General features: G+C 38.9%; 1 protein-coding gene across 5 annotated transcripts; it reads left to right on the forward strand.

Moving 5' to 3' along the window:
* The first annotated feature begins 23658 nt into the window (after window positions 1-23658).
* On the forward strand, window positions 23659-98821 carry ZFR (zinc finger RNA binding protein). 5 transcript variants are annotated; one of them, XM_033421307.2, is made up of 21 exons: window positions 23659-23812; window positions 24109-24208; window positions 40152-40175; window positions 41865-42147; window positions 43860-44004; window positions 46730-46948; window positions 52952-53199; window positions 55377-55568; window positions 56086-56377; window positions 58111-58304; window positions 59993-60112; window positions 60997-61142; window positions 65080-65242; window positions 66525-66730; window positions 67489-67639; window positions 70212-70353; window positions 74967-75064; window positions 75929-76024; window positions 94206-94317; window positions 94436-94533; window positions 97206-98821. In XM_033421307.2, the coding sequence occupies exons 1-21, from the start codon at window positions 23776-23778 to the stop codon at window positions 97383-97385; spliced, it is 3246 nt and encodes a 1081-aa protein (XP_033277198.1). In that variant the 5' UTR covers window positions 23659-23775; the 3' UTR covers window positions 97386-98821. The 5 variants fall into 5 exon arrangements, 4 of the variants coding, with proteins under 4 accessions (XP_033277198.1, XP_033277199.1, XP_004266076.1 ...); XM_033421308.2 differs by lacking the exon at window positions 55377-55568; XM_004266028.3 differs by lacking the exon at window positions 40152-40175.
* The last annotated feature ends 17513 nt before the right edge of the window (window positions 98822-116334 follow it).

Consider the following 116334-nt stretch of genomic DNA (forward strand, 5'->3'; position numbering starts at 1 on the left):
CTGGGCTCTGCCTCCACTCCCCATTCCTGGTCTAGACCAGGAGTCTTCCCTTTGGCAAACCAGGCTTGTGTTTGATACCCTGCCCTGCCCCCTCTGGCCCAAAGAGGCTATCTTCTGTTTTCCTCTAAAGGCTTTATTGATTTTTCCATGCACATTTAAATTTGAAATCCATCTAAAATTGATCCTGCCTCTAGTTTGAATGTTCTGCAGAGAACCGAATTGAAAATGGTTGGTTTTCTTTATTTAGGCAGTGGTGTCCATCCAGGCTGTTCCTGCCTCTCCTGCTTCCTTATCCTCCAGAGCTTACTGTTCCTGCCCAATTCCAAGCCTGATTTTCCAGCCTTCCTGTTAAGTATATGAGCTTTCTAAAACCTCTTCTAAAGTCCCCTATTAACTCCCTGGTGGCACGGTGGTTAAGAATCCGCCTGCCAATACAGGCGACATGGGTTCGATCCCTAATCTGGGAAGATCCCACATGCCACGGAGCAACTAAGCCTGTGAGCCACAACTACTGAGCCTGTATGCTGCAACTACTGAAGCCTGCACACCTAGAGCCCATGCTCCACAACAAGAGAAGCCACCGGCACGAGAAGCCCGCGCACCACAAGGAAGAGTAGCCCCCACTTGCCACAATTAGAGAAAGCCCGCGCTCAGCAACAAAGACCCAACACAGCCAAAAATAAAAATAAATAAATAAATAAATATATATATATATATATATTTTTAAGTCCCCTATTAGTTGTATCATCCAGTGTTGGTTTCTATTGCTTGCAATAAAAGATCCCTAATTTTTACACCCCAGAGAAGTGGATGGCTCATGTCTAGCTATCTGGGGTGAAGGTGGCGGAAATGAAGACCTTTTGGGATATCAAAGGAATACTAATGGTGAAATAGTAATCTGTCACATTTACTTCCTTTACGCAGGAGACTAGAAATGACCATCCCCAGGCCTTGCCTAGAAACTGGGCAGTATGGCCAGCCGTAAGTTTGTTGGTGGCGGAGACACTGGCCACAGGCAGACAAAGATTGCATGTGTAGGATATTCAGGAAACTGCCAATAGGCTACTGTACATCTCCATAGATTCTGGACCCTTTGGGATAAACCAGGTCATGTTCTGACAGAAGCAATGCCCCACCACCACTCAGCCTGTCCCATGATGGCTGAGATGATCTACAACACACTCTGTGCACAGAGCCCATGACTAGTTGTTTCAGGCTCTAGAGGTCTGTGAGGGAGCATGTGTGAGAATGTGTCTGGGCTGAGTGGCTAGACACACATGATTTCACTTTTACTGAGAGCACCATAATCATAATTTTGGTGTCCCCTGCAACCAACATAATCCCCAGTCTGCTGCCCAAGCTGGGACCACCTAATCATCCCACAGAGAAGGAATGGCAGGTATTGTTTGTTGCCTACTTGGCAGGTGTGATGGGCTGAATATGTGTGTTCCCCCAAAATTCACATGTCAGAGCCCTAACTCCCAAATGTGATAGTATTTGGAGCTGAGAACTTTGGGAGGTAATTAGGGTTAAGTGAGGTCAGGAGGTGGGACCCTCATGATGGGATTAGTGCCCTTATAAGAAGAGATACCAGAGAGCTTGCTCTTTTTCCTCTCTCCCACTGTCTCTCTCTCCCAGCACACACCTCAGGAAAGCCACGTGGGCACACAGCAATATGATGGCCATGTCCAAACAGGAAGACAGTCTTCACCTGAAATGAACCCTGCTGTGCCATGATATTGGACTTTTCAGCCTCCAGTTTCCTGTTGTTTAAACCACCCAGTCTATGGAATTTTGTATTAGATGACTAATACAACAGCAATTCCCTTTCTTTCCTAACAGAACCCTTATTTAGTAATAGGTGGAAACCTCTCGTAACAGAATCCCAGTGGATGAATAATGATTTGTCTAAGGCAATCATTGTAATACCATCCCCCCTTTCCAATAATGGGTTTAAGAGTGGGTATGTCTAGCACAGTAGAAGAAAATTGACACCTGTAGTAACCCATAGGAAATAAACTGTAGAGTTCCATATTCTGGTATTGTGGTTATATTGTTTTATATTAAAAAAGAAAAGAAAAGAATTTTTTAAAATTTTATTTTTCCCCATCTTGCAAAGTATAGTGACCCCTGTTTCCATTAAATTTGAACAAACACTGTTTTTGCTTGACAAAAAAAAGAAGAATGGGCATGTCAGTCTCTTGATTCTCAGTTATGGCCAATGAGAATCAAAAGAAAGTCGGGATAGAAAGCCATAAAAAATCCTTTTTCCTCTGCCCCTTCCTTTCTCTTGTGCAGTTGGAGCAGCAGCAGCCATCTTGTAACCAGGAGATAACATACATGAGGAAGCAAAGATAATACCCTGATGATGGTGAGGCCAAGGATGCTTAACGATATTACTGAGCCATTTAACCAGCCCTGGGATTTCATGCTGAGTAAGCAACAAATGTCCTTATTGTTCACACTCACCAGTCATTTTCTGTTATTTGAAACTGAATGTAATAATCTCATTGATACGGGAGGAGGTCACTGGACTTCTCCCCAGACAGGCTGAATTCCAAAAGGCATTTAGCCAATGGAAAGCTGTACCATTTCTAGATGTCCAGGGTACAGGTCCTTGGCAAAAGCGTATTCTCCCCCATTGGGGGCAGAATACCATAAAAGTTAAGAGCTCCAGCTTTGGAAACAGATGCATGGGTTCAAATCCTGGCTTTTAAGCTGATTAACTATGTGACCCTAAGAATGTTACTTAACCTCTGTGCCTCAGTTTCCTTCCCCATCAAAACCTAGGAATAATAGCAGGGACTACCTCATAAGGTTGTTGTAAGACTATAATGAGATGATACCTGTGAAGTGCCTAGCACAAGGTTGGTATAGAGCCTGGCATATAATCACTCAAATATTTACTATGTTCCATGACAGAAGATGAAATCTTCAGTAGAAGATGAAGGTCTTCAGTGTTCAGTGGACAAGAATGTCCAACATGGATTCATGCCACTCTTGATTGTACAGGCTGACAAACCAGGGAGACTCTCTGCTCTGGAATGTCTAAGGAGTCATTTATAAAGGGAGTGAGTCTCTTAGGGCAGAGGGAGGGATACAGCTTGAAATTACAGGCATAATTTTCAACTGTTTATTTAGGAACATTAGTCATCTCCTTATTGGACTTTAACCTCAGGCATCAACTACAGAACACCCAATTCTTCATTAAGCAAGTACCTTAGAGAGCCTAATTTTGGGACAGATCAGCAGGGCAATGAGCAGAGAAGACTGAAGACCTGAGAGAGTTTATTCAAATTGTTATGCCCATCAGATTACTTTGATGCAGGTACTTCAAGGGTTTCATGAATGAGAACATTAATGGCTTGTAGCCTAGAAGTTATCCTCTACACAGATGGTTCTCCACCAAAGTGACCCTGTTCCCGGGGGAATATTGGAAGTTTGTGGATGTTGCAATGACACCCCTGGCATTTAATGGTCAGGGGCCACGGATATTAAACATCCTGCAATACACAGGACAGTTCTATAGGACAATGGATTATGTCAGTATCAAATTGGACATTCGTGTGCATGCAAATTATGTTTATAAGCGTAGAATCTAAGCCTAGAATCAAAGTTGGCTTTGATATATAAAAACAAAGTATTTTTACATTTTAACATGCTCTAGATTTGAAAGGAATGTCATTATTGTGGAAATGGAAGGATGGTTGCACTGTGTTCTGTTTAAAATGTTAGCACAGATTGTTTACCATTTCAGAAAATTCCATCACCAGTGCCTTAGTAATTAACTAGTACATTACCTGATGCCATTTGCACTTGCAAATGTTGCATTCATGGAGATTTTCACACTAGGTGCAAGCCCCTGTTGTACTCAGTGTCTTCCAGAGTAGTCCTAACCAAATATCAACACACTGAAATACACATTTTTTTATTATAAAGTTTTTCCCTCTCCTTTTTTTTTAAATATTTCTACTAAGGCACTATGTTGATTTTAATTATAAAATTAAAATTTTATTTTAAAAAGAAAAAATTTTAATTATACATGTAGTATGTACAATTATCTACAACTTTCATTTCAGGAGAGTACAGAGGATGTCACAAAACATTTGTTATAAAAGGGGGGCATTTGGGGGCTTCCCTGGTGGCGCAGTGGTTGAGAGTCTGCCTGCCGATGCAGGGGACGCAGGTTCGTGCCCCGGTCGGGGAAGATCCCACATGCCGCGGAGCGGCTGGGCCCATGAGCCATAGCTGCTGAGCCTGCGCGTCCGGAGCCTGTGCTCCGCAATGGGAGAGGCTACAACAGTGAGAGGCCCGCGAACCGCAAAAAAAAAAAAAAAAGTGTGGGGGGCATTTGGGTTTGATAAAGTGAAGAACCACCACTCTATGGGGACTATTTTTTTTTAAGTAAACGTTACATTGAAATAAACATATATACAGAAAAGTGTAACTTAATTTATAAATTAAATTTTCATAAGTTACCCATGTCCTCTGATGAACCCTAGTATTACCAGGTCCACAGAACTCCGCCTCATACCCCTCCCAGTCACTTCCCACTTACTATCCTGACTTATCATACAAGAGATTAATGTTGCCCAACCAGGAACTGAACCTGGACCATGGCAGTGAAAGCCTGGAATCCTAACCACTAGGCCACCAGGGAAGTCCCAATGTTGCCTGTTTTTAATTAAAACTTCATGTTTATGTGAAGTGATGGCTATGTTAAGTAACCTTACTGTGGTAATCATTTCACAATATATACACTATTCAATAAGTGTATCCAGTCATCTCATACACCTTAAACTTGCACAGCACAATATGTCAATTATATCTCAATAAAACTGGGGGGAGGGACTTCCCTGGTGGCACAGTGGTTAAGAATCCACCTGTCGGGCTTCCCTGGTGGCGCAGTGGTTGAGAGTCCGCCTGCCAATGCAGGGGACGCGGGTTCGTGCCCCGGTCCGGGAAGATCCCACATGCCGCGGAGCTGCTGGGCCCGTGAGCCATGGCCGCTGAGCTTGCGTGTCCAGAGCCTGTGCTCCGCAATGTGAGAGGCCACAACAGTGAGAGGCCCGCGTACCACACACACACACACACACACACACACACAAAAAGAATCCGCCTGTCAATGCAGGGGACACGGGTTCAATCCCTGGTTCAGGACGATCACACATGCCGCGGAGCAACTAAGCTGGTGTGCCACAACTACTGAGCCTGTGCTCTAGAGCCCATGAGCCACAACTACTGAGCCTGTGTGCCACAACTACTGAAGCCCGCGCGCCTGGAGCCCGTGCTCCACAACAGGAGAGGCCACCGCAATGAGAAGCCGGCACACTGCAACGAAAAGTAATAGCCCCCGCTCGCCACAAGTACAGAAAGCCTGTATGCCTCAAAGACCCAACACAATCAAAAATAAATAACTAAATAAAATTGATTCTTTAAAAAAAAAACTGGGGGAAAAAAGAAAAAAACCTCATGTAAGTGACTTCGTAAAATTCTGTATTTATTTATGTATGGCTTTTTTCCCCTCAGCATTGTATTTCTGAGAACCATCTATGCTGCTACACATATCAGTCATTCATTCTCATTGCTGTTACTATTCTTTTTTTTTAAAATAAATATTTTTAAATAAATTAATTTGTTTTGTTTTATTTACTTTTGGCTGCGCGGGCTCTAGAGCACAGGCTCAGTAGCTGTGGCGCACGGGCTTAGTTGTTCCGCAGCATGTGGGATCTTCCTGGACCAGGGCTCGAACCCGTGTCTCCTGCATCGGCAGTCGGATTCTTTTTTTTTTTCTGCCGTACGCGGGCCTCTCACTGTTGTGGCCTCTCCCGTTGCGGAGCACAGGCTCCGGACGCGCAGGCTCAGCGGCCATGGCTCACGGGCCCAGCTGCTCTGCGGCATGTGGGATCTTCCCGGACCGGGGCACGAACCCGCGTCCCCTGCATCGGCAGGCGGACTCCCAACCACTGCGCCACCAGGGAAGCCCGGCAGTCGGATTCTTAACCACTGCACCACCAGGGGAGCCCTGATACTCTTCTTTTGTACAAATGTAAGAGAATTTATTTTACCCATTTGACTATTGAAGAATATTCCGGTAGTTTCCAATTTTGGACTGTATGAATAGTTGCTTCTCTGAAGATTCTTGTACATATTTTTTATAAAACATATAAACATGTATATACAGATACACATTTCTGTAAGTGTACCTAGGAGTAGTATTGCTGGATTGTAAGTTTGCGTTTGTTGAGCTTTAATGGATTCTGCCAGTTTTGCAAAGTGGTGGAAATGATCTGCACTCCCTCTGAAGCTATGACAGTTCCACGTGCTCTACATCCTCATATCTAGACATTTACATATATTCTTCTAACCCCACCTGACACAGAATCTTGCCCTCCAGGCTTTGAGCAACTAGCAAGGTAGGAAGGTGACCTGCCTCTCTGAATGTGCTCCAGGCTGAGCGCTGCTGAGGGGCATAGCTAGCAAGTGCTATGATCAAGGCCTTGGCTGACTGACAGCCAAGCCTCGCCACCTCTGGAGCTCTGGAGCTCCCACTGCATCTCAGGGGGAGGATGACTTCACACCAAGGCCCTTGAGGCAGAGAAGGAGTTTTTCGAATGCCCCTGGCCTCCAGCCTCGTTGGGCTGCACAGGTGGAGCATGGAGTAGGCAGAGGGAAGGGAAATGAGCAGGCTGCCTGTCAGCTGGAAAGCAGACTCAAGGTAGGTGGGAGTGGGGGAAGTCAGGGTACAATTGACTGCATTTCCAAGGTGTTTGCCAATCAGATATAACTCAGAACTAGGTTTTTAATTGAAAAGTTAATTCACTATACAGGGAAAACTTTTTTTTCCAACCACCACAAGCAGGCATGTTAAAAAAAAAGTCTCTTCTGTCTCTTAGATTGCCAATCCTCCAGGCCCCTTCCCCAAAGACAGGTATGGTCCTCCAGAAGCAGCCTGTGCTTACACAAGAATAGACACAGAGCTATCTTCAATAAGTTACTCAACTTCTTTGGGCTTCATCATCTTCATCCTTAGCATGAAGGGGCTGGGCATAGTGTTCCCCAAAGTTCCTTGTTGATAAGAATCACTTGAGGAAACTTGTTCAACATATAGTTTCCCAGACCACATGTCCTGGGATTCTGATTTAGTGGGTCTGCAATTGGATCCAAGAATTTAAATTTTTGGAAGACTCCTTAGGTGATTCTTATTATCAGAAAGCTGAGGAGAACACTGGATTTAGAGTAATTTTATTGTAATTTTACTTGGTTTTGCCTGGGGCAAAGGGGTGGTGGGGATGAGGGGTGCCAACCCCAAAGATCCAGCCTCTATTTTTCCTGGTATCCCTGACATAAAGCAAAATAAGGGCACTTAGAACATTTATTTTGAAAAGTTGGGGGTTTATTATTCATACTAATCATGAATAATAAATTTATATGAGGAAATGAAACTGGCTTTGGGCTGAAAGTCAGGAGATCTATCTGGACATGGCACTAAGGAGCTGTGTGATCGTGGAAAAGTCACTTAATTCTCTAGACCTGTTTCCTTATGTATGCGGTGGAAGGGTGGATTAATGATTCTAAGGTATACACATACTTTGGATTTTGTTTTGTTTTGTTTTGTTTTCATGTTTTGACATCTCTGAACTTGGAATGCATCTTATAATCAATGGTGTCTTACAAATCTTATTGGCAGAATTTTTTTCTTTGCTGCTTTCACAATCTATAGCAGATTGGAATCAATTAAACACCATATCTAGAAATTTACTTCTAGCCTGGGGGCCTTCTGGGCCCTGGTAAAGATGGAACACGTGACCATGGGACACCAACTGACTAGGAGAACTGTCTGTCACGAACTGGGTATTATCTTACCTTCCAAGCCGTAAAACTAAACCCATACAGCAGTCTTCCAAAACAGAAGCAGCATATATAAGAGACCAGGCTGGAGTAGTCCAGTAGGCACAAATAAACTCTCACAAGCTGGTGGCCCAGAATCCCATGTTACCTGCTCCCATTAGCTTGCACTCTCTCCCTCCAGCCATCCTTACAGCCCATGGGAATTCCCCACGACCAGTTAAAGAAGGAAGCGAATAAGGAAGAGTCAAACACCTGAATCATTGATTGATCTGCATGGTATACTAGTTCCAGCTGAAATTGGACAACTGCTGCCCTACTGTCCCACTCAGGGTGACCCTGAAATACGGTGGAAAAGAGAAGTCCTCTGAGAGGGCAGGATTTGGGTTGTACACTTTATTGTCTACTTCATATGTAAGTAAAGATAGACTGAGTACAGATCTATACTTATTAATAAGCACTCACAGCTGATCAGGGACTGGGAAAGAACAAGGCTAGAAAATGTGACATGAAGGTCTGGAGGAGAGGTATGTGGATAGACCTTCCAGAATGGTCACTGAATGTGAAAATGTTCATACCTCATGTGCAGCGGTCAGAATAATGGCCCTCAAACCTAATATATGTTCTCTTACATGGCAAAAGGAACTTTGCAGATGTGATTAAGTTAAGGATCGTGAGATGGAGAGATTATCCTAGATTATCCGGGTGGGCTTAATGTAACCACAAGGGTCCTTATAAGAGGAAGACAGCAGTGTCTGAATCAGAGGGAGATGTGAAGATGTTCTGCCGGTGGCTTTGAAGACAAAGGAAGGAGTCGTGAGCCAGGATTGTAGGTGACCTCTAGAAGCTGGAAAAGGCAAGGAAATGGATTCTCCTCTCGAGCCTTCAGAAGGAATGTGGTCCTGTTGGCAATTTGATTTCGGCCCAGTGAGATTTCTGAACTACATTATTATAATGCATAAATGTGCTGTTTTAAGCCAGGAAGTCTGTGGTAATTTGTTATAGCAGCAATAGGAAACTAATACATCATGGAAATGCTCACCAGAGGGTGTTCCCAGAGGACGAGGCACTCTATTAATCAGGGGGACAGATGACCCATTTATGGATGTGGGTCAGCCTCTTTCCCCAGCCACCCAAGTGCTAGCTTGATGGACCCATGTACAAAGTGTATATTTAGCCATTTAATCCTCACATCAAAGTTACAAGTTAGTACTACTATTATTTTTCCTATTTCATAGATAAGGAGACCAGGGCATAAGGAGTTTAAGTAAATTGGCCAAAGTCATACACTCAGTAAACAGTGGAGCCAGGATTTGAACCTAGATCATCTGACTCTAGTACTGTACTATCCAATATGGTAGTCACTAGCCATATATGTGTATTTAGATTTAAATTAAAGAAAATTAAAATTTTAATTTCTGTCCCACTAGCCACATTTCAAGTGCTCAACAGCTACATGTGGCTAGTGGCTGCCCTATTGGAGAGTACAGATATAGAACATCTCTATCTTTGAAGAAATTTCTACAGGGCAGTGTTGCTCTAGAGTGTGCGCTCTAAACCAATGTGCCCTTCAGCATCTCCCATTAATGATCATATCAAGCTCTAAACCGGGTCACAGTGTGGCTCGGACTCTTCTCCAGTCCCCTAAATAGCTATTCCTTGTGGCTGCCTTCATTTTTGCAGGTTCTTTGGATTCCAAAGAATATGTTATTGACACAAAGAAACGCTTACAACGCTGGCATTAGGTGTTGAGACCTGGCAGCAGATTACATGTGCTAGAGGGTCAAGGTTGCTGGGAGGACTAAAATAGGTTGGCATTTGCTTATGTGCCTGGTACCATGCTGGGTGGCAGTTGGAACAGGGTGGAGGAAGATACCAAATTTATATCATAAAACCATTGTTCTCAGGAAATGAAGGACACAGGATTAAGCTCATCTATCCCACAAACTGTTATTTAGGACCTACTATGTTATTGTCATGGTTCTAGGCATTGGGAATTTTGTGGCAGATAAAACAAAGTTCCTGACCCTATGGAACTTACGTTCTTTCCTTGGGGAAAGAAAGACATTGAGTAAGAAATAGCAAGTCTGATGTGTGTTAGGAAATACAAAGTATGGCATACTTTGGGATGAAGTAATTAAAGAGCTGATAATATAAGTGTTCCGGTAGTTTATAAATGAGAAATAGCCATGTACACTAATAGGACATGTTCTTACTTTAGGCAGGTACGAATCTTTGTAACATTTTCAGCAAGGTAGTGACATGTTGGTCAGAGGTGTTCTGGGAGGTGGTATGTCATGCAGGTTAGGCATTCTGGAATCACGTTGGCCGAGATGTAACTCCTGCCTCTACCACTTATTAACTTCATGAACTCAGTTTTATCATCTCTAAATGGCATAAACATAATAGTCCCTACCTCATAGGTTTCTTTCTTTCTCATAGGTTTCTTTTTAACACCTTTATTGGAGTATAATAGTGTTAGTTTCTGCTTTATAACAAAGTGAATCATCTATACATATAAGTATATCCCCATATCTCTTCCTTCTTGCATCTCCCTCCGTCCCACCCTCCCTATCCCACCCCTCTAGGTGGTCACAAAGCACCAAGCTGATCTCCCTGTGCTTTGCGGCTGCTTCCCACTAGCTATCAATTTCACATTTGGTAGTGTACACATGTCCATGCCACACTCTCACTTCATCCCAGCTTACCTTTCCAACTCCCCGTGTCCTCAAGTCCATTCTCTAGTAGGTCTGCGTCTTTATTCCCGTCCTGCCCCTAGGTTCTTCTCTCATAGGTTTTTATGAAGAATAAATGATTGTAATGTACATTGATGTTCTTCTTACTATTACTACTATTTTTTAAATTTTATATCCTTTGAGAATTTTTAAGAAGATGGGTTTGAGAGAGTTAGATCCTTAGGAAGAGAGACCAATTAGTGGGCTGCTGAAGTGGCTCTGGGCAAAAAGCTGTGAAGAGGAACAGAATTAGACATTTTTAAAAAGTGGTGGTGAAGGGGGGCGGTATTTACCAGCAATCCCATTAAGGAGAATTGAAAAAATATATATATATACACAAAAACTTGTATTAGTCAGGGTTCTCCAGAGAAAAGAACCAATGAGATATACAGCGATATGTATAAGAGATATATTACAGGAAGTGGCTCATGCCGTCACGGAGGCTGAGAAGCCCCTTGATATGCCATCTGCAAGTTGGAGAACCAGGAAAACTGGTGATGAAATTCAGTCTGAGGCCAAAGGCCTGAGAATCAGAACCAACAATGTAAGTCCCTGTGGGAGCCAAAAGGACTAAGAACCAGGAACTCCAAGTCCGAGGGCAGGGGAAGATGGATGTCTCAGCTCCGGCAGAGAGTGAATTTGCCCAGCCTCCACCTTTTTGCTCTATTCAGGGCCTCGATAGATTGGATGGTGGTCACCCACAATGGTGAGGGCATCTACTGATTCAAATGCTAATCTTTTCCAGAGACACTCTCACAGACACGCCCAGAAAAAAACTGTTCAACCAGCTATCTGGGCATCACTTAGCTCAGTCAAACTGACACATACGGGGGCTTCCCTGGTGGCGCAGTGGTTGAGAGTCCGCCTGCCGATGCAGGGGACACGGGTTCGTGCCCCGCCGCGAATAATCCCACATGCCACGGAGCGGCTAGGCCCATGAGCCATGGCCGCTGAGCCTACGCGTCCGGATACTGTGCTCCGCAACTGGAGAGGCCACAACAGTGAGAGGCCTGCACACCACAAAAAAATAAAATAAAAATAAAAAAAATTGACACATATGAATAAATGTTCATAGTAGCATTATTCTTTTTTTTATTTGATGTGGACCATTTTAAAGTCTTTATTGAATTTGTTACAATATTGCTTCTGCTTTATTTTTATTTTATTTATTTTTTGAATTTTTGAATTTTATTTTTTTATACAGCAGGTCCTTATTAGTTATCTATTTTATACATATTAGTGTATATATGTCAATCCCAATCTCCCAATTCATTACACAACCGCCAACCCCCACTTTCCCCCCTTGGTGTCCATACGTTTGTTCTCTACATCTGTGTCTCTATTTCTGCCCTGCAAACTGGTTCATCTGTACCATTTTTCTAGATTCCACATATATGCGTTAATATACGGTATTTGTTTTTCACTTTCTGACTTACTTCATTCTGTATGACAGTCTGTAGATCCATCCACATCTCTACAAATGACCCAATTTCATTCCTTTTTATGGCTGAGTAATATTCCATTGTATATATGTACCACAACTTCTTTATCCATTCGTCTGTCGATGGGCATTTAGGTTGCTTCCATGATCTGACTATTGTCAATAGTGCTGCAACAAACATTGGGGTGCATGTGTCTTTTTTTTTTTTTTTTGGCGTACGCAGGCCTCTCACTGTTGTGGCCTTTCCCGTTGCGGAGCACAGGCTCCAGACGCGCAGGCTCAGTAGCCATGGCTCACAGGCCTAGCCGCTCCGCGGCATGTGGGATCTTCCCGGACCAGGGCACGAACCCGTGTCCCCTACATTGGCAGGCGGACTCTCAACCACTGCACCACCAGGGAAGCCCTGCATGTGTCTTTTTGAATAATGGTTTCCTCTGGGTATATGCCCAGTAGTGGGATTGCTGGGTCATACGGTAATTCTATTTTTAGTTTTTTAAGGAATCTCCATATTGTTCTCCATAGTGGCTGTATCAATTTACATTCCCACAAACAGTGCAAGAGGGTTTCCTTTTCTCCACGCCCTCTCCAACATTTATTGTTTGTAGATTTTCTGATGATGCCCATTCTAACTGATGTGAGGTGATACATCATTGTGGTTTTGATTTGCATTTCTCTAATAATTAGTGATGTCGAGCAGCTCTTCATGTGCTTCTTGGCCATCTGTATGTCTTCTTTGGAGAAATGTCTATTTAGGTTTTCTGCCCATTTTTTGATTGGGTTGTTTGTTTTTTTAATATTGAGCTGCATGAGCTGCTTGTAAATTTTGGACATTAATCCTTTGTCAGTTGATTCATTTGCAAATATTTTCTCCCATTCTGAAGGTTGTCTTTTCGTCTTGTTTGTAGTTTCCTTTGCTTTCCAAAAGCTATTAAATTTCATTATGTCCCAATTGTTTATTTTTATTTTTATTTCCCTTACTCTAGGAGGTGGATCAAAAAAGATCTTCCTGTGATTTATGTTGAAGAGTGTTCTTCCTAAGTTTTCCTCTAAGAGTTTTATAGTGTCTGGTCTTACATTTAGGTCTCTAATCCATTCTAATTTGTTCTAATTTCATTCTTTTAAATGTAGCTGTCCAGTTTTCCCAGCACCACTTATTGAAGAGACTGTCTTTTCTCCATTGTATATCCTTGCCTCCTTTGTCATAGATTGGTTGACCATAGGTGCGTGGGTTTTTCTCTGGGCTTTCTATCCTGTTCCATTGATCTATATTTCTGTTTTTATGCCAGTACCATATTGTTTTGATTACTGTACCTTTATAGTATAGTCAGAAGTCAGGGAGTCTGATCTCTCCAGCTCCATTTTTTTCCCTCAAGACTACTTTGGCTATTCGGGGTCTTTTGTGTCTCCATACAGATTTTAAGATTTTTTGTTCTAGTTCTGTAAAAAATGTCACTGGTAATTTGATAGGGATTGCATTGAATCTGTAGCTTGCTTTGGGTAGTATAGTCATTTTCATAATATTGATTCTTCCAATCCAAGAACATGGTATATCTCTCCATCTGTTTGTGTCATCTTTGATTTCTTTCATCAGTGTCTTATAGTTTTCTGAGTACAGGCATTTTACCTCCTTAGGTAGGTTTATTCCTAGGTATTTTATTCTTTTTGTTTCAGTGGTGAATGGGATTGTTTCCTTAATTCCTCTTTCTGTTCTTTCGTTGTTAGTGTATAGGAATGCAAGAGATTTCTGTGCATTAATTTTGTATCCTGCAACTTTACCAAATTCATTGATTAGCTCTAGTAGTTTTCTGGTGGCATCTTTAGGATTCTCTATGTATAGTGTCATGTTATCTGCACACAGTGACAGTTTTACTTCTTCTTTTCCAATTTGTATTCCTTTTATTTCTTTTTCTTCTCTGATTGCCGTGGGTAGGACTTCCACAACTATGTTGAATAAGAGTGGTGAGAGTGGACATCCTTGTCTTGTTTCTGATCTTAGAGGAAGTGCTTTCAGTTTCTCACCATTGAGAATGATGTTTGCTGTGGGTTTGTCATATATGGCCTTTATTATGTTGAGGTAGGTTCCCTCTATTCCCACTTTCTGGAGAGTTTTTATCATAAATTGGTGTTGAGTTTCGTCAATAGCTTTTTCTGCATCTACTGAGATGATCATATGGTTTTTATTCTTCAATTTGTTAGTATGGTGTATCACATTGATTGATTTGCATATACTGAAGAATCCTTGCATCCCTGGGTTAAATCCCACTTGACCATGGTGTATGATCCTTTTAATGTGTTGTTGGATTCTGTTTGCTAGTATTTTGTCAAGGAGTTTTGCATCTATATTCATCAGTAATATTGGTCTGTAATTTTCTTTTTTTGTAGTATCTTTGTCTGGTTTTGGTATCAGGGTGATGGTGACCTCATAGAATGAGTTTGGGAGTGTTCCTTCCTCTGCAATTTTTTGGAAGAGTTTGAGAAGGATGGGTGTTAGCTCGTCTCTAAATGTTTGATGGAGTTCACCTGTGAAGCCTTCTGGTCCTGGGGTTTTGTTTGTTGGAAGTTTTTTTTTTTTTTTTTTTTTTTTTTTGGTACACGGGCCTCTCACTGTTGTGGCCTCTCCCATTGCGGAGCACAGGCTCCGGATGCACAGGCTCAGCAGCCATGGCTCATGGGCCTAGCCGCTCCGCGGCATGTGGGAACTTCCCGGACCGGGGCACGAACCCGTGTCCCCTGCATCGGCAGGTGGACTCTCAACCACTGCGCCACCAGGGAAGCCCTGTTGGAAGATTTTTAATCATAGTTTCAATTTCATTACTTGTGATTGGTCTGTTCATATTTTCTATTTCTTCCTGGTTCAGTCTTGGAAGGTTATACCTTTCTAAGAATTTGTCCATTTCTTCCAGGTTGCCCATTTTATTGGTATAGAGTTGCTTATAGTAGTATCTTATGATGGTTTGTATTTCTCCTGAGTCCGTTGTAACTCTTTCATTTCTAATTTTATTGATTTGAGTCCTCTCCCTCTTTTTCTTGATGAATCTGGCTAAACGTTTATCAATTTTGTTTATCTTCTCAAAGAACCAGCTTTTAGTTTTATTGATCTTTGCAATTATTTTCTTTGTTTCTATTTCATTTATTTCTGCTCTGATCTTTATGATTTCTTTCCTTCTACTAACTTTGGGTTTTGTTTGTTCTTCTTTCTCTAGTTCCTTTAGGTGTAAGATTAGATTGTTTATTTGAGATTTTTCTTGTTTCTTGAGGTAGGATTGTATTGCTATAAACTTCTCTCTTAGAATTGCTTTTGCTCCATCCCAGAAGTTTTGGATCATCGTGTTTTCGTTGTCATTTGTCTCCAGGTATTTTTTGATTTCCTCTTTGAGTTCTTCAGTGATCTCTTGGTTATTTAGTAACATATTGTTTAGCCTCCATGTGTTTGTGTTTCTTAAGTTTTTTTCCCCTGTAACTGATTTCTAATCTTATAGCGTTGTGGTCGGAAAAGATGCTTGGTATGATTTCAATTTTCTTAAATTTACTGAGGCTTGATTTGTGACCCAAGATGTGATCTATCCTGGAGAACGTTCCATGTGCACTTGAGAAGAAAGTGTAATCTGCTGTTTTGGGATGGAATGTCCTATAAATATCAATTAAATCTATCTGGTCTGTTGTGTCATTTAAAGCTTGTGTTTCCTTATTAATTTTCCGTGTGGATGATCTGTCCATTGGTGTAAGTGAGGTGTTAAAGTCTCCCACTCTTATTGTGTTACTGTCAATTTTCTCTTTTATAGCTGTCAGCAGTTGCCTTATGTATTGAGGTGCTCCTATGTTGGGTGCATATATGTTTATAATTGTTATATCTTTTTCTTGGATTGATCCCTTGATCATTATGTAGTGTTCTTCCTTGTCTCTTGTAACATTCTTTCTTTTAAAGTCTATTTTATCTGATATGAGTATTGCTACTCCAGCTTTCTTTGGATTTCCATTTTCATGGAATATCTTTTTCCATCCCCTCACTTTCAGTCTGTATGTGTCCCTAGGTCTGAAGTGGGTCTCTTGTAGACAGCATATATATGGGTCTTGTTTTTGTATCCATTCAGCAAGCCTGTGTCTTTTGGTTGGAGCATTTAATCCATTCACGTTTAAGGTAATTATCGATATGTATGTTCCTATTACCATTTTCTTAATTGTTATGGGTTTTTTTGAAGGTCCTTTTCCTCTTTTGTGTTTCCCACTTAGAGAAGTTCCTTTAGCATTTGTTGTAGAGTTGGTTTGGTGGTGCTGAATTCTCTCAGCTTTTGCTTGTCTGTAAAGCTTTTGATTTCTCAATCGAATCTGAATGAGATCCTTGCTGGGTAGAGTAATCTTTGTCCTAGGTTCTTCCCTTTCATCAGTTTAAATATATTGTGCCATTCCCTTCTGGCTTGTAGAGTTTCTGCTGAGAAATCAGCTGTTAACCTTATGGGAGTTCCCTTGTATGTTATTTGTCATTTTTCCCTTGCTGCTTTCAATAATTTTTCTTTGCCTTTAATTTTTGTCAGTTTGATTGCTCTGTGTCTTGGCATGTTTCTCCTTGGGTTTATCCTGCCTGGGACGGGACTCTCTGTGCTTCCTGGACTTGGGTGGTTATTTCCTATCCAATGTTAGGGAAGTTTTCAACTGTAATATCTTCAAATATTTTCTTGAGTCCTTTCTTTCTCTCTTCTCCTTCTGGGACCCCTACAATGCGAATATTGTTGCTTTTAGTGTTGTCCCAGAGGTCTCTTAATGTCTTCATTTCTTTACAGTCATTTTTCTTTATTCTGTTCTGCAACAGTGAATTCCACCATTCTGTCTTCCAGGTCACTTACGCATTCTTCTGCCTCAGTTATTCTGCTATTCAGTCCCTCTAGTGTATTTTTCATTTCAGGCATTGTATTTTTCATCTCTGTTTGTTTGTTCTTTAATTCTCCTAGGTCTTTGTTCTTTAATTCTTCTAGGTCTTTGTTAAACTTTTCTTGCTTCTTCTCAGTCTTTGCCTCCGTTCTTTTTCCGAGGTCCTGGATCATCTTCACTATCACTATTCTGAATTCTTTTTCTTTTTCTCCACTTCATTTAGTTGTTTTTCTGGGGTTTTATCTTGTTCCTTCATCTGGTACAAAGTCCTCTGCCTTTTCATTTTGTCTATCTTTCTGTGAATGTGGTTTTCCTTCCACAGGCTGCAGAATTGTAGTTCTTCTTGCTTCTGCTGTCTGCCCTCTGGTGATGAGGCTATCTAAGAGACTTGTGTAAGCTTCATGATAGGAGGGACTGGTGGTGGGTAGAGCTGGGTGTTGCTCTGGTGGGAAGAGCTCAGTAAAACTTTAATCCACTTGTCTGCTGATGGGTGGGGCTGGGTTCCCTCCCTGTTGGTTGTTTGGCCTGAGGCAAACCAGCACTGGAGCCTACCAGGCTCTTTGGTGAGGCTAATGGCGGACTCTGGGAGGGCTCATGCCAAGGAGTACTTCCCAGAACTTCTGCTGCCAGTGTCCTTGTCCCCATGGTAAGCCACAGCCACCCCCCGCCTCTACAGGAGACCCTCCAACACTGGCAGGTAGGTCTGGTTCAGTCTCCTATGGGGTCACTGCTCCTTCCCCTGGGTCCCAATGTGCACACTACTTTGTGTGTGCCCTCCAAGAATGGAGTCTCTGTTTCCCCCAGTCCTGTCGAAGTCCTGCAGTCAAATCCCGCTAGCCTTCAAAGTCTGCTTCTCTAGGAATTCCTCCTCCCATTGCCAGACCCCCAGGTTGGGAAGACTGATAAGTGTTTTCCAGTTTGTGAGTCACCCACCCAGCAGTTACAGGGTTTGATTTTATTGTGATTGTCCCCCTCCTACCGTCTATTGTGGCTTCTCCTTTGTCTTTGGATGTGGGGTATCTTTTTTGGTGAGCTCCAGTGTCTTCCTCTCAGTGATTATTCAGCAGTTCATTGTGATTCTCGTGCCCTCGCAAGAGGAACTGAGCACACGTCACCCTACTTTGCCATCTTGAACCAATCTAGTAGCATTATTCTTAATAGCCAAATAGTGGAATCAAACCAAACATCCAGCAACTTATGAATGATAAACAAGATGTGGTATATCCAAACAATGGAATATTATTGTCATAAAAAGTAATGAAGTACTAATGCATGCTACGACATAGATGAAACTTGAAAACATAAGACTAAATGAAACAAGCCAGCTAAAAATGCCACATATTGTATAAGTCCATTTATATTAAATGTCCAGTATAGGCAGATCCACAAAGACAGAAAGTAGATTTGTGGTTTCCAGCCACTCAGAAGAGGAGCATAGGAAGTGACTGCTAATGGGTACAGGATTTACTATTGGGGTGATGATAATATTCTGAAATTAGACAGTCGTGAGAGTTGCACAATTTTGTGAATCTACAAAAAGCCACTGAATTGAATATTTTAAAAGGGTGAATCTTATGGTATGTGAATTATATCTCAAAAATTTAAATTGAAAAAAATTAGTATAATAGGGTGAGAGAAATCAGAGACTGACTGTCTATGCCAAGAAATCCTTTAATATCTATTCTGTCTGGTATTAACCAAAGGATTGCATTGAGCACTTGCCATGTGCCAAGTAATGCTCCAGGAATACTTTACATGTATTCATTCATGTAATGCCCACAACAATCATGTAAAGTAGGCGTCATTAATTCCTGAAGAAACTGAGGTCCAGAGAGGTTATATAAATTGCCCTAGATCTACACAACTAGTAAGTGGTGCAGGTAGGATTTGAACCCGTAAAACCTGGTCCTAGGGCCTTCCCTAGTGGCACAGTGGTTAGGAATCCACCTGACAATGCAGGGTACATGGGTCCAAGCCCTGGTCTGGGAAGATCCCACATTCTGTGGAGCAGCTAAGCCTGTGCGCCACAACTACTGAACCTGTGCTCTAGAGCCCACGAGCCACAACTACTGAGCCCACGTGCCACAACTACTGAAGCCCATGCATAGAGCCCGTGCTCCACAAAAAGAGAAGCCACCGCAATGAGAAGCCCGCACACTGCAACAAAGAGTAGCCCCTGCTCACCGCAACTAGGGAAAGCCTGTGCTCAGCAATGAAGACCCAACGCAGGCAAAAATAAATAAATTTATTTATTAAAAAAAAAACCTGGCCCTAGAAGAAACCACTATATCATAAACTCTCTTACTGAGATAAATACGTCATCTTCTGCACTAAATTTCCCTTTCACAATAGCAGCTGTCGCTGTGTTTATCAAGGATACATGTTATCTCTGTGGATTACCCTACTATCTGATCCTGGATCACGGTTCTCAGTTTGTACCTTAATGCTTTTAAAGGTCTTCATGTATCCATCAATCTATCCACCATCCAACATCCATTGGCCAAAACTCAAGAAAAAACTTCAACTGGATTCTAAAGAATATCTCTCAGCATGTCTCCCAGACCACAGAGTTATTCCTCCAAGGGAGAGGAGGAGAGCAGAGGGGAAGGGAGGGGAGAGAAGGAGAGAAGGGATGGGGAGGGAAGAATTTAGATGGGCCTGCTTCCTGGTCTTTCACCTTCACACTCCACCAGCTGGAATGGGTCCTTCTGATAAGGATTTCCTAAAGAGAGTCAGAGATTTTCCTTTGAACTGTGAGCACCGTCCTACCCCATTTGGCCCTTAGGAACTAATCGGACAGCTGGGTCAGCTCCCTAGCCTGGCCCTGTTGTCCTCCACATGCTACCCCCTCCCCCCCTACCACCTGCCTGTGCTGGTAAGGTTCCAGAATGCCTGGAGTCTGAGCCTCATTTCCCTACCTTTATTTATTAGTCCCAAGTGCAGTGACTGTAATTATCTCTCGTGGGAGAGGATCACAGGTTCCACTTGAGCTTCCTGGCCTCCTTGCTCTGTCCCTGGGCTCCAGGACCAAGGAGGAAGCAGCAGCTGCTTGTCCCTCACCTCCCCTTTCATGCTTCACTATCTAGGTACCTCCCATTTTATGTCCTGTGGGCTTGGTCTCTCCCTCCCTCTACAAAAAATATTCCCATCCTTTGACTCTTTTTTTTTTTTTTTGTGGTACGCGGGCCTCTCACTGTTGTGGCCTCTCCCGTTGCGGAGCACAGGCTCTGGACACGCAGGCTCAGCGGCCATGGCTCACGGGCCCAGCCGCTCCGCGGCATGTGGGATCTTCCCGGACCGGGGCTCGAACCCGTGTCCCCTGCATTTGGCTCATTTTTGATTGTAATAAGAATGGGTGGTGGTTGGAATAATAGCCAACACTCACAAAGTGCTTATAGTGGGCAGGCACTAATCTAGGAGCTTCACATCTAGGATGCTGTTAAGCCCTACCAACAACCCCCTGCTGTAGGTAGTACTTTCATCATCTCTATTTACGGAGGAGAAAAATGAGGCACAAAGAGGTTGTGACAGAGGTGAGTTACAGCACTGAGTGACGGAGCTGAGATCTGAAGCCAGCTGAGTCCGGCATCAGAGTCTTTTTCACTATGCCATACTCCTCATAGTACAGAGTAGCTTATATATTATTCTTTCTGGCTGACATGTTTGTATTGTAAGAAGGCCTTTCAGGATACCAGTTCTTGACTCAAAGGTGTGAGGAAAGGCAAACAGATATATTTTGGGTGAGTTTAGGTGCAGGCCTTCTCAGGCTGGCTCCACCTCTTCTGGGTCTGCCAATTGACATTTCCTCATTTGGCCTCAGATGCTAATTAAGGTTTCTCTTGATGATGCTGAGGCAGGTACTACAGGTTCCTGAACTGCCTTCTGAGTCATCCAAGAAAGATTAAGCTGTGCGCAGCCTGGTTCATTCATTAAATAAGTTCTATCACCAGGCACCCAATATTAGCGCCCTGCCTTCAACAAGCTGCAGCTTGATGGGGGAAGTACATATTAATCAAATAATCACGCAATAAGTGTAAGATTGCAACTGTGACAAAGGCAGCTAAGTGTGAAGCATAATAAGGGTCTGATCCATTCAGGGGGTCAGGGAATTGACTGAGGCTGAGGAGTTGACTGAGTGGAGATCTTTCTTTAAAAATAAATTTACTTATTTATGGCTGTGTTGGGTCTTCGTTGCTGCTCACGGGCTTTCTCTAGTTGCGGAGAGCAGAGGCTACTCTTCATTGCAGTGCGCAGGCTTTTCATTGCAGTGGCTTCTCTTGTTGCAGAGCACGGGCTCTAGGCGCACAGGTTTCAGTAGTTGTGGCACATGGGTTTACATGCTCCGCGGCATGTGGGATCTTCTGGGACCAGGGCTCGAGCCCGTGTCCCCTGCATTGGCAAGTGGATTCTTAACCACTGTGCCACCAGGGAAGTCCTGAGTGGAGACCTTGAAGCACAAGGGTCAACTAGGTGAAGAGAGGAAGGAAGAACATTCTAGGCAGAGAGAACATGCAAAGCCCTGGGGTGGGACAGAGCATGGTAAATAGGAGGCCAAGGAAGCTGGAATGGAGAGAATAAAGAGGAAGATGCTGAAAACGTGGGGAGGACAAACTACACAGGGCTTGTAGACCACATGGAAGTTTTGCTTTATGCAAACAGAAGCATTTGATCAGATTTTCATTTTGAACTCATCACTCTGGCTGAAGTATGAATGACTGTTGTTTTACAGAAATGCTACCTCATTTAATCCCCACCACAATCCCGTGAGCGTTATTGTTATTCCTGTCATACAGGTTCAGAAAGGTTAAATAATGTACCCAGGTCATTCCACTACTAAATGTCCAGGAAAAGGATCCAAGTTTTCTTGATTCCAAGCCCTGTCCAAAACTCCTTCCTTAAATAATCCCAAATCAGGGGCAGGTTGAGGCCATTCCTGCTGCCACACCTACCCTTAGATCTGGGAACAGTTACCAAAGAGAAGAGGCATGCCTCCCTCTTTCTAGTTACCTGACTGCTCATTGGGGTGTGCCTGCAGCCCAGTCCTCTTCCATCCTCTAAATACCTGCCAAGCAACCAAGCACAAAATTGGCCAGAAAAGAATCTTCTTGGGCGGGTGATTAACACCTGACTTTTCTCCTCCAGTTTTAGTCAAATAGCCCAGTAACTAACAGTGCAAATTTATCAAAGCAGTTACAGTCAGCACCTTGAAGGCTTGATTGCTCCGTGAAGTTCAAGCCAAATTACCTTTAAAATGCAGTTCTGATATCTTATGTGTAGATTTTTTTTTTCCTAGCAACACACTTGGAGCACAAATAACTTTTGCCTGGAGAAACATCGGTATTCTGAAAAACAATGACATTGATTTTTCTCAAATAGTCTACACTTTCTCTCTTTTGAAATGAATAAGAGGATAATTCAGACAGGATTTTAGAAACTGTACCTTTCTAGGAGGTATGGGGGAGCAGGGTTGGCACAAATAAGAACTGAGGTACTGTCTCTGCTCTGGCATGAGAAGGTGGGATAAGGCCCTAAACTTAGTGAGTCAGTTCTGATTCACCCTTTGTGTTTCTTTTTAATGCTCATATCCAGCTCAGATCCAATACAGAGAGGCGAGTAGCAGAGGGTCTGGGGGATGGCTGTGGACTAGGTGAGGAAGAGGTGAAATGGATCACTTAGGCACTGATGGAAGGCGGGAAAGATGTAAGGTGGGAGAAATAGAAGAGGAACTGCAGGAGGAAAGAGAATGCTTGAAAATGCACAGGGAAAGTAAAGACAAAACAGTGAGAAAGCAGAGGGAACAAAGACACGGCTGCACGGTGGGGAGAGTATCCTTCTGTCCTTACCATGAAAGATTCACCACTCTTACCAAGGACTTCTGTGATCTGGACTCCCCGTCACTCGACTCCAGCCAGCCTAACTCCCTCTCTGCTCTTGAGCACACCTGCCTTAGGACCCTCCATTTTCTGTCTTTTCCCCCCGACGGTCAACTAGGTTTGCCCCCTCACCTCCTTCACAACTCTACCCGTTGGCTGCACTAACCACGCCGTACATAAAGCAGCACCTCTCTCGCTCTCTAACTTCTTTACCACGCTTTATTCTTCAAGCTGCAATCACCAGCCAACATCGTATTTATTTGGCTATTGTCTGAACCTCCTGCCGCCCACCCTCCCCTTTCCCAGAAGGTAAATTCCGTGTGAACAGGGACTTTGTTTTGCTCACTGCTCTATCTCCAGCACCCAGAAGAGCGCCTGACGTTTTGTGAGGGCTCCGTACACGCTGTAGGAATCAAGCGGTGGGTGCGGGGGGGAGAAGGGACCAGAAGAGAAGTGCTCGGAAGGGGTATCCAACGCAATAGCACACCTGCCGTTCTTTTTCTCTTTCTCTTCTCCCCGTCTTTCCTTCTCCACTTTAAAGGCTAAGGACAAGAACCGGGAATGCGAGAAATAAGGAAAAATCCAAATTAGTCCAGCTCAAGTCCTGGTGAAAAGTGCACGATGGAGAAGGGCAAAAGGGAGAGAACAAATGGACACACAAAAGTGAAAGAAGTGAAAAGTAAGAAGAAAAGGCTGGTAGACGTCACTCTCTCGGGTCACTCTCCCCGACTCCCTCTCCCGGCCGGCGCGGCTCGTCTCGCCTTCGCCACCACCGCGGAGGAGACCAAGCCCGCCTTCCACGGAGGGCGCCCCAGGCCCGCCTCGGCCGAGGCATGGCACGCGCCCGTCGGAGCCGCGAAAGCGGCGGGACTACAGCTCCCAGGGTGCCGAGCGCGGGCGCGCCTGCGCAGTGCGGCGGGAGGCGGCGGTCTGTTCTCCGCTGAGGAGGAGCGGGGCAGAGGAGGGAGGCAGCGGGTGAGAGTTCAGAGTTCAGCAGCAGCAGCCCGAGCCCATGATTCCCATATGCCCTGTAGTTTCTTTCACCTATGGTGAGTATAATGTGCCCCGTCGGGGTCCCCGTGTGGCCCCTTCCCCGGCCCGGGGCGGCGGGGAGGCGCGGGGGGTTGGGGCAGGCTCTGGGGAGGAGGCGGCGGCCGCCACCCGGGCGTGCGAGTGAGTGAGGGAGTGCGAGGCGGGAGGGGGAGGCGGCGCGGCCGCGGCCCGGCCCGGCGAGGGCGGCTTCTCACGGAGCCTCTCTCTCTCTCTCCCCTTCCCTCCCTCGGCGTCTCTGCCCCTCCGCGCCTCTCCTCCCGCCATGGGACCCGACTCTCCGTGCCCGTCGCAGTGCCCAGCCGGCTGGGGGAAGATGCCAAAATGGCGACCGGCAACTACTTTGGATTCACCCACAGCGGGGCGGCGGCGGCGGCGGCTGCGGCCCAGTATAGGTAACGGCTCCCCGCCCTCTCCCTCCTCTCCCCCTGCTCGCCCCTCCGCCCGGATCCCGCCGACACGACGCCCACACGCCCGCCGCCCCCCCCGTGCCCCCCCCTCCGAGCGCCGGCCGGCGGCAGGCCGAGCCCCGCGGCCTCGCCCGGCCCGGGGCGGGCAGCGGCCCCGGTGGGGGCGGGAGCGGGAGACGGTGAGGCGGAGGGCCTCCCGGGCCTTTGGCGGCCCCGCAGCTAAAATGGCCTCCCGCGGCCTCGGAGCCGAGCCGCCACCCCCGCCGGGCTGGGAGGGAGGGAGCCGAGGCCGCGGCCCCTGCGGTGCCTCCGGTCCCCGCCCCCGCCGGGCCGGTCCCCACCTCCGATATCCCTCCCGCTTGGGGAAAGAGACGGTGGGCGAGGGCACCTTTCGGGGAGTGCGGAGTCGCGCCGCCGCCCGGGCACCGGTCCTCGCCCGGTGCTCCGGCCCCCCGAGCCCAGATAACGTGTTGTTTTCTTGGGTGCCTTCTCCTGCGTCCCGTGGTCTCCCCTGGCCTTCCACCCGATCCCCGCAAACAGACTGTGGGTGTTATCGCATTCGTTTGGTTCCTTTAGTTCTCCCTTCAAGGAGAGAGGTAAACACACCAACCACCTGTGAATTGTGTAGCTGGTAGGCTGGAAGAGATGTGCGAAGTTTCTAGTGCGGATAAATGAGTCCACAGCTTTGTTCTGGCTGTTGCGTTTAGGCTCCAGGTGGGCCAGTAATTTCCCTTGGCGGGTCTTTCCCCTCCAGGGAAATGAAAAGTGCAAGTGAGGTGCCGTGAAATGCACCCTATGAAATCTCTTACTTAAGGGAAGCTCTAATTTCTGAAGTTTCTGTACTTCGTTATATATCTTATCAAAAGAAAGAAAAACACTAGATTCTGTTGTTGTTACTTTTGAGTCAGCCTGAGACAGTCTCTTTAGACTCAGGCCGTAAGCGTTCAGGGCTCCTAAGTGATCAGCTTTTTATAGAGAGAGATTATATTAGATATCTGTGTACTAGGTAAATTAGCTATTGGTTAATAAACCCAGGTAGTTTTCTCACCTCATTCACTTCAGGCGGCGGGTTGTCTAAAGGAAAGGACATCACTGGGAACCAGAAGACCTGGGTTCCAGTCTTTTTTGCTCCGGATTTTAATGACGTTGGGGACATCTCTTATTTGGTCTTTCATTTTCCTCATCTGTAAAATTGGGCTATCTTTTTTGGTTAAAACGTGTAATTCTGAGGAACAGAGTTGCCATATTTCATGGAATTATAAGATAGCATTTATTATAAAGGAAGGGTATCATTATTTTATGTATCACTGAAAAAATCACCACCAGTTAAAATATGACTCAATGCTTAAGACCCCATTGATTTTTAAGAGATATTAAAATGTGTAAATGTGTTTTATTGATGAAATTAATATTCTACTAATTGTCAAATGCGTTGAACACATGTGGCATTTTTTTACAAGTCTCTTTTACTTTGAAGCTTATTTCCAGAAAAAGAACTGAGATGACAGATTATTGGGGCATGATCTTGGGGCTTTTCAAACTTTTAAAAAATTCTTTACTTACAAATTGTGATAATTAAACAACTAACAAAGTCCCAGCCACTTTAATAAAGAGCAAATAATTTTCGTGGAGAGAAAAATCAAGCCATTTTCTTTTTCTGGGAAACAAGATACAGCTAATCAGCACTGTGCTGTAAATCTACTGCTACCAAGTACTGTGTGTCCTACACAAGGCTGTATTTAACCATTTAAGTTTTAATTGTTTTACACAGTATTTTTCTGTTACTGTGGGCAGAGTGATAGATTTGTTGGATTATTAACTGTTTACTGAAAATGTAGTGGGTTTGTTCTTTGTGGCAGTTTTGAAATATTTTTTCGAATGCAAACCTATAGATAGAAATGAGGGGAGGAAATGCCAATTTAAAGATAATCATTTTTTGATCAAATATTTGCATGTATGTATTTTATCCCAGTATAGGAAGCTATTACGGAATTTCTGTACCTAGTTGTTCTTTGGCTTTGAATCTTATAAAGTTTCAGTAAACTGTAACAGCAATCCAAAGTATTAAATTGCTTGTTAATATGTGTGTCTAATGAGAAAAGACTAGTCTTTTGACATCACTTATTTATGCATGTATTGGCAAAACTAATTGTTAAGATGATCTGTCCTTGTATATAACATACTATATAGAATTGTTTGTTTTTAATGGAAAGAAATCAGGTCCAGTAATGCTAATACCTTGGTTCAAGGAAGATGAACAAATAGCATTAATAATAAAAGCATATGCAAAAAATGCAGTGATGGTGCTCATCTTTCTTCCTGTCTGGAAATCATTAAAATGTAACTTTGAGACATGGAAGACCAAGGCTTACTTTGCAAAAAAGAATTTTTTTTGAAGGATGTAAACTTAAGGAGATCTTAAACATTTATCTGTAGATTATGTGAATAGTTGCTTCACCTGTCGTTGAGTGCAGATAACTGAGAGTAACTATTCTAAGTCTAGATTTAATTCCGGTTCTTAGTTTTCTTGGTTACCACTATGTGAGGTATTTGATTAAATTTATTTTAAATTTAGACTTTCTTTTTGCTTGTTAATATTTGAGATTTATAATGGCATACTAAGTATCAAAGTTCTTTAAGAGATGTTGTAAAGATCTCTTATAAGTTCTACTACTAATAACCTTTAGATAAACCAGGTTTTTCTTTTGTATAATACATATTAAATATTTTTGTGGTAAGCATTTATTCAGTCTTTGTGCTACACGTTCCATCAGCTACTGATTGCTTTTCTTCCTGCTTCTGTATTTTTTTAAGGCTAGTAAATAAACCTATTGGTGCCATTTGCCACTATTGCAAATGTAATCTTTTCTTACCTTTCATGTGCTTTTTTCCCCTTGGCAGTGACAAAATCAGAAAGGTTTTAAGTATTAATTATTGTGTTTATAAGTATATATTTCTGGTAGAATGTTAATTTGGGGTGTGTAGGACAAGGCAGATCTCAAGCATGATGAAAAAACAGGAATGGCTTCATGGCAGAAAGGGAACTTGGTTAGATAGGTAACTACTTCAGTAGAGTACCTTTTTTGTTTGAGAAGATATACTTAAAAACTTTTAGACAGACATTAATTTTATAATAAATTTTGAAAAAAATGATTTCAACAGTTGTAAGAACTTACGGTAGCAAAGAATGTGAGAAAGATAATTCTCAGTGGAAAAAACTTTCTAATTAACTATCATAGGATCAAATGAGTTTTTTTGTCTCCTTCATTGGCAGTTTTACAGAAGTTCTCATAGGAGTTCTTCAGTTTTTGAAGGGGATTTGTGGCATAAACAAATATGCTATGTATATGTAATATAAACTAAAGTAATCCCATTATATCCCACTATGAATAGGACATAACTTTTTCTTGGAGAGTTTTAAACAGCTAGTTTCTTGTATTCTTTAGAAAAGCCTTGGTCATATCTTTCTTGTCACCTTTCTATCTACTCATGATGCTTGTCTGTTAACCTGCATAACCTAAATGTTTAGCTTGTGCTTAAACTAATTTTCTTTGTTCTATCTATAGCTCTTAGTGTATCATTGGTATCTGAATGTTATTCTACCTTCAATAAAGTTAGCTATTTAAAATAATCATTCGCCAACATTTTTTTACCCTTTTAATATCTAGAATTAATTGAGTTCAAAAATTTTATAGAGTAATGATTGTATAAAGGTACAAAATAATTGCCCCCATATTCTTAGGATCTCAGCAAATGTTGTTAAATAATAAATGTTTAAGTGGATTTCGACTGTTGTCTGGACATTAGCTTAAATTAAGTATCTGTTAGTCAAAAGAAGGCATCTCATCTAGTGATTCTTGAGATGTCTTTAGGACATCTGTTCCTAAAGGATAAGTATCTTTTCACATCACTAAGATAACTTGGGTAGGTTGATTGGCCAGTGAATTTTCCTCCTCTTTTTTGCTTTTTATTTGAATGTAGAGTTAAGAATATTGTATCTTGAAGGAAAGAATAAAAGTAACACTAGTAAGGTAGAAAGAAGTAATCACTAACTGAGATGGTGAGAAAACCAGGTGAACAGGTTTTTGAAACCGATCTTAGTGATGGAAATTTACTGGCTCTACCAAAAAAAAAATTACTGCAACTGCTAATTATATCAGCTCCTCCACTGTTGAATCAGAGATCTTAGGATTCATATTGCATGAATGAATTTGAAATAATGAAAATTTTCTTTCCAAAAGGATTAGTGCTTTTACAATGATGATATATATCCTGTATATGTTATTAATAGCCTTAAGAGTAGGATGAGGGAGACTAGCCCTGTATAGAATGCTTAAAGTGTATGCTTGACTGTGTTTTTATAACGTGCCTCACAGTATACTATAATGAAAAGGCTTTGGATTTGAATCTCAACTCTATCTCTTTAGACACTTATGCAAGTCACCTAATCTTTCTACAACTCAGTTTCCTCAACTAACTTGCTTTGAGGTGAAGTTATTAAATATAAACCTTCCTAGCCTAGTGCTTGATTTTCAGTAGGCATTTTACCAATGCTAGTTTTCTATAGAGATTTGTATAATAATACTAAAAGGGTTTTAAAAGCTCTCCATAGTTGATGGCTATCATACACTTAATACATAGAGCTTCATAATCTCAAATGTTTTAAAAGTAGGTACTTGAGTATCAATTGGAGGCCTCAGTTTCAGTGTCAGTTTAATAGGGACCTCCAAGTTTTTAATTGTTTGCAAGCAACATGATTATAATCAACAGACTAATATGAGAAATAATAAGAGTTCAAATTTTCTGGATCTAAGATCACTCCTGTTTCAGCAATGTTGAATTAATTAGATTATCAAATTTCAAATAAGTCCTTTTTATATAGCCACAGAATCTATTAAGTAGAAATAAAACTAATGAGATACACAAAACACTTTAAGAAAAAAATACAGTAGGCTATAAAGGGCATAAAAGAAGACAAATAATTGAAGATGGGCTGTGTTCATGCAGTGAAAAAAAATCAATACTATCAAGTTATCAATTTTCTCCTAAGTAGTCTATATGTTTAATGTAATTGCAATAAAAATCACAACAGGCTTTTTGGGGTAACTTGATAAAGGAGTTCTCATGTTGATAGTGAAGAGAGTATTTGTCCAAAAGTAGTCATGACAGTCTTGTAAGATCATAAGGAAGGTCTTGTATTAGCGGGGACCAAAAGATGTTATTAAACAGGAAAATGTGGTATTGGTAGAGGGATAGACAAATAGATCATTGGCTTAAAATAGCCCAGAAATAGATGTATGCTTATGGGCAGTTGGATTAGAATATATAGCTGTTTAAGTAGAGGTATTTGTCAAAAAAAAGCAAATCAACCAAATTATTATTCAGAAGTGCACCATCAGGATAATCAGAAGACAGTCCTTGGGCTTATAAATGTAGTAATTGACAAAGTATGTTAGAATTACTAGAATGAGATTAAAGGTGAGGAGTGCGCCAACAACATTGTCCTTGGCATCACTCTATCAGAATTAGGTTCGTTGTTCCGAGTATAACATTTCTTAGTGTTTTGTGAAAGCTGTGTGCAGTGCAGCTCTTAATTCATCCTTACAGAGGGCGAATTAATGAAGCAAAGAACACTGGGCTTTTTTGTTGTTTTAGTATTAGTCTCCTCATGTAATATATACATTAAAATACGTTCATAGGGAGTAACTTACAGTATGCATAGTCCCTGCTTTCAAGGAGTTTACACTCCTGGGGGATGAGGGTAGGGGCAGGTATACCTCCAGGTAACTATGCCATGATAGCGATCATAACTGAGTTTTAATGAAATACTAAAATGGGGAATTGGAGGATTCTGACTATGGAGTTTGGGGTAGGCTTCATGGTCTTTAATTCTGAAAATGGAGGGAAGGTCATTTTAGACAAAATGTGTTGAGCCAAGATAGGAATGAATTAAATCCACCCCCCACTCCTCCCCGCTGGCTGCGCTGTGTGGCATGTGGGATCTTAGTTCCCAGACCAGGGATTGAACCCTAGCCCTCGGCTGTGAAAGTGCTGAGTCCTAACCACTGGACTGCCAGGGAATTACCTAAATTAAATTCTTGATATGGTTGATAGTTGGTGGGTTCTGAAGTCAGGCTAGCTGAGCTGAATCCAGGATCCCTCTACTATTTGTCATGTGACATTGGGCAAACAGTCCTTTGGTACTTGAGTTTCTTCATCTGTAAATTAGAGATAATACTAATAATTACCTCATAGGATTGAAATTTAAAAAAAATTCTCCGTCGAAGTATGGTATATATAAAAAGAACTGCACATATAATAAGAATATAGCTTGATGAAATGTCATAAGCTGGACACACCTGTATAACCAGCACCCAATCAAAAAAACAACACTATCAGCATCCCTGGAGGCCTCTACAGTCTCCATTGTGATTTGAGAATTCAATGAGATAAAATTTGTAAAGTGCTCAGAATAGCCCCTGCATACATATATCTCCATCAATGTTAATATTATATTGAGTAGACATTTGGAAATTGAGCTCAGAAGAGGGATAAGGGTCGTAGTGTAAATCCGAATATCATCCATATGGTGGTGATCCACCATTATAGGTGTGAGCATGGATGAAACCAGAGAAAGTACAGTGCCTGTCGTACATCAAACATTTAGTAAACGTTTTTTGAATGAGTGGGAAAAAAAATAGAACAAAGCCATGGTTACAAACTTGGGGGACATCTGTGTTTAAAGTAGGGCCAAAGAAAGAAGCAAATACTGAGACAGGGTTGGGGTGGGCAGAGAGCTGGGAGAATGTAGTGTTCATAAAAACCAAAAGAAGATGGAGTAATCAGCAATGTTAGGGTTTTAGAGAGGCTGGATAAAGGATTGATAGTTAGCAAGATCTTTGGTATAATTTTCATGGGCAGCCAGTATAGAAAAACTAGAATCTGATCGTTTGGAGCTACAGAAAGAAAAGCATAAAATTTCACATAAGATAGGTCTTGTAGTCGAATTTAGTATTCAAATAAATTTTTTTGTTGCTGTTGTTGATGTGTAGTTGATTTACAGTGTTGTGTGAATTTCTGCTGTATAGCAAAGCGGCTCAATTATACACATGTGTACATTCTTTTCCATTATGATTTATCCCAGGATATTGAATATAGTTCCCTGTGCTATACAATTGTTTATCCACAGATAAATTCTTGAGTGTTCTAGAGGTTAAATGGGCTTAAAGTATTCGGAAGCACTGTTTTTGAAGATGGATTAAATGAAAATAAAATTTTTAATTCATTTTTTATTTCTGGGAAAAGATACTGTGCCTGAACCACCCCCTCCCGTCCTTGGAAAAATTGTCTTCCACGAAACCAGTCCCTGGTGCCAAAAACGTTGGGGACCACTGACCTAAAAGGATAGTAAAATAGTGAAATAATTGGAGGATGTTGCATTGTCTAAAGTATTGCATTGTCTATCAAGAAGGTATGAAAGAAAGGAGAGATGCTGTCTTTAATAGTTGGCTTTTAGTTTTCCTTCAACACAGTTGAGGAGTCAGAATTACTAATTCTCTGTTCATACTGGCAAAGGGAAGAAAGTTAACACAAGACGATATTTGACAACTCTTAGCTAAATAAGATAAATACAAAAATAGCACCACTCTAGACAAATGATAATGGTGAAATTAATTGTATAAGCAAAATCTCAGCCTAAGAGTCTATAGATACAATGTCCTAGATGATTTTTTTCAATCTGAAGAATCAGTGAGTGAAAAATATATTTATAAGATAAAAAAGGAAAGTAAGGTATTCTCATCTAGTTAACAGGAAGAACTTCATTATGTAATATTCTGTGACAAGTTCCAGAACATCCCATTTTGCTAAAAGTATATGTGGCAGAAATCTTTCATGTTTTGTGATGTTTGTGAACCAAAATTTACTCAATATGGTTCATTAGTGGACAGATGCTTAAGGCAGATATGTATACAAAGGTAGTTGGAAGGAAATAGATGGTGTAAAATTTTAAAAATTCTTTAGATCATTCCAAAGGAAAAAACTGATAATGTTTTACAGTTATGGAGCAAAGTAGATGACCATCTCTCTTCAACAAAATATGAGCCATAAAACATTTCAAAACTTTTTTAAGCATTGCATTTTGACAATTCAAATGCAGGAAGATGAACCCAAAGTAATGGCGGGTTAGAACTTATTAGAAAAATATTTGAAATGTGGAATTAGCATTTATGGGATGGACATGTTCCATGTTCATGCATGAAAGTTGATGAGCAGTTATGTTCAGAGAACATGGTGCATTTTGTGTATATGTGGAATAAAAATTTGGGTTTATTGTACTCTGTATTTAAAATTTTCTAATAGTATTTTCATTATCCCTTATTCTTATGTAAATTGTCAAATGACCTCAAAAATACAGAAAATGTAAGAGGTCCAATGGACCCAAATGATATTTCTCCTGGTATGTTGAGAGTTAAAAGATGTCAAGAAAACTGTCAACGGTTTTCATATGTTATTTAACCACCCTCCCTCCCTTGTAGTCTACCCATCTAAAGAGTTGGTAGAAATTTTAGGATTAGTTATTTTATTTGTTCTAGTTTTTAAGAAGAAAATAGAGCCTGAATTTAAATTTCTTCTAAAATTCTACAATGATGCAGTTATTGTTTTAATAGCACTGTGAAGGTTAATGGGAGCATGACATTACAATAACAAGTTTAGGGAATATTTAAAGGTGGTTTGTCTTTGGGATTATTCCATGAGAAAGTTTAATTTTGCATCATTCTCAACATTATAAAATACTAAATGTAAAGATAAATTTGTCAGTGATTTTGTAGATACGTAAAACGCCATAATTTGACCTAGAAAAGTCCAGCAATGTTGAGCATTAAATTTGGACTAATGGAAAGGTTAAATTTTGTTTTGTGTGCCAAGAGAAAGACAGAAAAAAAGTTTTATCAGTTACTTTACCATTTTATGCAAAATTGAAACAAACACATACAAAGTATGTTTTCCAGGGGAGTAAAAGCACATTTAATAATGTAAGTGACAGGAGCTGCCTACATTTTCTTGCCTGAGACTTGTTTCCCTCATGGCCTTTCAGAAATGAAACATTCCGCATTTGTCCTATAGTGGTTCCTTTAGAAATTTAGCATATTTCACTTAGTCTAAAGTTAATCATCACCTTTATTCTCCTAAACAATACGAGGACTTAAAATGTTTTAACTTTGGTCAGTCCACTCCTGATTTTTGTGCTTTTGTTGTACTATATTTCAGATGTTCTTAACCCCACAACTGTTGTTGAACAAAATTATTGTTTTATATAGCTAGTATTTAAATTTGCCTTCGTATTTACCACTTTTTTTATTATTATTTAATATTCATTCCCTCAGATCATTTTCATTCTTCCTAAAGTAAATCTTTGAGAATGTCCTTTAATGTGGGTCTACTGGTAACAATGTTTTTTTGGTTTTTCTCTGTTTTTTAATCTCAAAATATCTTCATTTCACCCTTCTCATTCTTGAGAAGTCATCACTTAGTTTCTAGGGATTTTTTTTCCTCAAGCTACTCGTGCTTCTCTCTCTTTGGTGTTTACAGTTTCACTCAGATGCGTCTTGGTGAGAACTCCTTATTTAATCCTACTTAGGGTTAGTTGGGGGCTCCTGGATCTGAGGATTGTTATATCAGACATTCTATTTAGATGTTTCCTCTCTCCCTTTTTCTTCATTTGCAACTCCAATGAGTTGTAAGTTACCATTTTTTATTCTTTTCTCTTGGTCTTTTAACCTCTTTAATATCTTTCATCTCTTTGTGTGCCTTCTGAGTAATTTTTATAGATTTTTTTTTTGCCAGCTATGTCTAATCAGTTACATAATGCCTTTCTGAGTTTCTGATTATAATTTTTATATACTGTATTTCATTTCTGGAAATTCTGTTGTTGTTTTTTTTTAATTCATCTGGTTGTTTTTGATTGAACTCTTAGTTCTTGGTCTTGGTTTTCATAGTCTCTTTAAGTGTACTTATTTTATATTTCGTATCCAATACTAATACTTGTAGTCTTTTTTTTTTTTTTTCCCCAAACTCTTGCTCCTAGTATCTTGTTTCCTTATGGGTTTTGTTTGTGATTTTTGATTGAGATCTCCTCTTTTTTGGAACATGGTAGCGTTAGAGAGGAATGAGCATTTTGTGGTACCTGGAAGGAAATAAATAAATAAATAAACGCCAAACCAAGTAGTTAGTTTTCCTGGTCAGCTAATGTGAATTCCAGAGCCCAAAGTAGAGGAGTGCTGGCTTTTTGTTAAGAATTATCAGGAGAGGCTTCTCTCTTTTACTTGGAGCCAAGGCTGAGACAGGAAAGTTTCCTTACAGTTCTCCCTTAAAGGGGGAAGTGAGCTTTTTCCTAATTCACCTTCTGTTAGTTTTGTGTGGGAGTTCCAAAATTCTAAGCCATTACTTCCCTATGCCTTTGATGTCTCTGCTAACATAGAAAATATTTGTACAGCAGCACACCAGGTAAACTGGGAGGAGATTTGGAGCCCTAGATAAGACTATTACACAGCTGTAGGCAGCATACTTGGGGCTCTGGCCACTTTTTCAGTGCTCATTTTACCAGAGAACAAGTACTGTTTCCATGTCATAAGATAGAAGGAAACATTTTGCTTAAAGGGGCAGTAAGTAAAGAGCAGGAAAATGAATGGTGAATACCATTACAGACTCTAAGTTAATGTTCTGTATCGTAAAATGGTGGTTCTCAAACTTTTCGGTTTGGGGACCCTTCTAACCTCTAATTATTAAAAACCCCCAAAAGCTTTTGCTTATGCAGATTATATAATATTTACTATTTTAGAAATTTTAAAAATATTTATTAAATTGTTTTAAAATAGTAAAAATACCACTACATGCTAACCAGAAATATCTTTATGCAAAATAACTATATTCCAACCACTGAAAAAGTAGTAAGATGAGAAGCATTGTTTAACATTTCTACAAATCTTTTTTTTTTTTTTTGGTGGTACGCGGGCCTCTTACTGTTGTGGCCTCTCCCGTTGTGGAGCACAGGCTCCGGACGCACAGGCTCTGGACGTGCAGGCTCAGCGGCCACAGCTTACGTGCCTAGCCGCTCCGTGGCATGTGGGATCTTCCCGGACCGGGGCACAAACCCGTGTCCCCTGCATCGGCAGGCGGACTCAACCACTGCGCCACCAGGGAAGCCGCCTCTACAAATCTTTTTAATATCTCAATTAAGATGGTTGGATTCTCATACCTGCTTCTGCATTGTCTGTTGCAGTAAATTGTTTGGATTAAAATATATGAAGGCAATCTGTAATTGAAAAGGGAGAACCAGCCTCCTGAGCCCTCTGAAACGGTCTTAGGGACCCTCAGCGGTCCTTGGATCACATTTTGAGAACCACTGTTGTATAGAAACTAACGGAGGTGTAGGATACCGCTTATGCGGATGAGCCATTTGTACACATAAGTTATTTTAATTTCAGTAGTGACTATAAATTTAGTAGTGTAGTATGAAGCCAGGTCATATTAATGGAATTCAAAAGCACTTAGAGATGGGCCTGAAGTTGGATATAGATTAGGGTTGAGGCCAGAAATGTAGATATTAGAGTTGTGTTGGGATAACTAAAAAGGAGTATTTAAATTCGGGGTTGGTTTTTTGGTCATTGAAGTTGCCAGCTTGAGAATTCTATTCTGATATCTTTCTGCTTATCTTTCATTACTCCCAGAGTAATGCATTAATTAATTAAAAATAGTATAGAAGGGCTTAATGAAAACAACAGTCCCTTATTTTCCTTCTCCCTGCCTCCCAGTTCCCCACCTTTAACGCATTTTGGTTTTATTTCTAACCTCCATATCACTAAATAGTATGCTGTTTTTTTATGTCTTAATTTATCAACTTTATGCATTATAGTTTGATTTCTTACAATCATGGTTAGGATTTCATACATACTCTCTCATGCTTCTCATTTCTCCTCCCAGATTCAGTGATAATGATTATTTCTGTTGCTTCAAACAATACACACCAATTCTAGTTCCATCAAAGGTAGACAGTATCTTGGTACTCTCTAAGAATCTTGAAACCCTTGTGCTTTACTTTCCCTCTCTCTCCACCCCATCCCCCAACTCAGCTCTCGTTTTCCTTGTGATAACACTTATATTGTGTTCTGTAATCATAGTTTATCTTCCGTGATTTAGGTTGATTCTAAAACCTTAAAGCAGAAAACTGTTTCATTATTATGACTGTAAATAGTATTTACTCTGGAGCCAAGTACTGTTCTAGGATTAGAATTCCTCATGTATTCCATTTTTACAACCCTGTATCACTTAATAGAGAATTTTTGCAGGGTCAATTTCAAACAGATTTTTCCTTTTTTACACCCTACTAATTGCTCAACTGAGATCATGACTTTTCTTGAGCAGTTTCATATTTCCTGAAGTCTTTCATTACCCTTTTTTCACACAAATCTTCTTGGTGCCTTGATTATATCATGAGATTTTCCCAGGCTCTTGGTCTGCTGTCTATTGTCCAGTCATCTGTTTTCCTAGACATCCTTCTCCTGGAGGCTTCTGTCCTTCCTTTGATTTCAGTCTCATAAACTTACTGCCTTTCTGGGCCTGCTGCATAGCTGCCGACCTGGGCTTTTATCTGTCTCCTGAGTTTGAATCCACTGTGTGTAGGATCCCATTATATCTTTCTTGTTTTATTTTTTGCTGAAGTACATTTTCATGTAGCTTCCTAAGAAAAGGCATGTGGGAGGTAAACTCCTTCATACCTTGAATGTCAAAATCATTATTCTGTGTTAATAGTTTAACTGGGTGCAGAATTCTACATTGATAATCATTTTCCCTTGAATTTTGAAGATATTACCCTATTGTCCTCCAGCCACTGGTGTTATCAGTAAGTCTGATTTTCATTTACTTGTATGTAGGTGATCTGTTTTTCTTCTCTCCCGGAGATTTAAAGGATCTTTTTTTTTGTCTTGTGTTATGAAATGCTATCAATATATGTCTCTCAGTGTTGTTCTTTCATTTCTGTTTTATATTCCGTAGATGTTTGAATTTGAAAATACGGGCCTTCCTTCAATAGTGGGAAATTTCTTAATTTCTTCCATCTGCTTTTTTTCTTTACTCTAGAATTCCTTTTTGTTGGAATATTAGACCTGCTATATTTATCCATTCTCTTTTCTTTTGTCTTTATCTTGTCCATGTCCTTCAACTTTATCTTCTAACTAGTGTAAAATTCTTGTTTTATGGATACAAATTAGAGATTTTTAAAATTCTTATCTGTTGCTTTGAGATATCCATTTCCCATGGGTTCATTCTTATTTCTTTTGCAGTTTATAGTAGGTTTTCTTTAAACATCTGGTGATTTTAGCTGGCTGTTTATTTCGGTAAGGCTTCTGGCTGGCCTCACTTTTTGGTAAGCAAGTAGGGAGCAGACCATTAACCTCCAGCTTGAGTTCAGAAATATGAAGGATGTTTTTACTCTTCAATATTAATAATTTCCTAAATACTCTCCCCCCCGCCTCCCACCGCCAAGAGAAATACCCTTCCATTTTATGTCTGATTGTTTCTTTTTCTTTTTGGTATCTTTTTGTTTGTTTGTTTATTTATTTTTGGTGGCATTGCGTCTTCGTTGCTGCGCACGGGCTTTCTCTAGTTGTGGCGAGCGGGGGGCTGCTCTTCATTGCGGTACACAGGCTTCTCATTGCGGTGGCTTTTCTTGTTGCAGCATGTGGGCTCAGTATTTGTGGCTTGTGGGCTCTAGAGTGCAGGCTTAGTAGTTGTGGCGCACTGGCTTAGTTGCTCCGTGGCATGTGGGATCTTCCCGGACCAGGGCTCAAACCCGTGTCCCCTGCATTGGCAGGTGGATTCTTTTTTGTGGTATGCGGGCCTCTCACTGTTGTGGTCTCTCCCGTTGCGGAGCACAGGCTCCGGATGCGCAGGCTCAGCGGCCATGGCTCACGGGCCTAGCCGCTCTGCGGCATGTGGGATCTTCCCAGACCGGGGCACGAACCCGTGTTCCCTGCATCAGCAGGCGGACTCTGAACCACTGCACCACCAGGGAAGTCCCTGTCTGATTGTTTCTTAAACTTTCTTACCCATGTTGTTTATATATTTGTTTCATAATTTATTATTTAATTTGTCCCAGTTTAAAACTGACTGAAGCTGATATGATTTAATTTATTCACAAAAGGATATTACCATCTAAGTAAAAGCTTCTGCTCTACTGGATGCTTAGTAAATGAAAATCTTCTCATATTTCACAAATTATTTTTAATGGCACAAGATTTGGGATTTTATGTCCTGTTCTATTTAAGTTAAAAAATATATATTTATTTTTGGCCACACGGCTTGTGGGATTTTAGTTACACAACCAGGGGTTGAACTGAGGCCCTTGGCAGTGAGAGCACGGAGTCCTAACCACTGGACCGCCAGGGAATTCCCTATTTAAGAAATCATTTAAAGACAGTTAAAAGTCTTACATTTTATGTAGGGATATAATTTAACACCTTTTATTCTCACACCCCAGACTAGGCAAAAACCTTGATTTGAACTGTTTCAACTTAAGACTAATTTTTATGTAAACTAATTTGAACTTGACCTGAATTTTTAAAAATTAATTTACTTATTTAGACTTAGCTACTTGATACTTAATTGAACGGCTATAGTCCAGTGTAGTCATCTATGTCATGTGAAAGGCAGTTTTCCTAAAGGTATTTGAAATTGGAAGAGAATTTCCCAGATGGGTCTAAGATAACAAATCAGAGAATCTTTATTCTGAATAGTAGTCAGCTGCCCTAGCCCTTGACCCCCTGGGAACTGGGACTGGATCATCATTCTTCATGATGCTTTGGTGGAGCATGTTGTTCCAGCCCGGATGATGGTTAAGGACCTGGCTCTACAGAGCAAGTTAGGTTAGACAGCCCTAGGGATGTCTATGGTAATTGCTAAATGCGCTGGCATCTTTTTATATGATTCCTGGGAAGGGTGACTATAAAATTTATTGTTCAAACTGAGACACATAGGAGAGTGAGAATACTATTAATAATTATGCTGGGGCAATAAGCATAAACCAGAGCACAAGGTCATCCCTTCCTGAGTCGCATGGACTTTTAAAGATCAGTGGCAGGCTTCCCTGGTGGCGCAGTGGTTGAGAGACCGCCTGCCAATGCAGGGGATGCGGGTTCGTGCCCTGGTCCAGGAAGATCCCACATGCCACGGAGCGGCTGGGCCCGTGAGCCATGGCCGCTGAGCCTGCACGTCCGGAGCCTGTGCTCCGCAACGGGAGAGGCCACAACAGTGAGAGGCCCACGTACCGCAAAAAAAAAAAAAAAAAAAAAAAGATCAGTGGCAGTTTAAGTCAAATTGCCTGCCTAGTGTACTTGACATTCCTATTCTACTCCAACTTTTGTTTTTTGTCCTATAGGACATGTCTTGGGGACCATGAAATGTGAACAGATACTCGATAAAGAGCAGTGGGATGAATGAAAAGAGTATAGGAATTCAAGACTGTCTGAATTTTACATAACCATGTAGCCTCTACGTGGGAAATCTTATCAGTAAATGTTAAATACAAGTTTTGCAGAACTGGTGTATTTATATTTTAAACATAATTCTTTTTCTCAGTTCTAGGAATTTTGAAGAAGTATATGTTATTGGAATTTTTCTTAAGGACATGGAATTATCCATTGAAAATGTCAGTGCCCAACCAATTTCCCACTATTACCGTTTAAACTTCCCTTTTCCTGTCTTATAATTGGCATATATGTAGGAAATGTTAGCTAATTTCAGTATCAAAATGTGGAAAACCTCATCCAAATAGAAATTATAAGAGTTTCTTTGGACTCTGTTCTAAGTTTTTGTTTTTTTTTCTTTTTCATATTGGGCTGAAATCTGCCACCCTTCCATCCATTGGTTCTAGTTCTGTTCTCTGGAGCAGCATGGAGTAAGTCTCTTCTATTAGAAGGCAGCTATCATATCTTCCAAGGTCACTTTTTCTAGACTGAATGTCCCTAGGTCCTCTACTTTTATGTGAAATAATACCCATACTTATAAACTTCATATTGATTCCCTTTGAACACATCCTAATTATCAGTGTTTTCCATAATACAGTTAAAATATGATGGCCCCAGATTTTAATTCTGTGCCATATTTTTTTTTGGTATTGTGCATACCAGTGAAGAATACCCTGTACTATAACCCATGAATCAAACACTCTAGTTTATTAGTGCAGCTTCAGCTTACGTCAGGTATTTTTTTCTTAGCTATTCTTAACTGTTGGCTCATATTAAAACTTATGGTCAGGGCTTCCCTGGTGGCGCAGTGGTTGAGAGTCCGCCTGCCGATGCAGGGGACACGGGTTCGTGCCCCGGTCTGGGAAGATCCCGCATGCCGCGGAGCAGCTGGGCTCGTGAGCCATGGCCGCTGAGCCTGCGCGTCCGGAGCCTGTGCTCCGCAACGGGAGAGGCCACAACAGTGAGAGGCCCGCGTAACGCCAAAAAAAAAAAAAAAAAAAACTTATGGTCAGGTAAATAACTGTTGGGGCTCTCCTTTTTTCAAGAAGGCATTTTTCTGCCTTGGTAATATAGATTTAGCAAGTGTGATTGTGAATGTATTACTTACTCAAGAGAACCTAAAACAACAAAAACGTTTTCATTTGGTAACATTTGTGGGCCTGGTTTTATGTGATATAGGCTCTCAATTTAAAAATTAAAGTAAATGCTATTTTAACTTTAGCTGAAGATTCATTTGATTTACAGTTTTAGAAACGTTTTGTCTCTCTGAGGTTTAAATGTTATGATTGCAAAGCATCTGACTTAGGTCTCCTTTTGCAACGTGTGCTACTTTTTAAGAGAAAAAGAAATGTGTGTAATGAATTGCTGCCTGAAACCTGGAAAATTTATCTAAAATAATAGATATTCCATTGTAAATTCTGTACCTTAGAGCAGGATTTCTCAACCTCAGCACTGTTGACATTCTTTGGATAATTCTTTGTTGTGGATAGCTGTCCTTTATGTAAGAGCATCACTGGCCTCTACCCACTAAATACCAGTAGCACACATCACCACCTCCTCCGCAGTTTAACCATCAAAAATATCTCCAGACATGGCCAGATATCTCCTGGAGGGCAAAATCTCCCCTAGCTGAGAACCACTGCCTTACAGCATCAGAAGTATTTAAGTCATCTCGGTAATAGTTTCTACCTTAAATGTTTTCCATAATTGGAGTTAGAATACAATATTTTTCTTGATATGATTTCCTTGTAGAGATTTTTTTTAAGTATAGTACATAATAAAGAACTATACATATAACAAATACTTTTTTAAGTTCCTAGGTTGATCAGTTTTTTCTTTCTTCCTAATACTTCTTATCCCAGTTTGTCCTCCCTGCTTTGTGATATGATCTTTGATCTGAAACATATGTGTGACCATCTAATTTATTCAGATTAAGGAATGAAAATTATGCAACAATAACAAATAGGGTGTTGGTTAGGTGGTTTATTAAGCTCAAATACCTGTTCTTTTGTAGTCCATGATTAAATTATTGGGAAATGTGCTTTTGATTTAAGTTGATTAAACTCCTAGATTTTAAAAATTAAATTGTATTATGTTTATTCTTCTACTCCACGATATAGCCAGCAGCCAGCTTCGGGTGTAGCCTACTCTCATCCAACTACGGTTGCTAGCTACACTGTCCATCAGGCTCCAGTAGCTGCTCACACAGTTACTGCTGCCTATGCACCAGCAGCCGCCACAGTTGCAGTTGCCAGGCCTGCTCCAGTAGCTGTTGCAGCTGCTGCAACAGCTGCTGCATATGGAGGGTACCCCACTGCACACACAGCAACTGACTATGGTTATACACAGAGGCAACAAGAAGCACCTCCACCACCGCCCCCAGCTACTACACAAAACTACCAGGTAAGAAAACTACTTTCATTAGCCTTAACATATAGGTTCAGTGGCTTCAGTATTTAATGTAATGTCCAAGCCAATGCTTCTCAAATTTGGGTCTTCCAAAATATACCTCTAATGATACAGAAAAGTGAGTGTGTATTCCTATAATTTGGGGGTATACTCCAAGCATTAAGTTTCCTTGCAGTGAGTTTTATATTAATCCCCCAGTGCATTGCACTCCACTCTCTATATATGTTTGCTTTAATTAAAAAAATATAGTAATTGGGACTTCCCTGGCAGTCCAGTGGTTAAGATTCTGCGCTTCCACTGCAGGGGGCGCAGGTTCGATCCCTGGTCAGGGAACTAAGGTTGCACATGCCACATGGCGTGGCCAAAAAAAAAAGATACATTAATTACTGGTTAAGTATTTTAATTTCAATACAAGTTTTTGAGAAAAATTAAGACATATAGGGTCTTCTGCCCCTTTTTTAAAATTTTTATTTATTTATTTTAGGGTCTTCTGCCTCTTGTTGGTACTATGGCATTATTTATCCACTTGGGACACCCCTGTGTCTCCTATTTTGAGAACCATGAGCCTCAGCTGAATAGGACATATTACATAGTGTCTTCTTGAAACTTATCAAGGGTGGAAATTCTATTGCCTAAATGTACATTCTTCCCTCAAGGTGTTCTTTCTTAGTTTGTAATAGAAATTGATCCTGCTCTTAATTCATCTAATTGCTTCTTGTTAGGTTTATAGGGACATAAAGATCTAAGTTTGTTTATGGTAATATAATTCTCTTTATGTCTGATATGACACTAAATTACTACCTGCTTATTTAATTAAATTTGGCCCTAATCCTTTATCCCATTTTTTGTTTGTTTGCTTTTAGGATCTGTTTTTTAAACTTTGGTCCTTCTGGACTTTGCCTGGTTTTTAAATATTCTTTCTAAAATACGGGGATTTATTTTAACTAAGAAACTGACATGAATCAGCAATATTAGTATTTGCTATTAATATTTAGCAGGTTACTAAACTCAGGATTACTTTAACATGTGTGATTGTTTTCATTATGTCCAGAGACAGAATATAATAAATTTTATTGGTTTTGATAGGATGTATGAAGCCCATCATTTTCTGGGCCCTGCCAACTCTTTCTGCCTTTCCTCCTGCATACATCAGGTGTACCTCCCCAGTTCTCCTCATTATATGCAGTGCCAGAATTCAGCCAGCTCTCCGTGATCTTCGTTGCATTGGAGATTTATATTTAGCGTTCCTTTCCCTTGGAACCTCTGTTCCCCTTTCCTCCACCTGGAAGCTCCTACTCATCATTATGTTAATGAATAGTAGTAAATGAGGAAGAATGAAAAGAAAGCTGGAACAGTCACAAAGCTTAGAACACCCAGGTGTTCTTTACTGTGGCATCCATCTTTAAGGCAGATCCGCCAAGCAATTTTTTAATAAAATTAATTTTTAAAAAAAATAATGCTTATTTTAAAATTTTGATGATTTTTCCGATTGTAAAAGTTAAGCATACTGCTTAAAATGGTTTTGACCTTATTTGATGAAGTCCAAAATGAATGCCCTTTGTATTGAATTTGAATCTTCTGTCTCTGTTCATACATATTTAGGCTTTTGTTTTCTTTTATTGCGTTTTTAATATAGTAAAGATGAAGGTTTTTTTCCGTCTGCCACTTCACTCATAGCAAGATTTTCTTTCATTCTCTTTCTTTAGGACTCGTACTCATATGTAAGATCCACAGCTCCTGCTGTAGCTTATGATAGTAAGCAGTACTACCAACAACCAACAGCAACTGCAGCTGCTGTAGCTGCTGCCGCCCAGCCTCAGCCTTCTGTTGCTGAGACCTACTATCAGACAGGTGGGTTTTATTAACATATGCCCTTTCATTGTACACTATTGAAACATATTATTCAAGGTGTTTTTTAACGAAAATATGCTTTTGAATCCATCTAAACTCATTGTGTTATATTACCTTGAGGGGCAGGTTCTAACCATGTCCTTCTCTTTCTCCACAAGAATGCCTTTGAGTCCCAAAGAGAGAAGATCTTGGAGGCAATTCATAATCATGTCCTTCCTTCCTGAAAGTGTATTTCATATCTGTTCTTCAGATTATAGTTCTTTTCCTGTTGAAATAAGCTGTACAAAAGAAGTTGTGGCAATAACTTCTGGCCACCTTCTTCTCGTTGTCTGAAATGCCCAGACATAACTGCTGACTGCCTTTGTAACTAGTGGAGGCCCTAGTATGGTTTCCATTTTGTGGACCCTTTTTTTTTTGGCCATGCCGTGCAGCTTGTGGGATTAATAGTTCCCCAACCGGGGATTGAATCCGGGCCCTCAGCAGTGAAAGCTCGGAGTCTTAACCACTCCGACTGCCAGGGAATTCCTGTGGACCCATACTTTTAACTCATCTTTCTCTGGTCTGTAATGACAGTTGGTTCCGTTACCAGCCATTGATATTACAGTATGTATTAATGGTTTGAATGCAGGAAGTATTTTGTTTGCAAAGAAGCCTACATATTTGTAGTCTTTAAAAGATAGGTTTTTTTCATAGAGATTTAATTGAGAACTTTTAAAGCAAAGCTCTCTTAGTTCTGAAACATAGCAACTCCTTTACTTTAATTTTTTTTTTTTTTTTTTTTTGCGGTATGCGGACCTCTCACTGTTGTGGCCTCTCCCGTTACGGAGCACAGGCTTCAGACGCGCAGGCTCAGCGGCCATGGCTCACGGGCCCAGCCGCTCCGTGGCATGTGGGATCTTCCCGGACTGGGGCACGAACCTGTGTCCCCTGCATCAGCAGGTGGACTCTCAACCACTGCGCCACCAGGGAAGCCCTGATTTATTTTTGAGTAATACTTTTTTATTACTATTTATTTTATTTTATTATTTTTTGGCTGCATTGGGTCTTCGTTGCTGTGCACGGGCTTTCTCTAGTTGTGGCGAGCGGGGGCTGCTCTTTGTTTTGGTGCACAGGTTTCTCATTGTGGTAGCTTCTCTTGTTGCGGAGCGTGGGCTCTAGGCGCATGGGCTTCAGTAGTTGTGGCTCATAGCCTCAGTAGTTGTGGCTCGCGGGATCTAGAGCTCAGGCTCAGTAGTTGTGGTGCACAGGCTCAGTTGCTCCGCAGCATGTGGGATCTTCCCAGCCCAGGGCTCAAACCCATGTACCCTACATTAGCAAGTGGATTCTTTTTTTTTTTTTTTTTTCTGTACACTGGCCTCTCACTGTTGTGGCCTCTCCCGTTGTGGAGCACAGGCTTCGGGCGTGCAGGCCCAGCGGCCACGCCTCACGGGCCCAGCCGCTCCGCGGCAAGTGGGATCCTCCCGGACCGGGGCATGAACCCGCATCCCCTGCATCGGCAGGTGGACTCTCAACCACTGCGCCACCAGGGAAGCCCAGCAGGTGGATTCTTAACCACTGTGCCACCAGGGAAGTCCTGACTCAGATCTTTCTAGGGTACTTTTAGTTCTAAGATTGATTTTATGAGTCCCTTAAAAGTGGTTTAAAAATATTTTGCATTATAATGACCCTGACTTTTCTTATCGTCTCTTTTCTAATGATTTGTGGGTACAGTGAACTATAATGAACTTCCTGATTAGTTACCAAGGTTAAATAGATTGTGCTTAAGAGTACTAAAGTGATCTAAGAGTCAGAAGACCTTGGTGTAGTCTGAACTCTGACATTGACCATGTGACTTCTGTGAATCATTTAGCTCCTGGACATCAGGGTTTTTTGGTAAAATGTTGTACTCTTCTATATGTTGTGTGGATCAAATTTCATGCTATGTGTAGGAAAAGTTTTATAAACTCTTAAGTGCTATTTATTTCAAATACTTTTACTTAACTAGGCATGAAATGAGTTTGGCCCCTGATATTTGGGCCTTTCTCAGAAAATTACATTTGTATGCTTTACTGATTATTAATAACAGATTAATTATTAATTTAGTGATAATAAGTCTCATAGATTCTTAAAGTATACATTTGTTTTAATATGTTCAGGGGCAGTGGAAAGTTTAGCAGAGACATTAATGGTAGCCATTTAAGAACAGCTGACTCATGCTATTGACATTTGAAGAATTAAGTCAGTAGCACCTTGTGGGTTGTAATTAGATTGAAGTTCACTATGGATAAAATCAGTAAAATGCCATGAATAGTATATGAAAAAGTTCCATGTAATTAAACATTGAAAACTTCACTGTGACTTAAATTATACTTTGAGGCTCTCTCTATTCTGTTCCCAATATTAAGCATAACTCTTAAGTAGACTGACTAGCCCAAATACACACATACACACACATACCCTTTTCTAAAAACTTTGTTTATTGCTAACGTGTTTTAAATAGTGCTGGTGTTTTAGTTGGAAATTTTGAACAATGTCATTTTGGAAATATGTAAAAAGCATATGTGGAGGGATAGTAAATTTATACAGATGCTATATTTTATTACGTTGGTGATAAGAATTTTATCAAGAAGAAATTGCTAACATAAAATTTACAGTTAATGATGTTTACATTTTTTTTCTAGGATACTGGTACAGTAACTATAGTGGTTCACCCTTCTAATTTTCTGATGTCTCTTTCCCAATTTAGCCCCTAAAGCAGGTTATAGCCAAGGTGCAACTCAGTATACACAAGCCCAGCAAACTCGACAAGTGACAGCCATAAAACCAGCCACACCAAGTCCAGCTACCACTACTTTCTCCATTTATCCTGTATCCTCCACCGTACAGCCAGTAGCAGCTGCAGCTACTGTGGTGCCGTCCTATACCCAGAGTGCTACTTATAGTACCACGGCAGTTACTTATTCTGGTAAGGCTGATAAACTGTGTTTAAATGAGTAACCAAATTAAAAAGAGACTCACCAAGAAACTATCTTGATTTTCTATGGAATGATCTTACTCCCAGTAGCAAGAATTGGATTAATTGATAGGCGTTAATACAAATATATGTGCATAATGTGACAAATGAACCATAATCGAAGTTGTAAGGGTTTTTTTGGTTTGTTTTTTATTAATTAGATAAAATAACACCTAGTATTCTACAGGGTCATTTCCTGTCTGACTTTTCCAAATGAGTTTGAAAGTTCAAAGTTAACTTCAGGAAATAACCACTGACAGATTCTTTATATTGTTTTTTCGAGCTCTCAAGAAGCTATATCTTCATATTTATCCTCAGGAATAAGTAACCTTGAAAATATTGGGGGCCTTTATAAACATCCATAAGATGATGGTTATATAACACATCTCTTGGAAGGACAGAGCAGATTTATTTTCCTTAAATAATCATATATTTTCCCTGGAGAAGAATAATTAGTAAAACCTTCTTGCTGTGCCCACTGCTCTTCCTAATTTCCAGCTGAGGTACTTTGTAGTGTTGCAGTGATGAAAGTCACACATGGCTTTTTTGAAGACACTTAGCCTTGTATTACTGCATGGTTTGTTGTTGTTTTGCATTTTATTTATTCCTTAATATGCTGTCTTGTTCCATGGAGGATTTAAGGTGACATAGGCCATTGCATTTCTTACCTCTTGATGTTTTTGTGGTAGCCTAGCTACTGAATTTCTAAACTATTTTTTTATTTTTTAGAGATTTTTTTATCTCTTACCCTATGTCAAGTCCTGTGCTTGGTGCTAGGGATAGAAATCAGGCAGGCATGATGTATTTGGGATCAACAGTTATTGTGGCTGGAATACAGGATACATGGGGTAACTATCAGGAGCTGAGGCTGGAAATGTCAGTGTGGAAAGTTTTGTAGGGTCTGCTGTGGTGTCTGTGTTTATCCTGTGGGCAGACAGGGTGCTAAAGAGGAGATCTCAAGAAGGGGAGCAATGGGAACACATTTATAAGTTAATTAAGACAGCCATGTGGAAATGAACTGGCATGAGGAGATGTTGTTATTCGGGATTGCCCAGTTACAACTTTTCTGCCTTTCTCTGATTAGCTAGTTATAAGTGTAAATGGAGTTATTTCAATGAAATCTGTTTGGACACTAAAAAAAAAATCCACATTAGCTTTAACAAAATAAGGAATACGATAGTATCCTTTCCTACTCCTTGTTTCTCTCTTGACTGTGCTCCTTCTCCCACTATCTTTTCTCTGTCTCAGTGTTTGTCTCTCTCAGTTGCTTGAATATACCTTACACAGAATGAAGATAATTATTTTTATTTACTGCTTTATTATGTAAGTAATACATCATTTTAAACCTTGAAAGTATGGATTAAAAAAGGAGAAAAAATTAAATTACTAGACATCTACCCCTAGACATTAATTACCATTAACATTTTAGTGCATGTCCTTCTAGACTTTCTTCCATGGGACTATGCATATATAAACATGGTTTCTTTATAAAAATGAATTTGTCTTGTATCTACTGTAGTGTAAACTCCTTTCCTCATTGTGAATGTTCTTTCTAAGTATAGAAATATACCATTCCTTGGTTTCATGTTTTTTCCCCAATTTTAGAAAATTTTAATTCTGCAGAAAAGTGAAAAAATATTATAGTACAACAAATGCCCGCACAACATTTACCTAGACTCACCAAGTATTATTTTAATACATTTGCTTTATCTCGCCTCTCTTTAAACATATTTTCAAATGGTTCAGCAGTGTTTTATAAGTTGCAGGCAACATGGTGCTTTGCCTAGAATTCTTCCACATGTATTTCCTAAGAATAGGGGCATTCTTTTATATAGCCACAATTCAGATAAGGAATTGGACATGGATATTATCTAATAAATTTTCTCCAGTTGTCCACAAATGTCTTTTATGGCTGGGCTTTCTCTGTGGTTAATGTATTTGTGTTTGTGCTTTGTTTTAAATTTAGGGTCCAGTCAAGGATTATGGGTTGTATTTGGTTGTTAGTTTCAGTTTCCTTTAATGTAGAATAACCCCTGTTTTTATCTTGTCTTTCATGACCTTGATGTTTTTGAAGAGTTCAGACCAGTCTTGTAGAATATCCCACAATCTAGATTTACCTGATTGCTTTTATGTTTAGATTCTGGCAGCTTTTTAGTTAATTAAACTACCTATGTGAGCATTACATTTCAGCACATCAGGTGCACAAAATAAATGTCAGTTTATTCCTTATTGATGGTGCCAAGTATAATCACTGATTAAAGTGGTGACTACCAGATCTTTCCATTGTAAAGTTACCTTTTTCCATTTTATAATTAACCAAGTAATCTGTGGGCCTATTGCTCAACTACCTTTCTCTCTAAGGTGTTAGATCCTATGAAAATCTCAGTAACTGAATCAGGTTCTCCAATGGTGAATGCAAAATCCTTTTACTAAGAATCAATGTAAAAGGATTTGGATTCTTAGACATTCTTCCCTAAAAAGGAGTCCCCTCACCCCTTCTTTTTTAGTATTACTGTGGGCTCCTTTTTTATTCAGTGTAGTATCCATTGCTTTCATTTTTCTTTCTGAGGCACACAGTGTCCCAAATTTGGCCAGTGGGATCCTTTTCAAACCAACTCTGAGTCTTTTGAATTTGGCATCATTTGTCTTTGAGCACTTCTTTCCTTTCTGGCACAGTAAGATGTTATTCTGCCTGATTCACCATTGTATCCCTAGCATCCAGCATAGCATTTGACATAGGGTAAGAGATAAAAAACCTCTGAGAAATAAAAAAATATTTTTAAAATTCAGTAGCTAGGCTTCTAACAGCCAAGATGCAACAAAACATCAAGAGATAAGAACTGAAATTGCCCATATCACCCTAAATCCTGCGCAGAACAAGACAGTGTATTAAGGAATAAATAAAATGCAAAACCACAACAAACTTTGAGCCTTTCCTGCCCTAGACTCACAATTAGCCATTTCACAAAGGAGCGCCTTGGTTTCTGCATGGCATTGGTATTTAGAAACCAAGATCTATGCTTAGAAAAACATAGTTTTTAATGACTAATACTGTCTTATGGTATGCATGTACCACATTTTAAAGGTTCTTTTTGGGGACACTTAGTTTCATATTAAGGAAAAACTAGAAACGACACTAGGTAAACATCCTTTTATGTAAAGATTTGTGTGTTTGCCAGTTGTTTCCCTAGGATAAATTCCTAGATTTGGAACTGTTACATCAGAGTATATACACTTTTTAAGGAACATGTGATACACAATGTGAAATTGCCATCCAGAGAGATCATTATTAGGGCTTCTGAATTCTGTATCTGCAATTTTATATCAGCTACAACTTAAGTCAGCTATTCTTCTTATCTCATTAAAAATGAGTTCTAGAGTATTGGTACCTACGAAATGATGACTTGTAGTATGATGCATTTACTGTTGAAGTGATAGTTTTTGTTTCTGATACCATACCTTTAAAAATTATATTTTAACTGCTATAATTATGCAACTTTCTAATTGACAGGTATTTATAATAAAGGTGCTTTTTAAGTGAAACTGTTTTAGCATTTCTAGATTGAGCTTTTACTTAATTTAGAGACACATCCTTATATTTATTTTCCCATAGTGCTTTATAAGAAATGTATGTTTGTTTCCTAGTAGTTATAGGAGATTTAAAGGTGTTCCTTAGCAGAATTCCAGAACCTTCAGCCTACCTTTCAGTTTATGCTTTGATTTTTTTTTTTAAAAAGCTAAGTAGTAAGCTATAATTAAGCTTACCTTTTTATTAGTTTTAGACTACATGTGTACAAATGAAGGAGGTTATTTTGTAAATATTATGCTTAACCTAGTGATTTTTGTTGTTTAAATAACACAGAGGACCTTATGATCTCTTAGCCTCAGTTTTTTCATCTCTAAAGTAAGTATAGTAATACCTGCAATACCTAACTTATAGTTCTGTTGTGAGACTTCACTGTGTCTGGAACACTGCCTCCCATATTGTGAATTCTCAATTTTAAACCTAGGGAATTCCCTGACGTTTCCAATGGTTAGTACTCAGCACTCTCACTGCTGTAGGCCTGGGTTCAATCCCTGGTTGGGGAACTAAGATCCCGCAAGCCGTGAGGTGCTGCCAAAGGAACAAAAAAAAACCCTAGAAGTCCTGGTCATCCAGCATTGTAGGATGCTGCTGCCCTTATTCTCCTTTTTATTTTCTTGATACATAATTCCTGAAGTTATATTTTAAGTGGCATGTTTACAGTTCCTACACACAACTAGTCATTTGGAAATTTTATATTAATAAAGATTTTATATAGAAATTATGGTCCTAACCAGTAATAATCCACAAGTAGCTTTGTTATTTTAAAAATCAGACAATTTTATGGTGTTGTTTAAAGAGCGAAATTTAAACTGTACATGTTTCCGACTATAAATGTGCAAGTATTTGGCTGTGAGCTTAATTATATTCTTTTATCACAAACTTCAGTAATAGAGGCCACTGGTAGGACTGACAAAGAATTTATTGATTTTTATAGAATTTTTCTTTTAACCAATTATACCAAGTGTTTTCTAATTTTTAGAACTCTGTTCATATGCTTATTATTGATGTGTTTACCTGCTTCTTTCTACTTTCATTTTTAGGTGTTTTCTTCGTTACCACATTTTCTTTCTTTATATCTTCGTAAGCATTTATATAATTTAATAACCTGACATAAAAGTCTATGAAGGTTTTTCATAAAAGTTGCCCAACTACTTTCTCTCTCTCTCTCTCTCTCTCTCTCTCTCTCTCTCTCTCTCTCAATCTGTCCGCTTTCAGATTCCTATGATTCTGATTTCCCATGCATCTTAACCTTCACCTTTCCAATTCTTATTTTCTCCCCTGTGTGTGTAATATATATTGGAGTCAATGTGTCATAAGTCTTTACTCCTCAGTATAGCGGCCTGCATTTGAGATACCAAAAAGTTCAGTTTTCCTTAAGTCGTTCTCCTGTGCCATCATGGCAACTAGGAATCTCTCTCTTGAGCCTTAACTCTTGGCCCACTCATTTCCACTTTAGGGGAAAGGATGATAATTAGGGAGTCCAGCAAATTTCCAGAGATCTTAGTTTAGGAAGCAGTAAGTTTTCCAGTTTTGTGATAACATAATCATAACATTACACCATGTATATATTATATCAATAACTAGTCTAATGTGTTACTCATCAAAGACTTTGAACAATGGAAATGGATAGAATCCATACATTTAACCAGAAAATTCAGTGCTTTTTCACCTTTTGGAAGATGAGAACCAGTGTATTTGGTTCTTTATTTCAAAATCTTTTCTTTGTCGTCCTAGATGTTCATCTGAACTCCAACTCCATATTATGGACTTCTGCTAAGCTTTATTCACCTTGCCTCTCCAGACCAGCTTCTATCAGCTCCTTGCTTTTATTGGTTGCACAACCCATCAGTCAGTCCCTGGGATTCAGAATCTTGGTGTCATCTTTGTGTGTTTTCCTCTTCTTTCACATATTTTATCCTCTAAGCCACCAAGCATGTAAAATCTTACTTTCATGACTTCCTTCTTTTTTCCTTTCTAGTATCCTAGTTCAGACTCTTCCTCAAATCCAGCACTTCCCAAATTATTCAGAGGAATTCTGCTTGGGGAAATACTAATAATAGGTTCTATAACCACATAAGTTTATCAAGCCTATCACTTCCCTCCAACGGAACTATAAGCCTTCTTGAAAGCAGTGTCCAAGTCTTATTCTTACTTCATATCTCCATGACACCTGGCACGTATTGCGTAAATACTATGTTGGTTGACTTACATTAAAAGGAAGATAAGTGAGATTTTTTTCCCCCAGGTTTTGTAAATAGGCACATGAAAACCTACCTTTATTAGCAGCATTTATTGGATTTACATTCACAGCATTTATCTTGGTCTTTTATAATTATGTAATATAACCTTTGTTTGATTTTATCTGTAAGGTACATCTTATTCAGGTTACGAAGCAGCCGTCTATTCAGCTGCATCCTCCTACTACCAACAACAGCAGCAGCAACAGAAGCAGGCGGCGGCGGCGGCGGCAGCAGCTGCTGCAACAGCTGCTTGGACAGGGACCACCTTCACTAAAAAAGCACCATTCCAAAATAAACAACTGAAACCAAAACAGCCTCCCAAACCACCCCAGATTCACTATTGTGATGTTTGTAAGATCAGCTGTGCTGGACCACAGGTACTTATGTTGTATGCTTTACCATAAGTCTTCAGTGGTTGGGTTTTTTGTTTTTTGGTTTTTTTCCTGTTGGTAAACTTCAAATAAGTGATTTAGGGAAGAGTCTATTTATAAAATCTAGTGAGTTCAGCTCCCTTCCCAACTTTATTTGTTAATACTTTATTTAAGGGTATCTAGTTTTCGTATAAAACTTTGATAAGCAGTTTGGTGGACAAAAGGCATAGTATTTGAAAAGATCAGATTTTGACTCTTTAGTAGTTTCTTCCAGTTATATCCACTCCCACCCTTGCCCAACCTGTGTACCTTCTTTTTAATTTACTAGATTAGTTCTGTCTACTTTTCAAAACAGAATTTGTAGGGTATTTTCAGTTACCAGCATTTGCTGAGTTACACCAAATTAGGGAATATTTTAATATATGTGGCTAGTAACATAAAACCTTCTTTTTTCCTATTTTCAGTATGATAGGAAACAGGTTCATTGTGATTACTTGGTTGGGGGAGAGGAGACAGGTGGGGAATGTTTGCAGCAACCCAAGATTAAACCTGAACTGGAACAAGAATGTTGGTTTTAGGATTTGAGGAGTGTATCTTACTCAGTAGTGACTGTTTTAAAGGTAATGATGCTAAGAGTGGCAAATGCAAACCATAAGAGACTTGTTGAATATGTGGTACCATGTAAAAGGATAGACCATGGCTGTAGGGTGATAGGTTAATTGCAGCATTTAGAATGAGTATATATATAAGGCTGACCATTGATCTGGGGGAGCTGGATGGTTACACAAGAACAGGCCAAGGGTACTTCTGCAAGTCAGAGGCAGTGCCATAAGGGATTAACGAGCCTTAGAGAAAAATACCATTGAGGTGGTGAGGTAGAGTGAGTTAGAGTCTAGTGTAGACATAAGGAGGGAGAATAAGTTGGTATATAAGGGACCATGGTTCCAGTCCTCTCTGCAACTAACTTGTGGCCCTGGGCAACTTGGAGACCTTAACTTCTTTGGGCTTTTGTTTCCTCAGTTCTGTAATAAGGACTTGTCCTAAATAATTGAGGTTCAGACTGCTTCACAGAGCCACTTTAGACTGCCGCAGATAGTGAGAGGAGAATCAGATGGCTAGGTCTTATGCCTTCCTCTTTTGTTTCAAAAACAGTAACTTTCCTTACTTGTGCACAAGATTTCATTTTGAGGAAGGATTCTCTTGTTTAAAATTTAGAAAATTGTTGTTTTAGTTAATCTCCAAAGTCTCATCGAGCTCTGAGATTCTATGCTGTATATATAATTTTATGCTAATCATATGTCTGTATTAAAACAATTTTTTAAATAATACAGGAAAGAGTAACTATCTAGCCCCACTCAAGAAAAAACAAACTACCCAGCAGTCCTTATTGACCTCCTCTCATTTTAATAAAGCTACCTTCTTCAGTCATCTGCATTGAAGACGATTTTTTTTTAATGGTTTTTTGTTTTGTTTTGTTTTTTATTTTTGGCTGCATTGGGTCTTTGTTGCTGCGTGCCGGCTTTTCTCTGGTTGTAGCGAGCAGGGGATACTCTTGGTTGCAGTGCGTGGGCTTCTCATTGCGGTGGCTTCTCTTGTTGCGGAGCACAGGCTCTAGGCGCACGGGCTCAGTAGTTGTGGCTCGTGGGCTCTAGAGCGCAGGCCCAGTTGTTGTGGCGCACGGGCTTAGTTGCTCTGCAGCATGTGGGATCTTCCCGGACCAGGGCTCGAACCCATGTCCCCTGCATTAGCATGTGGATTCTTAACCACTGCACCACCAGGGAAGCCCTGAAGACAATTTTTAATGTATAATTTCACTATTTTGATGGCTAGTATTACAATAATACTATTTTTCCTTCGAAAGAGATAAAATTTTGGCTGTTAAATATTTTAAATAGGCTTTTGTTTAGGGTGGCATGGATTCTAACACAGATCCTATGTGAAAATGCATTCTGTGTTTGAAAAATAAAAGAAAGTGTTAGGTAAATGTATTCTTGGAAAACAAGGTACAGAGAACCACTGATATATCATATATGTAGGGAAACCACATGCTGTTGTTCAGTTGCGTTTAAAAAATGTGTAGTGCTGATTTTTTAATGAGTATTAGAGATTTGAGAATTGAATAATTTCAAATGATGTAGATAGAAAATTAGTGAAGCAAAATTTATTCTTTTTGTTTGAAACAGACTTACAAAGAACATTTAGAAGGGCAGAAACATAAAAAAAAAGAAGCTGCATTGAAAGCCTCACAGAATACCAGCAGCAGCAACAACTCCACTCGTGGGACTCAAAATCAGCTACGTTGTGAGCTCTGCGATGTGTCTTGTACAGGAGCAGATGCGTATGCTGCCCACATTCGTGGTGCTAAGCATCAGAAAGTAGGTGTTTTTTTCCCACACACCCTTATGTCTTACTCTGTTTTCTTCTCCTTTTTCAGTGGGGGGTTTAAAGTAAAGGTGGCTTCAAAATTTGAAAACTTTGAGTGCCTTATACACCTTGCTTACATGTATATAAAGGTGACATCAAATACTCTTTGCTTAAGGAAGGAAAGACTGGAGACCTTTCTTCTTTAAATTTAACTAGATCGTTTTTTTCCACCAACTGGAAATTGAGTCATGTGATTGTTTTCTGCCTTTTGTCATGCTTACAACTAGGTTGGTAAGCATGTGGCCAAGTCATTTCCTTACCTGGTGGTAGATGGAATATGTATCCATATCTGCTTCACGGAGATTATTTTGAAAGTAATAAGTTTTTATCTAAAAATGTATAACAAAAAATACAAAAAAGAAAAATATAGTTAAGATTTTCATTTTATAGTGTCTTTTAGACAAACTTTTTTAAAAACTTTTATATTCTCTGAGTTTCCTGACAAATAAATATGCTTTTATTTTGTAGGTGGTTAAATTACACACAAAACTTGGCAAACCCATTCCTTCAACAGAACCAAACGTTGTTAGCCAAGCTACTTCTTCAACAGCCGTGTCTGCTTCAAAACCAACTGCCTCTCCTTCAAGCATTGCAGCAAGCAATTGTACTGTGAATACTTCATCAATTGCAACTTCTTCAGTGAAAGGTCTTACAACTACAGGAAACTCGTCTCTTAATAGCACAGCCAACGCTAAAGTATCAGCAGTGCCTGCAAATATGGCTGCCAAGAAAACATCTACACCCAAAATAAACTTTGTTGGCAAGTACTGAAGATTCTCTGTGTTCCTTCTAACTCTGTTAAAGTGATGTTTCTCTTCCATTCCAGGACTAACCCTTCTACTTTTGCTGTTGTATCAGTCTTCTCCTTTCCTGGGACCTTATTCAATCATATATCTGTATTTTTTTCTTGAAATTTTTTCAGTTCCCTTTTCTTCAGCCAGCAGGTATACCTGTGTGTTTCATAATCTTAAAAAAATATATGTATATATTTTCCCATTTCTCAGGCTGCTAACCTAATTCTTATTTTCTCTACTTACTATCCAGTCCTCAGTCTCTTACAGTGTTTCGACTCTGTGCTTTTCTGAAACTGCTTTCAGGAGTCACCAAAGACCTACTTGCCTGATTGATTGAGTGGCCAGTTTTCTGTTTCATGCTTTTGACCTCTCTAACATTTGACACAGTTGACTGCTATACCTTAAAGCTTAAGATATGTCTCTGTCTCTATTCCATGTCCACTCACCTCTTCCTCGGGTATCTTTATTGGTTCTCCTGCCTTCATGTTCATTAACTGGTGGTGTTCCTAAGATTCTGATTTTGGCCCTCATCTCACTTACCTAGTATTCATGAGTGGTCTCATCTATTCCACTGTGTATGCAGTGAGTTTAAACTCAGTTGGGCCAATTCAAAACCCCCACCTGAGTTCTAGAGCCATATTTTAGGTATTTACTGGTCACGATCTGTATGGTTCTGTTGATGCCTACTAGTGTCTCATTCTAACTTTTTATCTCATCACAAGAGTACCATGAAATAATCTCATAAACTGCTGCTTTTTCACATGGAGAACTTCACTGACATCATTTCTTCTTATTTATTGCCTCTTCCAGTCGTTTATCTAGTCCTTTTGTTTCTGTCACTACAGTATTTCTCCAAAAAGTGTTGTTTCCTCTTCAGAGCCACTGCCTTGGTTTTTTGGTTTTTTTTGTGGTATGCGGGCCTCTCACTGTTGTGGCCTCTCCCATTGCGGAGCACAGGCTCAGCGGCCATGGCTCACGGGCCCAGCCGCTCCGCGGCATGTGGGATCTTCCCGGACCGGGGCACAAACCCGCGTCCCCTGCATTGGCAGGCGGACTCTCAACCACTGCGCCACCAGGGAAGCCCCATAGTCTTTTTAACGCCATGTTTTTGTGCTTTTCTTGTACATACCACTGTTTCTGTTTAGACATCATTCTCTTTTTTTCTGCCTGACAGTTCATACTCATTGCTCTTCTTTCAAAGCCCAGCTCAAGTGTCACACCCTTGGTAAAGCCATTCTTAACTGGGTCAGTTTAAAGGGTTGTGGCTCCTTTCCTTTACATTCCCACAATACTGTTAATACTTATAACAGCACTTGCCACATTGTACTCTAATGACTTATATATTCCCTTAAATTGTTGGCACCTCAAAGACAGCCACACTGTCTTATTCTTATTATATTACTAGAACTTAGGACAGTGCCCCATCCCATCCCATAAGAGCCATGGTGGGGACAGAGAGCACCACTGGATATTGGGACGTAGAGAAGGGGAAAGAAAATTCAGACATGTATTTAATTAATAAGATAAAAAAGCCAAGTGGTTTACGTGGCTTTTCAAACTTCTGACCTGCTCTGTGTCAGGCAGGAGTTTGACAATTGGTAGAAAAGATCAGAACTTTATCTGAAGTTCTTGTTGTATCAAGCCGTACATTATACAAAAAGAAAATTTAAATCACTATAATTCTTTTATGCTCTTCTAGGTGGTAATAAGCTGCAATCAACAGGAAATAAAACAGAAGACTTAAAAGGAACCGAATGTGCTAAAAGCACTCCTGTCACTGCTGTACAGATCCCGGAAGTAAAGCCAGACACAGTGTCAGAACCAGTCACACCTGCGTCCCTTGCTGCTTTGCAGAGTGATGTGCAGCCGGTGGGCCATGATTATGTGGAGGAGGTATTGATTTGAGAATACTACTGCTGTGAGATCAGATAAAGGGAAGACGTGTGTCTTTGTTACAAGCATGCTTTACATGTATAATTATATTGAATTATATTTTAGGTTTAGATTATTTAAAAAGGAGTATCAAAGGCATCTTCGTTGAAGGTTTTTTTTTTAAGCTTGCCTAAGTGACATCACAATTTTTTTGTTAACTTCTCTCTTTCCGTGCTGACAGCCATCACTGTGGTGTGAAGTAACTTTCCATCTATTTGGCAGGCATTCTTTTAATATAACCCTTCTACTGTTCTTCTGAACAGAAAAAGTAATAAAAATTGTGAGCAGCAGAAATGACAAAGACAGCAAATATTTCCTTCCGAACAGTCAGTTTCATGTGTAAAATTAAGGTTGCTGATTTAACAGATACTGTTTATTTGATTTCCCAAGCTGATTAGAAAACTATTCCTGTTTTACAGACTAAGTAACTCAATAAATGGAGGATGAGGGAACGTCAGAGGGGCTTGATAAATATTTGCTGTTATCAGAAAGACTAACATACAGTGGTGTAGCCCTACTCTTTACTTTTGCTGTATTGTAGAACAATTGTAGAGAACAAGTTCTCTGAGCTTCAGTGTCTACATCTATAAAATTTGGTTATCTCCTAGCAAAGTTACGAAGCTTAGATGAAGTAAAGTACCTAACACAGTGCCTAGCCTACAGTAGATTTTTAGCAAGTATTTATTTGTTCCTTCATCCTTTTCCGCATCAAGAAAAATTACATATTGAGTTCTTTGTTTGCAGGGTGGAAAATTGGGCTATGCAGTTTGAAAGTAGTTCATATACAATTTTAATTTAAAGTTATACCTCTTGGGAATTCCCTGGTGGTCCAGTGATGGAGGCTTCATGCTTCCACTGCTGGAGGCATGGGTTTGATCCCTGGTTGAGGAACTAAGATTCCACAATGCCGTGCATAGCGCAGCCAAAAAAAAGGACATTTAAAGGTTAATAAACTTCTTTAAAAATAAATTAACTAATTAAAGTTATAGCTCTTGAAAGAGTAAGACTTGGTTGTCTAAAAAAAAAAAAAATGTACAGCCAGAACACCTTAATTGCCAGTGATGTTGGGTAAAATAATCTTAAACTTCAGAGAATTGAGTTCAGAACCAATTTTTAAAACTTGCACCGTTTGAACTTAGAATTCACTGTAGACTTTTTAATAACATCCTAGCCTACTTGTCTTCCTAACTGGTTGTGCAGTTAGAAAAAAATTGATACTGGTTTTCTATAAAGTTACATGTATAAAGTCTTGGGCTTTATAGAAATAAATGTGAATAATGCCTTTCATCATCTTTATCTCCATTTCCAAGAACAGTACCTGGCCAGTAGCAAGTATTGAGTAAATATTTATTATAGAATTTAAGGTATCTAATTGCATTTAAATCTAAATGTTTATATATAGACACAAGTATTAAAAATTAATTACAAGAGCCAAATACATGCTAACACGTCTTGCATGCTACAGTTAAAAATTCTAACCTTTAGTTCATTTCTGTAGATTATCCTTTTTAAAAAGTATAGACATAGCCCTGTTTTCTTCTCACTTCAAATTCTAAAAGTTATTTACAACCCATGAGGGTTTATAATTGAAAACTTCAACTGTAACATTCCTGTTGTGATTCTTGAATTTTTTTTTTTTCCACATCAAGGTACGAAATGATGAAGGAAAAGTAATTCGATTCCATTGCAAATTGTGCGAGTGCAGCTTTAATGATCCCAATGCTAAGGAGATGCACTTAAAAGGGCGAAGACACAGACTTCAATATAAAGTGAGTAAAATTTCAGCTGTTTTCCCTTTTTATATGTCTTGGAACATTCTAGATTCAAAAACAAGGCCTCTAAATATAACTAAGTCCATGAACTCCCACTCCAGAACTGGCATGTAATGTCTCACATAGAGTCAGATGTTTAGTCTTTATTGACTAGTTTGTTATACTTAGGAAAAAATGATATCATATTTCATTACTTGTAGTGGCAAAATAAAGCTATAACATTATTTGGATCAAGTAATCATGTAAAGACAATTGCATCACAGGAAGTGTTTGAAAGAAGTGTCAGATCTCCATTCTTTTCCTTTATCTTGGCAGAATCCCCACTAAAATGAATTATGAGATGAGGAATTCTTCATTGAAAACACTTCAAGTGATAAGTTAAATCTAAATAGTGTATTCAAAGTTTTTAATTAGGTTGGACTAATGCACTAGATTCATGTTTTCTAAACACAGAAGTGAAAGTTAAAATAATAGTCTGTTAAAGGGCAATACATTTATATGAAAAGAAACTTTTTGACCCCACACTCAGGTATCTAGAATCATTTACTTACAAACAAAGGAAAATTAATATCTATCAGTCTTCTAAGGATTTCTTTTATTGGTTAGCACTAAGTTATGTACGTTTTACATACTAAATGTATAACTTTAAACTTTAACAGCTAAGAATTTTGGGAGTGGGAAGGAAAGAAGAATGTTTATGAATGTATTCTGAATTTTTCCTCTGATTCAACTTATTTTACTGCATTTACTCTTAAAATAGGAAATTTGCAAATAAAAGCCCCTACGATGAAAGAATATGTGGGATTGTGTGATTTAAAGATACGTGTAGTAGGTTGTTGGAGGGGTTGCTGGTTTTTCAAATATCTTGTCTGTATTAACAGAAAAAAGTAAATCCAGATCTGCAAGTAGAAGTAAAACCCAGTATTCGAGCAAGAAAGATTCAAGAAGAGAAAATGAGGAAGCAAATGCAGAAAGAGGAGTATTGGCGAAGAAGAGAAGAAGAGGAACGCTGGAGAATGGAAATGAGGTTAGTATCTTTAATAGCACGATAAGTGGTTTAGCCTTTCTAAAAAACGTAGCTATTCTGAGTATGTGACATCCATTCAGAGCAATCCAGATTTATTTAATATACTTTTTTTTAGATTTATTTATTATTTTATTTATTTATTTATTTTTGGCTTTGCCAGGTCTTAGTTGTGGCACACGGGATCTTCATTGAGGCGTGCAGGATCTTCGTTGTGGCACGCGGGATCTTCGTTGTGGCGCACAGGCTTCTCTCTAGTTGTGGCATGTGGGTTTTCTCTTCTCTAGTTGTGACACACAGGCTCCAGGGCACACGGGCTCTGTAGTTGTGGCACGCAGGTTCCAGAGCATGTGTGGGCTCTGTAGTTTGCGGTACGCAGGCTGTCTAGTTGAGGCACGCGAGCTCAGTAGTTGAGGCGCGTGAGCTCAGTAGTTGTGGTGTGCAGGCTTAATTGCCCCGCAGCATGTGGGATCTTAGTTCCCTGACCAAGGATCGAACCTGCGTACCCTGCATTGTAAGGTGGATTCTTTACTACTGGACCACCAGGGATGTCCCTATTTAATATACTTTTAGTTTTCACTTCTCAGGAAGATCTTAGGTCTAGGAGAGAAATGCATTAAAACTAAGTTATTGGCTATTCTAATATTTAACTGTGTCCTTGGTATTAGGAATTAAGTTGGAAATGGTATCTTATATATATTTAAATACATAAATAGTTTAATACTATAAATAAGTGCCTCAGTTTAAAACAAGCAAAATAGAACATTTGGTTACATGATGAAAATATCCAGAATATCAGATTTAGTAGCTTCTAGACATTAATAATGTGTGGGTTTTGGGGTGTTTTTGTTTTTGTATCTCAGGAAACATCTATTATAAAAACTTCAGAGGCTCCAGGGAAGGAGAAATGAGAAACATGTTCAAGAGATATGTAAATGTTTCGTTTTACTGATGTAATTGGCATATCTTTAAATGGTAACAATTAACTGGTTTTTATTATATTCGCAGAGTTGTGCAGTCATTACCACAATCAATTTTAGAACATTTTCATGACCTGCAAGAGAAACCACAAACCCATTAGCAGTCAATCCTTATTCCCCCCCACAACTCCTCCCTCTACCCCCTAGGCAACCACTAATAAACTTTGTCTCAATAGATTCACCTATTCTGGAGATTTCATATAAATGGAATCACAAAATATGTTGTCTTTTGTGTCTGGCTACTTTCACTTAGCATAACGTTTTCAAGGTTCATGCATGTTATAGCATATATCAGCACTTCTTTTTTATAGGTGAATAATATTCCATTATGTGTATGTATCATATTTTGTTTATTCATCAGTTGATGGACATTTGTGTCATCTCCACTTTTGGGCTATCATGAATACTACTGCTATGAGGATTTGTGTACAAGTTTTAAAATATAATTAAGATAAATATAAACAAGTGTAATATATGTGTATTTTATAACCTACTTTTTTCATTTACATACCAACTCTTTTAAAAAGTAAGCTAGAATTATTTTATCTTATTTTCCATGGCTACATAGTATTCTCTTGTGCAGATGTAAAATTTTCCTTATAACCAATTACATATTGTTAGATATTTAGGTTTTTTACAGTATTTCCCTATTATAATTATTACATTGACCATCCTTGAGGCTATATTATTGCATAAATCATGATTAGTTGCTAATAATAAAGTCTCAGAAACGAAAATGTTTGACTGGCAGATACCCATACGTTTTGCCTGTACTGGATAGTTTAACTGGTTCTCAAACTTTTTGGTCTCAGGACCTTTTATACTCAATAATTACAAAACTCCAAAGAGCTTTTGTGTATATGGGTTATAGCTGTCAACATTTACTGTATTAGAAATGAAAACTGAGAAGTTTAAATATTTATGAATTAATTTTTAAATGACTTTGTTTGTTAAAATGTAGTTAAATATTGATAATTATAGTATTAGATCAACCATATTTATTAATGTGGATAAATATAATATGCTAACTATAAAATAACTATATTTCTCCCCCAGAATAATGAGAATGACATTGTTTTATATTTTTTCAAATCTCTTTAATGTCTAGCTTAAGGTAGCCTGATTTTTCTATCTACTTCTCTGCTCAACAGGTTGTGATAACACATTTTGCCTCTGGATAACTCCAGTGTACACTCATAAGAGAATGAGAATGGAGAAGGCAAATGTTTTGTTATTATTATGAAAGTAATTTTGATGTCATGGATCCCCCTGAAGGTGTCTCAGGAACCACCTAGGGTCCCTGGACCACACTTTGAGAACTGCTTCTATAACTTATTAAAATCTCTGCCAATGAGAGAGTGAAACATGAAAGACAGTTTTGTTTCAACTTTAATTGTTTGTATTGCAGGCAAATTAAATTTTTATTTCATGCTTAACCACTTACATTTCTTCTGTGGTGAATTGCCTGTTTATTTGTTTAACTTACCTGTTGTTGATTTGTACAGATACTTCTTATAGCTATTAACACATTATTAACATGTTACCTTTAAATAATCTTTGTTGTTATGTATGTATCGATTTTTATTTAGGTATCTAAATCTATTTTTCTTATTCTTTATGAAGTTTCTGCCTTTGTAATGCACTGGAAATTTTTCTCTATACCTAGATTACACAGTTACTTCCTCTTTTATTGTTATATCAAATATTTATTAAGCACTTACAGTTTGCCAGGAAGTAGCACGTAGTGTGTTAGACACCAAGTATGAATTGGTAAACAATGGATAAAGGTTCCTGCCCTTATTTAACATAAACAGCTTTAGTAATAACAAAGTATTCAGTACTGGAATGAACATGGTTTTCCAGAGCCTTCAAGCTCAAGACCTAAATAACATAGAAGTATGGTTCTTCCTGTCCTTAGTGGGATGACCTAAAAAGCACTGCTTATTCCCGACTGAAGAAATTGGTGGTTTCTACAGTGCTACTTGAGAAACATACTTCTTTCTTATGTTTTGTGTTAAACAAATTTGTCTGGTAAAAACTTAGTTGTTACAAAACTTTGCTATAAAGACAGACTACCTTGGGAGTTATTGGTATCCTAGTTTGAAGCTGAAAGCGAAGATAGAACTGAGAAGGAGAGAGTGACATGGTAAAAAAGAAATTAGATTCTGAAAATGTTGACTATTAAAACAGAGGCTACACACAGGCTACACACTAGCTGCCCACAGTCCAAGTTCAGTCCGTGGGTGTTTCATTTGGTACACATGGTATTTTTTGGATACCAACATGAACCAACACTTACCATGTATTACCATCTGTATTCCCTTATGGCAATAATTAATAGCTGTGCTGTGGCTCAGAGCATGTGCTTTCTTCTTTACCATAGTTCCTGTCACCCTTAACATGTCCCCAAAAGTGAAACACGGTGTGAGTTGCCATTTATCTCAGTTGTTTTTCCTCATTGTAGAGAAGTGTCTTTGTCTCTCTGCCTGTATCAGTTGAGGAAATTAAAGGTAGTCTTCAGAAGTTCTCTCTTAGAAAAATTAGGAGAGAGCACATTTCTTTGGAGACATGAAGAAAATTTCTGAATGTATGCTTTGAGTCTTTCACTCACACACATTGTTGGTCTGGTCACATTAGGTAGGCATTTAAGTTTACAGTCTCCTGTAAAGAGGGAGAGGTTAGAAGGAACTCTGAGGTTTCTGGGGCTTGTTCTTTCAACCCTGTCTTCAGGCTGTGAAATTTTGTTTTGCTTTTATCTTTGTTTACTTATTCTCTTTTCACTGGGATTCACTTCCATTTACTGCTAAAGCAAATAAAGGTAATCAGATACAGTAGGAGAAAAGAGATGTAAGCTAGACTGATTTGGGCTATTTTTTAAATTGCTTTTTATATCATTATTGATTTAAATTCTTGGGTTGTATTTTTCTTATAGACTTACAGTATCATTCTCTATGTTTCAGACGTTATGAAGAGGACATGTACTGGAGAAGAATGGAGGAAGAACAGCATCATTGGGATGATCGCCGCCGAATGCCTGACGGAGGCTATCCTCATGGTCCCCCAGGCCCACTAGGCCTCCTGGGAGTCCGACCAGGCATGCCTCCTCAGCCACAGGGGCCTGCAGTGAGTGTCCACTTTGTTTACATAGGGGGTGAAAGTTTAAGACTGGCTCAGCATTGGAAGATAACAGTTTGGGGAGCTAATTTTTAGACCTAATAATATCCAAGTCCCAATATAAGTTTTTCATCTGATTTAGAATTTTCCCTCCTTTTATTACAGGTTCTCAACTTGTGTCCTTATTTATGAGGACTTCATAGAATTTCCATGCATCTTTCTTACTTTCACTATGAGTTAAGGGAGCAGAGCTTCTTTTGCCAACTCTTCTTTCACATAAGAGATTTTCTTGCCTTTGTTCTTTAGATTGTCAAGAACAACTAATTTTGAAGGCAGTTGCTTTGCTTTCAGAATTATTCTTATCTTCCCATTACCAGTGGTTAAGAGTCTTTTTTCCTTTTTCAAATTATGAAAAAAAACCTACCACTACTTCTAAATTAAGTGCAGGACAAGGGGTAAGTAAATGGTCCAAGATGAGCACACAGTGGATGTATTAGGAGAACTGTAGGCAAGAGCTGCATCTTGAGAGTTTGTGTTCTGTGGAAGCTAGATAAAAGAAGACATACTGGGCTTCCTTGGTGGCGCAGTGGTTGAGAGTCCGCCTGCCGATGCAGGGGACACGGGTTCGTGCCCTGGTCCAGGAAGATCCCACATGCCGCGGAGCGGCTGGGCCCATGAGCCATGGCCGCTGAGCCTGCGTGTCCGGAGCCTGTGCTCCGCAATGGGAGAGGCCACAACAGTGAGAGGCCCACGTACTGCAAAAAAAAAGAAGACATACCTGGGTTATGAGGAATATTTCATATAAGTTCAGGCTGCAGAAAACAAGATGTTTTTATTCTTTGTTCTGTTTTCTAGAGGGCACTTAGAAGGAAACAGCAACAAATTCCTGCTCTTAAACTATTCTTTCTCATTTGTCTTTCCATAGAATAAGTATTTGTGAAACTTGTTTTATTAAAAGCAAAACATTTCAGAATCGCTGGTTGTTAAAGTTGAGTAGAAAGTATTTTTATAACCTTAGATGGTGTGTATTATAATTTTACTTGTTTTGAGGCAAAGCATGTATATATACATAGATGCATACTCATTCTTGATAGTGTAACTTTCCATAGTTTACATGTTTGTTTTTACTGAGATGGAAAGAAGGGAAAAGATGGCTTTAAATGGACATTTTGCATAATTGACTTTTTTATTGAAAAGGTGTCACAAACATATGTATAGTTGAAAAATAATAATTTACTTTTGCTTGGGAAGCATTTTTTTTTAATGAAGTTATCTTTTTTGTCTTCTCCAGCCCTTACGTCGTCCTGACTCATCTGATGATCGATATGTAATGACAAAACATGCAACCATTTATCCAACTGAAGAGGAATTACAGGCAGTTCAGAAAATTGTTTCTATCACTGAACGTGCTTTAAAACTTGTTTCAGACAGCTTGTCTGAGCATGAGAAGAGCAAGAGCAAAGAGGGAGATGATAAGAAAGAGGGAGGTAAAGACAGGTGTGTTTTCAGAGTTTTTTACTTTTGTTTAATTTTGGTTTCCCTTATGTGGACTTCTTATACTTGAAATAAAAGTTACAAAGACTGAAAATTCTCTGTTGTCAGTCTACATGTGTTATGCTTGTGTTAGATATTTAATGTATTCAGCTGTTTTTTGCTGAAATGAAAAATAACAGAATTTCATACAGTCTCCAACCTTGTAATTTTACTCATTTTATTTAAATTTATATAAAACTATTTCAAGTCTGTTTTCAAAGCAGCCTTTATAGTTTTCAATTGCATTTAGCTGCTCTTCAGTTTTTATTTATCTGTTGCATCTGTTTACTCTTTGTTTTAGCAGCTTATTTTTCCTTAACACATTGACCCATAAGTGAATAAGCTCAAGCTTTAGCAACATCTTTCATATCAAGTTTGCATTATGATCTATAACTTTTCATTTTCCCCTTAACCATTTGGAAATATCTTTGTATATATTGAACATGACTTTTGTTCTAATTTGTAAAGTGAGACGCAGAAAAGTGTTAAATGGCCTTCGCGTTGCAGTTGTCCTTGTGAGAACTTATCTCTTGATTTATTAATTTATCCATATTTCTTATCTAAGTGAAGGACACTTCTAAAAATATTGAATGTTTTTATACTGTAGTTGATTGAGAATTTTAACGGTGTAAAAGTTATTTCACTTACTATTGTGTGTTGAGAGATTATCGTGGTTCTGGTTGAGAAGGGAAATGTCATAATATAACTTGATTTCACTGCAGAGCTTTAAAAGGAGTTTTGCGAGTGGGAGTATTGGCAAAAGGATTACTTCTCCGAGGAGATAGAAATGTCAACCTTGTTTTGCTGTGCTCAGAGAAACCTTCAAAGACATTATTAAGCCGTATTGCAGAAAACCTCCCCAAGCAGCTTGCTGTAAGTATTATGGAAATGTTCATTTTTACCCCTTGTCTGGTTCAAAAGTTTTTGGCAGGACTAACTGTGCTTCAGCTTAATCTTAAGCCTGCCTTTAAAGTTTTGGTTTGACTTTCCGAATTGAATTTTTTCCTGATTGTACAAATTGGTAGAACTGTTTTCTACTTTGTCTTTTTAGGTTTTATAGTGCTCCTCTTTGGCATGAAGCCATCTTGCTAATTTATTTTAAAATATAAAATGGCAGCACATGTCCTCTTCCTGTTCTTTTTTCCAAGAGTTGAATCATTAAGAGATGAGACTTTAGGGAAAAAATGGGGGTTTTTTGTTTTGTTTTTTAAACAAAGGCCATGTATGTAAAGCAAGCTTAAATTTTTAGAATTCATGAACTTCTTGCCTATTTAGTTGAATATATGTTTTTAATAAAGTATAGTAACTAAAATAGAGACTCTTTCTGATTTGAATTTCCCCAGTTTTATTATGATTACTTTCAGTTTTCTACGTGTTATAGTCGTAGGTCTTAGCTCTCACTGTCTCTCTTCAGCAAATTGTGGCAATGCACAATTAGTAGAATATCCCCTTTTGGTCCTACAAAAAAAACTTTTTTAAGTTTGAATTTTTAAAATTTTTATATAGTATCTTGTCAGAATCACAGACTGGGATTTAAAATAAAGATTTCTTGAATAACTTAATGTATAAAACTTATTTAGATATTTGAAATCCAAGAATTGACATTTCATTGGTAATATGTATTCCACAGTAATGTCAGAATAAATAGTACCTGACCACAGCAGAGCAACCGATACCAAAAGGGATAGTGAAGCATGCTATTAAACTTGAGCTCTGGGCTTCCCTGGTGGCACAGTGGTTGAGAGTCCGCCTGCCGATGCAAGGGACACAGGTTCGTGCCCCGGTCCGGGAAGATCCCACAGGCCGTGGAGGGGCTGGGCCCGTGAGCCATGGCCGCTGAGCCTGCGCGTCCAGAGCCTGTGCTCCGCAACGGGAGAGGCCACAACAGTGAGCGGCCTGCGTACGGCAAAAAAAAAAAAAACTTGAGCTCTGACGACTGTGGCACTTACTGTTGTTTGCTTTATATTACCATTGTTCCAGATGTGAAGTTTCTTACTGTAGATTAGTCTTTTTAAGTATTAGGAGCCAAGAGAATTGTCATTGTGTGTCTACTTGTTACCCTTTGTTGACGCTGCTAGAGCAGTGAAGGGGAGGAGACTCAGAAGAGGTTTGAGGACTTTGAAAAAATTATATAATTTGCGAGAAACATCTTGATCCTAAATTGTGGTGTTTAGTAAATCTACAAAGCAGGGGGGCTTCCCTGGTGGCGTGGTGGTTAAGAATCCACCTGCCAGTGCAGGGGACATGGGTTCGAGCCCTGGTCTGGGAAGATCCCATATGCTGCAGAGCAACTAAGCCCGTGCGCCACAACTACTCAGCCTGCACTCTAGAGTCTGCAAGCCACGACTTCTGAGCCCGCATGTTGCAACTACTGAAGCCCACGCGCTTGGAGCCTGTGCTCTGCAGCAAGAGAAGCCACAGCAGTGAGCAGCCCTCACACCACAAGGAAGAATAGCCCCCACTCGCCGCAACTAGAGAAAGCCCGCGCGCAGCAATGAAGACCCAACACAGCCCCAAAAAACTACAAAGCAGAAAATACTATATCCTAACTAAATAATTAACAATTACACTAAAAGCAGCATACTCTTTCCAAATCATTCTATGTACTTACTGTACAAGTGGATAAGCAAGAGAAATAGAATTTATTATCATCATCATTGTCATAGTTAATGTTTATATAATTATTACTATGTACCAGGCACTGTTTTAAGTGCTTTATATAGTTAATTCATTTATTCTTCCAACAATCCTATAGGTTAGATAAAATTACTGTCCCTATTTTATAAAAACAGGTAAAGGGGAGTTAAATAATTTGCCCATCTTCATATCATTAGTAAAGTAGCAGAGCTAGGATTTGAACCTAGATACTGTGCTGTAAACAATCCGTGTAATTTCTGTGGAGTCTTCATTTGTTCATATATACTGAGACTTATTTCATGTGTACTGAATTGCAGTGAATCCTGGTTTTTCTTCTGTTGATCAGGACTTTCTGCTCCCTGATAAAATGTAGATCTGTTGAGTTCACAGACAAGGTACACTGGGAATGTTTGAATTATGGCTCCTGTTAGTTTCAGATATCTATTTTAGTCTCATTCATATTCTGCAAGTACTTAACTACCCAAGATGCTGTTAGGAAGGTACGGTAATACATAGGGCAGTGTTTCTTTTATCCAAGAACTCATCATCTAAGAGAGACATACACACATACAAATAACTCATATGATACAAGTAATGGTAAATATTAGTTCAACAAAATTCTAAAAGGAAAGAGGAGCAAGAGATTTATAATATTTGCATGTATTACAAGGCTTCTTGGGGGAGTAATATATGATCTAGTCCTTATAAAATGGTTAAGGTAGTGAGAAAATGAAAGAGACATAGTGAAACTGCTTTGTTTGATAATGTTAAAAGGTCCATCTAATTTCCTGTACTCTTCATTACATAGGTTATAAGTCCTGAGAAGTATGACATAAAATGTGCAATTTCTGAAGCGGCAATAATTTTGAACTCATGTGTGGAACCCAAAATGCAAGTCACTATCACCCTGACGTCTCCAATTATTCGAGAAGAGAACATGAGGGAAGGAGGTTGGAAAGCCATTAAACATTCTACTTTCTATTAACTTTTTTTTTCCCATTTACCTACTCTTTAAGATGGCATTAAGCCCTAGAAGGCAACATGCTGGCATTACATATGAATTTGATAGATTTGACGTATATAGCAACCAGTTTTGCTTAAGATCATTTCCCAGATCTTTTATTAATGTCTTTTTAGCAATGTACTTTTATATAAAACACTCATGGTATTATTGATTTTCTTGATTTTTTTTTCTTTTCTTGCTAACCTCAGATTTCTGGAAAAAAAAAAAAGTTCAAAATTATTACCAGCATAGTTGACCCATGAACAAATTAAAGAAATGTTGCTAGTGAGGGGCCACAAATTTAACTTCTGTTAAGTTCTTGTTCTTGTCTTAAAAAAAGACAAGAGAGTTCCATAAATAAAATTGGTTAAATATTCATAACACAGTTTAAGAGGCATTGTTATGTATGTAATCATGGATTTGGCTTGTCCTGAGGTAAATATTTCTGGTTCTCTGAGGTTGCTCTTTGGTTTGAAGTGTTTTCATAAATGCAGAGCATCCTAATGCACGTAGATTTGGGCATCTGACCCCACTATTATACTAGAGATATTGAAAACTAAATGGTGTTGGCATAGCTAGTGAGTTACAGCACAATTCAGGGTTTTTAAACTTACTTTACAATTGTAGAATATGAAATCCTGCTGGTGCCAGCAATGTTGCTTTAGGGACTATTGTGTAACATTTTCAAAGCTTCAAAAGCTTTTAAGCCAAAAAGCATGGTCAGTGTCTGCCGTATGTTGGTTCTGTTGTTTTATGGGTCAGATAAAATTTACTTTGTTTCCTTTCATGTTGTTTTTGTACATCTTAATTTGTTGATATGGAGTTATAGTCTACACTAATATTTCTTTGTGATACAGATAGAGGAGAAAAGAATACTTAATTTGTCTAATAGCATAAGTAGGCTCTCAATTACTGTCCCTTTAAATTTGTTTTCTTACAGCAAAGCAATTTTTTTTAAGGCACTGGGCTTTCCACAACCCAGGAAAAGATAATTTTTACTAAAAATGCGATCATTGGGAGACATGTCTAACTTTGCATACATTATATATACACGATATATCAGGACTTGTATGTTGTGTAAGCTTTGCATCTTAAAAATGGGTTTGTGTAGAGGATCTTTTATATGAGCATGAGTTTTCCCACTCAAGGTCTGGCTGTGGATATTGCTGGAAAAACAGTGTCTGAGTCAATCTGGTCAATTCATATGCAGCATATGACTCTTAGGATTTGAAAAAGAAATCTTCGAGATTATGTTATAAATAATAGTTGCTGTATTTCATATGAAATTATACTCATATAACCATTTAACTTTATTTCAGAGCACATCTTGTCCAGTCATATTTAGGCTTGCTTAAATTGGTGCAGTATCAAGTAATTTTATTTTGTTGCAAAAGTCTAAAGTTAATAGTATCATATTTGTAGTAGTCTTTAATAATCTATCCCTTCTAAAGGAAACAAAATTATATTTTTGTCTGACCCAGACTTGAGTTATTGTTCTGAATTTCATAAATATTATGGTGAGAGAAGTGGTCAGTCCAAAATTGAAAGATTTTACTTCAAGACACTGAGCTGAAAAGTTGGATGTGCAAAAAGTGTAGAAACATTGATAGTGTTCTTTGCTGCAGATAACTGCAGTAAATCATGTCTTTAGCTTCATTATGGAGATTGCTGCAGAATAACGGTATGTATTCTCTCTCACTGCAGCTCTGAATGCTCTGTGTCTTAAAATCATTTAAAGCCTATAGCTTGCTTTGGGGAGTTAGTACAGGGGTAAGGAAGGCTTTGCCGGAAGAGCACTTGTAAATCGTGAGACTGGCGACTTGCGCATAGTTGTGGTAGCCTCTTAATGCGTAATGGTCCTGTTTGATACCAAAAATTATTTAAAGGAGATGATTAAATTGCCCAAATAACTGTTAAACACATTACAGATCTATTTTATGTTACTGTGTTTGACAGTTAAACATTAAGTAAACATTTAATTGACTTGAAGCTTGAAATGTACAAAATGCTCTAACCCTTGCTACAGCGTCTCTTCTGTAGCAAGTCAAGTATTATGTGTGTTTTTTTCCACCTTTAGCTTATCAGGCCCGGTCCAAAGCCTTCTAGCAGAGGGAATTGATTCCTGTCAGGGGTTGCTGCCAAGACATCGGAAGGATTTTTGACCAAGGTTTTCAAAAGCTCAGTGTCACACCTGCCATTTGATTAAGGAGGGATTTTGGATGCAGAGTCTGGCATTTATTGTCCTTTGTGTGGCTGTTTTGTTTGTTTTGTCTTTGTCTCTCCTAGAATTGAGCAGTGTTCACACTAGTTTTTAAATTGTTGGGTGGATTACATATTTTACATAACCATGTTAATTTAAATTAATATATTCCCATTAACTTTTAATCATAAAATAGTGTGGACACAGCATGTCTTCTAACTGGTGATTAACCCCTTAAAATTTATGAAACACACTTTTGTAGGGTAAGAATTTGCTTTCTTTTAAATAAATTAACTGGTTTTGTTTTGTTAACTGGGTATTAGGAAGAAAGTATGATCTTAGTACAATATATCTAAGGGGTTAATCCACTTGAAATATAGAATGGGTGCAAAAATCCACACTCTAAATTCGCCAGAAATTTCCTACTTATAGCTCTTAAGTTGTTTTTAAATTGCAATAGGTGTCTTGGCATCTTTGAAATTATATCATTAATTTAAATTTCCAAAGTTATGAATGCTTGTGTGCAAAAGGAAAACTTTTCTTCCGTATTGGAGGAAATTAAAACATGAATTAACATTAAAAATTCAGAAACTTTTAGAAAGAGATTGCACATTATCACCTATTTGCATTTTAGCTTTAGCAGATAATGTAAATAAATAAGGGACATGGAAAGGGTTCTTCAGCATGTTCTGTAACCTTGCTTTGGGGAGTGGTTTTTTGTTGTTGTTGTTTCTTGCTTTTTTTTACTTCTTTAATTAGCTGTGCTTTCCTGTGTTCCTTTTCCTTCTCTCAGAATAGCCCATTTCTTATGTTCATTATATTTCTGGATTCAGTAGTTGGTTTTTCAGGTTTTGAGATTGTTTATTAGTTTTTAAAAATTACTACTATTTCTGACTTGATACTTTTCTTTTTAGTACCCACATTCCTCTTTCAGTGTTCATTTTCAGAATGCCACACAGTGTTCTTTGATTATCTGTAAAATTCCCTTTTAATACGTATTCTGAAAATTTGTGCCATCTGATTATGTAAGGAGTAGGAACTAAGAATAAAAAGCCCAGACAAGGGATGAAATTCTTTATTACTTTTTAAATATGCTTTTTAATATGTCATCTACTCAAAATAAGGACAGATATCTTTTAAGATTTCTGAATGCTCATATAAAAATAGACAAATAATTTGCCCAGCGTTGCTAGTACTCTTAAAGTAAAATCATCTTCATGTTTTCTTTTATCGTATATTTCATCTTTTGTCCCACATATTCATTTGGTGCCCTCAATGATTTATAAAATTATATCCTAAATGTCCCATAATTTTGGTGCTTTTTATCTAGAAGACTGTTTTCAGTAGCTTACTTGCCTGGTATGTAGTTTTCCTATATTTAGAAAATATTTTAAAATCACCAGAGTTGTGAATTAGATTGACTTATACCTATGAATAGTTTGATTAGCAAATTTGATTAGCAACTTTTATACACAGTTTACAGATATGTTTTAGATGAACGTAAAGCTGGCCTTTTATGAATGAAAAGTTAACTTCTTGTCCTGATTTAGGTTCAGATTTTCTTAAGTTTTATATAGCTCATTTATGTTTTAATACAATAATCTGATTAAAATCAGTTATTATAACTGACTTGCAACTTAAAAGATTCTACAGATATATCATCAAACCATTCTGCTTACTGCATCTGTTCTATTTCTATACTTATTCTATTTAACCATGCTAGTTCCTATTGCCCTTTTCTACTTTACTCATTGTTTCTCTCCAATTATTCTTTGAATTACTTCATGGGAACTTTGAATTTTAAAGGGCATTTCATATTCCCTTAATTCTTAAAGCTAAAATTCTCTTGTGGAAGAGAAGTCATTGAACTCTTAGAAATGCCTATTTTTGGCTCTTTATTTTTTTCTATGATTATTACTTCATTGATCATCCCATATTTATTGTTAGTTCTTTGACATATTAGCCCCAGAATAACCTATGACCATTTAAAATACTGAACAAACTCAGTAGTTTATTGTACATTCTCATTTATTAAGGTGGATTTTTGTGTTCCCTTTTGTCTTGTCGTCTTTGTGCTGGTGCGCTGTGTCCAGTAATCCTTCCTTTTGATTTTATTTTGGTGGGTAGGGTTTATATTTGCAGAAATTATTTATTATATTTCTAAAATAAAGAGTTTAATTCTCATCTTGATCTTCATATTAGATTATGTGAATTTGTTGAAAATAACTCCCTGGGTACTTTAAAGTGTTGACAGACTCTCAAATGGCTCATGTGACACTGATGCTACTTTAAGGAAGTGTCTTGCTCACCTGGTCAAACACCCATTCCTCACTGCATTTTGCCAATTCAATCCATTTTAGATGTAACCTCGGGTATGGTGAAAGACCCACCGGACGTCTTGGACAGGCAAAAATGCCTTGACGCTCTGGCTGCTCTACGCCACGCTAAGTGGTTCCAGGTTCGGAACATCATTTTACTTTTTTCTTGTAGCCTTATGAGAGAGTAGTTCAGTACAACATGTTTAACTGTGTTTAAACATTTCAAAAGATTGCCCAAGCAATACTATTTTAAATTAAATATCAGAAAATGTTAACATAGAAAGCTGGGTGTGAAGATCTGCATATTGCAGTTACTATTAATTTGACAATAAACTCAGGTTTTGGGGGTGTTTTGTAGTTTGGGTTTTTTTATTTTTATTTTTAGTGGCTATATTTAAAGTTGACTTGTTTAGGAACATCACAAGTTTGTGTACATATATTATATTCCATAAGGCTGCAGATTAACTTTGCTTTAAATAATGGAATATGTGTTTAAAGCTTTGTGTATAGTTTTAAGATTTTCCCCCCCTCTTTCTCTAAGTTAATAAGTGTAGGGAATGAAAGGTGAGGAAGCAGCTGTTTGGTTTAGTGACTTTGCAGTTATGCAAAGGCACAGAAAGGAAACCAAACAGATTTCCTTAATCTTTCAGTCCCTAGACAAACTTTTTAGCTCTTTACTTTTTCTTTTATTTCTAATGTAGGCAGACTTTTTTTTGAAGTTTACTGTTTTAAATGAACACAGGTCAAGGTTCACAGGGGATCAAGAACAATTATTCTTGTATAATCTGTTTACTTTGACCTAAAATATCAGCTTTTAAATACTAACCCTGGCATAAAATATTGCTGTAAATGGCAGCTCATTGAATCCAATTTTAAGCGTGGTTATTTTTGTTTTATTTTTATCTGAGCTTCCATTGAACAGTGGTATTTTAACTTTTTTTTCATCAAGGGATACTTTCAGTATTTCTAAGATTAATTCAGTTGGTTTTTGTGTTGCTCTCAAGGCTAGAGCTAATGGTCTGCAGTCCTGTGTGATTATCATACGTATTCTTCGGGACCTCTGTCAGCGAGTTCCAACTTGGTCTGATTTTCCAAGCTGGGTGAGTAATATGTAATTGTATGGTGTGAAAAATAAACATATAGGAAATATTTATGCGGTTTTTTAATAGACTCATCTTACATCTAATTATCAACTTTCTTTTCATTTCCTAAATGTAGTTTTTTTCTTCTAGTGAGAAATCCTGGGGTCTTAATTTTCTGAGAATTCCACTTGATTTTCTTTCTGTATTTTCCTCTCTTTTTTTTTTTAACTCTTCTCACAGTGTTTATTACTTTCTTTAAAATAGGACCGATTATGAGTTGTACATACATAAAGGTACAAAGAAAACTAAAAATGAGCTATTAATCTACCTATGCAAGGTTTTGTTGACATTTTAACAAAATAATTTAAAAGGAATTTTTAAGATTTAGAAATATACATTATTCAAAAATGCATAAAATTAGGAAATTCGAATAATGCAGAAAGGCATGAAGTAGAAATGAAAGCCTTCTCGTCATTTAAAGGCAAGCCATCTTGACACAGTTTGTTGTGATTTTTTTCCTAGGGGAAAAAATGCATGCATATATATCGCGTATGTTCCTTTTTTAAAAAAATATTTATTTGTTTGGTTGTGCTGGGTCTTAGTTGTGGCAAGCGGGCTCCTTAGTTGGGGCTTGCCGGCTCCTTAGTTGCAGCACACCAGCTCCTTAGTTGCGTCACGTGGACGCCTTAATTGTGGCGTGTGAACTCTTAGTTGCAACATGCATGTGGGATCTAGTTCCCTGACCAGGGATCGAACCCAGGCCCCCTGCATTGGGAGCATGGAGTTTTAACCACTGCGCCACCAAGGAAGTCCCATGTATGTTCCTATTATTATTTATGTACATAAATCCCTTTGATATTGAACCGTTTGGGTTCCTACAAGAATTCAGATAGAGAGGGATTCATTCAGAAATATAACTGAAACTACTGATTCCAGAGTTGGGTTAGAGAGAGTTGAATAGCCAGGGTTATCTTAATTCTTTTTTTTAACACTGGAGTGGGTCATGCTGTTTACATTGTTTGCATCTTTCTCAACAAAATGCATCTTGGAGCTCTTTGAGAGCTGTATTGACTATATGGTGTTGCCTTTGTATGGACATGCAGTATTTTATTTAACTGGTATCCATTTAATGGACAGTTGCATTGTTTGCAGTCTTTTGCTATTAAATTTTCATTGTATTGTTATCAGGCTTTTATGAGTATTATATACATGTGATAAATGGCTAGGGTCAATTGCTATAGAATTCCAAGGTCAAAGGACATGTGTTGATTGTTACCGGAAAGGTAGATCATTTTAAAACTTCCAAAAATTGTTGAACTGATCATTTCCTTCACACCCTCGCTAACTTTGGGATATCATCACGCTTCTTTAACATGATAGGTAAAAAAAAACGGTGTCTCATTTTTTATTTAGATTTCTTTATGTGATTATTGGCATTTGTAATTCTTTTTCTCTTAACTGCCAGTTCCTTTATTATTCGTTTTCTCAATTTATAACTCTATAAGAAATTAACTCTTATCTGTATTAAAAAATAAGTTTTTCCAGTTGTTCATCTGCTTTTCAACTTAATTTTTGCTGTTTTATAAAAGCTTTAAAATCTTTGCAAATTTTAATCCATTAATGTTTTATGACTTAACGGTTTTATTTCTGCTTATAAGATTCTTTCATATTTTAGGTTATAAATTATTCACACATGCTTTCTTCTAGAGCTTTTTTTCCCCCCATCATATGATATTTTCTACAGATGATTGCTTGCTTGTTTATTTAGTTCTTTAGTCGTAATACATAGCAAACCTCCTGGAAGGATGTATTTCATATTACAACAGTGGTTATCTCTCAGTAGTGAGTAGTGAGATTGGCAGAGATCTGTAATGTTTGGATTTTACTAGGATGAAATATATATTTTATTACTTGTATAATTAAAAATTAATTTAAAAATCATACATGGATTAAAGGTGGATCCAGCTATATGTTTTTCCAGACCAATTACCAATTATTCCAGTACCATTTAACATTTTATTTAGTAGTGATGTTTGTTCTCCCAATCCCCACTTTGAAATATCACCATTATCATAAACCAGTGGTTCTCAGCCACCATCAGTTTTGCCCTCTAGGGGACATTTGGCAATGTTTGGGGATAACTTTGGTTGTCAAAACTGGTTCAGTAGCACTGAGGAAGAGAAACCCTGTCACAAACCAAAGTTCCTTTTTTGCAGGCCTACTTCTGCAGCCCTCTTTCATTGCTCGGTCTTTTCTAGTACCAAACTCTTTTAATTTTTAAAGCTTCATAGTGTGTTTTAAAATGCTGATAGTCCTCTTCATCAGAAGTCTTCCCTCTTCATTCTCTGCTATTCATTATAAACACCATCTTACACAGAAGATTTTTTGGGGGGTGGTGCTTTTCTCATGCTTCTTTTTCTGAAAGAACTTGACTACTGTTTTGTTCAGTTTCTCCGGTTCTCTTGATGATTTTTAAGTAGCACTGTATTGAATTAATAATTGGTGGAATGTCATCACTTTTATAATACTGACTCTTCTTTATGGGATGTCCTACTTATTGGAATGAATGTTACACACTTATTTAGATTTGAATGGGTTCTGAGCATAGTTGTTTGTACCTAGGTATTTATCTTTTAGAGTTTTTTAAAATACCATTTTCTGGTTATTGTTTATATATATTAAATATATTAATTTTGTAACCCACCACCTGACTGCATTCCTTTATTTGTAGTAATTTTTTTCATGTGATTCTCTTGGCTTGGAATCATATCTACCAATCTCTTTCCTAATTTAGTTGGTTGATACTCCTAGAATAATTATGGAATAAAAGAAATAATACTTTACATGCACGTTATGTTTTAATTGCTTTGGAAATGTTTCTAATATGTAAAGTCTGTTAAGCATGGTGGTATAGCCTTTTATTTGAGATCCTTATTTCTTTGTAACGTTAGAAATGTCAACCCTCTCTTAGTTTACTAAGTAATTTTGAATCAGGAATGTAAATTGAACTTTATCGATAATTTTTCAAGGTTTCTTGACATGAATGTATAGTTTTTCTCCTTCACCCTGTTAATATTGTATATTTACAAATATATCTACTGATATTGAGCTACCTTTGCATTCCAGAGATGGATTCTCCTATATTTGAGAATAATCTCAATGAACTGTTAAGTTCTGTTTGCTGATAGTCTATTTAGGAATTTTGCAGTGACATAAAGGAAATTTTTGTGGTTTTATTTTTGTCTTCTTTGTTAGATTTAGGATCAATAATACACTAACTCTATAAGAATAACTTAGAAGCTTTCGTTCTTTCTCTAAACTCTGAAACAGTTTTTAGTAGCATCAAAACTATATGTTTTTTGGGACTTCCCTGGTGATCCAGTGGTAAAGAATCCGCCTTACAATGCAGGGGACACAGGTTCAATCTCTGGTCAGGGAACTAAGATCCCACATGCCGCAGGACAACTAAGCCCATGAGCCACAACTACTGAGCTTGCACGCCTCAACTAGAAAGCCCATGTGCCTCAACTAAGACCCAGCACAGCCAAAAAATAAAAAAAAATATATATATATATATATATATAGTTTTTTAAAAAACTGTTTTGATAATTTATAAAATTCATGTGACATCATCAGTCATTTATAAAAGGGGTCACGCTTTCTTGGTTTCTTTTATTGTGATTAATTGGTTTGTTTAGTTTTTCTTTCTCTTGGGGTAATTTTTGGCAACTTATCTTTTCCTAGAAAAATTGACCAATTCAGCCAGATAACTCAGATTTTTAGACTTTTAAAAATACCTGTAGCATCTTTTTTATTTTAATTCTTTGATTAGACTAGCCAGTAATAGCAGTTGCTATATAGGAACAAAATAGCAAATGGGTGTTCAGTATTTATTTGTGATGAGAATTCACTGAATTCTTAATAGATTTTAAATATAAAAATTTATGAGCATTATATAACTTTAAATTTTTTAAATGTTCAAAAATATAAGCATTATGCATTATCATTTTACTTCCTGATTCCTTCAACTTCAGTCCCTTCAACCCAGGTGCCCTTGAGGCTATTTCTGTTGTAGTAAGTCTAAGCTTCAGTACTTTCGAGACTGAACTCTCAGGCCACTCCTGGGCTACTCTTGGAGTTTGGAAGTCCAACACTACAGATGGCCCTTTGCCTACACCTAACTTTTCCTCTTTATCAGAGCCATAAACTTCAAGGGACCCTCTCTCCTTTGAGGGTGCAGAGATCTAAGAACTGAGTGGAAGAGAGGATGCACAGGTGAAAGGAACTGAGGGAAGATAGGCCATGACAGGGTAATGATGGGAGAATCAGGGAGGGCAAACAAAGCTGCTGGACGATCTTTGAAATCATGTACATATAACATAAAATACACAAGTATTTTAGTAGGTTAAAGCACACCAAAATGTCAGTATTTTGACATTTAAAAATCTCTCCTAGTATTATATTCTTTAGGCAGTAGTTTATCCAATTTATTATTTTTTTCCTCCCCTCAAAGAGCCAGCTCCTTGGATTTAGCTGCCAGATCTGCCATTTTCCTTCTTAAGTAATTCATTAATTTTTTACTTCATCTCTAATTTTCTATTTTCCTTGGGTTTATTTTTGTTCTTTTACAAACTTCATGAGTTGGATACTTGTTTCATTCACTCACTCTTTAATTATAGAGGTTTTAAAGCTGTAGTTTAAGGCTGGACATAGGTTTTGGCCATATATACATGTATATATATATATACGTGTGTGTGTGTGTATAATATTTTTTCTTTTTTTTCTATGCAGTCCGAAATTCATTTTAATATTGTCTTTAAGCCAGGAGTAGTTTTGAGGGAATTTTTTAATTCTACATGACTGAAGAAGAGTTGCTTTTGTAAATAACTTCTAGTTTTTATAGCATATAAAAATAAGGCAATAAATATATTCTATTTGCAACTTTGGAAATTTAAAGTTTTCTTTGTGGTCTCATATGTACAGTTTTTGTGAAGTGTGGGCACTTAAAAAATGTGTTCTCAGCAAGGTATAGCATTTAATATATATCCCTTAGTTCAACTTCATCAATTCTGTTCATACATTCTACCTCCTTTGCTTCATATTTTTTGTCTATTTTATCTGTCCATGGACTGACAAAGATAAATTAAAGTCTGGTATTTTGTTGTGTTTTCTACAGTTCTTTATTGTTTTGTTGCAGTAGTATTTTGGACATAGACATTTAATACAACTATGTCGTAATTGTGAATTTGAACCTTTTGCCATTATAAAGGCCATTTAATTAATACTTTCTGCTATTAGTTAATAAGCCTTGTCCATTTATTAATATCAAAACTCTAGCTTTGGGCTTCCCTGGTGGCGCAGTGGTTGAGAGTCCGCCTGCCGATGCAGGCGACACAGGTTCGTGCCCCGGTCCGGGAAGATCCCACATGCCGTGGAGTGGCTGGGCCCTTGAGCCATGGCCGTTGAGCCTGCGCGTCCAGAGCCTGTGCTCCGCAACAGAAGAGGCCACAACAGTTAGAGGCCCACATACCGCAAAAAAAAAAAAAAAACTCTAGCTTTAAAAAAAAGAATTACAACTAACTTACAAATTATATTAGTTTCAGGTGTACAACATAGTGATTTGATATTTTTATACATTATGAAATGATTACTGAAATAATGACCAGTTATGATTTGTTACCAAAGTTATTACAGTATTATTGACCATATTCCCTATGTGCACTTACCTCCCCTCTGACTTACTTACCTTAAAGCTGGAAGTTTGTACCTCTAAATCCCCTTCACTTATTTTGTCTGTACCCCCAGCCTCCTAAACTCTAGCTTTTTATATTAACATTTGTCTGGTATGATTCTGTTTGTTTCCTTTGTTTTCTTCTGCCCTTTCCCATAATTCTTACCCTTTTCTTGTTCTTTTTTATGTGTGAATGGGTTTCCCTCTGATTATTTATACAATTAGTTGTTGCCCTGTTTACAGTTTTTTTGTGGTATTTTCATCCATTTGTTTAACCATTTTAGGTAATGTTTGTTAACCTCTCATCTATAAAAGCTGAGAAAATTATCACTTCTTCGTACTCCTCACGTCCTCTTTTGCGTTTTTTGTTATATTTTCTTTTTTTCATTCGTTCCTTTAAGAATGTATTAAAACCTGTTTCTTGATTTATGTCTTAATGTATGCTGATTCCACTTAGAAAACAAGGAAAGTTTACACTTAATGCTTTTTTAAACCTTGAAGGTTTAAAAATAACTACATTTACCTTCTGTAGTCATATTCCCTTTGTTTAATTTTCTGTATCTGAATGGTTTGATGCCAACCGTTAGATCTTTTACTGGGGCTTCCTCTTTTTATTTCTTGATTGACTGCATTATATCATCATATAGTTTTTATCAAAAAGTGTTCTAAGTTTTTAAAATTTCTTTCATGTTTGAGAATCTTTGCCAGTTACCATTACTTTATTGAGAAATATATTGTTAGGTCACAATTTTTCCTCCTCCATTTATTGGTGTTGCTCCATTATCTTCCAGCACTGAGTATTACTAAATCTAAGTCCAGCCTAATTTTTTTGCCTTTACTTTTTCTACAGGCTGCTGAAAAATTCTTTATCCTTGAATTTTAGTAACTTAACCAAATTATGTCTTGGAATCTGTTGTTCAATATCAGCATTTCATTGAAAACTTTGTCCTTTTTGCCCTGCAGATTTGACAAATTATTAATATGATTCTCTATTTTCAGGGGCACCAATTATCCTTATATTGCATTGCCATTGTCCTACATATCTGTTATCTTTGTGATTGTTTTAATCTTTGTTCTCTTTCCTCTTTTGTCCCCTATTATTGTCTCTTTGGCAGTAATTTAGTTTCCAACTGTGTCCTAATCTTCTTTGCTATTTATAATTCATTATTCCATAATAATGTTATTTTGCATTTCAGTTTGCTTAATTAGCTCTGCAGTCTTCCTTTTCATCTCAACTTTGAGCTCTTTTATTGGCTTTTTGTATTTATCAAGTTCTCGATTACTCAGAATGTTAGCAGGTTATATCTTCATTTCCTTAAATTAAGATTCTTCCAGAATAGATTATATTTTAATAGATATTTTTTAAAACACTTTTTGGTTCACAGCAAAACTGAGCAGAAAGTACAGAGTTCTCACCTACCCTCCTCCACTATACATAGATAGCCTCCCTCTCAATATTTGCACCAGAGTGATACATTTGTTGTAACAAGTGATACTACTTGTTACAAGCAGTGACATACTATTGTTGCTCGAAGTCCACATGGCTGGGTTGGATCTTTGTTGCTGCACGCAGGCTTTCTCTAGTTGTGGCAGGCGGGGGATATTCTTTCTCTAGTTACAGTGCACGGGCTTCTCATTGTGGTGGCTTCTCTTGTTGCGGAGCATGGGCTCTAGGCATGAGGGCTTCAGTAGTTGTGGCACGTGGGCTCAGTAGTTGTGGCGCACGGGCTTAGTTGCTCCTTGGCACGTGGGATCTTTCTGGACCAGGACTCACACCCATGTCCCCTGCATTGGCAGGCGGATTCTTAACCACCGCACCAGCAGGGAAGTCCCAAGAATAGATTTTTCAACTCTATTTTTCATGCTGTGTTCCTCCCAAATGCACAGATGTTGTGTCTGGTTTGTTTCAGTTTTTTCATCTCGTTAGTGCTTAGCATTGTCAGTTCCATTACAAAATCATCCTTTTATGCTGAGACAACCAAACAAGAACTGTCTTTGAATGTATCCACACCTTTTAAAATACTTCTCCTTTTTCTTCCCCCATGAGCTCTGCTTTGAGGATTGCTTATGGAAAGGAGTAGGGTTTGGCTGCATGTAAACCTTGGGCTTTTTTTTGGCCACGTTACATGACTTGCGGGATCTTAGTTCCCCAACCAGGGATTGAACCCAGGCCCCAGCAGTGAACGCACTGAGTCCTAACCACTGGACCACCAGGGAATTCCCAGACATGGGCTTTGTCTCTCCTGTGTCCTGATTGAATGTGCTGTGATAGTCTGTGAGGTGGATTCCATTGGCACACCTTTATGCTTCAGGTTTCAAACCCAGGATGGCTTCCTAGAGGCTTTGCTTATGCAGAATCTGCTCTGTTTGTTTCCTAAACCTATTTACCATTTCCTTTCAAGAACAATTTCTCTTTCCCTGAACCAACAGAGGGTTTTGGGTATGTGAAGCCTCTTTGGGACACTTGTGTTGAGAATTCACAGCCACCTTTGATATTAATTTTCCCCTGCATCTTACTCCTTTGGAAGATCTTACTCCTTTGGAAGATCTTACATTATTTATTTTTTTCTTTTATCTACATGTTAGATGTCTATTTATTATTAGATATAATTAGATGTGGATAATTGGAATTTTTCTACTCTTCCTTTCCTATCTTCCACAAAGAGTCTTCAACTTGGTAAATACCATTACAAGCACTTGTCTGAATAAAAGATGTTTTAAGTGATAGAACACTGACACAACAGGGCAAATAACTAACATTCTTTTAGCTTGCAGGAGAATCAGCAAGTTGTACTTGGACTGTATCATCTCACTCACTTTAGCTTAAAAATAATAACTCAACACTTAGCTACCCCATAACAGAAACCATCTACTTGAGTAAATACACATCCCCAAATCACCAAAAGCTGTTAGTAAACTTTTTTTAAGAAGACTTGACAGTTCTGGGACTTCCCTGGTGGTCCAGTGGCTAAGACTCTGTGCTCCCAATGCAGGGGGCCCGGGTTTGATCCCTGCTTAGGGAACTAGATCCCACATGCTGCAACTAGGAGCCCACATGCCACAACTTAAAAGATCCTGCATGCCTCAACTAAGACCCAGCATAGCCAAATAAATAGAAAAATTTTTTTAAAAAGAACTTCCCTGGTGGCTCACTGGTTAAGAATCCGCCTGCCATCGCAGGGTACATGGGTTCAATCCCTGGTCCGGGAAGATCCCACATGCCGCGGAGCAACTAAACCTGTGTGCCACAACTACTGAAGCCCGCGTGCCTAGAGCCTGTGCTCAACAACAAGAGAAGCCCATGCGCTGCAATGAAGAGTAGCCCCTGCTCGCCGCAACTAGAGAAAGGCCACGTGCAGCAACAAACACCCAATGTGGCCAAAAATAAATAAATTTAAAAAAAAAAAAGGCTTGACAGTTTTTATTAAGAATTGCTGAGTATGAAATAAAGTGCTGTGCATCAACATGTGTATGAGTATGAAATAAAGTGCTGTGCATGTGCAAAGATATAACATCCTACACATGGACTTAGGAGTCGGAAGTTTGTCATGCATGTATCAACCTTCACCTGTGTCCACTGGAATACAGAAATGGCTTTTATACAGACAAGTGCTTGTAATGGTATTCATAAAATCCTATTTTAGTAGCATAAACATTTTTATCTGTAAAATTGGAATAATAGTTGTATCTACCACCAAGAGGTGATTATGATGATTAAAATTGGTTAATGTATGTAAAGGCTTAGAACAGTGTTTAGCATCTAATAAGCACTCACTCAGTAAGTGTTAGTTATATAATGATGAAGAGGCTAACTTCACTACTATTACAATTAGTTGACCAAACTTCCTAGGGTTTGATATTTAGATTGTTTCCAGTGCATTGCAGATAAACAGCTTCACTGAATATTTTTTGTGTTTTCAGTAAGTGTAAGAGCCCTATTGTAAATCTTTAGTACTGACATTACTGGGTTCATTAGTATGTGGTTTTGAACTTGTCAACTGTGTGATTTTTTTTTTTTTTTAAAAGAAGGTTTTACAGGTATACACTACCACCAAATGAAAGTACCTGTGTTACCATAATCTCCCAAAGTATTTTTTTTTTCATAGCCCTTTACCTCTATCAGAACTAGAAACTACTATCCAAGGAAACTAGTAATGTTATCTGTCTGGATCAATTGTAAAGGATATTTATTGAAATACAGTTGTCTTTAAAAAAAAAAAAACAAAAAACCAGGTTTGAGTCAGTAAGACCTGGGTTTAAATCCTAGCCCCTTAAGCTTCTAGTTGTATGACCTTTTAACCTCTTTAAGGTTTTCTGTTTTTTTAATCTTTAAAATTGTGGTATAGTGGCATCTAGTTATGAGAAATTAAATGAAATCATTTATTTAAAAGTGCTTAGCATGGTGCCTGCCCCTTACTAAGCATTGTTCTTCTTACTACTATTAAAGATGGGAAAGAAAAATATATACACATGAATGTTTTTTTAAGCAAATATTATAATCCTAGGTTTCACATCATTTAATAGGTAATATTTAAGAGACCTTTTTTCTTCAAATAACTTCAGCCACCAGGATGCTTCACATTGCAACCTAAATAATCATTTTCTTAATTTGATTCTGTTCATCTTTGATGTTGTCCTTCTACTTGTTTCTTTTTTTCCACATCTTTTTTGGAGTATAAATGCTTTACAATGTTGTGTTAGTTTCTACTGTACAATAATGTGAATCAACTATATGTATACGTATATCCCCATATCCTCTCCCTCTTTAGCCTCCCTCCCACCCTCCCTATCCCATCCCTCTAGGTCATCACAAAGCACCAAGCTGATCTCCCTGTTCTGTGCAGCAGCTTCCCACTAGTCATCCATTTTACATTTGGTAGTGTATATACGTCAGGGCTACTCTCTCACTTCATCCCAGCTTCCCCTTCACCACCCTGTGCCCTCAAGTCTGTTCTCTACGTCTGCGTCTTTATTCCTGCCCTGCCACTAGGTTCATCAGTACTGCTTTTTAAAATTCCATATATATGCATTAGCATACAGCGTTTGTTTTTCTCTTTCTGGCTTACTTCACTCTGTATGACAGATTCTAGGTCCATCCACCTCACTACAAGTAACTCAATTTCTTTTCTTTTTATGGCTGAGTAATATTCCATTGTATGTATGTGCCACATTCTTTATCCAGTCATCTGTTGATGGACATTTAGGTTGTTTCCATGTCCTGGCTATTGTAAATAGAGCTGCAGTGAACATTGTGGTGCATGTAGGTTGTTGTTGTTTTTAACATCTTTATTGGAGTATAATTGCTTTACATTGGTGTGTTAGTTTCTGCTTTATAACAAAGTGAATCAGTTATACATCTACGTGTATCCCCGTATCTCCTCCCTCTTGCGTCTCCCTCCCACCCTCCCTATCCCACCCCTCTAGGTGGTCACAGAGTACCGAGCTGATCTCCCTATGCTATGCGGCTGCTTCCCACTAGCTGTCTCTTTTACATTTGGTAGTATATAAGTCCATGCCACTCTCTCACTTTGTACCATCTTACCCTTCCCCCTCCCCATGTCCTCAAGTGCATTCTCCACATCTGCGTCTTTATTCCTGTCCTGCCCCTAGGTTCTTCATAACTATTTTTTTTAGATTCCATATATATGTGTTAGCATACGGCATTTGTTTTTCTCTTTCTGACTTACTTCACTCTGTATGACAGACTCTAGGTCCATCCACCTCACTACAAATAACTCAGTTTCGTTTCTTTTTATGGCTAATATTCCATTGTATATATGTGCCACATTCTTTATCCAGTCATCTGTTGATGGACATTTAGGTTGGTTCCATGTCCTGGCTATTGTAAATAGAGCTGCAGTGAACATTGTGCTACATGACTCTTTTTGAATTATGGTTTTCTCAGGGTATATCCCCAGTAGTGGGATTGCTGGGCTGTATGGTAGTTCTACTTTTAGTTTTTTAAGGAACCTCCATACTGTTCTCCATAGTGACTGTATCAATTTACATTCCCACCAGCAGTGCAAGAGGGTTCCCTTTTCTCCACACCCTCTCCAGCATTTATTGTTTGTAGATTTTTTGATGATGGCCATTCTGACTGGTGTTAGGTGATACCTCATTGTACTTTTGATTTGCATTTCTCTAATGATTAGTGATGTTGAGCATCTTTTCATGCATTTGTTGGCCATCTGTATGTCTTCTTTGTAGAAATGTCTGTTTAGGTCTTCTGCCCATTTTTGAACTGGGTTGTTTGTTTTTGTGATATTGAGCTGCATGAGCTGTTTATATATTTTGGAGATTAATCCTTTGTCAGTTGCTTCATTTGCAACTGTTTTCTCCCATTCTGACGATTGTCTTTTCATCTTGTTTATGGTTTCCTTTGATGTACAAAAGCTTTTAAGTTTCATTAGGTCCCGTTTGTTTATTTTTGTTTTTGTTTCCATTTCTCTAGGAGGTGAGTCAAAAAGGATCTTGCTGTGATTTATGTCATAGAGTGTTCTGCCTATGTTTTCCTCTAAGAGTTTGATAGTGTCTGGACTTATATTGAGGTCTTTAATCCATTTTGAGTTTATTTTTGTGTATGGTGCTAGGGAGTGTTCTAATTTCATACTTTTACATGTACCTGTCCAGTTTTCCCAGCACCACTTATTGAAGAGGCTGTCTTTTCTCCACTGTATATTCTTGCCTCCTTTATCAAAGATAAGGTGACCATATGTGCGTGGGTTTATCTCTGGGCTTTCTATCTTGTTCCATTGATTTAGATTTCTGTTTTTGTGTCAGTACCACACTGTCTTGATTACTGTAGCTTTGCAGTATAGTCTGAAGTCGGGAAGCCTGATTCCTCCATCTCCGTTTTTGTTTCTCAAGATTGCTTTGACTCTTCGGGTTCTCTTGTGTTTCCATGCAAATTGTAAAATTTCTTATTCTAGTTCTGTGAAAAATGCTATTGGTAGTTTGATAGGGATTACATTGAACCTGTAGGTTGTTTTGGGTAGTATAGTCATTTCCACAATATAGGTTCTTCCTGTCCAGGAGCATGGAATATCTCTCCATCAATTCATGTTATCTTTGATTTCTTTCATCAGTGTTTTATAGTTTTCTGAGTACAGGTCTTTTGCCTCCTTAAGTAGGTTTATACCTAGGTATTTTATTCTTTTTGTTGCGATGGTAAATGGGATTGTTTCCTTAATTTCTCTTTCTGATCTTTCGTTGTTAGTGTATAAGAATTCAAGAGATTGCTCTGCATTACTTTTGTATCCTGCAACCTTACCAAATTCATTGATTAGTTCTAGTTGTTTTCTAGTGGCATCTTTAGGATTTTCTATGTATAGTGTCATGTCATCGGCAAACTGACAGTTTTACTTCTTCTTTTCCAGTTTGTATTCCTTTTATTTCTTTTTCTTCTCTGATTGCTGTGGCTAGGACTTCCAATACTATATTGAATAAGAGTGGTGAGAGTGGACATCGTTGTCTTGTTCCTGATCTTAGAGGAAATACTTTCAGGTTTTCACCATTGATAACAATGTTTACTGTGGGTTTGTAGTATATGGCCTTTATTATGTTGAGGTAGGTTCCCTCTGTGCCCACTTTCTGGAGAGTTTTCATCATAAATGGGTGTTGAATTTTGTCAAAAGCTTTTTCTGAATCTGTTGAGATGATCATATGGTTTTTATTCCTTATTTTTTTAATATGGTGTATCACATTGATTGTTTTCCCTATATTGAAGTTTCCTTGCATCCCTGGGATAAATCCCACTTGATCATGGTGTATGATCCTTCTAATGTGTTGCTGGATTCTGTTTGCTAGTATTTGTTGAGGATTTTCACGTCTGTGTTCATCAGTGATTTTGGTCTATAATTTTCTTTTTTTGTGACCTCTTTGTCTGGTTTTGATATCAGGGTGGTGGTGGCCTCGTAGACTGAATTTGGAGAGTGATCCTCCCTCTATAATTTTTTGGAAGAGCTTGAGAAGGATAGGTGTTAACTCTTCTATAAATGTTTGATAGCGTTTGCCTGTGAAGCCATCTGGTCCTGGACTTTTGTTTGTTGGAAGATTTTTAATTACAGTTTCAATTTCATTACCTGTGATTGGCCGGTTTATGTTTTCTAATTCTTCCTGGATCAGTCTTGTAAGGTTGTACTTTTCCAAGAATTTGTCCATTTCTTTCAGGTTGTCCATTTTATTGGCATATAGTTGCTTGTAGTAGTGTCTTAACGATCTTTTGTATTTCTGCAGTGTCAGTTGTGATCTCTCCTTTTTCATTTCTTTTTTTTTTTTTTTTTTTTTTTTTTTTTGTGGTACATGGGCCTCTCACTGTTGTGGCCTCTCCTGTTGTGGAGCACAGGCTCTGGATGCGCAGGCTCAGCGGCCATGGCTCACGGGCCCAGCCGCTCCACAGCATGTGGGATCTTCCCAGACCGGGGCACGAACCCGTGTCCCCTGCATCGGCAGGTGGACTCTCAACCACTGCACCACCAGGGAAGCCCTCCCTTGCTGCTTTTAATATTTTTTCTTTGTATTTAATTTTTGATAGTTTGATTAATGTGTCTAGGCATGTTTCTCTTTGGGCTTATCCTGTATGGGAGACTCTGTCCTTCCTGGACTTGATTGACTATTTCCTTTCCCATGTTAGGGAAGTTTGACTATAATCTCTTCAAATATTTTCTCAGACCTTTTCTTTTTCTCTTCTTTGGGACCCCTGTAATTCAAATGTTGGTGTGTTTAATGTTGTCTCAGAGGTCTCTGAGAATGTCCTCAATTCCTTTCATTCTTTTTTCTTTATTCTGCTCCCTCACAGTTATTTCCACCATTTTATCTTCCAGCTCACTTATCCGTTCTTCTGCCTCAGTTATTCTGCTATTCCTTTTAGAGTATTTTAAATTTCATTTATTGTGTTTTTCATCACTGTTTGTTTGCTCTTTAGTTCTTCTAGATCCTTGTTAAATGTTTCTTGTATTTTCTCCATTCTTTTTCCGAGATTTTGGGTCATCTTTACTGTCATTACTCTGAATTCTTTTTCAGATAGGTTGCCTATTTCGTCTTTATTTATTTGGTCTTGTAGGTTTTTACCTTGCTCCTTCATCTGTAACATATCTTTTTGTCGTTTCGTTTTTTGGGTTTTTTTTTGTTTTTGATGGGTTGGGCTGTATTCCTGTCTTACTAGTTATTTGGCCTGAGGTGTCCAGCATTGGAGTTTGCAGGCTGTTGGATAGAGCGGGGTCTTCCTGCTGAGATGAATACCTCTGGGAGGCCTCACTCGGATTAATATTCCCTGGGGTCTGAGGTTCTCTGTTAGTCCAGCGGTTTGGACTCGGAGGTCCCACTGCAGGAGCTCGGGCCTGACCTCCAGCCTGAGAACCAAGATCCCACAAGCTGTGTAGCACGCCAAAAAAAAAAAAAAAGAAAGGGAGGGAGGGAGGGAGGAAGAAAGAAAGAAAGAAAGGAGCAATACAATAACAAAGAATAAAAAACAAAATCAGAAAGATAAAAAAACATATTAGGAAAAATAAAAATATAATTGAAGCAACCAATTGCCGGGGGTTCCTCCCATTCCCTTAGGTGTCTGTGGTCCCTCACGGGTGCCTGTTAGGTGCCCTAGTTTTCTGTCCTTTTACTTTTGAATGCGTACATTTCAGAGTATATAAACCTCTTGTGTTCTACTTTTGTTGCTTTCTTAACTGTAGACCTCTGCTTGGAGAACAACCATGTTCTATAGAAAATTAACATTTTTCAATTGCTTCCTTCAGAGCAAATGATGTCAAGGCAGATAGTTGATTTAGTTTTATTGTGTGATTAAATATATGGACTTTCTGTATTCCATAAATCATTCATTTCTTTCTTGGTTTTTAGTTAGTTTCTACCTTAATATATAAGTTTAAATTACAAATTCCCACTTCTAAGGTCAGTCAGTAAGCAGATTTTGAAAAAGCTTTGAATTACTTGTAACATTTTATATCTTGACATAGCTATATTATAGCTGATTATTTAATACTTATTTTTCTCTTAACATTCTCTAAAAGTACTTAGTATACATTAGAATTATTTTCGGAAAGTTGCATATATTAGGACATCAATTTTGTATTTTAGTAACTTGTTAATTATAAGCCTTGATTTCTTTTATTAGCAGGATTATTTTCATATTTCTTTCCAAAAGTATTCTGTTTCATAAACATTTATTGAGTGTTTTATTTATTTATTTACTTACTTCGTTGCTGTGCACAGGCTTCTCATTGCGTTGGCTTCTCTTGTTGCAGAGCACAGGCTCTAGGCATGCGGGCTTCGGTAGTTGTGGCACGCGGGCTCAGTAGTTGTGGCTCGCGGGCTCTAGAGCACAGACTCAGTAGTTGTGGCGCATGGGCTTAGTTGCTCCGTGGCCTGTGAGATCTTCCCGGACCAGGGCTCGAACCCGTGTCCCCTGCATTGGCAGGCGGATTCTTAACCACTGTGCCACCAGGGAAGTCCTATTGAGTATTTTCTACATACTGGCCACTTAGGTTACGCAGAGGGGTTCAAAATAAATGACATCTGGGGGACTTCCCTGGTGGTCCTGTGGTAAAGAATCCACCTTCCAATGCAGGGGACGCAGGTTTGACCCCTGGTTGGGGAACTAAGGTCCCACATGCCACGGGGCAACTAAGCCCAGCACCACAACTACTGAGCTCGTGCACCTCAACGAGAGAGCCCGCGTGCCGCAGACTACAGAGCCCACGCACTCTGGAGCCGCCTGCCCTGGAGCCTGTGCTCCACAACTAGAGGAAAACCCGCACGCCACAATGAAGAGCCTGCAACCAGACGAAAGACCCCATGTGCCTCAACGCAGACCCCGCCTGCCACAACTAAGACCTGACGAAGCCAAAAAACTAAATAAAGTATAATTTTTAAAAATCCAAAATAAATGACACTTGAAAGTCCTTTAATCTTCAAAGATTTCAGTCTTTTGGACATCTTGAAATAATACTTGACTTGTCTGGAAAGGAAAGGTGTTTATTCTACATTCATAGAGTTGTCTAGATAAGTGAAGCTGATTCCTTAAAATACTAAAATTTTAAAATGAAAATCCTTAAAAATTGTCTTGAACATCTTACTGCATTCTTCAGTTGAATAAACTGAAGCATCTTAATTTTTTTTTTGTAATTTACATTTATCATTATTAACATTCATTATTCTCAGATTTTTTTAACTTCTTGCTTCCAGCTATCATTTTTTTATAGCTCTTAATGTGCACTATCTCTTTTAATTCACATCTCTCTTACAATTTATTCCTAATTTGTTTGGGACTGAAGCCTCCAAATGTCCAGCCTTTTAAGAATTACTCTTACTTCAGAGATCTTAGTAATGGCCTCGGGGTGAATAGGTGGATGTAGTTTTTACCTCTGATTAAATTTATGAGTTTTTTAAGTATATAGCTAAAAATGGATTCTCCCTAAGGTATTTTCAGTTTCAGTATCATTTTAAGGATTTCATTCTAGTTGCAATCTATTTAATTTCTTTGAAGTGTTATTGGTGGTTTTATTTATAATTTAAGTAAAGGCTACAACTTGGACAAACCTTAAACATTATGCTAAGTGAAAGAAACCAACCAGATACAAAAAGTCACATATGGTTCTTTGTATGAAGTATCTAGAAGAGGCAAATCTATAGAAATAGAAAGTGGTTTAGTGGTTGCCAGGGGATGGAAGAAAGGGAGGATGGAGAATGACTGCTAATAGGTATGGAGTTTTTTGGGGGGGTGATGAAAATGTTCTGGAATTAGAGAGTGGTTATGGTTGAACAACTTTGTAAATGTACTAAAAACCACTGAGTGGTACATTATATCTCAATTTTTAAACTCTAAGTGGAAACAGATTTTTCTAATAGACCCTTCAAAACACTTTCTGGATCTAAATCTGTACTTCTTTCTTTTATTCATTGGTTTAGATTTTGAGTCTCTCAAATGTAATTTACAGTGAAAGCATAAGTTGTGTTTTCCTTAAGGATAATAGAAGTACAGTTGTATGGTAAATGAAAATTAGATAATTGTTCGTAAAGAAAACAAAAGTCTTCTTAGTAGAATACTGTCTTGCTCTAACGACTTAGTATCATCAGTATGTAGGTGTTAAAGAACATATGTATGTGAGTCCTAAATATCGAAAGAATTTTAAGGACTGTCATATTTTAATAGGAAAGGATAACAACTAAAAATAACAAAAAACCTATTAATCTATTTTTCATTTAGCATAAATTACAAAATATTTTAAGATGTCAATTATATAGTCTTATTATTTTTGTTTTCATTACTTATTATTTAATTTTGAGTGTTTTTATACTATGTAATTTTTTTCTAATTTTGTGACTCGGTCTATGTAACCTTTTCAATCTTTAAATTTTTTATTGACAGTTTTGCAGGTAGTTTGTCATTCTGGTATTTGAAAATGAATAATTCCTTTGGGCTGTAAGCTGTTAAGCACATTTTTATTTTTTTGTTTTTAGGCTATGGAGTTACTAGTAGAGAAAGCAATCAGTAGTGCTTCTAGTCCTCAGAGTCCTGGAGATGCACTGAGAAGAGTGTTTGAGTGCATTTCTTCAGGGATTATTCTTAAAGGTAAGTTTTACTTCATTTTTAATGTTTGTTTTTGTGTTTGATGGTTGAATGAGAACTCTTCTTTATTTTACAAATGGATGATGGTAATGCTTTTTTCTCCCTACGGTGATTGCTGTAGGTAGTCCTGGACTTCTGGATCCTTGTGAGAAGGATCCCTTTGATACCTTGGCGACAATGACTGACCAGCAGCGTGAAGACATCACATCCAGTGCACAGGTACCAGTGTGTTCCCAATCCCAAAGCTTTGTTCTATCACTGCCCTTAAAGTTTTGGTTTTTTATAATTGTCCTTTAGAAAAAATCACTGTAAGTAAACCCTTAGAGAGGATATAATTTAAACTAGATTTCATCAATGTAATCTTCAAGTTTATTATTTTAACTATGTGCGTGTCTCTTTAAGTATTATATAAATATAAAAATACAGCAGTATTTTCAGTGTCTCTAAATCTTGGTATTACGTTGTATATCAGGGTCAGTAGAGAAGCTATTTATGTCCTCTGTATGTACAGAAGTGATACGTTGTATGGTTTATGGAAATTTTTGTTACGATTTAGCCTTTCCTGCCACTGAAAAAGCCAGCGAATGTGGTAATTAAAAGTGTGGGCCCTGAAGTCAAGACTCCCTGAGTTTGAATAGCAGCTCTGCCCGCTCATCTGTAAAGGATAAGAGCAGTGTCTGTCTCAAATAGGATTGTTGGGAAGATTAAATAAGTTAATATTTCAATCAGTCTAAAATTGCTATTGCTTTCTTTTTTTGAGTCCAGAAGTATACGAAGAGGAGAATAAGGTTAATCTGCCCCCTCAAAAAAGGAATTAAGTAAACCTTGTCTCCTTTGATATTGTTTAAAAATTCCAAGGTGACTTTTTATGGGAATAATTTCAGTATCCTCAAATTTTGTTTGCTGCTAAATAATTTACAGTTACACAGTAGAAATCTCTCTTCTTGTTAGAATTTAGGAATATATATCAATCACATGCAGAACAAGAGCTTACAGTGTGCACTCCATCCTCAGATGCTATTTTAGTTTTCCTTACTGGAGTACTCTTCTATTTAGAAACTCCTAGTATTAGAAAAAGCTGATGATCAGTAGCAATATGTCTGTGGTAGAAGTGTATTACTATTCATTATTATACACCAGATATCTTTGGATATTTTCTTTTAATACAGAAGAAAACATTATTCTGTTTATCTTTGGGAAGGACCTTTTGTAAGTATCTCTAAATAAAGAATCAGTATTCTGTTATGATAAATATTCCTAGTTTCACTTCAGAAAGTTAACAGCCTTATAACTTAGATGAGATAGAGAAGTACCCAGTACTGCCAAAGATCCAGAACTGCAGGCTTACACAGAATGCTGTATCAAGTTCCAACCAAGGTGATTTGGGGACTTTTGAAGGTTTGAAAAGCCAATCAATGTATGAGGAGACTTCTAAGGAACTAGAATCATCTAATCTGGAAAAAAGTTTTAGAACAGTAAATTCTCACTTGGATGATTGTAGTCAATAACTGTATCTCAGCTGAAGAAGATAAACAGGGATTAAAAATAGTCTGAATAGCAGCCACTGTGGAAAACAGTTTGGCACTTCCTCAATAAGTTAAACATAGAGTTACCATATGACTCAGCAGTTTGACTCCTAAGTATATTCAAAGGACTGCAAATATATGTTCATTAAAAAGTTATACACAAAAAATAAAAAAAAATTGTAATTTATGCACAAATATTCGTAGAAGCATTGTGCATAATTGCCAAAAAGTGGAAACATCCCAAGTGTATATCAGTTGATGGATAGGTGGATAAACAAATGCGGTATATTCATACAGTGGAAAATTACTCAGCCATTAAAAGGAATGAAGTGCTGATACATAGTATAATGTAGATGAATCTAGAAAACCTTAATGTAAGTAAAAGAAGCCAGACACAAAAAGTCATATTGTATGATTTTATTTATATGAAATGTCCATAGTAGACAAATCTATCAAGATAGAAAAGTAGTGGTTGTGAGGGCCTCAGGGTAGAGGAATTGAGGAATGACTGCTGTTGGGCCATGGGGTTTTTTTACGGGTGAGAGGTGGTGATGAAAATGTTCTGGAATTAGAGAGTGGTTATGGTTGAAAAACTTTGTAAGTATACTAAAAAAAACCCACTGAATTGTACACTTTAAGAGGACAAATTTTATATGTGAATTATATCTCAAGAAATAGTCTAAACAGTTATATTGAAGGTTTAACTATGTAGTGAAAATTGCCATTTGATCAAATGACTGTAAAGTTTCCTTATATTAGTTTAAAGGGTATATATCCCCCAGAAAACTGGGGAATTATGTCTCAAATATCTTGTGACACATAGGTCTTGTGACACTGATGCCTAACATATTCCTATGTATACATAGCCACATAGTGAAAAATCTTTTTTTTAGTTCATGAAGTAACAAGTTGTAGAAGTATAATCCTCATTTTGTAAACCTGGGGGGAGGTGTGTGTGTGTGCGCACACGTGTACCCCATGCCTGAGCCTGTGTGCATGGGCATCCACAGGAAAAGTAGGAAGATGAGTGAATATGAACCAAAGAGATGTTCATTCAATAAGTGAGACACTTTTTCTTTTGCTGTATATTGTTTTAGGATTTTTTTAATGAACATTATACTAATTTTTTTTAAGAATTATTTTTTTAACTTATGCTTTAAAAAACAAAACAGCATGTACACATTAAAGCCTGAAAATAAAAACATCAGAACATATGGAGTATTTCATTTGTGAAATTTAATATCGTTCAAGATGTTTCTTTCATTAAACATGCTTTTTTATATTGTCATTTGGGGCTATAAACCTAATAAGAATTAATACTGGTTTTTTAAATTAACTAAATTCTGACTCTTTTTGTTGTTGTAGTTTGCATTGAGACTCCTTGCATTCCGCCAGATACACAAAGTTCTGGGCATGGATCCACTACCCCAAATGAGCCAACGTTTTAACATCCACAACAACAGGAAGCGAAGAAGGGATAGTGATGGAGTTGATGGATTTGAAGCTGAGGGGAAAAAAGACAAAAAGGATTATGATAACTTTTAAAAAGTTTCTGTAAAATCTGCAGTGTTAAAAGGCAACAGGTGCCCATTTGTTGGCTGTTTTTCATTCATAATGATGTCTACTTTGAAAAAATTATCAAGAATTTAAAGAATTTCATGGAAGAACCAAGTTTTTCTATGATATTAAAATCTTTTAATGTACAGTGTTAGGTATTATATGAATGGAAAGACACCCCCCCAAAATTGTGCTCCAACTAGGGGAAAAACAATTGTTCTGATTTTTTTTCCCATTATTTTTGGTTTTATTTACTGGTTGCCCTAGCTCCCCCTATATTTGTGTCTTTTATTAACTAGTCCTATTAAATCTTTACTATATTTAATGCAGTATTTGTGCTCAGTTGCTATGTGTATTTTGATATTTTTATTTAGACGTTTTGTTTGCTGTTTGATACTAGTTGTTACTTTGTGTTACAGATATCCTTTACCCTCTCTTAATATTTTACAGCAGTACGTTTTTTTGTAACGTGAGACTGCAGAATTTCCTCCTTTTGTTATTCTTTATGTGATAGATTACAACACAAAAAAGTTATCCTGCCATTTAAGTGCTCAGAACTCAATGTTTCTGCAGATCTTGTGGCATTTGTCTCTCTAGTGTGATATATAAAGGTGTAATTAAGACAGATTTCTGTTAATCTAATCAAGTTTGCTGTTAGTTGTGCATTAGCAGTATAAAAGCTAATATATACTATATGGTCTTGCGACAGTTTTAAAGCCTCTGCATAATTGATAATAAAAATGCATGACATTTTTGTTTTTAATACTTTTAAAATTATAATTTTAGGTTTGACACGTAGATCTTTGTACAGTTGACTTTTTGACATAGCAAGGCCAAAAATAACTTTCTGAATATTTTTTTCTTCTGCATAAGTGGAAAGGGCATTTTTCATATATAAGTGGGCTAACCAATATTTTCAAAAGGAACTGTATCATTGTGCAACTAACAACAGTAACTAGCCCTTAATTATGAAGACAGTTCATTATTGGTGTGTGTGAGATTACTCTAGCGACTATTACAGTATAATAATAGTTGAATTATCCCTCCCCCCTGTCCCCACACCCCATCACCCAGATAATTTACAGTTCTATTAACAGTGAGGTTGATAGAGTATTACTGATTTTAAAAAATTAAGGTTATCTAAGGAAAAAAAAACAGAAAATTATTTGGTGTGGCCATCTTACCTGCTTATGTGTCCTACAAAAAGCTAAATATTCTAGCAGTGGTGTAATGAAAAGTTACATCTTACTGTGGATATATGTATGCTCTGGTACACAAATGTCATTTTGTCACAGCACTACAGTGAAATACACAAATAAAAACTTAAATTCATATAATGACTTAACTGTATTATATGTTAGAATTGACATAAATACTTCTGCTTTGAAATGACGTATGCTTCAGTAAAACCATATTCAAATTTATTGGCTACTTACATCTTGTTATTTCTGACAAATGATGTTTCCTGGGCACGTAATTTCCAGAAAATTGTGTAATTCAATACCATATTCGTTCAATTTCTTTCTTGGGTCAGAATCTTCCCCCAGGCTCTTAGAGGACCAGGAGACTGTAGGAGACAACCGCTGGGGAAGTAGAACAGGAGACTCTGTTTTTTCTCCCAAATTTTGTCACGTACTATCTTTGTAACTCAAGCAAGCATCTTTTCTTTTCCTTTTTTTTTTAATCTTTCCGGGTCTCATTTTAGTCACCCAGTAAAAAAAATTTGGAATTTTGTTTCTCACAGTTTTCTTACTTAAGAGAGAAGAAAAGAACTGACATTTATCACTCACTAATGACAGACACCATGCTAGGTCTTTCACACGTTTTCCTGTTTAAAACTATCATAACAAATTAAGAATAAGTAAGGTGCTGTATTTCTTATTTTTTAGGTGAGGAAACTAAAGCCCAGAGTGGCTAATTAAAGTTAGTACATCAATTTAGTGACACAGTTGAAATTGAAAGTCAGGTATCAAAGTTTATGCTCAGCACTTTGCCAGCCTGCTCCCTTCATCTTGCAATTAGTTATGTTCTAAAAATGTTCTCAGCCTAAGTTCCAAATTTTTGCATTTAGTTTCAGGTGTCTTCATCCAGATATACAAGTGGTGACACTTAAATTTTTTTTACAAAGATAATTATTTCAGTATTATTTATTTTTTGCATGGCTTAATGGTTTTTACAGCTGTAGCTAGATTCACATTAACCATCTTATATGAAATAAAGCTGACTTGAGTATTTGTTAGTATTTCTTCTGCTTTGGTCAAAAGAAGCATTGGTTATCATGCTAATGCGTTCTTGAACCAGTTGTTTCGGCAACTAATTTACTTATCAGTTTTCTCTGCATCTCAAACTAGCTCTCCTTGTTATAGTGCATGCTTATGTTTCAGTAATGATAATCCAGATAAAACAAATTAATTCAACCATCCCCCAATTACATGATGCATTACAAATTAGATTTTTGTCTTCACCACTATTGTTTCTTCTATTTCTTTAAATAAGCTAGTATTAAAAATGAAAACTTCATCTCTATCCAAAATGATTGTTCCCTTTCTTGTCCAATATCTGTCCTCAAGATTGAGGAGTATCAATGAAAAGGGTGGAGTGAAACTGAGTGAGGCCCTATAGGGCTCCCGGGCATGGAGGCCCCTTTGTCCCCCATTTTCTGTAGTCAAGACTCCAGCCTCCATGACCTTCCCTGAGTTCCAAAGGGCAGATTCGAACAGAGAAATGTAGTTTTCTTCAAGGTCAGAAGCCCACTGTGTCCCCCTTTGCCTGGCAAAGAAATAAAGCTATCCTTTTCTACTTCACCCAAAAAAAGGAAAAGGAAACTTGCATAAACAGCATAAGAAAGGATCTCTGATTATTTTAAGTCAACAGTATTTTAAATCATTTTTTTTGCTTATTGACAAAGCATCAAATCTTTTGCATGGTCATCATATTATGTTGTCAGTATATGTTGTGAATTTAAGTTATAAACAGTTACTTTAATGGATTCACCATCTTTTGTACTGAATTTGGCAGAGCTAACTTAAAAATTTTTTCCCAATAAAGGGCAAATTTTAGTGTCATAGATAATATTCATAGCAGTGATCTCAAATTTGTTCATGAGAGTCATGTGGGGACCATTCTAGAAATTAAGATTCCTAAACCCTAATTCCAGAAATTCTAAGGAGGGCCAGAATAAGCCTGAGAATGTGCATTCTAAGATGGACTTTCTCTTAGTTGTTTGAATGGATTGTTCATAACATGTTACAAAAGTCAAAAATTGTAAAGGGGTTTACAGCATAAAATACCTTCTACCTCCCCCTGTTTTCCCATTACGTGGTTCCCCTTTCCAGAGGCAGTGTTATCCATTTGTATATCCTTCCACACGTGGTCTGTGCACATGTCAGCATCAACATGTGCTCCCCTTTGTCTTTATACAAATGGCTGGATACTGCGTACGTTGTTCTGAACCTTGCCTTTTCTCATTTAATGTATCTCGGAGTCTTGGAGGTTGTTCTGTATCAGTACACATAGGGAAACTGCATTTTTAACAAGCACTGTAGGATCATCCCAAATCAATTTTTTTCTTCAATTATAGGTGGTTCTGATGCAAGTTGTACATGGATCATGCTTTAATAAACATGCTTTACAGTTCAGAATTATATTTTAAGTTTAGTATTAAAGGTATTTTATGATCAGCTATACAATATGGCAATAAGTTTATTGCAGTATTTAGCAAATCATAATATCCCTATTCCGTAAGCAATTTTATTGATTAGTTGTTTAGGTAATTTTAGTAAGCTATAGTCTAGTTAATTTTAGTCCTCCTTTATCTTTTTTATTTTCATAGTAATCTTTATTCACACATTTGATAAAAATGTCACAGGCAGGCATGAAATCATTACAATGACGTAAGTACAGACCAACCCCAAGTGCAGAGTCAAATGGCCAAAAAGCACATGAGCAGCACACAGCTCCGTAACATGTGTACTCACACTACTCTCCCCACACCACCCACGTCCCAGCAGTCACAGGCACTACGTTCCGTTAGTCCTCCTTTATCTTGCTTAGTGTAATAATAGTAGATGTAAAATAAAATCTGCAAAGAGGAAACAATTCTGTAACTAACTTAAAACTTTGAGTAATATTTGTGAACAATACTTAAACTGGTTCCATGTTAAATACAGAGCTATTCTTATTCACTTTAATATAGTAAGATACTGGTACTAGAGACAAAGGGTCTTCAGTTTGGAAAGGACTGTTTAATCAGTAACCTAATGTGAAATATTTTTTTTTAAAGTAAGTAAGCTGTTGCATGAAAGTACGAAAAGGCAGTTAAGTTGATCCCAGCTAATTAATCACTCATAAAATATGTTAATGTTAAGAGAGTTCACAAGTAGAAAGGGAAAATGGCAGAGAACATAACTAGGGCTTGGATCAATATAGGCCCTATATTAAATAAATACAGGATAATGCAGTACGACAGGTTCCTGATGGGAAGAAGTCCAGAGTGTCGTAATTTACCTTGAGCTTTGCCATAAGCTGTTTAAAAAGAGCAAATTGTACTTCAGTGTGATATAGTATGCATTATACTGTAGACAAAAACAGAAGGCCTGCCTTTTGCTAATGCATAATGTGGAGGGCTGGAAGGAGGTTAAAACCTGCATTACCAATCACAACTAATTTTAGTGAGCACTGGAAGCCTTTTTTTTTTTGCGGTACGCGGGCCTCTCACTGTTGTGGCCTTTCCCGTTGCGGAGCACAGGCTCTGGACACGCAGGCTCAGCGGCCATGGCTCACGGGCCCAGCCGCTCCGCGGCATGTGCAATCTTCCCGGACCGGGGCACGAACCCATGTCCCCTGCATCGGCAGGCGGACTCTCAACCACTGCGCCACCAGGGAAGCCCTGCAAGCCTTTTAACAGCGAAGGCACATCCTTGTATCCTTTGTCTTAGTGATATCCAAAATTGAGAGGTACACAGTCCTCCTACACTAGGCATTAGTCACACCATATCTGGAATCTGTTGTTCAGTTCTGGGCATTAATTTTAATGTGATATTCAAAAAAGAGTGACCAAGATAGTGAATTTGTTCAAAATTATGGCATGTAGTTGGAACCACAGAGCAGGAGGGACAAAAGATGATATGGAAGAGAGAAAGGATTATAAGTACCTTCTAATATGAATAGCTATAGGAAAAAACCGAACAATTGAAGAAATGGCATTTTTAAAAATATTAACTGCAACAGTAAAATGAACGGGGTTACTTACAGAGAAGTTGTTGCCGACCCCTTACGTTGTTCAAGGGTCAGCTGTAGCACTTTCCATGGTTCTATCATTGGCATCTTATATGTACATGCTATTGATAATCTCATCCACCTTCCAAGTTTCATCAGGTACTCCTTCTGTTACGTTTATTTCCAAATCCTTTCTCTCAGTCCAAACTCCAGTCTTGCCTTTTTTCTTTCTGCCTCCAGTCTCTACGCTATTCAACCTACAGCCCCCAGAATATTTTTCCTAAAGCACCAATTTGATCATGTCATTGCTCCTCAAAAGAACTTCAAGCAGCTCCACATCACTGTGCTAAAATGGTACATGTGGTTTCATCCTTGGGATATCACTAGGTGATAGGTATCATTACACATGAGAAAACCAGGGTTTTGAGATTAAGTACTTTGCTGTTGCTATAATAAAGATCATTTGAATATCTCTTCTTTAATGTGTCTGGTCATCAGAAAGCTGTGTACTTGGAGAGTCCTGTTGACTTCGAATCCTGAACTTTTAACCTTTATGCTATGTACCTCCTATAGATTTGTCCCTTTAAAAAAAATTTTTTTTTTAATTGAAGTATAGTTGATTTACAAAGCGTTAATTTTTGCTTTAGTCAAACCTCTTTCTGCAGAATTTTAATGCTTAAGACGTAATGTACAAATAGATCTTAAGTATCCCAATTTTGGTCCACTCCAAAGACCTGCCCATTAGCCTTTTTTTCTCCTTGTAATTCTAAAGAACCTACAAAGCTATAGCTCTTTCAAAGGTCAATGCTTAAGTAAGGATAGGAAAAAAGGAGGAAAACTTTTACCTGAGCCAGGAGTCAAAAATGACATCTAATATACTATACCCAGGATGTAGCTGTCTCATTTGGCCCAAAGACTGTTAGAAACTTTGAGCCAATAGTAAAGATTTCACATGAAAATCCCAATTTGACTTCTCTTGAAAAACTGGAAGATCTGATGACATAGAGCATGTGTTCCTATGATGAGAGTAATGGCTACTCCCTCTAGAGGATAAATTTAAGACAAAGCCTGTTCTGGACAGTTTACCAAAGCCTCTACTGTTCCCTATTTTGTCTACCAGGCTGGCCCTGTGGGCATTTGGTTTTATTATATTTCAGATCGTGGACTTTTTACCAATGGACTCTTCCAATCTGCATGTGCAACCACATATGTTAAACTGAGGGGCAGACCATCTCTAAAATTACTGTCAGTTCCAAAATTCTTTGATTCTGTAATCATGTGTTTCTCTCCTATATACTAGGATACGTGATGTCTCCCACACCTAATGTAAAGGACAGTCGTAAAGAAACACTTGATGCACTTCCTTCATTGACTGTTTCAAGAGAAATGTCAGGAAGGAGGCCTGAAATTGGAGCAAGCTACAGCCTCAAAGGAATCCTTTATTTCAGAGCAGACACTAAAACCTATCTCCTAAAAATCTCACAGTAACATTGGAGCAGCCTGCCTGTCTTCCTGTCTGCTCTTTGGTTGGATTAAGAGAAGGAGGGAAAAGATTTCAGATGGCAAAATTCTTAATTATATGTGTTCTTAATTTTTTCCTTTTTATGAAATAGTGCATATCAAAAGAGATAAAAAAGGAGATGGCTTAGTATATGGTGAAGTGGGAGGGGGGATACAACTAAATTATTAATTGAAACCAAATTTATGAGTTCCAGGTACTGATAAGATGAAGTAAACACCCTCCTCCCCGTCTCTTCCTCGGAATTCAACTATAAAAACTGGATAAAATGCATAGAACAGCAATTTGAGGACCCTGAACCATAGTTAGTAGCAGGCATATTGGAGAAGACCAGAACTGAAGTATATCAAACTGACAATTTTGCCATCTTTCCCCCTCCAGCAGTAAACTCACTGCTTAGCCTTGGACATGAATACAGCCATAGAAGTGTCTGGTAGAATTCAATAACTAAAGCTGCAGGTTTCTGGCCAGAGGATTGAAAAAGGGAGTCCTGGGGAACTGAACACACTGGGCAGACTGGGGAGAGGAAGGAGCTAGGGCAAGTGACCCCATAAAGTTATTTATGAATAATACGATAATAATTACAGTAATTTTTTTTTTCTGGAGCTCAACCCCGACTTACTTTATGAGGCCAACATTACCCTGATACCAAAACTAGGTAGAAACAGTTCAAAGAAACTCAGACCAATATACCTGATGAAATTAGACTGAAGAATCCTTAACAGAAGATTTATCAAATCAAATCTAGCAATATATATAAAGAATAATCACCACAACCAAGTGGAGTCTATCTTGGGAATGCAAGGCTAGTTCAATATGAAAATATGTGAATTTTAGTACTAAAAATATAAAACTATAAAATTTAAAGACAAATAACTGGGGAAACCATTATAATATATCAGTTGATATTAATAAATATGTTCAAATCATTTTTTAAATAAACATTTTTTATTTTTGGCTGCATTGGGTCTTTGTTGCTGCATGCAGACTTTCTCTAGTTGCCGTGAGCAGGGCTACTCTTCATTGCAGTGCGTGGGCTTCTGATTGCAGTGGCCTCTCCTGCTGTGGAGCACGTGCTCTAGGCACGTGGACATCAGTAGTTGCAGCACGTGGGCTCAGTAGTTGTGGCACACGGGCCCAGTTGCCCCGCGGCATGTGGGATCTTCCCGGACCAGGGATCGAATCTGTGTCACCTGCATTGGCAGGTGGATTCCCAACCACTGTGCCACCAGGGAAATACCTGTTCAAATCATTTGAATCTGATTCCACTAAGAAAAGAATTGGACAGAGGAATAAAGACTTACTACCTGAATTGTCAAGAATTAGAAAAATGGGACATCTGTGTAGTGGATCATTACAAATAATGATGTAGCTGTGTGTTTATTGACATACTGAGATTTTCATAAATCATATATGTAAAACCAATATCTGTATAAAAGTCCACATTTGTGGGCTTCCCTGGTGGCACAGTGATTAAGAATCCCCCTACCAATGCCCGGGACACGTTTTCGAGCCCTGGTCCAGGAAGACCCCACATGTCGTGGAGCAACTAAGCCCGTGCGCCACAACTACTGAGCCTGCGCTCTAGAGCCCACGAGCCACAACTACTGAAGCCCACGTGCCACAACTACTGAAGCCTGTGCTCCTAGAGACCATGCTCCACAACAAGAGAAGCCACTGCAATGAGAAGCCCACGCACCGCAACAAAGAGTAGCCCCTGCTTGCCACAACTAGAGAAAGCCTGCACCCAGCAAGGAAGACACACGTAGCTAAAAATAAATAAATAAATTGATTTTTTTTTTTTAAGTCCACATTTGGGGTTTCCCTGGTGGCACAGTGGTTGAGAGTCCGCCTGCCGATGCAGGGGACACGGGTTCGTGCCCCGGTCCGGGAAGATCCCACATGCCGCGGAGTGGCTGGGCCCGTGAGCCATGGCCGCTGAGCCTGTGCGTCCGGAGCCTGTGCTCCACAACGGGAGAGGCCACAACAGTGAGAGGCCCGCATACCGCAAAAAAAAAAACAAAAACAAAAAAGTCCACATTTGTGATACATGCATCCACCTATGCAGACACACACATACACACACACACAGAAAAAGTCCTAACTCAAAACTATTACATTGGGTATATGTATAACTGAATCACTTTGCTGTACACCTGAAACTAATACAATATTGTAAATCTGCTATTCTCCACTATAAAATAAAAACATTTTTTTAAACTATTAACATTGGTTATCTCTGGATTATGAGATTTTGAGTGACTTTTTCCACTGATTTAGATGATTTGACAATGAATATGGAATACCTTGGTAATAAATTATAAGATATAATCTTTCTTTAAAAGGATAAGTGGGCAATGTACATGGCTGGACAATTCTTAAGAAATATATATTCTCAAAAGAAATATGAATAGCCAATAGTCATATGAAAACAAAATTTCAACCTTACTAGTAATCAAATAAATAGAAAATTTTAAAAAGTAATAAGCTTTTGTCAACCAGATTGACAAAGGTTATAAAGATTGAAAATATCAAGTAATACCAAGATCTCAAAGGCAAAGGCAAGGGCACCAGCTCAGTCAACATCTGAATTATCTTTTTTTTAAATGCAAATATACAGAGAGAGATTTAGACCCAGCAACTGAACTGCAAAGAAGTTATCTTGGGGCTTCCCTGGTGGCGCAGTGGTTGAGAATCTGCCTGCTAATGCAGGGGACACGGGTTCGAGCCCTGGTCTGGGAGGATCCCACATGCCACGGAGCAACTAGGCCCGTGAGCCACAACTACTGAGCCTGTGCGTCTGGAGCCTGTGCTCCGCAACAAGAGAGGCCGCGATAGTGAGAAGCCTGCACACCGCGATGAAGAGTGGCCCCCGCTTGCCACAACTAGAGATAGCCCTCGCACAGGAATGAAGACCCAACAGAGCAAAAATAAATAAATTAATAAACTACCCCCAACATCTTCTTAAAACAAAACAAACAAACAAAAAAGAAGTTATCTTAAAGTATTAAATCTAGGGAACAGTTCTCGGAGTTTTCTGAGATGCTGTTCGTGGTTTATTATCCTCAAATTTGGCTCGAATAGAATTTTCCACTTCTTTCACGAAAAAAAAGAATTAAACCTAACCAGATAAGTATAGAAAACTATAAATTCAAATATATTTACAGAAGCATTATTGGCAAGTGGGTAAGATTAGAAACAAAATGTCCAATAAGTATTTTAATGAAATACAGCTCAATCATCTAAGTGATGTTATAGACCAGTGATTCTTTTTTTTTTTTTTTTTAGTTATTTATTTATTTATTTTTGGCTGCGTTGGATCTTCGTTGCTGCACGCGGGCTTTCTCCAGTTGCCTCGAGCGGGGACTCCTCTTTGCTGCGGTGCATGGGCCTCTCACTGCAGTGGCCTCTCTCGCTGTGGAGCACAGGCTCTAAGTGCACGGGCTTCAGTAGTTGTGACGCACGGGTTCAGTTGCTCTGCGGCACATGGGATCTTCCCAGACCAGGGATCAGATCAAACCCGTGTCCCCTGCATTGGCAGGTGGATTCTTAACCACTGCACCACCAGGGAAGTCCCTAGACCAGTGATTCTAAAGAGGAGTGCACCCTCCTTAAAAACCACTCATTCAGGGCTTCCTGGTGGCGCAGTGGTTAGGAATACACCTGCCAATGCAGGGGACACAGGTTTGAACCCTGGTCCAGGAAGATTCCACATGCCACAGAGCAATTAAGCCCATGTGCCACAACTACTGTGCCTGCGCTCTAGAGCCCGCAAGCCACAAGTACTGAAGCCCACGTGCCACAACTACTGAAGCCCACGCGCCTAGAACCCGTGCTCTGCAACGAGAAGCCACCGCAATGAGAAGCCCGCGCACCGCAACGAAGAGTAGTCCCCGCTCACTGCAACTAAAGAAAGCCTGCGCGCAGCAACGAAGACCCAACGCAGCCAAAAATAAAAATAAATAAATTTATTTTTAAAACCACTCATTCAACCCCTGCTACTCATGATACTCATGAGACAGTGTTAGTTCCCTCAAGAATGTTAGGTCAGGGGGCTTCCCTGGTGGCGCAGCGGGAGTCTGCCTGCCGATGCAGGGGACACGGGTTCCTGCCCCGGTCCGGGAAGATCCCACATGCCACGGAGCGGCTGGGCCCGTGAGCCATGGCCGCTGAGCCTGCGCGTCTGGAGCCTTTGCTCCGCAACGGGAGAGGCCACAACAGTGATAGGCCCGCGTATCGCAAAAAAAAAAAAAAAGAAGAATGTTAGGTCAGGAAAAAAGCTGAAAATAACTATGTAGGAGCCTAACAGATAAAGAAAGTTACTTTATAATGTTTAATGAAATAATCAGACTATAAAACCATGTGTGAAGAATGATCCCTTTTTGTTTTAATAGGAAAGCATGTATATATAGGCCGTTCTTCCCCAAAATGTTTCCAGTGGTTATCCCTGTGAAGCATGATTATGGTCTGTTCAGTTTGGGGGGTTTATTTCTAGTTGATTAGGAGATTTGCTACTCTCTATATTCCTGTAACTTTTACTATGTAATAGGAAATGATTACTTAATAATTCTTAAATAATTACTACATAATAATTCTTTAAAAAGAAAAAAAATGGTGTAAACCGCCCGCCCCATTAGCTCCACACGCCTAAGGATAAATGCTGAAGTCCTTAGCATGGCATTGGGTCCATAAACTATACCTCCGGCCTGTCCCTCAAGCCTCCTCTCCCGTCACTCCCCATACCAGGACCTGCCCTGTCACCAGTGGAGCAAAGCGCTTGCTCTCACCTCTCCATGTAGTGCATGTCCTGCTGCTTTGAGGTCACCTTCATAGGCTTATGAGGGGCTCCTTCTATGACCGAGAGGGACAGAGCCCTTCCTTTGGGATGCAGAAGGTGTCACCCTGGTAATATGAGCAAACCAGGAAAAAGGCAGAGCAGAGAGCTTCTTTCTAAAAATGAATTGACTATTTTTCTGAGCACATAATGGTTCCAAATTAAGTTTCTCTTTGTATGTTGTCTTTACTTGATGTTGTCTCACATGAGGTGAGAGAATGAGTTGCTTTTTTTCCCCCTCTCTTTCTGGGTCCCCCGTTCAGCTGAGCTGTAAAACTTCTTTTCAGGCTTCTTAAACCTGCGTCAGATATTTGCAAAGTCTGAGATCGCCTCGCTTGGTGCTTTACTTGGCTGCCCTCAGATTCTCTTCCAGAGACCAGGTGAATGAATGGTGAATAGACTCCAGTGTTCTGGAGGGAAATGGGGAAATGGGGAAATGGCCGATTATTAACAGTACTCAAGCAGAAAATTGACTCTAAAAAATATTGAGATGTTTCTTTGAAGCTCAGTCATTTCCATTCCTTACGCTATTTTCTTGTTGCCTTTGGACAAAAAGGATTTTTTAAAAACAATTTTGATTACATTTTAACCTTGGGACAGATGACTATTTCCAACAGAAAACAGTGGGCCTTTCACACCCTCTGTGTCCTTTCACGGCACCTGAACAATAAGCCTTTCAGGTTTTCAGTGAGTGCGGATAGGTTAGCCAAGCTCAAAAGAGGCCTGGTTGCATTTTGAGCCAAGCTCAAATAACCCACTGAGGAAGCATGCTTGCCTGCTCTTATTTGAGAAGGTTCTCCCGGCCCTTAGGACAGCTACAGCTTCCTTCTTCCCTCTGAGATCATGAGGTTCCAAATGCGAGTGGCCCTCCTCTGTGGAATAGAGGTGTCTTCCCACTGTTCAACCAGATTTTCAAACCAGATTCAGCCCCAAGCAAAACTTGGAAGGGAGAGAAGATTCTCTCAGTGCCATCTCCCTTCAAATTAGAGAATAAACAGCCTGGATGCCAGGTCCCTCGTTTCTCCCCAACCAGCTCTGAAGTAGCAGAAATTCTAAGATCTAAACTTGATACTTTGATCTCAGTTAAAATTCAAGAAGGAATAACACACTTTTGATTTTGTGATATCCAGCCTTTGAGACACCGACAGGCTTTTTTCATTGTTCTCTCCTGGAGATCATCCCTGAATCAGATGCCAGATCTTGATTTCTACTATCCTGGAATGAGTCAAGAGAAATTTGAAACGAAAAGCCAACCAAAATAACAGGTTTTTCTGCTTGCTGCTTCCTCCCTCCCACTCCAGACACACACACACACACACACACATACACACACACACACACACACACACACACAGAGACCAGAGCTCTGAGCTGGGAAGAGACTAGCTTGGGAGTGAAAGGGCAGAGTGAGCGCGCAAAGTGTCCCTGCACTTACCCCCAACCCACCCCCTGCCCCAGTTACCCTATCATCAGGGGACCTGAGAGAAGAGTGGGCCTGGGTCCAGCCACCCTGCATGGGACTTCTGGCGTGTGGAAGCCCTGCCGATGCTCTCCCTTCCCCTGACCCCAGGGAATGAGGTAGTTGAAATGGTGGCATGGCCTCTCCAGGTGCTGGAGAGCTTGCAGAAGCCGCTTGGCTCTTCTAGTCTCCCAAGAGGGTTGGAAATGACCATAGTTTTCCATGGCTCCCAAGTGAGACCTAAAAAGTAATTAGGAGAGAGAGCCAAGGTGCTGCTGGGAGGCTGCCCGGCAGAGGATAGGGCACCCCCATTCGAGAATAGGGCACAGACCATCCCAGGGATGAGGACTTAGCTTCATCTCTGAGGAATCGCTGTGCCAGCCACCCGCGCAGGGGCAGGTTGGAGTGACTGCAGCCCCAAGCTGACACCCTCTGAACCAGGCACCTTCCGTGCTCAGGGACACACAGGCCATGCAATGGGGCCAGGTCAGGAGATGGGCAGCGTGCCCTGCCCCACCCCAGGCTTGCCTGGGGCTTTGTGCACCCGGAGCTTCAACTCAGGCCAGAGAGCAGGGGAGAAACATGGAACGGAGCTCTGAGACGGACTTGAAGTGGCAAAGATAAAGGTCAGTAATAACCAGATTAAGTCGCCTGCGTCAGAGCGCTGTGGTTTAGAACTCATGTTCAGAAATCAGCCTGCGTGACAGAAGTCAGTCCCAGGGCGGCACTGACCAGCAGTGTGACCTCGGGCAGGTGGTTTCATTTCTCTGGATTTTGTTTTTTTGTTTTGTTTTTTGTGGTATGCGGGCCTCTCACTGTTGTGGCCTCTCCCGTTGCGGAGCACAGGCTCCGGACGCGCAGGCTCAGCGGCCATGGCTCACGGGCCCAGCTGCTCCGCGGCATGTGGGACCTTCCCGGACCGGGGCACGAACCAGTGTCCCCTGCATCGGCAGGCGGACCCTCAACCACTGCGCCACCAGGGAAGCCCTCTCTGGGTTTTGTGACAACTCCTCCCCACCCCCGAACCCCATGACTCTTCAAAATGAAATTTTTCCGGCTCTGGGAGTCTTTCTACAGCCTCTGGGGGTGGTCCAGCCGCTGACCTAAGCCGAGTTTCTACTGCATGTTTCATGCGGTCGTGGATTCGGAAAATGAGTACATCGGTGGAGGAGGACAGCGAGTTGGGGGGCTCTGCCTCTTCCTCTGTCATTTCCCTTCAGCCCGTGCCCCAGCTCCCCAGCTGACGTTAACTCCCCACCCTGCGCTGAGAACACCTGCCTCATCACCACTTTTAAAATAGTCCTGTAGAGGGCACAGTTTCCTTGTCCAGAGGCTGCCAGGGTTCAGCCAGGTCCTGAAGCCTCTTCCATCCATCCATCCATCCATCCGTCCATCCATCCATCCATCCAATAATCTCGTCAAAGCACCAAGGATAGCACTGCAGGGAATATGGAGAAGCATGGGGACCACCTCTGACTGCAACAAGCTCCTGACACAGCTCTAGGGAAGAAGACAAAGACGCGGACCCATTGCGCTGACTCCAGGACATATTCAAGTCAAAGCAGCATACAGATTCCAGGTGCTTAGAAATTCAGAAGACGTCTAGACTGGTGTCAGCAGTCTCCAAGGAAGATGTCAAAATGTGGTGGCGCTGGAAGCAGACCTTGCTGGATTTGGAGACCAATGCCAAGCCAACAGAGACAGAAAATGGCAAGGTCTTATTAAAAACTCTTATTTTTAAATTAAAATTCAATGTGTTTTAATTGTTCACTTTAAAATGGCTAATTTTATGTTATGGACTTTCACTTTAAAAAAATTACATGAGATAGTTCTGTGTGTGTGTGCATATATATACATATATATATGCACACACACACATATATATGTTTTAATTTATTTATTGTTGCACTAGGTAATAATTCTCATGGTTCAAAATCCAAAGATAAAAGGAGTGTACAGTAAAAATTCTTCTTTCAGTCTTTCCTCCAAATGCCCACTTTCCCCTTCCAAAACCACTAATGCCATAGTTCCTTTTGAATCTATCCAAAGATGTTCTATGGAAACATAAAGAGCTGCGTATATGTAGTCTTTATTTCCATTCTTTTTTACACAAAAGGTAACCTACTCTGTATACTTTAGGGCACCTTGCTTTGATCACTGAATGTGCATTCATACCTTATGTACCAACTCTCTAAACACTTTATATTTATTAACTCATTTAATCATCACAACATGCCTATGATACATCATCTACAGGTGCCACTATAATCTTCATCACCTTCATTTTTTTAAAATTTATTTTTGGCTGCATTGGGTCTTTGTTTCTGTCCGTAGGCTTTCTCTAGTTGCGGCAAACGGGGGCTACTCTTCCTTGCAGTGCGTGGGCCTCTCATCGCAGTGGCTTCTCTTGTTGCAGAGCACAGGCTCTGGGTGTGCTGGCTTCAGTAGTTGTGGCACGCGGGCTCTAGAGCGCAGACTCAGTAGTCATGGTGCACGGGCTTAGTTGCTTCGTGACGTGGGATCTTCCCGGACCAGGGCTCAAACCCATGTCCCCTGCATTCGCAGGCGGATTCTTAACCACTGCGCCACCAGGGAAGCCCATCCTCATTTTTATAGGCAAGAAAATTGAGGTCCAAGAAGATAAATGCCTACAGGTCATGCATCTAGTAACTGGGGGAGGCAGGGCTTAAACCCAGGCAGTCTGACTCCAGAATATTTGCTTTTTTAAAAAAAATTAATTTTATTGGAGTAGAGTTGATTTACATTGTTGTGTTAATTTCTACTGTACAGCAAAGTGATTCAGTTATGCATATATATATATACATTCTTTTTCATCAGAATATTTGCTTTTAACCACTCAACTTTACAGCTTCTACCTAGAGAACTTTCTCATTCTTTCTTACAGATGCATAGTGTCCCATTCTATGGCTGTACCATAATTTATTCAACCTAACTCTACTGATGAACATTTAGGATTTTCCCCAATCTTCTGCTGTTACAAAAATTGCTGCAGTGAGTAAGCTTGGGTAGATGGCATTTCACATGTGTGACTCTTCATGATACATTTTTAGAAGTGAGATTCCTAACACAATTTTTGATGGCTATTGCACAATTGCCCTCCTTCTTGCCCAGGAGTTATAGAGGAGACCATCCCTGCTTTCAAGAACTTCTAGTCTTATTGGGAGAGGCTGGGAGACAAGTCACGACAGACCATCAGTAAACCTTTATTTAATGAATAAATGAGGATTAAAGACCTAAATGTAAGGCCAGACACTATAAAACTCTTAGAGGAAAACACAGGCAGAACACTCTATGACATAAATCACAGCAAGATCCTTTTTTTTTTTTTTTTTTGCGGTACGCGGGCCTCTCACTGCTGTGGCTTCTCCCGTTGTGTAGCACAGGCTCCGGATGCGCAGGCCCAGTGGCCACAGCTCACGGGCCCAGCCGCTCCACAGCATGTGGGATCTCCCCGAACCTGCGTCCCCTGCATCAGCACGCGGACTCCCAACCACTGCGCCACCAGGGAAGCCCCAGCAAGATCCTTTTTGACCCACCTCCTAGAGAAATGGAAATAAAAGCATAAATAAACAAATGGGACCTAATGAAACTTAAAAGCTTTTGCACAGCAAAGGAAACCAAAATCAAGATGAAAAGACAACCCTCAGAATGGGAGAAAATATTTGCAAATGAAGTAACTGACAAAGGCTTAATCTCCAAAATATACAAGCAGCTCATGCAGCTCAATATCAAAAAAACAAACAACCCAAAAAATGGGCAGAAGACCTAAATAGACATTTCTCCAAAGAAGATATACAGACTGCCAACAAACACATGATAGAATGCTCAACATCATTAATCATTAGAGAAATGCCAATCAAAACTACAATGAGCTATCACCTCACACCTGTCAGAATGGCCATCATCAAAAAATCTACGGGCTTCCCTGGTGGCGCAGTGGTTGAGAACCTGCCTGCTAATGCAGGGGACACGGGTTCAAGCCCTGGTCTGGGAGGATCTCACATGCCATGGAGCAACTAGGCCCGTGAGCCACAACTACTGAGCCTGCGCGTCTGGAACCTGTGCTCTGCAACAAGAGAGGCCGCGATTGTGAGAGGCCCGCGCACCGCGATGAAGAGTGGCCCCCGCTTGCCACAACTAGAGAAAGCCCTCGCACAGAAATGAAGACGCAACACAGCAAAAATAAATAAATTAATTAAAGTCTTTAAAAAAAATTTAAAAAAAAATCTACAAACAATAAATGCTGGAGAGGGTGTGGAGAAAAGGGAACCCTCTTGCACTGTTCATGGGAATGTAAATTGATACAGCCACTATGGAGAACAGTATGGAGGTTCCTTAAAATCTAAAAATAGAACTACCATACGACCCAGTAATCCCACTACTGGGCATATATCCTGAGAAAACCATAATTCAAAAAGAGTCATGTACCACAGTGTTCATTGCATCTCTATTTACAATAGCCAGGTCATGGAAACAACCTAAGTGTCCATCGACAGATGAATGGATAAAGAAGATGTGGCACATATATACAATGGAATATTACTCAGCCATAAAGAGAAATGAAACTGAGTTATTTGTAGTGAGGTGGATGGACCTAGAGTCTGTCATACAAAGTGAAGTAAGTCAGAAAGAGAAAAACAAATACTGTATGCTAACACATATATACGGAATCTAAAAAAAAAAAAAAAAAGATTCTGAAGAACCTCGGGGCAGGACAGGAATAAAGACGCAGACCTACTAGAGCATGAACTTGAGAACACAGGGAGGGGGAAGGGCAAGCTGGGACAAAGTGAGAGAGTGGCATGGACATATATACACTACCAAATGTAAAATAGATAGCTAGTGGGAAGTAGCCGCATAGCACAGGGAGATCAGCTCGGTGCTTTGTGACCACCTAGAGGGGTGGGATAGGGAGGGTGGGAGGGAGACGCAACAGGGAGGAGATATGGGGCTATATGTATACATATAGCTGATGCACTTTGTTATAAAGCAGAAACTAACACACCATTGTAAAGCAATTATAACTCCACAAAAGATGTTAAAAAAATAATAATAAATAAATAAATGAATCAGACTGTTAACTTGTGTATTTGTTACCAACCCAGGTTCTTGGACTCTTTAAGCAATAGAAGTTGATACGAGGCCAGACGAGGGAGCGAGAGCAAGTAGCACGTCCTCTTGCTTGCTCCCTGAGTGCGGGGCGAGCTGGCCTGTAGACGGGGTGAGGGTAGCGATGGGTGGGTGGGTAGCCAGAGGGGTAGCGTGGGTGGTCTGCCCACCCTGTTGGTGGTGTTGTGTGTAGAGTGCATGCGCAGAGCCCTGCTTTTGCTCTGCCACCTCAGAAGTGGCAGTTGGGTTTTGGCCTTTTTGTATGTTGTTCAAAATATGCCCCAACTGCCCGTGCCTGTAGTTGTTTTTAGTCCCTTAATGTTTCTTTGTATTCAGATCCACGAGGAGATGCTTGTCCAGGTGCAAGCACTGCAGTAAAGGGTCCCAGGGCCCAGCCTGTCTCATTTTGAAGAAGACAGAATACAGTTCATAGAGTAGGCTCATCAGGCCCCCTACCATGTGGCCAGTTTAGGCTGTGTGTTTGTGAAAGAAAAAAAATCACCAGGAGGCCCTTGTTCACAATCACTGGGTCTCCCCAGCAGGCCCTCATTTTATTGCACCACAAAGTAGAGAACGATGCAAATGCTTCTTAATCCAGATCTATTCCTCACCATCTTCAGGGGAGGGTTGGAAGACGCATGGATGCAGCAAGAGGTTAAGGAATTTTCTATTTTCAGTGAAAGAAGAAGGCAAGTCTTCGCCATTTGCTAAAATTGGAATTTGGCAAGCAGCCATTAAATAACACGTGCATTTTAGTCCTCGACTTTTATTTATTTAT

Source organism: Orcinus orca, chromosome 3, assembly GCF_937001465.1.
Source record: "Orcinus orca chromosome 3, mOrcOrc1.1, whole genome shotgun sequence".
Taxonomy (NCBI): domain Eukaryota; kingdom Metazoa; phylum Chordata; class Mammalia; order Artiodactyla; family Delphinidae; genus Orcinus; species Orcinus orca.

Coding starts and splice junctions, on each gene's coding strand:
- ZFR (XM_033421307.2), top strand. CDS start 23,776: ATGATTCCCATATGCCCTGTAGTTTCTTTCACCTATG. Junction 24,209..40,151: donor GCGGCTGCGGCCCAGTATAG/GTAACGGCTCCC, acceptor CATTGGTTCTAG/TTCTGTTCTCTGGAGCAGCA. Junction 67,640..70,211: donor ACCTCCCCAAGCAGCTTGCT/GTAAGTATTATG, acceptor TTCATTACATAG/GTTATAAGTCCTGAGAAGTA.